Source organism: Salmo salar, chromosome ssa19 (genome assembly GCF_905237065.1).
Source record: "Salmo salar chromosome ssa19, Ssal_v3.1, whole genome shotgun sequence".
In the NCBI taxonomy this organism is placed as follows: Eukaryota; Metazoa; Chordata; class Actinopteri; order Salmoniformes; family Salmonidae; genus Salmo; species Salmo salar.
The window spans coordinates 5,025,088-5,169,266 of record NC_059460.1 but is presented as its reverse complement, the minus strand read 5'-3'; the positions used below and the strand labels follow the sequence as shown (position 1 = coordinate 5,169,266).

Below are 144,179 nucleotides of genomic sequence, written 5' to 3'. Positions count from 1 at the left end.
CTAGCGAACGTCTTTTTTTTATGCTGAGTAACGTAACTACAATTTCCTGCACGTGGGTATTTCACGACAATTTCTACAATTTCCAGCTGGATATATATTTAAACTCTTTGTCATGTCTACTCCCGCTCCCCCTCTTTGGCGATCATAGTCGGCAGTTTTCTCATTATTACGCACATCTGTCACCATCGTTACGTGCACCTGCGCCTCATGAAACTCACCTGGACTCCATCACCTTCCTGATTATCTCCCCTATATCTGTCACTCCCCTTGGTTCTTTTTTCAGGCGTTATTGTTTCTGTTTCATGTCTAAACGCTACTCGTGTTTGTTATATTGTTCGTGTCACATCCTGACCAGTAAAGGGGTCATTTGTAATTGTAGTATGGTCAGGGTGTGGCAGGGGGTGTTTGTTTTGTGTGTTTTTTTTTTTTTTTATTCTATGGGATTTTGGTTCTAGTTTTCTATTTCTATGTTTCTTTTTCTATGTGTGGCCAGGTATGGCTTCCAATCAGAGGCAGGTGTCTTTCGTTGTCTCTGATTGGAAGCCATACTTAGGCAGCCTGTTTTTCCTGTGTCTTTGTGGGTGGTTGCTTTCTGCATAGTCTGTGTACCTTGCAGAACTGTTGTTTGTCGGTTCATTGTTTTCGTTAAAGTGTTCACTTTATTAAGTAATAAAAGAAGATGAGCACTATACCCGCTGAGTTTTGGTCCCCTTTCATCGATGCCTGTGACAGTTCGATGCTCCGCTTATAATTAAATTCACCACCTGCACTTGCAAAACATTTTTCCAAAATAAAAATATATTTTAATAAAAATAAAAGAAATTACAAAATAAACATTTAAACTCACCACCTGCACTTGCTTTCTGACTCCCAGCCTATAGGTTTCAGAATACTGACTCTGTGTCTGTTTATATGTTTCAAGTCTGTACGCTACTCGTGTTTCTTGTTTTGTTCCATGTTCGTTCATTTGTTAAATTCACTCCCTGTACTTGCTTCCCGATTATTAGTGTACACGTTACAGAATAACACCTCACCAAAGGGAAGCAACAGGGGTTTATTTTTTACTGGTTATGTCGGGTCCATGGGCCGCTGCCGAAGCAACCGGGGATGCCTCAGCTAGCTCGTCAGGCTTTCAAGCCTCAGCTGGCTTGACAGGTTCTCAAGCCTCATTTGGCTCATCAGGCTTCAATTGTCAAAGCTACCGGGGATGCCTCAGCCGGCTCGTCAGGCTCCCATGCCTCAGCCGGATCGACTGAATCCTGCGCCTCAGCTGGATTTGCAGGTTCCCACGCCTAAACTGATTCTACAGGTTCCCGCACCTCAGCAGAGGCGACCGGCCAGCTCCTGGTCCCCGGGACCGTCCCTCTGGTTGGCGTCCTGTGGCTGGAGCCACGCGTCAGGGAGGGGGTACTGTCACGTCTACACCCGCTCCCCCTCTCTGGTGCTCGTTGTCACCAGTTTTCTAATTATTACGCACACCTGTCACCATCGTTACGCGCACCTGCGCCTCATGTGAGTCTGGATCCAAGATGGCATAGCAGTCGGACATGTGTTTTGTCTTGTCCCGTGTAAATATCGTTTTCTTTCATATATAATTCATATATATTTTAATCTCACTTTCCATCTACGGACTGAACATACTCTCCTGCAACCCGCCTCACCCAATGTGGTACGGATCTGCTGTTTTTATACTTTAGAACTGGAACCCCCATCAGAAGCTAACCAGCTAACTAGCTAGTAGCCAGTTAGCCATTGCTAGCGGTCTTCACCGTTAACTCAGACACCAGCCAGCCTCAGATCAGTCAATACCTGCCAGTCTGCACAGCGCGATATCAACCCAGAGCATATTGGACTGCTTTATCTCGACCACATCTCCGGATTTCTGAACCTTTACACTGGATCATCGCAGCTAGCTAGCTGCAATCCGAGTGGCTACTCCTGGCTAACGTCTCTGTCCCGAAGCAACCACCAGTTAGCCTTGAGCTAGGCCCATCTCCCGGCTAGCCGAAGAGATCCACCAGCCAATTCTTGGGCTACAATGCCTTTTTTGCCAATTGGCCTGGACCATTTACTGCCGACCTGGAGCCTCGCCAATCCATCACAACTGGTCTGCCGACGTAATCGTCCGAGGCGATTTCAACAGGCTCTTCTGTTGCGACATTGCCGGAGGCCCATCTTTTAGCCCTGGCCCGCAAGCTGTCTGAATCGCCGTGTCTCCAGCTCGCCTAGCGTAGTAGCAACTACTGAATCGGCTCCCTGACCCATCTATTGCTACTCATTGGACTCTATGATCACTCGGCTACACATGCCTCTCCCTAATGTCAATATGCCTTGTCTATTGCTGTTTTGGTTAGTGATTATTGTCTTATTTCACTGTAAAGCCTCCAGCCCTGCCCAATTTGCCTTAGATAGCCCTTTTGTTCCACCCCCCACACGTGCGGTGACCTCACCTGGCTTAACTGGTGCCTCTAGAGACGAAACCTCTCTCATCGTCACTCAATGCCTAGGTTTACCTCCACTGTACTTACATCCTACCATACCCTTGTCTGTACATTATACCCTTAATCTATTCTTCCACGCCTAGAAATCTGCTCCTTTTACTCTGTTCCTAACGCACTAGACGAGCAGTTCTTATAGCCTTTAGCCGTACCCTATCCTACTCGTCCTCTGTTCCTCTGGTGATGTAGAGGTTAACCCAGCACCTGAAGCCCCCAGCACCACTTCCAAATTTCAGGCGCTCTCATTTGTTGACTTCTGTAACCGTAAAAGCCTTGGTTTCATGCATGTTAACATCAGAAGCCTCCTCCCTAAATTTGTTTCATTCACTGCTTTAGCACACTCCGCAACCCTGATGTCCTAGCTGTGTCTGAATCCTGGCTAAGGAAGGCCACCAAAAATCCTGAAATTTCCATCCCCAACTACAACATTCTCAGACAAGATAGAACTGCCAAAGGGGGCGGAGTTGCAATTTACTGCAGAGATCTGTCATACTATCCAGGTCTGTGCCAAAACAATTCAAGCTTCTACCCATCTCTCCAGAAACAAGTCTCTCAACATTGCCACTTTTTATAGACCCCCCTCAGCCCCCAGCTGTGCCCTGGACACCATGTGTGAATTGATTGCCCCCCATCTATCTTCAGAGTTCGTACTGTTAGGTGACCTAAACTGGGATATGCTTAACACCCCGTCTGTCCTACAATCTAACCTAGATGCCCTCAATCTCACACAAATTATCATGGAACCCACCAGGTACAACCCTAAATCCGTAAGCATGGGCACCCTCTTAGATATCATCTTGACTAACTTGCCCTCTAAATACACTTCTGCAGTCTTCAACCAGGATCTCAGCGATCACTGCCTCATTGCCTGCGTCCGTAATGGGTCCACGTTCAAACAACCACCCCTCATCACTGTCAAACGCTACCTAAAACACTTTCTAACACTTTCTAATCGACCTGGCCCGGGTATACTGGAAGGATATTGACCTCATCCCGTCAGTAGAGGATGCCTGGTTGCTCTTTAAAAGTGCTTTCCTCACCATTTTAAATAAGCATGCCCCATTCAAAAACTGTAGAACTAAGAACAGATAAAGCCCTTGGTTCACCCCAGACTTGACTGCCCTTGACCAGCACAAAAACATCCTGTGGCGTTCTGCATTAGCATTGAATAGCCCCCGCGATGTGCAACTTTTCAGGAAAGTCAGGAACCAATCTACACAGTCAGTTAAGAAAGCTAAGGCTAGCTTTTTCAAACAAAAATTTACATCCTGTAGCACCAATTCCCAAAAGTTTTGGGACACTGTAAAGTCCATGGAGAATAACAGAACCTCCTCCCATGCTTTCCACCTGGCTACCCCGACCAACAGCTCAGCAGCAACTTGCCCAAGCCCCCCCCCCCCGCTTCTCCTTCACCCAAATCCATACAGCTGATGTTCTGAAAGAGCTGCAAAATCAGGATCCCTACAAATCAGCTGGGCTAGACAATCTGGACCCAATTACTAGCCTGTTCAACCTCTCACCGTACCTTCTCCACCTCAGCCACGCTCAAGGTCCTAAATGATATAATAACCGCCATCGATAAAAGACAGTACTGTGCAGCCGTCTTCATCAACCTGGCCAAGGCTTTCGACTCTGTCAATCACCACATTCTTATCGGCAGACCCAATAGCCTTGGTTTCTCAAATGACTGCCTCGCCTGGTTCACCAACTACTTCTCAGATAGAGTTCAGTGTGTCAAATCGGAGGTCCTGTTGTCCGGACCTCTGGCAGTCTCTATGGGGGTGCCACAGGGTTCAATTCTCGGGCCGACTCTTTTCTCTGTATATATCAATGATGTTGCTCTTGCTGCTGGTGATTCTCTGATCCACCTTTATGCAGACGACACCATTCTGTATACATCTGGCCCTTCTTTGGACACAAACCTCCAAACAGCTTCAATGCCATACAACTCTCCTTCCGTGGCTTCCAACTGCTTTTAAATGCAAGTAAAACTAAATGCATGCTCTTCAACCGATTGCAGGCCGCACCCGCCCGCCCGCCCGTCTAGTATCACTACTCTGGACGGTTCTGACTCACATTAAGCAACTCCAATTCAAAATTAAATCTAGAATCGGCTTCCTATTTCAAGTCAAAGCCTCCTTGACTCATGCTGCCAAACATACCCTCGTAAAACTGTCTATCCTACCGATCCTTGACTTCGACGATGTAATTTATAAAATAGCCTCCAACACCCTACTCAGCAAACTGGATGCAGTCTATAAAAGTGCCATTCATTTAGTCACCAAAGCCCCATATACTACCCACCACTGCGATCTGTATGCTCTCGTTAGCTGGCCCTCGCTACATATTCGTCGCCAAACCCACTGTCTCCAGGTCATCTATAAGTCTTTGCTAGGTAAAGCCCTGCCTTATCTCATCTGGTCACCATAGCAACACTCACCCATAGCACGTGCTCCAGCAGGTATATTTCACTGGTCATCGCCAAAGCCAACACTTCCTTTGGCCGCCTTTCCTTGACTGGAACGAATTGCAAAAATCATTGAAGCTGGAGACTTCTATCTCCCTCTCTAACACCCCAGTATCTCTACTTGCACATCATCATCTGCACATCTATCACTCCAGTGTTAATGCTAAATTGTAACTATTTCGCCTCTATGGCCTATTTATTGCCTTACCTCCCTACTCTCCTACATTTGCACTCACTGTACATAGATTTTTTTCTATTGTGTTATTGACTGTACTTTTGTTTATGTGTAACTCTGTGTTGTTGTTTTCGTTGCACTGCTTTGCTTTATCTTTGCCAGTTTTCTAGCCAACACTTCCTTTGGCTGCCTTTCCTTCCAGTTTTCTGCTGCCAATGACTAGAACGAATTGCAAAAATCATTGAAGCTAGAGACTTATCTCCCTCTCTAACTTTAAGCATCAGCTGTCAGAGCAGTTTACCCATCACTGTACCTGTACACAGCACACCCAACTACCTCATCCCCATGTTATTACTTACCCTCTTGCTCTTTTGCACCCCAGGATCTCTACTTGCACATCATCTGCACATCTATCACTCCAGTATTAATGCTAAATTGTAATTATTTCGCCTCTACGGCCTATTTATGGCCTATTTATTGCCTACCTCCCTACTCTTTGCACACACCGTACATAGATTTTTCTTTTTTTTCCTATTGTGTTATTGTCATGGACGTAGTAAGGATTGGATCAAGGTGCAGCGGGTAAAGTGCTCATCTTCTTAATTTATTAAAGAACACTCAAAATAAAATTAACAAACGACGATAACAGTTCCATAAGGCTCCCGGGCTATGCAGAAAAGAACCACCCACAAAACACAAGTGAAAACAAACCCAACTAAATATGGCCTCCAATTAGAGACAACGACAGCCAGCTGCCTCTAATTGGAGGTCATTGCCAAAAACCCAACATAGAAATAGAAAACTAGATATACACATAGAAATAGAAAATATAGAACATAAACCAAAAACACCGAAACACACAAAACAAACACCCCCTGCCACACCCTGACCAAACTACAATGACAAATAACCCCTTTAATTGGTCAGGACGTGACAGTTATTGACTGTATGGTTGTTTATGTGTAACTCTGTGTTGTTTTTGTCGCACTGCTTTGCTTTATCTTGGCCAGGTCGCAGTTGTTAATGAGAACTTGTTCTCAACTGGCCTACCTGGTTAAATAAAGGTGAAATTTAAAATATATATATTTTTTGAATTGATGGACGTCTATGGGAACGCAGGAGTGAGAGGAGGTCTGGCCTAGGGCACACTAGTTAATCTGGAATGGCTCGCTCACCTTCGAAGGAATCCGTAAGTCCCCGAAGGCTGTTTTTCTGAGAGGATCCAAAGACACCCGAGCTCCCTCGAGAATCATCGGCGACGGGTGAGTCTGATACTCTGGAACCTATGCAACTGGGCAGAGCTAGATTATTGCCTAGGGAACGTTCACATAGGCTAAATTCCAACAGTTGTCTGTACTGTGGGGCTGCGGGACATTATATAGCCACCTGCCCGGTTAAGAGACCTATTTCTGTAGTTGGTACAAGTATTCTGGTGAGCCAGACTGGGAATCCTCTAAATCCCATCAACTGCACTCCATTTTTGTGATACTGCTCTGGGGAGACCAGTCTAAATCTCTCCGGGTGCTCATTGACTCTGGGCCGGATGAGAGTTTTATGGATGCTACCCTAGTTTCTGAATTCGGTATCCCCACTCAACTCCTCTCTGTTCCCATGGATGCTAGAGCACAGGACTGGCGCTCCATTGGTAGTTGGTAGCACTGTTCCAGTTAAATTGCGGGTTGCAGGAAATCACAGGGAGGCTATACAACTTCTCCTCAGTGAGTCTCCACATATTCCTGTTTTGGGATTTTCTTGGCTCAAGAAACACAACCCGTTATTGATTGGACCACAAGTTCACACCTGGGTTGGAGTCCGTTCTGCCATTCCCATTGCCTCAAAGCAGCGCAGCCTTCCCCGAGACGGCCTCCTCAGGGCTTAAGTCAAGTCTCAGATTTCTCTGCTGTCCCCACAGAGTACCACGACCTCCTGAAAGTCTTCAGCAAGGCACAGGCTACTTCTCTTCCCCCGCACCGTCCTTATGATTGTGCCATTGATCTCCTCTCAGGCACCACGCCGCCTCGTGGTAGGATATATTCTCTATCTGGGCCGGAGACCAAGGCCATGGAGGAGTACATAGAGGAGTCTCTGGCTACTGGGGCCATCCGTCCATCTGCATCTCCTACCAGCGCAGGGTTTTTCTTTGTGGAGAAGAGGGACAAGACCCCCTGCGTCCGTGCATTGACTACCGGCGTCTGAATGACAGTACAGTCAAGAATCGTTACCCCCTACCACTCCTCTCCTCTGCTTGTGAACCTCTCCAGGGGGCCGCCATTTTTTCCAAGCTGGACCTTTGGAATGCCTACCACCTGGTTCGAATACGCGAAGGAGATGAGTGGAAGACAGCCTTCAACACAGCTAGCGGACATTATGAGTGGACTCACGCTGTCTTCCAGGCTCTAGTTGTCACGACTTCCACCGAAGTCGGTTCCTCTCCTTGATCTGGCGGCGTTCGGCGTCACCGGTCTTCTAGCCATCGTCGATCCACTTTTCATTTTCCATTTGTCTTGTTTTCCTACACACCTGTTCTCATTTCCCTCATTAAGTGTTGTGTATTTAACCCTCTGTTCCCCCCATGTCTTTGTGTGGAATTGCTTGTTGTAAGTGCTTGCGCACATGTTTACTGGTGCGCGCCGGGTTTTGTACCCATGTTAGTTATTCTTTATGCCGTTGGTTTTGCAATTAAACTGCTCCGGCTATTACCAAGTTCTGCTCTCCTGCATCTGACTTCCCTGCCACCAGTTACGCACCCCTTGACACTAGTAAACGATGTGCTCCGGGACATGCTAAACCGTTTTGTGTTCGTCTACCTTGACGACATCCTGTTTTTTTCCTGGTCTGCCCAGGAACATGTTCTTCATGTCAGACATGTCCTTCAGCGCCTCCTGGAGAACCAATTGTTCGTAAAATCCAAGAAGTGTGAGTTCCACCGCTCTACCATCTCCTTTCTGGGATATGTCATTGCTGAGGGAAATGTTCAGATGGATCCTGGAAAGGTGAAAGCAGTGGTGGATTGGCCTCAACCCATGTCCAGGATGCAGTTGCAACATTTTCTAGGTTTTTCTAACTTCTACCGCCGTTTCATTTGGGGTTACAGCATCCTGGCGGACCCCTCTCTGCACTCACCTCTCCCAAAGTACCGTTTACATGGTCTCCAGCTGTTGAAAGAGCCTTTGTGGACCTGACGCATCGGTTCACCACAGCACCCATCCAGACTCGTCCTGTCAATTTGTGGTAGAGGGTGATGCTTCTGATGTTGGAGTGGGGGCCATCCTGTCCCAGCAATCTGTCCAGGCCAAACTCTTCATCCAAATCAAATCAAATCAAATTCATTTATATAGCCCTTCTTACATCAGCTGATATCTCAAAGTGCTGTACAGAAACCCAGCCTAAAACCCCAAACAGCAAGCAATGCAGGTGTAGAAGCACGGTGGCTAGGAAAAACTCCCTAGAAAGGCCAAAACCTAGGAAGAAACCTAGAGAGGAACCAGGCTATGAGGGGTGGCCAGTCCTCTTCTGGCTGTGCCGGGTGGAGATTATAACAGCACATGGCCTAGATGTTCAAATGTTCATAAATTACCAGCATGGTCAAATAATAATAATCATAGTAGTTGTCGAGGGTGCAACAAGTCAGTAACACGAGAATAAGTGTCAGTTGGCTTTTTCATAGCCGATCTTTGAGAGTATCTCTACCGCTCCTGCTGTCTCTAGAGAGTTGAAAACAGCAGGTCTGGGACAGGTAGCACGTCCAGTGAACAGGTCAGGGCTCCATAGCTGCGGGCAGAACAGTTGGAACTGGAGCAGCAGCACGGCCAGGTGAACTGGGGACAGCAAGGAGTCATCAAGCCAGGTTGTCCTGAGGCATGGTCCTAGGGCTCAGGTCTTCAGAGAGAGAGAAAGAAAGAAAGAAAGAATTAGAGAGAGCATATTTAAATTCACACAGGACACCGGAAAAGACAAGAGAAATACTCCAGATGTGACAGACTGACCCTAGCCCCCCGACACATAAACTACTGCAGCATAAATACTGGAGGCTGAGACAGGAGGGGTCAGGAGACACTGTGGCCCCATCCGATGAAACCCCCGGACAGGGCCAAACAGGTAGGATATAACCCCACCCACTTTGCCAAAGCACAGCCTCCACACCACTGGAGGGATATCTCCAAACACCAACATACCATCCCGGGACAAGGCCGAGTATAGCCCACAAAGATCTCCGCCACGGCACAGCCCAAGGGGGGGCGCCAACCCAGACAGGAAGACCACGTCAGTGACTCAACCCACTCAAGTGACGCACCCCTCCCAGGGACGGCATGGAAGAACACCAGCAAGCCAGTGACTCAGCCCCCGTAATAGGGGTAGAGGCAGAGAATCCCAGTGGAAAGAGGGGAAACCGGCCAGGCAGAGACAGCAAGGGCGGTTCGTGCTCCAGCCTTTCCGTTCACCTTCACACCCCTGGGCCAGACTACACTTAATCATAGGACCTACTGAAGAGATATGTCTTCAGTAAAGACTTAAAGATTGAGACTGAGTCTACGTCTCTCACATGGGTAGGCAGACTATTCCATAAAAATGGAGCTCTATAGGAGAAAGCCCTGCCTCCAGTTGTTTGCTTAGAAATTCTAGGAACAATTAGGAGGCCCGCGTCTTGTGACCGTAGCGTACGTGTAGGTATTTACGGCAGGACCAAATCGGGAAAGATAGGTAGGAGCAAGCCCATGTAATGCTTTGTAGGTTAGCAGTAAAACCTTGAAATCAGCCCTTGCCTTAACAGGAAGCCAGTGTAGGGAGGCTAGCACTGGAGTAATATGATCAAATTTTTTGGTTGTAGTCAGGATTCTAGCAGCCGTATTTAGCACTAACTGAAGTTTATTTAGTGCTTTATCCGGGTAGCCGGAAAGTAGAGCATTGCAGTAGTCCAGCCTAGAAGTAACAAAGGCATGGATTAATTTTTCTGCGTCATTTTTGGACAGAAAGTTTATGATTTTTGCAATGTTACGTAGATGGAAAAAAGCTGTCCTTGAAACAGTCTTGATATGTTCTTCAAAAGAGAGATCAGGGTCCAGAGTAACGCCGAGGTCCTTCACAGTTTTATTTGAGACAACTGTACAACCATCCAGATTAATTGTCAGATTCAACAGAAGATCTCTTTGTTTCTTGGGACCTAGAACAAGCATCTCTGTTTTGTCCGAGTTTAACCTCTTACATCTAGACGTTCCGCTAGCGGAACACCTGCTCCAATATCCAATGATAGGCGTGGCGCGAATTACAAATTCCTCAAAAATACAAAAACTTCAATTTTTCAAACATATGACTATTTTACAGCATTTTAAAGACAAGACTCTCGTTAATCTAACCACACTGTCCGATTTCAAAAAGGCTTTACAGCGAAAACAAAACATTAGATTATGTCAGCAGAGTACCCAGCCAGAAATAATCAGACACCCATTTTTCAAGCTAGCATATAATGTCACATAAACCCAAACCACAGCTAAATGCAGCACTAACCTTTGATGATCTTCATCAGATGACAACCCTAGGACATTATGTTATACAATACATGCATGTTTTGTTCAATCAAGTTCATATTTATATCAAAAACCAGCTTTTTTACATTAGCATGTGACGTTCAGAACTAGCATACCCCCCGCAAACTTCCGGTGAATTTACTAAATTACTCACGATAAACGTTCACAAAAAACATAACAATTATTTTAAGAATTATAGATACAGAACTCCTCTATGCACTCGATATGTCCGATTTTAAAATAGCTTTTCGGTGAAAGCACATTTTGCAATATTCTCAGTAGATAGCCCAGCCATCACGGCTAGCCATTTAGACACCGACCAAGTTTAGCCCTGACCAAACTCCGATTTACTATTACAAAAGTTTGATTACCTTTGCTGTTCTTCGTCAGAATGCACTCCCAGGACTGCTACTTCAATAACAAATGTTGGTTTGGTCCAAAATAATCCATCGTTATATCCAAATAGCGTCGTTTTGTTCGTGCGTTCAAGACACTATCCGAAGTGTAAATAAGGGTCACGAGCATGGCGCAATTCGTGACAAAAGATTTCTAAATATTCCATTACCGTACTTCGAAGCATGTCAACCGCTGTTTAAAATCAATTTTTATGCCATTTTTCTCGTAAAAAAAGTGATAATATTCCGACCGGGAATCTGCGTTTAGGTAAACAGACGAAAGAAAACATAGCATGGGGTCGACGCGGGCACGCGCCTGAGTCTCACAGTACTGTAACCAGCCACTACCCAAATGCGCTACTTTTTTTCAACCAGAGCCTGCAAAGCCACGATTCAGCTTTTTGCCGCCTTCTGAGAGCCCATGGGAGACGTAGGAAGTGTCACGTAACAGCAGAGATCCTCTGTAATGGATAGAGATAATCAAGAAGGGCAAGAAATTGTCAGACAGGGCACTTCCTGCATGGAATCTTCTCAGGTTTTGGCCTGCCAAATGAGTTCTGTTATACTCACAGACACCATTCAAACAGTTTTAGAAACGTTGGAGTGTTTTCTATCCAAAGCTAATAATGATATGCATATTCTAGTTTCTGGGCAGGAGTAATAATCAGATTAAATCGGGTACGTTTTTTATCCGGCTGTGAAAATACTGCCCCCTAGCCATAACAGGTTAAGAGTAGAAAGTTTGCAGCCGTCCACTTCCTTACGTCTGAGACACACGCTTCTAGTGAGGGCAATTTTGGGCCTTCACCATGTTTCATTGAAATGTACAGCTGTGTGTCATCCGCATAGCAGTAAAATTTAACATTATGTTTTCGAATGACATCCCCAAGAGGTAAAATATATAGTGAAAACAATAGTGGTCCTAAAACGGAACCTTGAGGAACACTGAAATTTACAGTTGATTTGTCAGAGGACAAACCATTCACAGAGACAAACTGATATCTTTCCGACAGATAAGACCTATACCAGGCCAGAACTTGTCCATGTAGACCAATTTGGGTTTCCAATCTCTCCAAAAGAATGTGGTGATCGATGGTATCAAAAGCAGCACTAAGATCTAGGAGCATGAGGACAGACGCAGAGCCTCGGTCTGACGTCATTAAAAGGTCATTTACCACCTTCACAAGTGCAGTCTCAGTGCTATGATGGGGTCTAAAACCAGACTGAAGCATTTCGTATACATTGTTTGTCTTCAGGAAGGCAGTGAGTTGCTGCGCAACAACGTTTTCAAAATGTTTTGAGAGGAATGGAAGATTCGATATAGGCCGATTAGTTTTTTATAATTTCTGGGTCAAGATTTGGCTTTTTCAAGAGAGGCTTTATTACTGCCACTTTTAGTGAGTTTGGTACACATCTGGTGGATAGAGAGCCGTTTATTATGTTCAACATAGGAGGGCCAAGCACAGAAAGCAGCTCTTTCAGTAGTTTAGTTGGAATAGGGTCCAGTATGCAGCTTGAAGGTTTAGAGGCCATGATTATTTTCATCATTGTGTCAAGAGATATAGTACTAAAACACTTTAGTGTCTCCCTTGATCCTAGGTCCTGGCAGGGTTGTGCTGACTCAGGACAACGGAGCTTTGGGGGAATACGAAAATTTAAAGAGGAGTCCGTAATTTGCTTTCTAATGATCATGATCTTTTCCTCAAAGAAGTTCATGAATTCATTACTGCTGAAGTGAGAGCCATCCTCTCTTGGGGAATGCTGCTTTTTAGTTAACTTTGCGACAGTATCAAAAATAAATTTTGGATTGTTCTTATTTTCCTCAATTAAGTTGGAAAAATAGGATGATCGAGCAGCAGTGAGGGCTCTTCGATACTGCACGGTACTGTCTTTCCAAGCTAGTCGGAAGACTTCCAGTTTGGTGTGGCGCCATTTCCGTTCCAATTTTCTGGAAGCTTGCTTCAGAGCTTGTATATTTTCTGTATACCAGGGAGCTAGTTTCTTATGACAAATGTTTTTTGTTTTTAGGGGTGCAACTGCAAGGTTAAATTGAGTTCCTCGGTTAGGTGGTTAACTGATTTTTGTCCTCTGACGTCCTTGGGTAGGCAGAGGGAGTCTGGAAGGGCAACAAGGAATCTTTGGGTTGTCTGAGAATTTATAGCACGACTTTTAATGCTTCTTGGTTGGGGTCTGAGCAGATTATTTGTTGCGATTGCGAACGTAATAAAATGGTGGTCCAATAGTCCAGGATTATGAGGAAAAACATTTAGATCCACAACATTTATTCCATGGGACAAAACTAGGTCCAGAGTATGACTGTGGCAGTAAGTAGGTCCAGAGATATGTTGGACAAAACCCACTGAGTCGATGATGGCTCCGAAAGCCTTTTGGAGTGGGTCTGTGGACTTTTCCATGTGAATATTAAAGTCACCAAAAATTGGAATATTATCTGTGATGACTACAAGGTCCGATAGGAATTCAGGGAACTCAGTGAGGAACGCTGCATATGGCCCAGGAGGCCTGTAAACAGTAGCTATAAAAGGTGATTGAGTAGGCTGCATAGATTTCATGACTAGAAGCTCAAAAGACGAAAACGTCGTTGTTGTTTTTTTTCTTGGTAAATTCCCTGTGCCTTCCTGTCCCATCATCTCAATCCTGCAGAGAGGAACTACGATGTAGGCAATGGAGAACTCCTGGTGGTCAAGATGGCATTGGAAGAGTGGAGGCACTGGCTGGAAAGAGCAGAACAGTCATTCCTGGTCTGGACCAACCATAAAAATGTGGAATATCTCCATACAGCCAAGCGCCTTAACTCCAGGCAGGCCCAGTGGGCTCTCTTGTTTAAAAGATTTAACTTCACCATTTCCTCCTGCCTATATAGTTCCTCTGCCATACCCTCAGTCTCCAAAACCATACTCCCTACCTCTTGCCTTGCAGCCTCAGTAGGTTGGGGTATTGAGACCCTGGTTCGCAAGGCACAACGTTCCCAGCCTGGACCTGAAGGGGGCCCCGGCTAACCTGCTGTTTGTCCCTAACTCAGTCCAGTCCTGGAATGGGCTCATTCCTCCTGACTGACCTGTCATCCCGTTTTCCTCCGTACCATAGCATTCCTCCGACAACGTTTCTGGTGGCCCACAATGGTTCCTGACGTCTCTGCCTTTGTCGCCGCGTGCACGATCTGTGCCCAGAACAAGAGTCCACGGCAAGCTCCTTCTGGCCTTCTTCAGCCGCTACCGGTCCCTCATCGTCCCTGGTCTCATATCTCTCTGGACTTTGTCACTGGGCTTCCCCCGTTTGATTGCAACACCATCATTCTGACAGTGGTGGATTGGTTCTCAAAGCCCGCTCATCTCATCCCTCTCCCCAAACTTCCGTCTGCCAAGGAAACGACCCAGCTCATGGTACAGCACATCTTCAGGATCCATGGACTCCCGGTGAATATGGTTTCTGTCCGGGGGTCCTCAGTTCTGGAAGGCGTTCTGCAGCCTTATTGGGGTGTCGGCCAGCCTATCCTCCGGATTCCATCCTCAGTCGAACGGCCAGTCGGAGCGAGCTAACCAGGACCTGGAGACCACCATAAGATGCCTGGTCTGAACCAACCCCACTACCTGGAGCCGACACCTGGTCTGGGTGGAGTATGCCCGGAACACCCTTCCCTGTTCAGCCACGTGACTATCCCCTTTTGAGGGCTCCATGAGGGAATCAACCTCCACTCTTCCCAGAACAAGAACCGGAAGTCAACGTACCCTCGGCCCAGATGTTCGTCCACCGCTGTTGAGGTACCTGGAGAAGAGCTCGGGTAGCACTTCTCAAGACCAACTCCAGGTATCGTCAACAAGCGGACCGCCGCCGGACTCCAGCTCCCCGCTACCGCAGAGGGTATGGCTGTCCACACGGGATCTGCCCCTTCATGTAGAGCCCCACAAACTGTCCCCCTGTTTCATTGGTCCTTTTCCCATCTCCAGAGTTCTTAGTTTCACTGCTGTCCATCTCTTGTTACCCCGTACCCTGCATATTCACCCTACGTTCCATGTGTCTAGGATTAAGCCTGTGTCTCAGTCCTTTGTCTTCTGTCCCCAGTCCCCCCCCCTCCCTGTGTCATTGGTGGCCATCCGGCATACACGGTAAAACGTCTCCTAAGCGTTCAACTACGGGGCAGGGGTTTCCAGTACCTGGTTGACTCGGGAGGGTTTCGGCCCGGAGGAGAGGTGCTGGGTTCCTGCTGGAGACATCCTGGATCAAGCCCTCATCGCCTACTTCCACCGCCAACACCCCGGTCAACCAGGTATGCGCCCAGGTAGGACGCCAGGTGGTGTTTTCTGGACTCCGTATCCGCCTGCCCTTACCTCGAGCCTGCCAGCCACTCTGTACCTCCTGGACTCTGAACTAGTTTTGACCTTTTGCCTGTCCACAACCATTCTCTTGCCTACCCCTTTTGGATTGATTAATAAATATCAAAGACTCAAACCATCTGCCTCCCATGTCTGCATCTGGGTCTCAGCTCCAGACGATTTGGGACCCTAAGTGAGATTTGAATTCGGTGCCCCTCCTATAGAAGTTGAGGGTTGCTTCCCTGGGACAGTCAAGTCTTCTCATATCACTAACATTTGTCTTACCTCTCATTATTGAAGGTCTGCAATATAGCCCTGAGGAGGTTCAAGAGGAGGAAGGGTTTCCAAATTGGGTCAAGTTCTATACGGAGATTGGTGGTGATAAATTAATAATACAAGTTCTCGCACAAGAGAAATGTATAGCATTCTCTATTTTGATGTAGTAACATTCATTATCTGGGCTTGGGAGCTGAGATAGAATTTGTTGATATTTCACTAATGGTAATCAGTTGCCTTTTTAAAGTACTCCTCAGTAGATATACTGATATGGATAAAAAAATAGAGGGCTTCCCCATTTCATATAAGGAATTGTTTTATAAATACATTTTGTGTGCTCTTGGACACATCAGTGACATTTCCTAGGAACAAGTTTTGGGTCTTTCAACATTATATAACGTCACCCATCATACCTTAGCTTATCATAGTGGCATTATGCTAGTTCTCATGGATTTACTGATGCCACGCCATTCCAAGGTAACTAACCACTGGCCAACTCCCTGTCACAAAATAACGATATGCACTTGTTCCTATCTTTCAGTACAATCGTGGAAGGATTGGGCCAACGTTGAGAAGGGTTGGGTGTTTGGGATGATGGAGGTCAAACACAACAGACGGTGACCAGTTCTTAAAATGGTGGAAAACCATTCACAGGAAACCTTAATCCCTATCATCAGACGACATGTGCGAAGAGGTTCATTCTGAGTGATTGCTGGAGAGTGTATGTCAAGTCTCTGAATAGGCTGGGTTACAATCACCAGACAGTCAACCAGATAAAAAACTTTGTAGATCCTCACACAGGATGTCACACGCAACACATTGAAAGAGCGTGGCAGACAATAAAGAGACAGGTCTGGATGCTAAGGGGAAATCGGACCAAAAAAAGTTTATTGAGTGGATGTACTGGTTGGTTAAAGAAAATAAGGAGTACTCTCTCAACTCTTCAAAGACATCCGATTAGTATATCAGCTGTAAGATTTTCACTCTTAGCATGCTCCCCCTAGAGGAAATGGAGCCGTGATGGGTACTTTGACGCCGGGTACTTTGCCACCTAAATTGAAATAGCGGTCAATACCGGCCCTTTAAATGCATGTGACCCCTACAAGCTCTATTTTGCCGAAAGACAGAGAATCAATTTTTCTCTTATATCAACCATTACAATGTCTTTGGAACTACGATCTTATAGCAAATTCATGTTTCATTCTTTTGACAGGGTTATAAGCATGTTTTGTTGCTATCAGTGTTTTTTTGGGTCACTCCACTAAAATGTATTTGATATCATATGAAACGGGAGACTCTGGATTCCATTGCTTCCAAACATATCACTGTCCGATCAACAGGCGATTGAAATGGATTCCTATCGATCACAAGTACTGTATTGGGTGTCTGCCATCGTTGTAAAATAATAACTACATAGAAATTACATGAGGGATTTGAAGATTTGATGTATTTCACTTTACATTAAGTTACTTTTTCCTGAGTAGAAACATTGTAGTTACGATACTTTTCTACAACATTGTAATAACTGACATTTGATATATCCTGTGAAATATGTAATTGCATTGAAAGTACATTGTAATTGCACTTATAGGTGCTGTAACAACAGTTATTCTACATTGAAGTGTATTTTCCCAATGATTGTAATAAAAAGGTTTACCCTACACTGTCTCACTTTACCTTAACCTCTTGGGGCTATGTGGGACGCTAGCGTGCCACCCGTGGTGCACCCTATCAACAGCAGGTGCATTTCAAGAGCGGCAAATTTGAAACCAAATAAATGTCAAAATTCAAATTTTTCAAACATACAACTATCTTACACCCTTTGAAAGATAAACATCTCCTTAATCTAACCACGTTGTCCGATTTCAAAAAGGTTTTACGGCGAAAGCATAAAGTTAGATTATGTTAGGAGAGTACATTGACAATAGCTGTGTGTAATGTTTTGTCAATTCAAAGACAGGCGTCACCAAAACCATAAAACCAGCTAAAATGATGCACTAACCTTTGACAATCTCCATCAGATGACACTCCTAGGACATTATGTTAGACAATACATGCATTTTTAGTTCTATCAAGTTCATATTTATATCCAAAAACAGCGTTTTACTATGGCGTTGATGTTCAGGAAATCGTTTCCCTCCAATAACCGGCAGTCAAGTCAGCACAACAAATTAAATAATTAATATTACAAAACATTGGTAAAATATTATATTGTCATTTAAAGAATTATAGATTTACATCTCTTGAACGCAATCGACTTGCCAGATTTAAAAATAACCTTACTGGGAAATCACACTTTGCAATAATCTGAGCACTGCGCCCAGAAAAATACGCTTTGCGACACAGACTGACCGCCATGTTGGAGAGATCTAAAATCGAAAATACTATGTAAATAATCCATTACCTTTGATTCTCTTCATCAGATGTCACTTCCAGGAATCCCAGGTCCATAACGAATGTAGTTTTGTTCAAAAAAGCTCATCATTTATGTCCAAAAAGCTCCGTGTTGTTAGCACATGATCTAAGCCCGCCGGACTTCACTTCATGAACGAGGGGAAAAAATATATTTACGTTCGTTCAAACATGTCAAACGTTGTATAGCATAAATCATTAGTGCCTTTTTTAACCAGAACATGAATAATATTCAAGGTGGACGAATGCATTCTCTTTTAAAACGTATTGGAACGAGGGTACCCAACATGACCTCGCACGCCAGAGTCTAATCGGCCATCACCGTTCCAAGGCTCTTGTTCGGTCAGATCTCACAGTAGAAGACTCAAAACACTTTGTAAAGGCTGGTGACATCTAGTGGAAGCAATAGGAAGTGCCAAAACATTAATAAGCCCCTGTGTGTTTCAATGGCATAGGCTTAAAGGTAATTCAACACATCAGGTATCCACTTCCTGTCAGAATCTGTCTCAGGGTTTTGCCTGCCAAATGAGTTCTGTTATACTCACAGACACCATTCAAACAGTTTTAGAAACTTTAGGGTGTTTTCTATCCATATATAATAAGTATATGCATATTCTAGTTACTGGGTAGGATTAGTAACCAGATTAAATCGGGTACGTTTTTTTATCCAGCCGTGAAAATACTGCCCCTTAGCCCCAACAGGTTAAGGCTAGCTGTTCTGCTAGTGGGACAACTTCCGGTGAAACTGGAGGGCGCACAATTCAAATAAATAATCATACAAATTATGGATATTAAACATATAGGTACATACAAGTAGTGTCTTATATCGGTTAAAAGCTTACATTCTTGTTAATAACCTGTTGGGGCTACAGGTTAGCAATGAACCCTGAGACGGGATTGCTAGCAAGGCTGGAAATTCAAAACATCAAAAATCTAATAATTTCAATTTCTCAAACAATCAACTATTTTACACAATTTAAAAGATAAACATCTCCTTAATCTAACCACATTGTTCGATTTTCAAAGAGGCTTTACGGCAAAAGCATAAAGTTAGATTATGTTAGGACAGTACATAGCCACAAAAGTACAAACATCCATTTTCAATTCAAGGTCAGGCGTCACCAAAAGCAGAAACCAGCTAAAATTATGCACTAACCTTTGACAATCTCCATCAGATGACACTCCTAGGACATTATGTTATACAATACATGCATTTTTTGTTCCATCAAGTTCATATTTATATCCAAAAACAGCATTTTACAGTATCAAATCAAATCAAATCAAATTTATTTTTATATAGCCCTTCGTACATCAGCTGATATTCTCAGAGTGCTGTACAGAAACCCAGCCTAAAACCCCAAACAGCAAGCAAAGCATGTGAAAGAAGCACGGTGGCTAGGAAAAACTCCCTAGGAAAAACTCCCTAGAAAGGCCAAAAACCTAGGAAGAAACCTAGAGAGGAACCAGGCTATGAGGGGTGGCCAGTCCTCTTCTGGCTGTGCAGGGTGGATATTAAAACAGAACATGGTCAAAATGTTAAAATGTTAAAATGTTCATAAATGACCAGCATGGTCAAATAATAATAATCATAGTAGTTGTCGAGGGTGCAACAAGCACGTCCGGTGAACAGGTCAGGGTTCCATAGCCGCAGGCAGAACAGTTGAAACTGGAGCAGCAGCACGGCCAGGTGGACTGGGGACAGCAAGGAGTCATCATACCAGGTAGTCCTGAGGCATGGTCCTAGGGCTCAGGTCCTCCGAGAGAAAGACAGAAAGAGAGAAAGAGAGAATTAGAGAGAGCATATTTAAATACACACAGGACACCGGATAAGACAAGAGAAATACTCCAGATGTAACAGACTGACCCTAGCCCCCGACACATAAACTACTGCAGCATAAATACTGGAGGCTGAGACAGGAGGGATCAGAAGACACTGTGGCCCCATCCGATGATACCCCGGACAGGGCCAAACAGGCAGGATATAACCCCACCCACTTTGCCAAAGCACAGCCCCCACACCACTAGAGGGATGTCTCCAACCACCAACTTACCGTCCTAAGACAAGGCCGAGTATAGCCCACAACGATCTCCGCCATGGCACAACCCAAGGGGGGGGGGCGCCAACCCAGACAGGAAGACCACGTCAGTGACTCAACCCACTCAAGTGACGCACCCCTCCCATGGACGGCATGGAAGAACACCAGTAGGCCAGTGACTCAGCCTCTGTAAAAGGGTTAGAGGCAGAGAATCCCAGTGGAAAGAGGTGGAACCGGCAAGGCAGAGACAGCAAGGGCGGTTCGTTGCTCCAGCCTTTCCGTTCACCTTCACACTCCTGGGCCAGACTATACTTAATCATAGGACCTACTGAAGAGATAAGTCTTCAGTAAAGACTTAAAGGTTGAGACTGAGTCTGCGTCTCTCACATTGGTAGGCAGACCATTCCATAAAAATGGAGCTCTATAGGAGAAAGCCCTACCTCCAGCCGTTTGCTTAGAAATTCTAGGGACAATTAGGAGGCCTGCGTCTTGTGACCGTAGCGTACGTGTAGGTATGTACGGCAGGACCAAATCGGAAAGATAGGTAGGAGCAAGCCCATGTAATGCTTTGTAGGTTAGCAGTAAAACCTTGAAATCAGCCCTTGCCTTAACAGGAAGCCAGTGTAGGGAGGCTAACACTGGAGTAATATGATCAAATTTTTTGGTTCTAGTCAGGATTCTAGCAGCCGTATTTAGCACTAACTGAAGTTTATTTAGTGCTTTATCCGGGTAGCCGGAAAGTAGAGCATTGCAGTAGTCCAGCCTAGAAGTAACAAAAGCATGGATTAATTTTTCTGCGTCATTTTTGGACAGAAAATTTCTGATTTTTGCAATGTTACGTAGATGGAAAAAAGCTGTCCTTGAAACAGTCTTGATATGTTCTTCAAAAGAGAGATCAGGGTCCAGAGTAACGCCGAGGTCCTTCACAGTTTTATTTGAGACGACTGTACAACCATCCAGATTAATTGTCAGATTCAACAGAAGATCTCTTTGTTTCTTGGGACCTAGAACAAGCATCTCTGTTTTGTCCGAGTTTAAAAGTAGAAAGTTTGCAGCCATCCACTTCTTTATGTCTGAAACACAGGCTTCTAGCGAGGGCAATTTTGGGGCTTCACCATGTTTCATTGAAATGTACAGCTGTGTGTCGTCTGCATAGCAGTGAAATTTAACATTATGTTTTCGAATGACATCCCCAAGAGGTAAAATATATAGTGAAAACAATAGTGGTCCTAAAACGGAACCTTGAGGAACACCGAAATTTACAATTGATTTGTCAGAGGACAAACCATTCACAGAGACAAACTGATATCTTTCCGACAGATAAGATCTAAACCAGGCCAGAACTTGTCCATGTAGACCAATTTGGGTTTCCAATCTCTCCAAAAGAATGTGGTGATCGATGGTATCAAAAGCGGCACTAAGATCTAGGAGCACGAGGACAGATGCAGAGCCTCGGTCTGACGTCATTAAAAGGTCATTTACCACCTTCACAAGTGCAGTAGCGGTGAAATTCAGATTTTTTTCTTCTCTGAAATGCTTCCGGTGAACAACGTTACAAATTACAAAATTACTATTCGAAAACATTGGTAAATTATAATATTGTCATTCAAATATTCATAGTTTAACATTTCGTAAATGCTACTGCATTGCCAGATTTCAAAATAACTTTACTGGGAAATCACAAATTGCAATAAACCGGGTGCTGTGCTAAGAACAATAGGCTAGGCTATACAGGTTAGCACCATCTTGTAACCATGTAATATCAAAATTACTATTGTCAATAATCCCTTACCTTTGATTATCTTCATCCATTGGCACTTCCAGGAATCCCATGTCCACAGCAAATGTGGTTTCTTTCAACAAAGTTCATAATTGATGTCCAAATAACTCCAAGTTGTTAGCGCTTCGGTAGGCTACTAAAAGGTAGCGCGGGGGAAGTCACAGCGAAAAGTAAAAAAAATAATCTATTTACGTTCGTTCAAACATGTCAAACGTTGTTTAGCATCAATCTTTAGAGCCATTTTTAACGTGAAACATCAGTAATGTTTCAACCCGACCTCTCCTGTGTCTTGAAAAACGTATTTGAAAAATGTATCGCATCACATGATTGCGCAGGTGCAGCCAATAATGAAGTGACGACATCCCAGGGAGGTCAACTTCCCTTCCTTGTCATCCGGTCTCTGTTGATCATAGACGCTTCAAACAACTTTATAAAGATCGCTGACATCTAGTGGAAGCCGTAGGAGTTGCGAAATGAATCCTTTCTCACTGTGGTATCTATTAAACAATGATTAAAAAAAATAGTACAGCCACAAAATTCTTTTTTTCTCTCAGGTTTTCTCAGGTTTTTGCCTGCCATATGAGTTTTGTTATACTTACAGACACCATTCAAACAGTTTTAGAAAATTCAGGGTGTTTTCTATCCAAATCTGGTAATAATATGCATATCCTAGCTTCTGAGTTGGTGTAGGTGGCAGTTAAAAATGGGCACATATTTTTTTCAAAATTCTCAATACCGCCCCGTAGCCCCAACAGGTTCTAACTGCACTGTACGATTTACAGTAAGGTTTACAGTGAAAGCATGCCATGCGATTGTTTGAGGACGGCACCCCAAGTCAAAATATATCCACCAGCACAGGTTTCATAAATTCACAAATAGTGATTAAATATTCACTTACTGTCACGTCCTGACCAGCAGATGGAGCTGGTGTAGTAGTTTGGGGGTCAGGACGTGGCAGTCTTGTGTGTGTCTTGTGACTCCTGATCAGGAACAGCTGGGAATCGTTGTTCCTGATTGGGAGTCGTATATGTAGGAGTTGTTTGTCACTGGGGGTTGTGGGGAATTGTTTGTGTGCACTGCGTTGGTTTGAGCCTGCCACACTGTTACCATTGTAAGTACTGTTTATTGTTTTGGTTTATTGTTTTTCGGTGGATACTTTGCTTGTTTTTTTTGTAAATTAAAGAAACATGAGTGTCCACACTTCCGCTGCGCCTTGGTCGTCCTATCATATCCACGATGGAAGCCGTGACAGAATTCCCCACCAACACAGGACCAAGTAGCGGAAGAAGGCTGGCGAGGACTGGGAGACACGACGGGTAAGGGAGACCGAGAGGCACCCCCAATAATTTTTTAGGGGGGGGCACAAGGGCTGTTTGACGGCGTCAGAGCTGCCCGCCAGTCAACAGTCGTCAGAGCTGCCCGCCAGTCAACAGTCGTCAGAGCTGCCCGCCAGTCAACAGTCGTCAGAGCTGCCCGCCAGTCAACAGTCGTCAGAGCTGCCCGCCAGTCAACAGTCGTCAGAGCTGCACGCCAGTCAACAGTTGTCGGAGCTGCCCGCCAGTCAACAGTCGCCGGAGTGGCCAGACTGCGCCGAACTGCCGGAGTGGCCAGACTGCCCCGAACTGCCGGAGTGGCCAGACTGTCCCGAACTGCCGGAGTGGCCCGAGCCGCCAGACTGCCCAGACTGGCCCGAGCCGCCAGACTGCCCAGACTGGCCCGAGCCGCCAGACTGCCCAGACTGGCCCGAGCCGCCAGACTGCCCAGACTGGCCCGAGCCGCCAGACTGCCCAGACTGGCCCGAGCCGCCAGACTGCCCCGAGCCGCCAGACTGTCCCGAGCCGCCAAACTGTCCCGACTGTCCCGAGCCGCCAGACTGTCCCGACTGTCCCGAGCCGCCAGACTGCACCGACTGTCCCGAGCCGCTAGACTGTCCCGAGCCTCCAGACTGGCCGGACTGCCCCGACTTCCTGGAACGGCCAGAACCTGAGCTGCCTCCAGGATAGGTGGGTTGGGGAGGGAGGGTGTAGCACAGTGCCGTCGTTGATGGCAGCCACCCTCCCTTCCCTCCCTTATTGTTTAGGGTTAGTGTTGATGGGTTTTGTTGGGGTTTTTGTTTGTTGGTGTTAGGTGCATTCCGGGGTCTGCACCTTGAGGGGGGGGTACTGTCACGTCCTGACCAGCAGATGGAGCTGGTGTAGTAGTTTGGGGGTCAGGACGTGGCAGTCTTGTGTGTGTCTTGTGACTCCTGATCAGGAACAGCTGGGAATCGTTGTTCCTGATTGGGAGTCGTATATGTAGGAGTTGTTTGTCACTGGGGGTTGTGGGGAATTGTTTGTGTGCACTGCGTTGGTTTGAGCCTGCCACACTGTTACCATTGTAAGTACTGTTTATTGTTTTGGTTTATTGTTTTTCGGTGGATACTTTGCTTGTTTTTTTTGTAAATTAAAGAAACGAGTGTCCACACTTCCGCTGCGCCTTGGTCGTCCTATCATATCCACGATGGAAGCCGTGACACTTACTTTTTGAAAATCCTCCTCTGATTTGTAATCCAAAGGGTCCCAGATATAACATGTTGTTTCGTTTTGTTAGATAAAATCCTTCTTTATATCCCAGAAAGTCTGTTTAGTTGGCGCCATCGATTTGAGTAATCCACTCATTCAACATGCCAAGATAGGAATCTGAAAATCTACCCCTAAACTTTGTTTCAACAAGTCAAAATACATTTCTATTTAATCCTCAGATACCCTAAAATGTAATTATACTGTAATATTTCATACGGAAAGAAGTATGTTCAATAGGAAAATGATATTAGCAGGTGCGTGTCCTCATCAACATCGCGTGCATACATGCATACACGCATATTTCTTACTCGTTTTGGAAGAAACAAGCCTGAAACCTTGAACAAAGACTACTGACACCCAGTGGAAGCCATAGGAATTGCACACTGCGAAATAGATTTAATAATTTCCATATACGTTGGCCTCTCTCTCAAAGAAATCTGGTCTACCAGACGAGCTAAATGCCTTTTATGCTTGCTTTGAGGCAAGCAACACTAAAGCATGCACGAGAGCACCAGCTGTTCTGGATGACTGTGTGATAGTGCTCTCGGTAGCCAATGTGAACAAAACCTTTAAACAGGTCAACATTCACAAAGCCGCTGGGCCAGACCGATTACCAGGACGTGTACTCAAAGCATGCGCGGACCAACTGTCAAGTGTCTTCACTGACATTTTCAACCTCTCTCTGACCGAGTCTGTAATACCAACATGTTTCAAGCAGACCACCATAGTCTCTGGGCTCAAGGCAGCGAAGGTAACCTGCCTAAATGATTACCGCCCTGTGGCATTCACGTCGATAGCCATGAAGGGCTTTGAAAGGCTGGTCATGGCTCACATCAACAGCATCCTCCTGGACACCCTAGACCCACTCCAATTCGCATACTGCCCCAACAGATCCACAGATGACGCAATCTTAATCGCACTCCACACTGCCCTTTCTCACCTGGACAAAAGGAACACCTATGTGAGAATGCTGTTCATCGACTACAGCTCATCGTTCAACACCATAGCTTAGTGATGAGCTTCGTGGGCACTAAGGACTCTGGGACTAAACACCTCCCTCTGCAACGATCCTGGACTTCCTGACGGGCCGCCCCCCAGGTCGTAAGGGTAGACAACAACACGTCTGCCACACTGATCCTCAACACTGGGGCCCCTCAGTGGTGTGTACTTATTCCCCTCCTGTATTGCCTGTTCACCCACGACTGCGTGGCCAAACAGGACTCCAACACCATCATTAAGTTTGCTGACGACACAACAGTGGGCCTGATCACCGACAACGATGAGACAGGCTATAGGGAGGAGGTCAGAGAACTGGCAGTGTGGTGCCAGGACAACAACCTCTCCCTCAATGTGAGCAAGAAAAAGGAGCCGATCGTGGACAACAGGAAAATGCGGGCCGAACTGGCCCCCATTAATATTGACGGGGCTGTAGTGAAGCGAGTCGAGAGTTTCAAGTTCCTTTGTGTCCACGTCACCAACAAACTATCATGGTCCTAACACACCAAGACAGTTGTGAAGAGGACAAGACAACACCTTTTACCCCTCAAGAGACTGAAAATATTTGGCATGGGCCCCCAGATCCTCAAAATGTTCTACACCTGCACCATCGAGAGCATCCTGACTGGTTGCATCACCGCCTGGTATGGCAACTGCTCAGCATCTGACCATAAGGCGCTACAGAGGGTAGTGCGAACGGCCCAGTACATCACTGGGGCTAAGCTTCCTACCATCCAGGACCTATATAATAGGGAAAGCCCATAAAATTGTCAGAGACTCCTGTCACCCAAGTTATAGACTGTTATCTGTGCTACCGCCCGGCAAGTGCCAAGTCTAGGACCAAAAGGCTCCTCAACAGCTTCAACCCCAAAGCCATTAGACTGCTGAACAATTCATAAAAATCGCCACTGGACAATTTACATTGACACCCCCTGTACACTGCTGCTACTAGCTGTTTGTTTGTTACCTATGCATAGTCACTTCGCCCCCACCTACATGTACAAATTACCTCAACTAGCCTGTACTGCTGCACACTGAATCCGTACCGGTGCCCGCTGTATATAGCCTCGTTATTGTTATTCTTATTGTGTTACTTTTTATTATGACTTTTTATTTTAGCCTACTTGGTAAATATTTTCTTCTTGAACTGCACTGTTGGTTAAGGGCTTGTAAGTAAGCATTTCACGGTAAAGTCTACACTTGTTGTATTCGGCGCATGTGGCAAATAAAGTTTGAAGTGTGGTTAGTCTGGTATTTGTTCACTGTCATGATAGATTACATATTTAAGATGGTGGAACAAGGAGTGAGTGTGGCCTTGTATGCTGATGATGGGGCTCTATGGAAGAGAGGTTGGAATGTGAAATATGTGAGGGTTTAGGATGTCTGTGGCCAAGTCCTGCTTTATGGTGTTTTCATGGAGGAAGGTTAAAGATGTTAGGCTGCAAATATACGGACAGGATATACTGTGGCTTGCGAAAGTATTCACACACCTTGGTATTTTTCCGATTTTGTTGCCTTACAACCTGGAATTAAAATAGATTTTTTGGGGACTTGTATCATTTTATTTACACAACATGCCTAAGATGCAAAATATTTTTTATTGTGAAACAAACAAGAAATAAGACAAAAAAAACAGAAAACTTTAGCGTGCATAACTATTCACCCCCGCAAAGTCAATACTTTGTAGAGCCACCTTTTGCAATTTTAGTCTCATCTCACCAGAGTACCTTCTTCCATATGTTTGGAGAGTCTCCCACATGCCTTTTGGCAAACACCAAACATGTTTGCTTATTTTTTTATTTTTTTATGGCCACTCTTCCGTAAAGCCCAGCTCTGTGGCGTGTACGGCTTAAAGTGGTCCTATGGACAGATACTCCAATCTCCGCTGTGGAGCTTTGCAGCTCCTTCAGGGTTATCTTTGGTCTCTTTGTTGCCTCTGATTAATACCCTCCTTGCCTGGTCCATGAGTTTTGGTGGGCGGCCCTCGCTTGGCAGGTTTGTTGTGGTGCCATATTCTTTCAATTTTTTTATAATGGATTTAATGGTGCTCCGTGGGATGTTCAAAGTTTCAGATATTGTTTTATAACCCAATCCTGATCTGTACTTCTCCACAACTTTGTCCCTGACCTGTTTGGAGAGCTCCTTGGTTTTCATGGTGGCGCTTGCTTGGTGGTGCCCCTTGCTTAGTGGTGTTGCAGACTCTGGGGCCTTTCAGAACAGATGTGTATATACACTGAGATCATGTGACACTTAGATTACACACAGGTGGACTTTATTTAACTAATTATGTGACTTCTGAAGGTAATTGGTTGCACCAGATCTTATTTAGGGTCTTCATAGCAAACATACGCACGCACCCCTTTTCCGTTTAAATTTTTTTTTTATATTTTGAAACAAGTAATTTTAAAAATTTCACTTCATCAATTTGGACTATTTTGTGTTTGTCCATTACATGAAATCCAAATAAATATCCATTTAAATGACAGGTTATAATGCAACAAAATAGGAAAAACGCCAAGGGGGATGAATACTTTTGAAAGACACTTTTGCAAGGCACTGTAGGTAGGGTGTCTGAGTTTAAGTATTTAAGCAATCTCACTGGTCACCCCCAAAGCCAATTCCTCCTTTGGTCGTCTTTCCTTCCAGTTCTCTGCTGCCAATGACTGAAACGAACTGCAAAAATCTCTGAAACTGGAAACACTTATCTCCCTCACTAGCTTTAAGCACCAGCTGTCAGAGCAGCTCTCAGATCACTGCACCTGTACATAGCCCATCTGTAAACAGCCCATCTATCTACCTACCTCATCCCCATACTGTATTTATTTATCTTGCTCCTTTGCACCCCAGTATCTCTACTTGCACATTAATCTTCTGCACATCTATTATTCCAGTGTTTAATTGGCCTTATTGTAATTACTTCGCCACCATGGCCTATTTATTGAATCAAATCAAATCAAATTTATTTATATAGCCCTTCGTACATCAGCTGATATCTCAAAGTGCTGTACAGAAACCCAGCCTAAAACCCCAAACAGCAAGCAATGCATGTGAAAGAAGCACGGTGGCTAGGAAAAACTCCCTAGGAAAAACTCCCTAGAAAGGCCAAAAACCTAGGAAGAAACCTAGAGAGGAACCAGGCTATGAGGGGTGGCCAGTCCTCTTCTGGCTGTGCAGGGTGGATATTATAACAGAACATGGTCAAGATGTTAAAATGTTCATAAATGACCAGCATGGTCAAATAATAATAATCATAGTAGTTGTCGAGGGTGCAACAAGCACGTCCGGTGAACAGGTCAGGGTTCCATAGCCGCAGGCAGAACAGTTGAAACTGGAGCAGCAGCACGGCCAGGTGGACTGGGGACAGCAAGGAGTCATCATGCCAGGTAGTCCTGAGGCATGGTCCTAGGGCTCAAGTCCTCCGAGAGAAAGACAAAGAGAGAAAGAGAGAATTAGAGAGAGCATATTTAAATTCACACAGGACACCGGATAAGACAAGAGAAATACTCCAGATGTAACAGACTGACCCTAGCCCCCCGACACATAAACTACTGCAGCATAAATACTGGAGGCTGCCTTAATTTACCTCATTTGCACTCACTGTATATAGACTTTTTGTTTTCTTTTGTTCTACTGTATGTTTTGTTTATTCCATGTGTAACTCTGTGTTGTTGTATGTGTCTAATTGCTATGCTTTATCTTGGCCAGGTCGCAGTTGCAAATGAGAACTTGTTCTCAACTAGCCTACCTGGTTAAATAAAGGTGAAATATATATATATATATATATATATATATATATATATATATATATATATATATTTTTTTTTAAATGAGGTTTGATAAGAGGCTTACGTGGAAGAGACATGTTGAGTATATTGAAATAAAGTGTAGTGAGGGCAGTGGCAGGGTATGATTGGGGGTTGGATAGACAAACACTGTTGTATATGTATCAGGCATTGATCAGGTCATCTTTGGATTATGGGTACTATGTATATGGATCGGCAGCCAAAATGGTACTACAGCGCCTGGATAGGATACAGTCAAGGGCCCTGAGATTGTGTGTGGGTGCCTTCAGGACAACACCTGTTGTGGCATTGCAGGTGGATAGTGGGGAACTGCCACTGCGGATAAGGCAGGACAAACTTGCATTAACGTACTGGGTGAGGTTGAAAGGGAGTTCAGAAGGATATCCTTGGGTTACGGCAACTGGGAAATGTTGGGAGTGAGGAGTAGGTGTGCAGAGGGCTTACGGTTGGACAATTGGGTAGAAAGCGGTAGAATAGGGTCTGGGGGAGAAAGAGATAGGGCCGGCAATTGCATTGGGGAACGTTCCTCCTTGGCTGTTTCCGAAACCAAGTGTAGATGTGGATATGATTGAGGGTAGGAGAGAATGTGGTGATGACGTGAGATGATAATCGTTTTTTATAGATATATACAGATGGTTCCAGGTCCATTGATTCAGTCACTAGTAGGGTGGGGGCAGGGGTGTATATCCCACATTTTAATGTTAGACTATGTAAGCAGTTAACTGATTATGTGTCAGTGTTTGTGGCCGAGTTGATGGCCATGATAATACTTTTGAGATGGGTGGAGGGGGTGAAACCACTCAGAGTGGTGATCTGCTCTGATTCGGCTGCTGTTTTGAGTAGTGTGAAGATGGGCAGGTTGGATAGGGAAGACTTGTTTGTTGAGATGGTGTTGTTAATGGGATTGGAGAGGAGGAGAGTGGTGGTAAGCTTTTGCTGGGTTCCTGCCCATGTGGGCGTGGTGGCTTAGAGTGTGGTGAGGAGAGAGGGGGTAAATATTCAGGTCCCGCTGGGCCGCAGGGAAGTCAAGTCCTTGATCTGGGCAAAAGTGCTTGATCTTTGTGGGATGCTAGTAGTAAGGGGAGGCAATTGTATCACGTGCATCGGTCAGTAAAGGAAGAGGTGGGGAGTATGGGATATAAGAGAGGAAGTTGTGTGGAGTAGACTAAAGTTTGGGCACATAGGTTTGAATGCCACGTTGTGAATGATAGGGAGACATGAAACAGATCTGTGTGATGAGGGTTTAGTAGTGGAAACAGTGGAACATGTGTTGATATTTTGTGAACTGTATGACGTAGATTGTGTGAAAGGGTTAGAGAGGCTGGACGGGGTTGGGGTTTGGGTGGTGTAGTGGGGGGAGGGAAGTGGTGTCTAGGGCTCTTTCACTTAGAGTACCAAGACTGATTAAGAGAATTTAATGTAGGCAGGCTGTAACTGGCCTCACACTCCAGTATAGTAGGTGGCGGAGTATGCACCTTATAAGTTGGATGTGATCCGCCAACCCAATCTCAAAGAAGAACAAGATGCTACACTGTTTCAATGGTTTTTCTTCACTCAGATATTTCAGGTAAGCTAAATCGCCCGATAGACAAACTTAGTTTAGACCAAATATTATTTTATAACATAGACCGATCGCGATCTACTGGTCGATCGCGGAGTGCTTGCCAGTTGATCAATATATTAAAAAAAATGTAAAAAAAATAGGATTATACATCTATGCGTATCGACAGTCCTCCATTCACAGCAATGTCTGAAAAGTCATGTGAATCACATAAAATATGACCAGTCCCTGCCAACTTATTGACGTATGCCTAGTTAGCGCGGTCAGATACCGCCCGCCAACTCCAGGTCGAGGTTACGCTGATGCCAGGCAGGTAGCTAGCTAGCTAATTTTGTAGCCAGATTCGTTCTTAAGTTGTGTTGTCGACAGCAGCAATAATGAGTAAAGGGAAGGATACAAAAAACTGAAAACGTATAATTTCCACAAGGAATGGGAGGAGGATTATTTTTTCGTCATGTCAAACTCAAAATGTGTGTGCCTCATCTGGCATAATAGCATTGCTATCCCAAAGAAAGGTAACATAGAATGACATTTTAAAATCACACACAAAACCCAGGAAAGAGATTTTCCAGCAAAGACTGAATAAGAAGAAGAAAGGTACAAGAACTAAAAAATCCACTGGCAGAGCAGCAATCAATTTTCACAAGGCCTGTGACCAAAGGGAAGTCGGCAACCATAGCATCTTATCGTGTGAGTCGCGTTCTTGCTAAGCATAAAAAGTTGTTCAAAGATGGGGAGATGATCAAGGAAGCATTTACTGAGGCTGCAGACTCGCTGTTTGGAGATTTTAATAAGAATAAGACTGAAATTATGGCTGCCATCAATGACATTCAGTTGTCTAGAAATACCGTGACAAGAAGATGTGAGGGAATAGCGGAGAACCTTGAGGATCAACTGAAGAATGATATCGGCAACTACAAGTGTTATTCCCTCCAGTTTGACGAGACTACAGATATGGTAGATGTGGCACAGTTATGCATTTTCATCAGAAAGGTATTTGACAACATGAGTACAAAGGAGGAACTACTCACCATTTTGCCACTGAAATGACATACATAGGGCAAAGATATTTTTCAAGCTTTTATGGAGTTTGCTAACAAATTCCAACTACCCTTTTGTAAGCTTTTCTCCATTACTACCGATGGGGCACCCGCTATGGTAGGCTGCATTAGTGGGTTTCTTTGCATTGTGCAAACAAGATGATTCTTTCCTGGACTTTCTTAATTATCACTGCGTAATTCATCAGCAAGCTTTGTGCGGGAAGATGTTAAACCTGAAAGATGTGATGGATGTTGCGATGAAGATTGTGTGTTCTATTTGAGCAAGAAGCCTACAGTGGAGGCTATTTCGTGCTCACTTAGAAGAGACTGAAGCGGAGCACACAGACCTGCTGCTGCACACGGATGTGCGGTGGCTGAGCCGAAGGACATTTTTAGGGAGATTCAGTGAAATCAAGGAGTTTCTCAAGGTCTCCAAACATGCAGAATATGCACTGCTAGAGGACACACAGTGGCTCCTGGATTTAGCTTTTCTCACTGACCTAACTTATATGCTTAGTGAATTGAATGTAGAGCTGCAAGGAGAAGGCAAACATGTAATCGACATGATCAGCTCTGTGAACACTATTAAATGCAAACTACAACTGCTCACAAGAAAGCTTCAACGTAAGGACCTGCACTTCTGTCAACACATGCATTCAGAACCTGAACGTCAGGGCAAGGATACAGCACAGCTTGACAGTGCACCTTACGTGGAGCAAGTCCAGAGCGTCTTATCTGAGTTTGACAGTCGTTTCACTGACTTTGCATCACTTGAGCCTATTGCCACTTATATGTGCTTTCCGCTTGGCACAGACATAAATGTGGAAGTCATTGCCTCCAAAATGGGATCACTTTTTCAGTTGGACACAACTATAGCAGAAACTGAAATTGTCACCCTTTAAAATGACATTCAGCTGAAATCCAGGGCAACCACTGAGATGAAGTATCCCAACATAAGAAGATGTGCACTCAACTTGTCAGCCCTTTTTGGATCAACCTACCTCTGTGAGTCTGCATTTGCTCACATGAAGATAATAAAGTCCAAGTACAGATCTGTTATGACTGATGACCACCTTGTGGCCTGCATGAAACTTGCAACAAGCTGCTACAGCCCTGACTATGAAAAACGACTTGCCTCCACCCTATGCCAAGTCACACTAAGGTAGGAAATGAAATGAGTTGCACTTATTTGTGGAAAACATGTTATTGATCCACATTATATTTGGGTATCAAATAGGTATCATAGCAGCAGGTCCACACTCAGTGGTGTGTTGCGTTTAATACATTTTGTTGGTTGGTTTAGAGACTGGTAGATCTCATCAGGCTTGCAAATGAAAAAGTAGATCTCACGTCAAAGAAGGTTGGGCACACCTGACATGGTGTTGGGTGTTCACAGAATTTGTTCAGCAAGCTAGTTTTGATGAATGGATACAAAACATAAATCTAGTTAAGTCCAACATTAGCTGGATGACAGTGGAACTAAATCTAGCAAGCCTTATATTAAGGTTAGCTGGTTGATCGTGTATATTAGACAAATATAGTGAACATAGCTAGCTTAGACAGTCATTTACATTAATTTAACCATAGTCATTCTTAGTTGTTTTGAACATTTCCCTTATCCATAGCTAGCTAGCTAGCTAGCTAACATTAGCTACCCTAGTCTGACCTCAAGAGTAAGCTAACGTTAGCTGACATAGCTAGTTAGCAGATGATGATGATGATAGCTAGCTAAGTGTCTACTTTCATAAACCACCATGTGTAATTTAACCTATTCAGTCATGCTGTCTTCTGTCTCTCTGGATACATTGCTGCTCATGTGTTTCCGTGTATCCACTTTACTCACTCCTGCCTTTCTGTTTGTCTTGCAGGATCATAAATCATAGGGGGCAGAACTCCTCTGATGAAAGCAGCCAGAGCGGGACACCTGTGTACTGTACAGTTCCTAATCAGGAATGGTGTGCATCTGCTCCCTCCCTGTATAACATCTAGTGGAGGCTGCTGAGGGGAGGACGGCTCATAATAATGGCTGGATTGGAGTGTAATGGCTGGAATGGAGTGAATGGAATGGTATCAAACACATCATGTGTTTGATACCATTCCATTAACTCTATTCTGGCCATTATTATGAGTCGTCCTCCCCTCAGCAGCCTCCACTGATAACACCAAAAACCACACAAGACATCTGACACATTGCATTAGTGATTTAATGCTGTCACTTCTGTTGGTAAAGAGTGAATGTTAAACAGGAAATGTAATTGTAGGGAAGAAGGACCCAGAGGATTGCTTTTTCATTGTTCCTCTTGTCCACATACACAGGGCACAGGGCAGATACTTACCCACTCCAATCCTTAGGTAGCCTCCATAGAGGTAGATAAAGGACTCATCTGTGCCATTATAGCATCTCTTAAAGCATGGGCAGCGCCATTGAGGCTATCCATTTTAATGTTGTCAGTTTTCTTTTTCACCATTGGCTGATCCCTCTTGATGACCTAGTGGGACATGAGTCCAACATGGTCAACAGGAGGGATTAGCCAATGAAATTGGAAGTCCCACCCAGTTGACTACATTAAAATGAAGAAACTCCTCCAAGGTGCTACCCATGCTAATACGGTCGTTTGGCCAGTAGAGGCCTCTATCATTCTCTGGTAGCCCCCTGCCAGACACTGCTTTTGGCAAGAGATATGGACTTTACCTACAGTTTCATATTGACCGTCCAAGCTCAGTATGAGGCAAAATATGAAACTCCCCTTTTATAAACAAAATTATCAAGTGACATGATTATATTCAGATCAAGTTTTAAGTTCATAATCTCATTGACTTTATGTAAAAGGTACAAGCTAGCTTTTCCAAAAAGTTGCAATGGTAGTTTGATAGTTGCAATGGTCAAAATAACAAGCATTGCAAATACATTTTACTTATTTACTTTTGGTCTAGGTACCAATTCCCACAAGTTGTGTACTCTGCAGGGTTTTCTCTGTATATGGTGGAGCAAGTTGAGAGCTTCAAGTTCCTTGGCGTCCACATCACCAACAAACTAAAATGGTCCAAGCACACCAAGACAGTCATGAAGAGGGCACAACAAATTCCCCCTCAGGAGACTGAAAAGATTTGGCATGGGTCCTCAGCTCCTCAAAAGGTTCTACAGCTGCACCATCGAGAGCATCCTTACGGGTTGCATCACTGCCTGGTATGGCAACTGCTCGGCCTCTGACCGCAAGGCATTACAGAAGGTAGCGCATACGGCCCAGTACATCACCGGGGCCAAGCTTCCTGCCATCCAGGACCTCTATACCAGGCGGTGTCAGAGGAAGGCCCTAAAAATATTCAGACTCCAGCCACACTGGTCATAGACTGTTCTTTCTGCTACCACATGGCGAGTGGTACCGGAGTGGCAGTCTAGGTTCAAGAGGCTTCTAAACAGCTTCTACCCCCAAGCCATAAGACTCCTGAACATCTAATCAAATGGCTACCCAGACTATTTGCATTGCCTCTCCCCCTCCCCTCTTCTACGCTGCCGCTACTCCCTGTTATTATCTATGCATAGTCACTTTAATAACTCTACCTACATGTACATATTACCTCAATTACCTCGACACCGGTGCCCCCGCACATTGACTCTGTACCGGTACCCCCTGTATATAGCCTCACTATTGTTATTTTACTGCTGCTCTTTAATTATGTTACTTTTATTCTTGTTTTTTTTTTTTAAGTATTTTTCTTAACTGCATTGTGTGTTAAGTGCTTATAAGTAAGCATTTCCCTGTAAGGTCTACTGTATTCGGCACATGTGACAAATAAAATGTGACTCTTATTTTGAAATTGGAAATCGCAGAACTTTTATATTGGAATGACAAATTGCGAGACTTTTAGTTTGAAATGGGAGTTTCAGGATTTATTTTAGCGTGACAAATCGAGGGACTTTAATGTTGAAATTGGAAACAGCACGACTTATTTTGGCATGACAAATCGAGGGACTCTTGAAATCGAAATCGCAGGATTTATTTTGGCATGAGAAGTTGAGGGACTGTTATTTTTTATTTTAGCATGACATGTAGGGGGATTCTTATCAGTTAAGAGTAGATTCGTATTTACAATGACGGTTTAACAAAAGGCTTCCTGCGGGGACGGGATGAAAAATAAAATAACAATATAGGACGAAACTCACATCACGACAAGAGAGACACCACAACACTACATAGAGACCTAAGACAACAACACAACTTGGTAGCAGCACAAAACATTGTACAAACATTATTGGGCACAGACAACAGCACAAAGGGTAAGAAGGTAGAGACAACAATACATCACGCGAAGCAGCCACAACTATCAGTTAGTGTCCATGGTTGAGTTTGAATGAAGAGATGGAGATAAAACTCCAGTTTGAGTGTTTGTTGCAGCTCGTTCCAGTCGCTAGCTGGGGTGTGTGTGCTTTGGGGACCTTTAACACAATGTGACTGGCAGAACGGGTGGAGGATGAGGGCTGCAGTAGGTATCACAGTATGTAAAAGTCATCCAGACGCTATGCAGGATGTTGTAACTCTGAGCTGGATGCTATACTGGATGTAACATCAGAGGATCCAGCCCCTCCCCTTCTCATGACAACGGTTTCCACTAGTTCTTACAGCTACAAAGTCAAAATTGGATATATCCTAAAAATTCATGAAAACAAAAATTTGCTTTTTGGCCTTAATTTAAGGTTTAGCATAAAGTTGGCAGTGTGGTTGAGGTTAGGTTTAAAATCAGATTTTAAGAAGAGGAAAGTTAGAAATAGGCGGGGGTAATGACTTTGTCGCTGTGGTAACTAGCGTGAGAACCGGTGAATGGAGGACACAGCAGACCCAGTGCGCGTGTGTTTGAGCGACGTGAGCGAGGGGAGGGAGAAAGGACAGAGAGCCAGCCGCCTTCAAAAATGGCGTCTTCCGAGGAAAAAGACAAAAAATATTAAAAACGAGGCCTACTTTACGTCTTCATCGATTTTCGGAATTTAGATTATGGTTTCCAGATGTCGCGATATCGTCGTAATCTTTATTTTGTAATGTAAAAGAAGAGAAGGAACGGTAGAAGGCTATATAAATAGCAACCCAGTTTTATTTTGATGCGTCGACAGGGCTAGCTAGCTATTAACTAGTAGCATCTGCTAGCCCACAACGATTTCAGGATGGGAAGGCATTTTGCATTCTAAATAAATCACGATTACTTTTATATGATCATTTATCGTTTGATACTATTTGGAACAGTCGTGAGATATCGATGTTAATCTTTTCAGTCGCGGATCAATGCATTTGCTCTAGCAATAAAGGGGATGGTATACGGCATGAATGTTTCTCTGCGATTTATCGATAATTTATCATGATCGTGCATAGCGTCGTTGCAATTTGGCAGTTGTGGAAATTATATTTAGAGAAAAGTGTTGGAAAGGAGAGACTGATTTTTGGAGGTGGTTGGAGTACATCCCCTAACCCCCCTTTTTTGTCCAGTTTTCTCCCCTCCTCCATTTCTCTTTCAATATACTGTTTTCCAATCCCGAGGATTTTCTAATGAAACGGGGAAAATAGTCTAAAATCGAAAACGGGGAAGACTGATACCCCAATTCTGTGAAAATTCCTAATACTCAGAGTGTTCGTCCTTGTCACATATTTCTCATAAATGAAAAATGGATAGAAATTACCCGGGAACAGGGTTCGGTGATTTGGGCGCAGGAGCCGGATGGAGTTATGACAGATCAGCGAAAGCAAGGTAAGCATTTGATCCAGTCCAGATAATGTTTGCACACTAGCTAATATATTGCATTCTCTTTGCGTGTATGTAATCGATTGGTCGTTCATTTGGTACATTGACATCGATCTGTAACCTGCCTACAGGCAGCATCGCGTTGTTACCAGTATTATAAATGGAATGGAGCAAGCGGTGTGGGGGTGGTGGGACTAGCTTGTAAGGGCTCTTGAAAATGTATAGAATGCGATTGACAGAATAAAAGCATGGTTTTAGGTAGACGGGGGGGACCATTAGAATAATTATAGTAGTATATCATTTTAGAATAGTTTGACACATTGACTGTGAAAACAGCCCATATTTTATTCATAGGTAAATGCACACGATACTATTGCATTTGTCAAAAACTTCCATTACAAACTGGGCATTGTATCTTTCTAGTTTTTCCTCCTGTGACATTGCATGATACGTTAGTTTCACATATTAACTGAGATGCCTGTGATGTAGCAAAGTTGTTACAATGTAAATAGTTTGCTTGCAAGTGATTTAGAGCGAGGTGGCAGTGGTGGAATGTTGCCAGCTCTCGTGCTCTAAAGAACGATAATGATTGATAGTCAACACATTGGCTCCTAAAATAACACCACAACTCTAGGTTGTTGTGCATAATTAAGTTAAAATGCATTACACCCAGTCCTGATAGCAGATCAAATACATTAGGTAGCTAAGTTTTTATTTTGATTTATCTTATCAGTGTTTTCAACATATTGCCATCATGCCATATCTACCATGATATGATTTGGTTTGCTAGCTAGTAGGCTACCTAGCTAATGACAAAAGCTAGCATGGTACATGGTCGGATCTTGGCTATTTAGTAGGCTTGGGCGGTATACCGTATATACCATATACTGGGTTATTTAGAAATAGACACGGCATGGTTTTTCAATACTGTCAATACCGTTAACTATTTTATTGAATTCATTGAAAATACATTTAAATACTTGTAGTTACTTTTTAAGTAAATACCTGCCGCCAACTTGTGCAATACGTTAGGAGATAAAGCAGATCGAGTTCTTCATGTCACATTATTTTACAGTATGAAGCTTACGGTAGTTCTACAGAGCCAGTCACGTATTTATTTGTAAATAACGCGACGAGAGAAAGCCGGAGTCCAGCTGTTTATTGACAGGGGTCGAGTTTTATATTAAAAGTCAATAGGTTTTTTTGTTGCTTAAATAGAGTGATCAGGGACGTGCACTACAGTTTTACTTCACAGAAAATACATTAGTGCACCACATTAGGCAGGAAATGTCATTCTCATCAGATGGCATCAGAAGTGCAACGCTATTTGGCTGGCAGCCACACCAGTAAATTAGCTTACAATGAAAAATGTCATTTTTGCAAAAACTATGCATGTCCATCATGTTTCCAATGTTTATAAAAGAAAGAATGTAGCCAGCTACATTTCCTACTGATTTGCTTAAGGTTCATCTTTAAATCTACTGGAGAAAAGTAGGCTGGCTACACCAAGAAAAGTAGCTACACATCAGTCAGAGCGCTGTCTGCTGATAGAATGGCATTTGTGAATTCTAATCCGAGTGGAGAATTACAACTGAAGCACAACATTAGTCTGATGCTGAGAAGAAATTAAAAGAAGAATTTTCGATCTCCGTTTACAAAATGGAGCATGATATTTCTAATGCATTTGATAATTATTTATTGCGTGGAAAAATGTAGAGTTCTGTGTTGACGCGACCCGTCAGATATCTAAGCAAGTGGCTTAATTAATAAGGTGACGGGGCATCATATAGTGTTTGAGAACTCATCCAAAGTGCTTTGACATGTGAACAGCTGCCGCTGCTTGATTTCCGTGCATTTTCTTCTCTGTTCTTGGCCAGCAGGCAGGCCCGTTGCCCTAGTGACTCCAGACTCCACACAGACACTGCATGTGTCAACTTTGTTCATTTGCACAATGTCTCTCATTCACTTTCGCTTGTAAATATCCAAACTCACCAACAATGACATTCGGTAGCTTCTACCGACATATGTATAACTTTGAGCTGGATTGCCTGTCTTTGCAATTACATTTACATTTACATTTACATTACATTTAAGTCATTTAGCAGACGCTCTTATCCAGAGCGACTTACAAAGTGGTGCATTCACCTTATGATATCCAGTGGAACAACCACTTTACAATAGTGCATCTAAATCTTTTAAGGGGGGGGTTAGAAGGATTACTTTATCCTATCCTAGGTATTCCTTAAAGAGGTGGGGTTTCAGGTGTCTCCGGAAGGTGGTGATTGACTCCGCTGTCCTGGCGTCGTGAGGGAGCTTGTTCCACCATTGGGGTGCCAGAGCAGCGAACAGTTTTGACTGGGCTGAGCGGGAACTGTGCTTCCTCAGAGGTAGGGGGGCCAGCAGGCCAGAGGTGGATGAACGCAGTGCCCTTGTTTGGGTGTAGGGCCTGATCAGAGCCTGAAGGTACGGAGGTGCCGTTCCCCTCACAGCTCCGTAGGCAAGCACCATGGTCTTGTAGCGGATGCGAGCTTCACCTGGAAGCCAGTGGAGAGAGCGGAGGAGCGGGGTGACGTGAGAGAACTTGGGAAGGTTGAACACCAGACGGGCTGCGGCATTCTGGATGAGTTGTAGGGGTTTAATGGCACAGGCAGGGAGTCCAGCCAACAGCGAGTTGCAGTAATCCAGACGGGAGATGACAAGTGCCTGGATTAGGACCTGCGCCGCTTCCTGTGTGAGGCAGGGTCGTACTCTGCGAATGTTGTAGAGCATGAACCTACAGGATCGGGTCACCATCTTGATGTTAGTGGAGAACGACAGGGTGTTGTCCAGGATCACGCCAAGGTTCTTAGCACTCTGGGAGGAGGACACAAGGGAGTTGTCAACCGTGATGGCGAGATCATGGAACGGGCAGTCCTTCCCCGGGAGGAAGAGCAGCTCCGTCTTGCCGAGGTTCAGCTTGAGCTGGTGATCCGTCATCCACACTGATATGTCTGACAGACATGCAGAGATGCGATTCACCGCCTGGTTATCAGAAGGGGGAAAGGAGAAGATTAATTGTGTGTCGTCTGCATAGCAATGATAGGAGAGACCATGTGAGGATATGACAGAGCCAAGTGACTTGGTGTATAGCGAGAATAGGAGAGGGCCTAGAACAGAGCCCTGGGGGACACCAGTGGTGAGAGCGCATGGTGCGGAGACAGATTCTCGCCACGCCACCTGGTAGGAGCAACCTGTCAGGTAGGACGCAATCCAAGCGTGGGCCGCGCCGGAGATGCCCAACTCGGAGAGGGTGGAGAGGAGGATCTGATGGTTCACAGTATCAAAGGCAGCAGATGGGTCTAGAAGGATGAGAGCAGAGGAGAGAGAGTTAGCTTTAGCAGTGCGGAGAGCCTCCGTGACACAGAGAAGAGCAGTCTCAGTTGAATGCCCAGTCTTGAAACCTGACTGATTAGGATCAAGAAGGTCATTCTGAGAGAGATATAGCAGGAGAGCTGGCCTAGGACGGCACGTTCAAGAGTTTTGGAGAGAAAAGAAAGAAGGGATACTGGTCTGTAGTTGTTGACATCGGAGGGATCGAGTGTAGGTTTTTTCAGAAGGGGTGCAACTCTCGCTCTCTTGAAGACGGAAGGGACGTAGCCAGCGGTCAAGGATGAGTTGATGAGCGAGGTGAGGAAGGGGAGAAGGTCTCCGGAAATGGTCTGGAGAAGAGAGGAGGGGATAGGGTCAAGTGGGCAGGTTGTTGGGCGGCCGGCCGTCACAAGACGCGAGAATTAAATAAGAACTAAACAATTAGTTTATTTTTGTTTGTGCTCATTAGCATATTTAGCTAGCAGCTTCCATTGATATTTGCTATTACTTGTGCAGATTTTGTCAGCATTCTGGTAATAGACACCCAATGTTTTTTTGTTGTTGTTTGTTGTTGTTTTTTTGCACCCTCTTATGTACTATGCCGGTAATACCATAAATCCCGGGATGAGAGAAGTATGGTATGACTATGAAAATCTGGATACCGCCCAACCCTTCAGCTAGCTATCTACTTTTGTTTTTGAGATGATCATATGCATTTGCCTGTTGTGTTTTTGTTGAAGAACAACTACAGATAAACACACTTGTTTGAGCATCTCAAAGACGAAATTGAATGTAGAATCAGTTTAACCGGTCACCAACTGATTATTTTACTATTGTAGTATTTTTATTAACGAAATGTGTTTAATTGTTTATTAGGCTACTGTGCAGTCTACAATACATACTGTAGTTTAAATGGGAACGTGCCTAATTCCTTACATAAAGGAGAGCAGGCCATGTCTGTACTACAGAATGCGGGGCACGCGGGAGACCGGGTTTCCCGTTGGGGAGGAAGGAGTAGGCTGTCCTTGTAAATAGGAATTTGTTCTTAACTGATTCCATATGTGTTATTTCATAGTTGTGATGTCATCACTATTATTCTACAATGTAGAAAATAGTAAAAATAAAGAAAAATCCTGGAATGAGTAGGTGTGTCCAGACTTTAGACTGGTACTTGCTTAATTAATTTGGTTAACCTGTTAGGGCTAGGAGGCAGTATTTACACCGCCGGATAAAAAACGTACCCGATTTAATCTGGTTACCACTCCTACCCAGTAACTAGAATATGCATATACTTATGACATATGGATAGAAAACACCCTAAAGTTTCTAAAACTGTTTGAATGGTGTCTGTGAGTATAACAGAACTCAAATGGCAGGTCAAAACCTGAGAGATTCCTTTACAGGAAGTTGCCTGTCTGACCATTTCTGGAACTTCTTTGCCATCTCTATCTTTTACTAAGGATCTCTGCTCTAACGTGACACTTCCTACGTCGTCCATAGGCGCTCAGAGCCCGGGAAAAACCTGAATGTCGTCATCCCAGCCCCAGGCTGAAACACATTATCGCCTTTCTCAAGTGGCCGATCAAGGGACTCTGGGCTTAGGCGCGTGACCTGGCTGCCCCCGTCTTTGTGATTTTTTTTCCTCTGTTTGCCGAAAAGGAGATTCCCGGTCGGAATATTATCGCTTTTCTACGAGAAAAATGGCATAAAAATGGATTTTAAACAGCGGTTGACATGCTTCGAAGTACGGTAATGGAATATTTAGAATTTTTTTGTCACGAATTGCGCCATGTGCGCGACCCTTCTTTACCATTTCGGATAGTGTCTGGAACGCACGAACAAAACGCCGCTATTCGGATATAACGATGGATTATTTTGGACCAAACCAACATTTGTTATTGAAGTAGCAGTCCTGGGAGTGCATTCTGACGAAGACAACAAAAGGTAATCAAACTTTTATAATAGTAAATATGATTATGGTGAGTGCTAAACTTGCTGGGTGTCTAAATAGCTAGCCCGTGATGCCTGGGCTATGTACTTAGAATATTGCAAAATGTGCTTTCACCAAAAAGCTATTTTAAAATCGGACATATCGAGTGCATAGAGGAGGTCTGTATCTATAATTCTTAAAATAATTGTTATCCTTTTTGTGAACATTTATCGTGAGTAATTTAGTAAAATGTTAGCGAATTCCCTGGAAGTTTGCGGGGGGTATGCTAGTTCTGAACGTCACATGCTAATGTAAGAAGCTGGTTTTTGATATAAATATGAACTTGATTGAACAAAACATGCATGTATTGTATAACATAATGTCCTAGGGTTGTCATCTGATGAAGATCATCAAAGGTTAGTGCTGCATTTAGCTGTCTTCTGGGTTTCTGTGACATTATATGCTAGCTTGAAAAATGGGTGTCTGATTATTTCTGGCTTGGTACTCTGCTGACATAATCTAATGTTTTGCTTTCGTTGTAAAGCCTTTTTGAAATCGGACAGTGTGGTTAGATTAACGAGAGTCTTGTCTTTAAATAGCTGTAAAATAGTCATATGTTTAAGAAATTGAAGTAATAGGATTTTTAAGGTTTTGAAAATCGCGCCACAGGCTTCAACTGGCTGTTACGTAGGTGGGACGAATTCGTCCCGCCTAGCCCAGAGAGGTTAATATTATGGTGTTTCTATTCCATGAAAAACTAAAAACCCTCTGGGTTTCTGATAGGATGGAACGGAAAATATGGCGCTGTACACCGTGATGTCCGGCGGTACAGTACTGGGCTATTTAGCTAAAGAATCCCTGTGTCGTGCTTGTCTCAGAGCAACGCGAAACAGTGGTAAAATAGTTGTAGGCTCTTTCTTTCAGTGAAATACGGAACCGTTCCGTATTTTATCTAATGGGTGGCATCCCTAAGTCTAAATATTCTTGTTACATTGCACAACCTTCAATGTTATGTCATAATTACGTACAATTCTGGCAAATTAGTTCGCAACGAGCCAGGCGGCCCAAACTGTTGCAGATACCTTGACTCTGCGTGCAATGAACGCAAAAGAAGTGACACAATTTCACCTGGTTAATATTGCCTGCTAACCTGGATTTCTTTTAGCTGAATATGCAGGTTTAAAAAATATATACTTGTGTATTGATTTTAAGAAAGACATTGATGTTTATGGTTAGATACACGTTGGAGCAATGACAGTCCTTTTTCGCAAATGCGAAACAAGGCAGTTAACGCACCGTTCCTAGGCCATCATTGTGTTCTTAACTGACTTGCCTAGTTAAATAAAGGTGTGTCAAATATTTTTTTTAATCAGCAAATCGGTGTCCAAAAAATACAGATTACCGATTGTTATGAAAACTTGAAATCGGCCCTAATTAATCGACCGACCTCTAGAAAAAACCTCTTGTGGCATGTCTTGTGGGGTATGCATGGGTGTCCGAGCTGTGTGCCAGTAGTTTAGACAGACACCTCGGTGAATTCAACATGTCAAAACCTCTCATAAATAAAAGTAGTGATGAAGTCATTTTCAGCCAGGAGAGATTGACATGGATATTATTAATATAAGCTCTGTCTACATCCAAGGGCCATCCGTGCTGCCCTGTTCTGAGCCAATTTAAATTTTCCTAAGTCCTTTTTTTGTGGCACCTGACTACATAACTGAACAGTAGTCAAGGTGCGACAAAACTAGTAGGTTAGTAGGTCCTGTAGGACCTGCCTTGTTGATGGTGTTGTTAAGAAGGCAGAGCATCGCTTTTTTTATAGACAGACTTCTCCGCAACTTAGCTACTACTGCATCAATTTGTTTTGACCATGACAGTTTATAATCTAGTGTTACTCCAAGAAGTTTAGTCATCTCAACTTGCTCAATTTCCACATTACTTATTACAAGATTTAGTTGAGGTTTAGGGTTTAGTGAGTATTTTGTTCCAAATACAGTTATTTTAGGTTTAGAAATAGTTAGGATTAACTTTGCCACCCACTCTGAAACTAACTGCAGCTCTTTGTTGAGTGTTGCAGTCATTTGTTGCTGTAGTAGCTGACATGTATAGTGTTGTCATCTGCATACATAGAAACTCTAGCTTTACTCAGTGGCATGTCGTTAGTACAAATTGAAAAAAGCAAGGGGCCTAGACAGCTACCCTGGGGAGTTCCTTATTCTAACTGGATTATATTTGATAGGCTTCCATTAAAGAACACCCTCTGTGTTCTTTGGATTGGAGATGTTTGATGTGAGTCTGGAAGGAGAGTTTACAGTCTAACCAGACACCTAGGTATTTGTAGTTGTCCACATATTCTAAGTCACAACCGTCCAGAGTAGTGATGCAGGACAGGCGGGCAGGTGCAGGCAGCGATCGGTTGAAGAGCATGCATTTAGTTTTACTTGTATTTAGGAGCTGTTGGAGGCCACGGAAGGAGAGTTGTATGTATGGCATTGAAGCTCGTCTGGAGGGTTGTTAACACAGTGTCCAAAGAAGGGCCAGAAGTATACAGAATGGTGTCGTCTGCGTAGAGGTGGATCAGAGACTCACCAGCAGCAAGAGCGACATCATTGATGTATACAGAGAAAAGAGTTGGCCCAAGAATTGAACCCTGTGGCACCCCCATAGACTGCCAGAGGTCCGGACAACAGGCCCTCCGATTTGACACACTGAACTCTATGAGAGAAGTAGTTGGTGAACCAGGCTATATATATATAATTTTTTCAATAAAATTGGCCGATTTTAATCGGTATCGGCTTTTTTTGGTCCTCCAATTATCGGTATCGGCGTTGAAAAATCATAATCGGTCGACTTCTAATAGGGACATTCTGGGCAAAGCACTCATTAGTGCCTAAATACAATGGCACAGGTTCAACGTAATTGAAGGTGTTTTTAAAGATAGTCTTCTGACGCTGATCTGTTGATAAAGAACCATTAGAGGCCTTGAGAAGATTTATATAAAAATTCAACAAATTTCATGTAGCCTACTGATCGTAATAGCAGATGTTCGCTTCCATCACGAGACTGCCTGGGCATGTGGAAAGCGAGATGTGCCCAAATGGCCAGTTGTTTACAATAGGCTATGTGATTCTGTAGGTTTTTTTTACGTCGTAAAATATGATTTAACCCACCTGATGGCTGCTTCAGTGTTAGAGGTCTTCTAAAAGAATTCACCCAAACAGACCCATAATCCAATGGGCCTAGACTAAGCGGTATTAGCTGTAAATCATCGTGCCTGTATTTTGTTTACGTAACATTCACTGTTATAAACTGTAATCATTCGTTGAACCAAGATGCATTGCAGTCTACAAAATATTTTTAATATATAAAACTTGGAATTACTGTGCGTTTTTACTGTAAAAACTACAACTTTGTTAGTGTACGTTGCCGCCTTATTCTAAAGTGGATTTAATTGTATTTTTTTCACCAATCTACACACAATACCTCATAATGACAAAGCAAAAATGGGTTTTTAGACATTTTTGCTAATTTATTATACTGAAATAACAATCAAATGTTATTTGTCACATGCACTGAATACAACATGTGTAGATCTTACCATGAAATGCTTACAAGCCCTTAACCAACAGTGCAGTTCAAGAAATAGAGTTAAGAAAATATTTACTGTATTTTTACTTCATTTAGTAACAGTAGAATTACATAAGTAACGAGGCTAAATACAGGGGGCACCGGTACCGAGTAACTGTGCGGGGGTACAGCTTAGTCAAGGTAATTTGTACATGTAGGTAGGGTAAAGTGACTAAGCGTAGATGATGATGATGATGATGATGATGATGATGATGATAAACAGCGAGTAGCAGCAGTGTAAAAACAAAAGGGGTGGTCAATGTAAATAGTCCGGGTGGCCATTTGATTAATTGTTCAGCTGTCTTATAGCTTGGGGATAGAAGCTGTTCAGGAGCCCTTTGGACTTAGTCTTGGCGCTCCGGTACCGCTTGCAGTGTGGTAGCAGAGATAAGTCTATGACTAGGGTGACTGGACTCTGACAATTTTTTGGGGGCCTTCCTCTGACACCGCCTGGTATATAGGTCCTGGATGGCAGGAAGCTTGGCCCCAGTGATGTATTGGGCCGTACGCACTACCCTCTAACAGTCAGATACCGAGCAGTTGCCATAGCAGGCGGTGATGCAACCAGTCAGGATGCTCTCGATGGTGCAGCTGTAGAACTTTTTGAGGATCTGGGGACCAATGCCAAATCTTTTCAGACTCCTGAGGGGGAAAAGGTGTTGTCGTGCCCTCTTCACAACTTTCTTGGTGTGTTTGGACCATGATCGTTTGTTGGTGATGTGGACACCAAGGAACTTGCAACTCTCAACCTGCTCCACTTCAGCCCGGTCGATGTTATTGGGGGCCTGTTCGGCCCTCCTTTTCTTGTAGTCCACGATCATCTCCTTTGTCTTGCTCACGTTGAAGGAGAGGTTGTTGGCCTGGCACCACACTGACAGGTCTTTGACCTCCTCTCTATAGGCGGTCTCATTGTTGTCGGTGATCAGGCCTACCACTGTTGTGTCATCAGCAAACTTAATGATGGTGTTGGAATCATGCTTGGCCACAAAGTCGTGGGTGAACAGGGAGTGCAGGAAGGGACTGAGCACGCACCCCTGAGGGGATCCGGTGTTGAGGATCAGCATGGCAGATGTGTTGTTGCCTACCCTTACCACTTGGGGGGGCAGCCCATCAGGAAGTCCAGGATCCAGTGGCAGAGGGAGGTGTTTAGTCCCAGGGTCCTTAGCTTAATGACGAGCTTTGTGGGCACAATGGTGTTGAATGCTCAGCTGTAGTCAATGAACAGCATTCTTACAGGTGTTCCATTTGTTCATGTGTGAAAGGGCAGTATGGAGTGCGATTTGAGTTTGCGTCACCTGTGGATCTGTTGGGACGATATGCAAATTGGAGTGGGTCTAGGGTTTCCAGGATGTTTGTGTTGATTTGAGTCATGACCAGCCTTTCTAAGTACTTCATGGCTACTAACATAAGTGCTACGGGGCAGTAGTCATTTAGGCAGGTTGCCTTTGCATTCTTGGGCACAGGGACTATGGTGGTCTGCTTGAAACGTGGGTAGTACAGACTCGATCAGAGAGAGGTTGAAAATGTCAGTGAAGACACTTGCCAGTTGGTCCGCGAATGCTGGGAGTACACACCCTGGTAATCCGTCTGGCCCTGCGACCTTGTGAATATTGACCTGTTTAAAGGTCTTGCTCACATCGGCTACGGAGACCGTGATCACACAGTTGTCTGTAACAGTTGCTCGCATGCATGCTTCAGTGTTGGTTGCCTCGACGCGAGCATAAAAGGCATTAAGCTAATCTGGTAAACTCGCATCACTGGGCAGCTCTCGGCTGGGTTGTTGCCTGTAGTCCGCGGTTGTTGCCTGTAGTCCATGGCTTCTGGTTGATGTGTGTATGTATGTATGTATGTATGTATGTATGTATGTATGTATGTATGTATGTATGTATCACACACACAATGAGGGGGAAAAAGTGTTTGATCCCCTGCTGATTTTGTACATTTGCCCACTGACAAAGAAATTATCAGTCTATAATTTTAATGGTAGGTTTATTTGAACAGTGAGAGACAGAATAACGTAAAAAAAATCCAGAAAAACCCATGTCAAAAATGTTATAAATTGATTTGCATTTTAATAAGGGAAATAAGTATTTGACCCCCTCTCAATCAGAAAGATTTCTGGCTCCCAGGAGCTGAGATTAGGAGCACACTCTTAAAGGGAGTGCTCCTAATCTCAGTTTGTTACCTGTATAAAAGACACCTGTCCACAGAAGCAATCAATCAATCAGATTCCAAACTCTCCACCATGGCCAAGACCAAAGAGCTCTCCAAGGATGTCAGGGACAAGATTGTAGACCTACACAAGGCTGGAATGGGCTACAAGACCATCGCCAAGCAGCTTGGTGAGAAGGTGACAACATTTGGTGCGATTATTCGCAAATGGAAGAAACACAAAAGAACTGTCAATATCCCTCGGCCTGGGGCTCCATGCAAGATCTCACCTCGTGGAGTTGCAATGATCATGAGAACGGTGAGGAATCAGCCCAGAACTACACGGGAGGATCTTGTCAATGATCTCAAGGCAGCTGGGACCGTAGTCACCAAGAAAATAATTGGTAACACACTACGCCGTGAAGGACTGAAATCCTACAGCGCCCGCAAGGTCCCCCTGCTCAAGAAAGCACATATACATGCCCGTCTGAAGTTTGCCAATGAACATCTAAATGATTCAGAGGACAACTGGGTGAAAGCGTTGTGGTCAGATGAGACCAAAATGGAGCTCTTTGGCATCAACTCAACTCGCCGTGTTTGGAGGAGGAGGAATGCTGCCTATGACCCCAAGAACACCATCCCCACCGTCAAACATGGAGGTGGAAACATTATGCTTTGGGGGTGTTTTTCTGCTAAGGGGACAGGGCAACTTCACCGCATTAAAGGGACGATGGACAGGGCCATGCACCGTCAAATCTTGGGTGAGAACCTCCTTCCCTCAGCCAGGGCATTGAAAATGGGTCGTGGATGGGTATTCCAGCATGACAATGACCCAAAACACACGGCCAAGGCAACATAGGAGTAGCTCAAGAAGAAGCACATTAACCTGTTGGGGATAGGGGGCAGTATTTGCACGGCCGGATAAAAAACTTAACCGATTTTTCTGGCTACTACTCCTGCCCAGTGACTAGAATATGCATATAATTATTGGCTTTGGATAGAAAACACCCTAAAGTTTCTAAAACTGTTTGAGTGGTGTCTGTGAGTATAACAGAACTCATATGGCAGGCAAAAACCTGAGAAGATTCCTTACAGGAAGTGGCCTGTCTGACAAGTTCTTGTTCTTCTTGGCTCTGTTTATTGAAAACTGAGGATCTTTGCTGTAACGTGACACTTCCTACGGCTCCCATAGGCTCTCAGAACCCGGGAAAAAGCTGAATGATGTAATTCCAGCCTCTGGCTGAAAAACATTAGCGCGTTTGGATAGTGTCCGGTCAGAGTACCATCAGACTGAGGCTCGTGCACGAGGGGATCCCATGTTTTTATTTTCTCTATCTTTGTACGTAAACACGCTTTCCCGGTCGGAATATTATCGCTTTTTTACGAGAAAAATGGCATAAAAATTGATTTTAAACAGCGGTTGACATGCTTCGAAGTACGGTAATGGAATATTTAGAATTTTTTTGTCACGAAATGCGTGAACAAAACAGGATATTTGAACATAACTATGGATTATTTTGAACCAAACCAACATTTGTTATTGAAGTAGAAGTCCTGGGAGTGCATTCTGACGAAGAACAGCAAAGGTAATAACATTTTTCTTATAGTAAATCTGACTTTGGTCAGGGCTAAACTTGGTGGGTGTCTAAATAGCTTGCCCTGTGATGCCGGGGTATCTACTTAGAATATTGCAAAATGTGCTTTCACCGAAAAGCTATTTTAAAATCGCACATAGCGAGTGCATAGAGGAGTTCTGTATCTATAATTCTTAAAATAATTAATGTTTTTTGTGAACGTTTATCGTGAGTAATTTAGTAAATTCACCGGAAGTTTGCGGGGGGTATGCTAGTTCTGAACGTCACATGCTAATGTAAAAAGCTGTTTTTTGATATAAATATGAACTTGATTGAACAAAACATGCATGTATTGTATAACATAATGTCCTAGGGTTGTCATCTGATGAAGATCATCGAAGGTTAGTGCTGCATTTAGGTGTGGTTTGGGTTTATGTGACATTATATGCTAGCTTGAAAAATGGGTGTTTCTCAAACATATGACTATTTTACACCATTTTAAAGACAAGACTCTCGTTAACCTAACCACACTGTCCGATTTCAAAAAGGCTTTACAACGAAAGCAAAACATTCGATTATGTCAGCAGAGTAGCCAGCCAGAAATAATCTAATGTTTTGCTTTCGTTGTAAAGCCTTTTTGAAATCGGACAGTGTGGTTAGATTAACGAGAGTCTTGTCTTTAAAATGGTGTAAAATAGTCATATGTTTGAGAAATTGAAGTAATAGCATTTCTAAGGTATTTGAATAACGCACCACGGGATTCAACTGGCTGTTGAGTAGGTGGGACGATTTCGTCCCGCCGACCCTAGAGAGGTTAAGGTCCTGGAGTGGCCTAGCCAGTCTCCAGACCTTAATCCCATAGGAAATCTGTGGAGGGAGCTGACGGTTCGAGTTGCCAAACGTCAGCCTCTCAACCTTAATCACTTGCAAAGAGGAGTGGGACAAAATCTCTCCTGAGATGTGTGCAAACCTGGTGGCCAACTACAAGAAACGTCTGACCTCTGTGATTGCCAACAAGGGTTTTGCCACCAAGTACTAAGTCATGTTTTGCAGAGGGGTCAAATACTTTATCTATATTTCCCTCATTAAAACGCAAATAATTTTATAACATTTTTGACATGAATTTTTCTGGATATTTTTGTTGTTATTCTGTCTCTCACTTCAAATAAACCTACCATTAAAGTTATAGAGTGATCATTTCTTTGTCAGTGGGCAAATGTATAAAATCAGCAGGGGATCAAATACTTTTTTCCCCTCACTGTATCTATACATACACGCATACATGCATGCATACACACACACACACACACACACACACACACACACACACACACACACACACACACACACGTACAGTCAGTGTGGGGATGACGTCGTCGATGTACTTATTGATGAAGCCGGTGACTGAGGTGGTATACTCCTCAATTCCATTGGATGAATCCCGGAACATACTCCAGTCTGTGCCAGCAAAACAGTCCTGGAGCGTAGCATCCACATCATCTGACCACTTCCGTATTGAGTGAGTCACTGGTACTTACTGCTTTAGTTTTTTCTTGTAAGCAGGAATCAGGAGGATAGAGCTTTGTATGCATGTCTGTGTGGGTTAAATTTTCTAGCTTTGTTTTCTGGTTGCACATGTGACATTCTGGTAGAAATGAGGTAAACGGATGTACGTACCCAGCCTCTAGGAGCACTGCTTCTGGATGAGCATTTTCTTGTTTGCTTAAGGCCTTATATAGCTCCTTGAGTGCGGTCTTAGTGCCAGCATCTGTTTGTGGTGGTATAGAGAGAGTGTGGTGTACAGCTTATCACGATGTACTCTACCTCAGGCGAGCAATACCTCAAGACTTCTTTAACATTAGTCATCGCGCACCAGCAGTTATTGACAAATACATCTTACCAGACGTAGCTACTCTGTCCTGGCGATACACAGAAAAAACAGCCATCTATCCGTGTCGTTGTTCTGCGACGACTCTGTGAAACATAAAATATTACAGTTTTTAATGTCCCGTTGGAAGGATAGTCTCGACCGTAGCTCAGCGAGTTTGTTTTCTAGTGATTGCACATTGGCCAATAGAACTGGAAGAGTCTTGGCGTTTCCTAACTTCCATTTAAGATTGATGGAGGCCACTGTGTTCTTAAGGACCTTCAATGCTGCAGACATTTTTTGGTACCCTTCCCCAGATCTGTGCCTCGACACAATCCTGTCCCGGAGCTCTACGGACAATTCCTTCAACCTCATGGCTTGGTTTTTGCTCTGACATGCACTGTCAACTGTGGGACATTTTTATATAGAAAGGTGTTTGCCATCCAATCAATTGAATTTACCACAGGTGGACTCCAAGGTAGCCTAGTGGTTGGAGCGTTAGGCCAGTAACCAAAAGGTTGCTGGATTGAATCCCCGAGCTGACAAGATAGAAATCTGTTGTTCTGCCCCTGAAGGCAGTTAACCCACAGTTTCTCGGTAGGCTGTCATTGTAAGTGGCTCAGTTGGTAGAGCATGGTGTTTGCAACGCCAGCATGGTGTGTGCAACGCCAGGGTTGTGGGTTCGATTCCCACGGGGGGCCAGTACAAAAAAAAAATGCATGAAATGAAATACACTGCTCAAAAAAATAAAGGGAACACTTAACCTCTATGGGACCGGCGGGACGAATTCGTCCCACCTACGTAACAGCCACTGCCAGCCTGTGGCGCGATTTTCAAAATCTTCAAAATCATATTACTTCAATTTCTCAAACATATGACTATTTTACAGCCATTTAAAGATAAGACTCTCGTTAATCTAACCACACTGTCCGATTTCAAAAAGGCTTTACAACGAAAGCAAAACATTAGATTATGTCAGCAGAGTACCAAGCCAGAAATAATCAGACACCCATTTTTCAAGCCAGCATATAATGTCACCAAAACCCAGAAGACAGCTAAATGCAGCACTCACCTTTGATGATCTTCATCAGATGACAACCCTAGGACATTATGTTATACAATACATGCATGTTTTGTTCAATCAAGTTCATATTTATATCAAAAACCAGCTTTTTACATTAGCATGTGACGTTCAGAACTAGCATACCCCCGCAAACTTACGGGGAATTCGCTAACATTTTACTAAATTACTCACGATAAACGTTCACAAAAAGCATAACAATTATTTTAAGAATTATAGATACAGACCTCCTCTATGCACTCGATATGTCCGATTTTAAAATAGCTTTTTGGTGAAAGCACATTTTGCAATATTCTAAGTACATAGCCCAGGCATCACGGGCTCGCTATTTAGACACCCGGCAAGTTTAGCACTCACCATAATCATATTTACTATTATAAAAATGTCATTACCTTTTGTTGTCTTCGTCAGAATGCACACCCAGGACGTCTACTTCAATAACAAATGTTGGTTTGGTCCAAAATAATCCATCGTTATATCCGAATAGCGGCGTTTTGTTCGTATGCGTTCCAGACACTATCCGAAATAGTAAAGAAGTGTCGCGCGCTTGGCGCAATTCCTGACAATAAAATTCAAAGTATTCCATTGCCGTACGTCGAAGCATGTCAACCGCTGTTTAAAATCAATTTTTACGTCATTTTTCTCGTAGAAAAGCGATAATATTCCGACAGGGAATCTCCTTTTCGGCAAACAGAGGAAAAAATCCCAAAGGCGGGGGCGGTCGGGGTCACGCGCATAAGCTAGTGTCTCTTGATGGGCCACTTGAGAAAGGCGATAATGTGTTTCAGCCTGGGGCTGGAATGACGACATTCTCTTTTTCCCGGGCTATGAGAGCCTATGGAAGACGTGGGAAGTGTCACGTTAGAGCAGAGATCCTTAGTAAATGATAGAGATGGCAAAGAAGTTCCAGAAATGGTCAGACAGGCCACTTCCTGTAAAGGAATCTCTCAGGTTTTGACCTGCCATTTGAGTTCTGTTATACTCACAGACACCATTCAAACAGTTTTAGAAAATTTAGGGTGTTTTCTATCCATATGTAATAAGTATATGCATATTCTAGTTACTGAGTAGGAGTGGTAACCAGATTAAATCGGGTATGTTTTTTATCCAGCCGTGTCAATGCTGCCCCCTAGCCCTAACAGGTTAAACAACACAATATAACTCCAAGTCAATCACACTTCTGTGAAATCAAACTGTCCACTTAGGAAGCAACACTGATTGACAATACATTTCACATGCTGTTGTGCAAATGGAATAGACAACAGATGGAAATTATAGGCAATTAGCAAGACACCCCGATAAAGGAGTGGTTCTGCAGGTGGGGACCACAGACCTCTTCTCAGTTCCTATGCTTCCTGGCTGATGTTTTGGTCACTTTTGAATGTTGGCGGTGCTTTCACTCTAGTGGTTGCATGAGACTGAGTCTACAACCCACACAAGTGGCTCAGGTAGTGCAGCTCATCCAGGATGGCACATCAATGCGAGCTGTGGCAAGAAGGTTTGCTGTGTCTGTCAGCGTAGTGTCCAGAGCATGGAGGCGCTACCAGGAGACAGGCCAGTACATCAGGAGATGTGGAGGAGGCCGTAGGAGGGCAACAACCCAGCAGCAGGACCGCTACCTCCGCCTTTGTGCAAGGAGGAGCAGGAGGAGCACTGCCAGAGCCCTGCAAAATGACCTCCAGCAGGCCACAAATGTGCATGTGTCTGCTCAAACGGTCAGAAACAGACTCCATGAGGGTGGTATGAGGGCCCGACGTCCACAGGTGGGGGTTGTGCTTACAGCCCAACACCGTGCAGGACGTTTGGCATTTGCCAGAGAACACCAAGATTGGCAAATTCGCCACTGGCGCCCTGTGCTCTTCACAGATGAAAGCAGGTTCACACTGAGTACATGTGACAGAGTCTGGAGATGCCGTGGAGAACGTTCTGCTGCCTGCAACATCCTCCAGCATGACCGGTTTGGCGGTGGGTCAGTCATGGTGTGGGGTGGCATTTCTTTGGGGGGCCACACAGCCCTCCATGTGCTCGCCAGAGGTAGCCTGACTGCCATTAGGTACCGAGATGAGATCCTCAGACCCCTTGTGAGACCATATGCTGGTGCGGTTGGCCCTGGGTTCCTCCTAATGCAAGACAATGCTAGACCTCATGTGGCTGGAGTGTGTCAGCAGTTCCTGCAAGAGGAAGGCATTGATGCTATGGACTGGCCCGCCCCTTCCCCAGACCTGAATCCAATTGAGCACATCTGGGACATCATGTCTCGCTCCATCCACCAAAGCCACGTTGCACCACAGACTGTCCAGGAGTTGGCGGATGCTTTAGTCCAGGTTTGGGAGGAGATCCCTCAGGAGACCATCTGCCACCTCATCAGGAGCATGCCCAGGCGTTGTAGGGAGGTCATACAGGCACGGGGAGGCCACTCACACTACTGAGCCTCATTTTGACTTGTTTTAAGGACATTACATCAAAGTTGGATCAGCCTGTAGTGTGGTTTTCCACTTTAATTTTGAGTGACTCCAAATCCAGACCTCCATGGGTTGATAAATTGGATTTCCATTGATTTATTTTTGTGTGATTTTGTTGTCAGCACATTCAACTATGTAAAGAAAAAAGTTTTTAATAAGATTATTTCTTTCATTCAGATGTAGGATGTGTTGTTTAAGTGTTCCCTTTATTTTTTTTGAGCAGTATATATGCATTCACTACTGTAAGTCGAGCTGGATAAGAGCGTCTGCTAAATGACTAAAATGTAAAAGATTTAAGAATTTAATCTTAAACCTACTTGCCAAGTTTAATGAAGGTGATATTGTTTTTTTATTTTTAGTAAGTTGTAGAAACATCTCAAGGATGATAAATGGAAACAGGATGTACCTGAGCTCAATTTCGAGTCATAGCAAAGGGTCTGAATACTTATGGAAATATGGTATTTCTGCCAACATTTCTAAACCTGTTTTTTCTTTGTCATTATGGGGTGTTGTGTGTAGATTGATGAGGAAAAATTGTATTTCATAATTTTTTTGAATAAGTCTGTAACGTAACAACATTTGGAAAAGGGGAAGGGGTCTTTCCGAATGCTTTGTAGACCTACACGATGCAACCCTGCATAAAGCAAGTTCTGTCAGTTTTTGTTGTCTGATTGCTGTGCTGATCCTAGCAATGTGGATAGTTGGAATACACCACACAATGCTACTAAGGAAGAAACATATCCTATATGTAGGCTTATGATTTATCTCAAAATTGAGATAGTATCTCAAAAATGTTATACAATCAAGTCATTTTTTGGGTGGTGTTAATGGGCTTCCATATTGTAGGTCCATGCATAAAGTCATGTGTTGGTAAAATATCATGGACAGGAATTGTAAATGAAGTCTACAACAGGCTGTAAGATGGCAATCATATTTTAGTATTCATTCTGAGTTGATTGTGAGTAATCATAGTCTAATATTGTTACAATTTGAAGAATGATGAGCTACAGTAATCATTTTATTAGGGATGGAGATGACCTCGAAGTTGACCAATGCATCTGAATAACTAAGATCTTACAGTTTTCTGAAGCGTGTGCTGTAGTTAGTCATGACCTTCAAGCTAAACAATGTTCTTGGTGTATTTACATAGTAGGCCTACTTACATAGGATTTGTATCTGTTTCAATTTCATGGCGTCTCCCAGAGGTCACGTTTTGGACAAAGGTTTATGAAAATGAAGGCAATTGGACTTGAACAGTTGAATAAATGACCTCTTCTCCTCCCTAGTCTCGTCTATGGAAGTTCCAGATCATCACTCCCTGAGTCGGAACTTCTCCATCGACAAACCTACGGCACTCCCCATCCTCTGCAGGGCTATTCCACCAATCACCACCCAGGCAGCTCTGGCCAAGGCGGGGCTTGGGGAGCAGGACGGAGTTTGGGTGAGGGATGTCACACACCTTTATAATTCTGTCGCCACAGTACAGGTGTTATGACTGGCCATGCTGCTGGCACTAAGGTTGCAGCCACTGAAAAATGCATTCAGTTTCTATGGAAACCCCTTTTGTGTGTGCGGAAAAACCTGTATTTTACCTGGTAACAAATAGAGCCAAATCAGATTTATAACATCTGTTAGGACTACATCGTTGTATTATGGTGTAATGGACACTCCTTGACCTATTCATCCCAGTCATGCAATTTAATCACGTAGATATAGCCATCTCTCTAAATGATCTGTTGAGTTTGCATAATCTGTCAAAAGGGACATGGTCGTCACGGTTTACTCATGGTTGTATTTGTTGTCCCATCAGGTCTCTCTGGACTATTTGAAACAGGCCTGCACCATGCCAGCCCCTCTGGTCCAGACGCTTCGGTCATGAATCTGATCTCCGCTCTGGAATCCCAGCGAGGTCCCCAGGCTCCCCCCTCCGCTTCCTCCCTCCTCTCCCAGTTCCGCACGCCGTCCTGGCAGACAGGTGAGCATGTGACCAGACCTGTGTTGACATTCGAAACGGGGTGACAGAAGTCTTTGACATTTCCAACGCCTCACAGGTTCTATCAAATTATCATTCCTGTTGCATGTCCGCATAATTGGTGAGATTATGTTGGTTTCATTTGCATATTGGATTATTTTAGCTTTTTATGTGTTGAGTGGGGTGGGGGTACAATTATTTAGTCATGCTTGTCAGTTTTTTTTCTGTTGATGGTTTTTGAATAATTGTCGTCTTGTCTCCATCTGGCCCTGACAGCGATACACACCCCGGCCCCTGCTGAGCTCTTCATCTCCGGGCCCCTCCCCGGCTCGGGCTCCTTCACCTCTTCCTCGGCCCTGTCCGCCTATCAGCACCCAGCCTCCTTCTCCAGCCGTTCCTTCCCCACCCTCCAGGACACGCCCGCGTTCAACTCCACCTCCAACGGACTCCTCTCCCCCCATGACCCTCTGTTGCACATCAAGGGTCCCTCTCAGTCCAGCCTGGGCTTTGACCGCCTCCTGTCCTCCCAGGGCGCCGCCACAGCCTACCGAGGCGGCCAGGACCCCACAGGCGCCACGTCGGCCCAGGCCTCATCAGCACGGCACCTACAGTCCCACCAGTTCAACCTGCTGTCCTCTCAGCTGCAGGACCAGTCCTCCCAGTTGTACAACGCCTCGGTGTTCTCCTCAGCCCAGGCTCAAGCCCAGTCTAACTCGATCCAGGAGAGGGCTGTGCCCCGGCAGGACAGCGTGATCAAGCACTACCAGCGGCCCACGCCGTCCCAGTCCCAGCTCTCCTCCTCAGCGGCCCACTCCCTGCAGCACTACCTCAGCTGCGGTGGGGCTGGGTACCAGCAGATAGCCCACCACAGGCAGGCCGGACTCTCTTGCAGCCCCCTGGGCGACCAGAGCCCCTCCTCGGACCACAAGGCCTCTTCCCGGACGGAACAGGTTTACCGGCCCATCATCCAGCCCCCCTACTCGATCTCCACCTCATCTTCAGCAGCAGGAAAGGGCGCCAAGAGCAACTCCAGCAACGGCTACTCCTCGACCAGCTCGGCATCCTCCTCCCGTACCCCTCACACGCCCCCATCTGCGTCCTCCAGCTCTTCGACGACCTCCTCTTCCTCCTCTGCCTCTGGAGCCCACCCCTCCAACTCACTCCCCCCCTCCAGCTCCAGCTCGGCCCCGTCTAGACAGCAGCCTCCCCCTCAGAGTGCTCCAGCTCCCCAGCAGCAACCTCCTCCTGCCTCTTCCACATCTGTCCAGCAGCCCTTACCCAAACACAGCCTCTCAGGCTACGGCTCACCCGTGCCCCCAGTGAAACCCCCCGCCACCACCCTCACAGGCCAAACCCCGCCACAACAGCAGAACCAGTCATACTCTCCCAGCCAGCCCCCTCCCTCCCACCTACCCCAGTCCTATGGCGGCTTTAGCTCCCCTCAGGCCCAGGACCTGAGCTCAGCTGGGGGAAGAAAAGGGTACGGCAGCCTGGGAGGGCGAAGCCAGTCGTACTCAGCTGATGGGGTCTACGGGGCTGACTCTGCCTATGGGTCCGTCCCTTCCTCTCTGGGCGGAGCGGGATGTCCATCGCTTGGTTACGGCCCAGGCCACTCCCCTGCTCTTTTACAGTCGAGTGGGTCGTCGGTGAGCGGAGCCTCAGGAGGCGGTGGTAGCAGCACCGCAGGAAGCGGGAACTCCGGTTCAGGAGGAGCTGGGAGCAGTATGGCCAATGAGAGAGGTGGCGCCAGAGTAGGGTCTTACCATATCCCTGAGTCTAGCCCCTCTCCGTCGGCTAACTCGGGGATCATCCGTCCAGGGTTGCACTCCCCCACCCCTGCCTGCCCCACCCAGTCCCCGGGAGGAACGGGCTCCAACAAATACATCTCCTCTGTCCTCTCTCCCACCTTCATCTCCTCCCCTCAGGGCTACCCCGACACCAGAGGTCCCCAGTCCCAGTCCTACCACCCCACCGCCAACAAGACCAAGTCCGACTCCAGCCGCATGCTCGGTGTGGGCTCCCAGCGGTCTCAAGAGGATGTGGACGATGATGACGACTTTTTGATTCAGCACCTTCTCCAAGCCCAGGCCAGTCCCACAACCCAAGCGTCCCATCACCACTCCCAGCAGCAACAACCTCCACAGACGGCCCAACAACAGGCACCTCTGCAGCCTGTCCCCTCTACCACGGACGGCGGAAAGGGGCTGTCGTCCTACGAGCTGGGAAAGAGCTCTGAGGAGAGGTACCACCTCCAGAGCGTCATCCGCACCCACAGCGCCACCTCCAGTGCCGGGTCTGGAGGGGCGGTCACGGGCCTAGACAGCCAGCTGGAGATGTCTCTCAAGAAACATCAACAACAACAACAACAACAGAGGAATGACAGTGAAGGCGGTGGCAGGAGTGGCGGAGGAGGAGGTGCCGAGCAAAGCCACCCCCATCTACACCACCACGACTCCCTGGGGTCGGTGGTGCACTACGGCCGGAGCGACCCGTACTCCCAGCACTCCCTGGGCCCCCAACACTCCTCCCACGCGCAGCAGCAGCACGCCGCCTCCCACACCCACCTTCAGTCCCACGCTCACATGGAGCTGCAGAAGAATCCACAAGAGCGCTCCGAGCTGGTGTACCCTCGCAAGAACCCCGAGGTGCAACAGCACTCTCAATCCTCGGCCTCCGTCATGGATTCCCCCACGGACCAGTCCCACCAGCCGCCCCACCTGCTCCAGTCTGTGCTGTCCCACACCACTCGCAACAAGATGGAGCCCCATCAGCAGCAGCATTCAGTGAGCCAGCAACAAGCTATGATGGATGGAGCCGGAGGGAGAATGGGCGCGGGCAAACACCAGTCCCAGACCCAGCAGGCCTCCCAGCTTCAGCTACAACTCCAGTCCCAGGCTTTGGAGGTCGCAGCGGCAGCGGCTCACTACAACCACGGACCTCCTCGGCAAGACCAGAGCCAGTCCAAGCAGCGACAGCAGGGCTCGGTGGTGTCCTCACTGGACATGCTTGAGCGCTCGCTCTCCCAGACCTCCAGTGCGGACGGAGGGGGAGTGGAGGAGAGGAGAGGAGGTGGTGGTGGTGCAGGAGGAAGAGGTGGAGGGAGCGGAGAGCGCCACAGGCAGCAGCAGCAAGAGCAGCAGAGGCTCTCGTCCCATCACCCTCAACACTCCGCCTCGGAGCTCCACTCGTTCCTCTCTGAGCCCGACATGGGTTTATCCGCCCCCTTGCACGTGCACCACCTCCCCCAACACCATCAACACCCGAACTCCCACCACCAGCAAAGCCACTCGGGTCACCACCCCCACTCCCATGGCCACGCTCACACTCACCCCCAGCCCCTTCCCTCCACCCACTCCCAGCAACAGGAGTCCCAGTCCCACCCGTCCCAGCTCACCCCAGGCCAGCAGGTCCAAATAGACCAGCATCAGCGCACCGAGCAGCACCCATTCGACACGGTCAGCCCTGTGGAGAAAAGCTGTGGCCAGAGCCAGAACCGCTTTGTCACACTCACCTCTATCTGCTTCCCGGACTCGCTCCTGCAGGACGAGGACCGCTCCTTCTTCCCCGGCATGGAGGACATGTTCTGCTCAGACGACTTCTCCAAGTCGAGCTGTGCTGGAGGCACTGGCCCAGTGCAGGAGGAGATGAACCAGGAAGGATCAGGAGGGGGCCATGAGGAGCCCATGAAGGATAATTCAGGAGGGGGAAGCGGAGGAGCCGGGTATGAAATGCTGGGCGACCAGGGCTTTGGGCAGTACTGCCACAGGCTTTCCGAGTCCGGCAACCGCACCCTGGACCTGGACTCTCTCAAGACCCATGAACTGCCCTCCACTGTTAACACAGCGCAGCTGGGCCTGATCCAGTCCTCTAGTCCAGGCGGGTGCACCGGCGGAACTGGTGCCGGCCCTGGAGGCCTCACCTCGCCCATCTTCTGCTCGTCGCGCCCCAAGAAGCTCCTCAAGTCGAGCTCGTTCCACCTGCTCAAGGAGCGCCGAGACCCCAACACACTGCCCAAGAAGAGCTACGCGCAGGAATACGAGTTTGAGGATGACGAGGACAAGGACAACCAGCCGGCGGACATCCGTCTGAACAGCCGCCGGCTCCCTGACCACCTCCCTGACCTGGTCTCCAGCTGCCGTAAGACAGGAGGTGGAGGTGGGGCCGGAGGAGGAGGCACGCTCAGCCCCCTCATGGGCGACCTCGACTTCTACCACTCCTCCGGCTACCCCTCCCTCTGCCCCCCTCCCCAGCTCCTGCCGCAGGACGGGCCCAAGAAGAGGGGCCGTAAGCCCACCAAGCCGAAGAGAGCAGGGCCTCCAAGGCCCAGGGGTAGGCCTCGCATTCGCCCGCAGCCCGAGCAGCACGCACCCCGCGGAATGATGGGAGGTGAAATGGGAGGAGGAACCGAAGCAGGAAGTGGGTATGGAGGAGGAATTGAGGTTAAACGGAGCAGGGGCCGTGGTGGTGGCGGAGGCCGAGGGAGAGGGAGGAGAGACGACATGTTTATGGAGATAACTGGGAAGGAGCAGATGCAGCAACACCACCTTAATCGGCAACAGCATCAACTCCACCACCAGGCTCCACCCCCACAGCATCAGGAGCCCATACCGCATCTCAAGGTGAGCGTGGATAAGTTGAATGGAACTGAACTTTGTTAATTCCCAGGGGGAAATGTAGATGTCATTTTTTTAATTTTACCTTTATTTAGCTATTTAGTTTATTTAAACTTGAAATGCATGGACAGAGTCCAGGAGCCAAGGTGATTTGGATGGACTCCATCATTCCTGTAGAGTATCTTCTGTTTCCAGAAGGTTTATTTTTTAATTTTACCTTTTATTTAACTAGGCAAGTCAGTTAAGAACAAGTTCTTATTTTCAATGACGGCCTAGGAACAGTGAGTTTAACTGCCTTGTTCAGGGGCAGAACGACAGATTTTTACCTTGTCAGCTTTCGGTTACTAGTCCAATGCTCTAACCACTAGGCTACCTGCTGTCCCATGTCATTGCAGGCTTATACTTAAAGGGACATTACACTTTTAAATCAAAGTTTGTCAAATGGTTTCAGATCTTTAAAGTAGTCTGTCAAGATTAAACCACATCTCGTAAACATGGATCTACATAACCGATGACATGTGATGCGAATGCATCAGGACATCAGACTTCTTTTGAGTTCCAAATACATCTGACAACTTTTAATTTGAGTGTAATGTTCCTTTAAGGTGGTGGGAATAGCAAAGTTTACTGTATTGTACTTTACTCTATTGGTGTTTTAATCAAACATTTCCCCTATTTTTCCTGTCTTAGATCAAACTGCCCATCGGCTCCATGTCCTCTTCCGAAGCCCTGCTGAGGACAGACTCTCTGTCCGGCACGGACCCTGCTCTATCAGACGGCTCAGTGGGCTCTGCTCCCTCCCTTGGCCTAAGTCCTGGACCCCTGTGCGAAGGGGTAGACTCCAACAGGACCCAGGACAAGAGCAAGCAGAAGAACCAGATACAGAGTGACGGAGTGGATGGCGAGGGGATGGATGGAAGGGTAAGGGACGATTAGACTCTCTGTTTGGCCACTCAATCAGTCAGCTATTATGGTTAATCCTGAGTGTTGTATGTGACAAAAAGTAGCCGTAGCTGGTCAAATGAAGAGGGAAACCAGTATTTCCCTCTCTCATGAACTGTCTATTTTCTCTCGCTCTCTCTATTCCCCTCGTAACCTCTCCCTCTCTGTCTCTCTCAGGGGAATGAGAAATCAGGCTGCATGGCCTCCTTCATGGACTTCCTCAAGTCGGGAAAGAGACCTCCGGGCTTGGAAATGCAATCAGGAAACAGTGACGTCTCCCCTCTCAAATCTGAAGGGCTCTGTCCCCTGTCCCCGGCACCCCCTCCAACACTGCCTCAGTTCGGTGAGGGCAAGAGCAACAGCGGCCTAGGGGGCTGCCCCAGTCCCTGCAAGCGCACCCTGGACGATGAGCTGAAGAGGAACTTGGAGACGCTGCCCTCGTTCTCCTCAGACGAGGAGGATTCGGTGGGCAAGAACCAGGACCTGCAGAAAAGCATCTCCTCGGCCATCTCGGCTCTCTACGACACGCCGCAGCTGGCCTTGCTTCAGCCGCCCCCGCCTTCTCCCCCACCCCAGTCCCAAGACCAACCCAGCCAGGCCCCGCTCACACCGACCACCCTGCAGCCCCCAGCCCTTAGCCCCCAGCCCCCCTCACACAACCCTCACACCCAGCCCCAGGCGGCCGAGCCGGCAGTACTACAGCGAGAGGACCAGGAGATGGAGGAGAATGATGATGAGGAGGAAGAGAGGAAGATGCGAGGAGGGGGTGATAATGAAAGTGAAGTGAATGATATGAAAGAGGAGGAGCCAGAGTTGGAGATACTTGGTGCACCCAGATTGGAAGGTAAGGGAAATACTGGGCCGATACAGATCATATCTTGTCATCGATGATTGCCAATACCGGTATTGCAAAAGGAGAATAAACTTTTTAATGAAAGTTATTGCAGCAGAAAATACATTATTATACAGTGCATTTGGAATATATTCAGACCCCTTGACTTTTTCCACATTTTGTTACGTTACAGCCTTATTCTAAAATGGATTAAATGGTTTTTTTCATCATCAATCTACACACTACCCCATAATGACAAAGAAAAAAATAGTTTTTAGAAAACTGTGCAAAGTTGAAATATCATATTTACATAATTGTTCAGACTAGTGATGCACTGATCTGACATTTTTGGCCGATATCCAATATTTTCCTTGCCTAAAAAAACGATACTGATATTTACAATTTTAGCGGCCTTTTAAGCATTCTAGTACAGTTAAATAGTTATCGCACACATGGACGCAGCGGTCTAAGGCACTGCTTCTCAGTGCAAGAGGCGTCACTATAGTCCCTGGTTAAAATCCAGGCTGTATCACATCCGGCCGTGATTGGGACTCCCATAGTGCAGGGCACAATTGGCCTAGCGTCGTCCGGGCCAATTGTAAATAACAATGTGTTCTTAACTGACGTGTCTTGTTAAATAAAGGTTACACACACACACACTGACCAAAAAGTTATTTTGTTGGCATTTATGTGTGCCCCCATTACCAGTAAAACATAATCAACACCTATTTCTTTCACTTACTTGCTATTTCATTGTTCAGTCGTTTCATTCTCAACCAGGATTTCTTTGGAACGCCGTTTGGGTCTTCGCGTGTCAAAAAAGCTACACGTCAAATTACACTTTGACCTGTCAAATAAGCTTGTTGAACAATCAGGGCCTGAAGATGACTGCACGTCACACAATAATTTAAAGCGTTCATTCATTTTTTACGTAGTTATTACACATCGATTACACTCACTCGTATTTCATATGTCACAACGATTCATCGATAAGTATGCTTTGATGCTGGTAAAGTTGTCTCGCTAGCTAGCTCATGTATGCAAACAATGTTCTTCCCCAAAAACATAGCAAAACGACAATCTGTTTCAGTAGCTATAGTTAGCTAGGTGTCATCTAAAATAACCCTAATTTATAAGACAGTTCTTATTTGATAAATGGTGGTTGGACCCATCTGTGTGAAGCTAGCCACAATAAGGATTAGTCACAATAATGGACTTTGCGGTTAGCCTTCAAAAAAAAACATGACATAATTCTACAATTTGTGTTCATTTGCATCACTGTCAATGACACTTTTTTATTTTGAAGGCAAACCGCAAATTCCACTATTGTGCCTAATCATTATTGTGGCTAGCTTCACAACCCGGTCCGGTTGAGCTTCACTAGCCAGATGAAGCTATCTTTTGGCAACAGGGTTAAGTAGCTATTTTCATGAACTGAAGTTGAATTTTCGTAGGCGTACAAATAGTGGCAACCTAGCTAATACCTACTCACATGGATTCCTAAATCATTACTAAGAATAATGAAAATGACTGTAGTTTCTACTGGTCATTGTTTTCAGGCTGGTTGTATTGGTGCTAGCTAGGTACCAAGCTAAAGCTAGCTACCCCAGAAGTTGCGGTCGAACAAATTATGCTTTATTACCAACACGGTATTGTAAACACATCGTTCGTGGCCGGTGTTTGCTTGTTTGCAGACTTTTTTGTGCAGATTTGACAGTGCTACTGTATCTTTTTTGACACGCAAAGAAACGGCATTCCATAATATGTATGTCGTGAAGTTAATTGCAGAGACGCTATTACTGTGTAACTCCGGTAGGGCAACATCTGAAAAATGGTGCGCTTGGTAGTGTGTACCGGTGCTCGACCAGTCGGCGAAAGCCAACATCACCCACGACAGAGAACGGGGGAATGAATCCCATTACCTTAAGAACGGGGGAATGAATTCCATTATCTTGGCTTAATTGGATTTCGCCTTTGAGTTGCCTCGCTGAAATTTTCTTTCTCTTTCAAATGAATGCTCGACTTGTTGACTTCTCGATCCACACAGCAGACATTGTGGGCTAGGTTAGGAATGCTGTGTTGCACGTGTAGTGCAACATTTTACGTGGTGTCATTACGTCATCTATAGGTATGCATGGTACCTTTAACATCGGCGTAAAACTAGACATTGGGCCGATACCGATGTTGGCATTTTTAGCAAATATTGGCGGATTTCTGGTATGTTCATCGGTATATCGAGCATCCCTAATTCAGTCCCTTTACTCAGTACTTTGTTGAAGCACCTTTGGCAGTGATTATAGCCTCAAGTCTTCTTGGGTATGACGCTACAAGCTTGGCACACATGTATTTGGACAGTTATGCCCATTCTTCTTTGTTGGATGGGGAGCATCCAACCTGACAGAGCAGCTTTTTTTCAGGTCTCTCCAGAGATGTTTGATCGGGTTCAAGTCCGGGCTCTGGCTGGACCACTCAAGGACATTCAGTGACTTGTCCCGAAGCCACTCTTGCGTTGTCTTGGCTGTGTGATTAGGGTCGTTGTCCTGTTGGAAGGCAAACCTTCGGCCCAGTCTGCGGTCCTGAGCGCTCTGGAGCAGGTTTTCATCAAGGATCTCTCTGTACTTTGCTCTGTTCATCTTAGCCTTGATCCTGACTAGTCTCCCAGGTACTTGCTGCTGAAAAACATCCCCACAGCATGATGCTGCCACCACAATGCTTCACCGTAGGAATGGTGCCAGGTTTCCTTCAGACGTGACGCTTGGCATTCAGGCCAAAGAGATCAATCTTGGTTTCATCAGACCAGAGAATCTTGTTCCTTGTGGTCTGAGAGTCTTTTAGGTGCCTTTTGGCAAATGCCAAGCAGGCTGTCATGTGCCATTTACTGAGGAGTGGCTTCCTTCTGGCCATTGTACCATAAAGGCCTGATTTGGTGCATCAGAGATGGTTTTCCTTCTGGAAGGTTTTCCCATCTCCACAGAGAAACTCTGGAGCTCTGTCAGTGACCATCGGGTTCTTGGTCACCTCCCTGACCAAGGCCCCTCTCCCCTGATTGCTCAGTTTGGCTGGGCGGCCAGCTCTAGGAAGAGTCTTGGTGGTTCCAAACTTTTTACGTTTAAGAATGATGGAGGCCACTGTGTTCTTGGAACTTCAATGATGCAGAAATGTTTTGGTACCCTTCCCCAGATCTGTGCCTCGACACGATCCTGTCTCGGAGCTCTACGGACAATTCCTTCGACCTCATGGCTTGGTTTTTGCTCTGAAATGCGCTGTCAACTGTGGGACCTTTTTTTATATGGACAGGTGTGTGCCTGTCCAATCAATTGAATTTACCACAGGTAGACTCCAAGTTGTAGAAACTTCTCAAGGATGATCAATGGAAACAGGATGCACCTGAGCTCAATTTTGAGTCTAGCAAAAGATCTGAATACTTATGTAAATAAGGTATTTCTGTTTTTTATTTTTTTATAAATTTGCCAAGAATTAAAACCTGTTTTTGCTTTGTCATGATGGGGTATTGTGTGTAGATTGTATTTTTTTTTAATCCATTTTATAACTGGGCTGTAATGTAACAAAATGTGGAAAAAGTCAAGGTGTCTAAATGCTTTCCGAAGGCACTGTATATACAGAAGTATGTGGACACCCCTTCAAATGTATGTGGATTCGGCTATTTCAGCCACACCTATTGCTGATGGGTGTATAAAATCGGGCACACAGCCATGCAATATCCATAGAAAAACATTGGCAGTAGAATGGCCAGTGACTTTCAACGTGGCACCGTCATAGGATGCCACCTTTCCAACAATTCAGTTAGTGAAATTTCTGCCCTGCTAGAGCTGCCCCGGTCAACTGTAAGTGCTGTTATTGTGAAGTGGAAACGTCTAGGAGCAACACTGGCTCAGCTGCGAAGTGGTAGGCCACAGAAGCTTACAGAACGGGACCACAGAGTGCTGAAGCCCGTAGCGCGTAAAAATCATATTTTTCGGTTGCAACACCCACTACCAATTTCCAAGCTGCCTCTGAAAGCGGTGTCAGCACAACTTTTTGTCGGTAGCTTCATGAAATGGGTTTCCATGGCTGAGCAGCTGCACATAAGCCTAAGATCACCCTGCGCAGTGCCAAGCGTCGGCTGGAGTGGTATAAAGCTTGCCGCCATTGGACTCTGGCGCAGTGGAAATGCTTTCTCTGGAGTTATGAATCACACTTCATCTGGCAGTCCGATGGACAAAGCTGGGTTAGGCGGATGCCAGGAGAATGCTACCTGCCCCTCTGCGTAGTGCCAAATGTAAAGTTTGGTGGAGGAGGAATAATGGTCTGGTGCTATTTTTCATGGTTCGGGCCCCTTAGTTCCAGTGAAAGGAAATCTTAACGCTACAGCATACAGTGACATTCTAGACAATTCTGTACTTCCAACTTTGTGGCAACAGGTTGTGGAATGCCCTTTCCTCTTTCAGCATGACACCCTGTGCACAAAGCGAGGTCCATACAGAAATGATTTGTCAAGATCAGTGTGGAAGAACTTGATTGGCCTACACAGAGGCCTGACCTCAACCCCATCAAACACCTTTGGGATGAATTGGAGCGCTGACTGCGAGCCAGGCTTAATTACCCAACATCAGTGCCCGACCTCACTAATGCTCTTGTGGCTGAATGGAAGAAAGACCCCACAGCAATGTGCCAACATCTAGTGAAATGTCATTCCTGAAGAGTGGAGGCTGTTATAGAAGCAAAGGGCCATGATCGACTGCATAGTAATGTCCATGATTTTGGAATCAGATGTTTGAGCGGTACTTTTCGATACTTTTGGTCAGGTAGTGGATGTTGCAAACGATCACTTTGGGACATTCCCCACATATTCACTATTTTGGCTGAGATTTAATAGTATACATAATTGTCCCATAATATCGGATATGAAATCGACTATCGTCTGGTATTGACAGCCTATATGTTTTATTGGCAGAGAATGTATGTAGGCTGTTCTATTGTGCATCTCTTTGTGGAACCACAAATGTCTTATTTATTACAATACTTTTCTTCATAGCCTTGTTCTTTCAGCTCATGCCCCATTTTTCTTAAAATTAATTTTCACGGCATAGCTCATGAAAAATAATTATTTTAGCCTCTGGCTTTGCAGTTGCTGTAGAATTCGGTCCTGTGCACACATAGTAAAGAACTGATTAAAACAAACGATAGCCCAATTGTTATGATATTTCTGATTGCTTGAACTAAATCAGACCCACTGATCTTTACAGCTGTTTTTGGTTATTTAAATGAACGATAGATACCCATTGAGCTATTCCACACCAAGACAGCCCCAAAATATGTTTTGTATCTCAGGTTGTTCTGGAAATTCTCACATAGAAGCTTCATCGGGAGGAAGGATCTTTGACATGCTTTTTACATTTGTGTCACAAACATTGTTTATTTTAGGCCCACTTTAGACCTAACCATGCCTTCTGTAAGCACCCTATGATCTGTGAATCAAACCATACATCATACAGACATCTTGGTGTAATTATACTCCTTATAGCAAAGATCATCAACTAGATTCAGCTGTTGGACGATTTTCCTTTTCTTCAGCAGATGGGCAGGAACGTAATTACCAATCATTTAAGAGTGTTGGACCAGTAATCGAAAGGTTGCTGGATCTAATCCCTGAGCTGACTCAGTGAAAAATGTGTCTGTGCCCTTAAGCAAGGCACTTAACCCTAATTGCTCATGTAAGTTGCTTTGGATAAGAGTTCTCTGCTAAATTAGTTAAATGTATTTGTATACCGCAAATTGACTGCAAGAAGTCCAAACGGCTTTAATATTTGACTAAAACATAATTTCAAACCTTGCTTTCATTTGTGTACTATCGCATATCTCTTCTATGCGTGGTAATACTTGAACAGATTTACAAAATGTTAATCACTTGGAGCTGATTTGCTGGTGTTTTTACAGTCTTATGTCCAACTAATTATTACTTTTTTGCTAAACTTGCGTGGGCCAAATAAAATCCCCAGTGGGCCAAATTCGGGCTGCCATTTGGGGAATCCTGCATTATAGTGGGCTCTCAAATGGAGTAGGTCTTAATTCTGAAATACAATTTTTCACATACATTTTTTTCAACATATTTAATATCTCAAAAGTATAGTTTTTAAACATTGTTTGGAACAATATACTCTTCAAACACTCCACTTCTAAAGTGGGCTCTGGTACTTTGGACGATATGACCCATTTTATACATAGAAATGGACATTTATAGGTCATTAACCAATCACAGCCCTTGTTTAGGATTGCACATTCGGCAAATCGGCAACAGAAGAAGTTTCCTTTTAATCAATTTTCCCATTCACTGTGTTGGTTGTGCACATAACATTTATCATAACTTCAAAAGTACCCGTAAAGTATATTGTTCCGTAAAATGAACAAAATAAAATCGGGTACTTTTGAGATATTAATATTTTTAATGTTGAATAAATTAATGTGAGAAATTATATTTCAGAATCTAGACATACTCCATATGTTAGAACACACTATAACGACACCAAGATGTCTGTATCATGTACGGTCACCGATCATAGTGTTTTACAGGAGGCATGTAAAGTACCTTCGGAAAGTATTCAGACCCCTTGACTTTTTCCACATTTTGTTACGTTACATTCTAAAATGGATTAAATAAAACAAATTCATCATCAATCTACACACAATACCCCATAATGACAAAATGAAAACAGCTAATATTTTTGTTGTATTAAATATAAAAAAACACCATATTTCCATTAGTATTCAGATCCTTTGCTATGAGAATCGAAATGTAACACCCCGGTGCATCCTGTTTCCATTGATCATCCTTCAGATGATTTGGAAAGAGGCACCCCTGTCTTTATAAGGTCCCACAGTTGACAGTGCATGTCAGAGCAAAAGCCAAGCCCTGAGATCGATGGAATTGTCCGTAGAGCCCCGAGACAGGATTGTGCCGAGGCACAGATCTGGGGAATGGTACCAAAACATTTCTGCAGCATTGACGATCCCCAAGAACACTGAGCTGGTGGTTCCAAAGAAGGGCCTTGGTCAGGGAGGTGACCAAGAACCCGATGGTCACTCTGACAGTGTTCTTCTGTGGAGATGGGAGAATCTTCCAGAAGGACAACCATCTCTGCAGCACTCTACCAATCAGGTCTTTATGGTAGAGTGGCCAGACGTAAGCCACTCCTCAGTAAATGGCACATGACAGCCCGCTTTGAGTTTTCCAAATGGTACCTAAACACTCTCAGACCATGAGAAACAAGATTCTCTGGTCTGATGAAACCAAGAAAGTCTTTGGCCTGAATGCCAAGTGTCATGTCTGGGGGAAACCTGGCACCATTCCTATGGTGAAGCATTGTGGTGGCAGCATCATGCTGTGGGGATGTTTTTCAGCGGCAGGGACTGGGAGACTAGTCAGGATTGAGGGAAAGATGAAAGGAGCAAAGTACAGAGAGATCCTTAATGAAAACCTGCTCCAGAGCACTCAGGTCCTCAGACTGGGGCAAAGGTTCATCTTCCAACAGGACAACCATCCTAAGCACACAGCCAAGCCAACGCAGGAGTGGCTTCGGGACAAGTCTCTGAATGTTCTTGAGTGGCCCAGCCAGAGCCTGGACTTGAACCGGATCGAACATCCCTGGAGAGACCTGAAAATAGCTGTGCAGCAACGCTCCTTATCCAACCTGACAGAGCTTGAGAGGATCTGCAAAGAAGAATGGAAGAAACTCTCCAAATACATGTGTGCCAAGCTTGTAGCATCATACCCAAGAAGACTTGAGGCTGTAATCGCTCCCAAAGGTGCTTCAAGAAAGTACTGAGTAAATGGTCTGAATTCTCATGCAAATGTTATTTCCGTTTTTTTATTTTTTTTTATATATAAATTTGCTAAACTTTATAGAAAATGTTTTTTAGTTTGTCATTGTGGGGTGTTGTGTGTTGAGGGGGAAAAAATGATTTAATCCATTTTAGAATAAGGCTGTAAAATAACAAAATGTCGGGAAAAATCAAGGTCTGAATACTTTCTGAATGCACTGTAGAGGTCTAAAAGTGTTTGATACAAATTTGAAAAGCATGTTAAACATCCTTCCTCCCCATGTAGTGTCAATGTGAGAATTGACAGAATATTCTATGATCTGAAAAATATTATGATGTGAAGTCGCATTTTGATTCTTGAAGAAAAATCACCACTTATCTCCTTTTATTCCAGCCTCCGCACCAGTGGCACCAGTCGGCCCCTCCCCTCTCTCCGTCTCCCCCGCTCAGTCCTTCTCTCCCTCTCCCCCGCCTTCCCCCTTACTTCCCCTCTCTCTCCCTTCATCACCCCTGCCCCCACAAGAGGCGGCACAACAGAAGCAGTCCCAACCTCCGAGCCCCCTCCCTCCTTCCATTCCTTCTCTTCCTCCTGCTCCTGCCAAACTCCCTCCCTCCTCCCAGACTCCCCCGGCATCAGATTCCCCTGAGCCAGCACTGGAGCCCCCCGCGTCCCCGGAAGATGCCCCCGCCCCTCAGGTCACCTCGCTGCACGTGGCCCAGAAGCAGGACGACGCCGCCATTGCTGGAGAGAGCGAGGATGACAAGAGTGAGAGTGGAGGGGAAGGCATTTTCCGAGAGAGGGACGAGTTTGTGGTGCGAGTAGAAGACATCGGAACTATGAAGGTATGTGTGTTTTGCGTTTTTGTGTAAAAAAAGAAAGGCATCACTAACCACCAGATCAACAGTTAGACTATATTGAGAAACAATCTATCTGTTCCATAAGTTGATTGAGTGTGTGTTCAGTATGTACTGTATTAAATCCCTCACCCCTCTTTCACCAGCTGGCCCTGAAGACCGGTCGAGAACCTCCCCCCATCTGGAGGGTGCAGAAAGCCCTGCTGCAGAAGTTCAGCCCCGAGATTAAGAACAGACAGAGGCAGTTCTGTGCCACCAGCAATGTGAGTCAGTCGGTCTGTCCACCCGGCACAGTGTTATTCATACCCTTCAAAGAATTTCTTGTTACCGGACCTCACAACCTTAATCTGTAAATTGATTTTTACATCAACAAAGAACCTTCAATTCATTGCATTTTCATCTCAATAAATACATTTACTCAATACGATTGTATTTTTCAAATGATCTTTCTCAGAAACTTGTATATTTTCCCATACAATGATCTGTACTCTTAATTTTGTGTTCCACAGACCCAACACATGAAGATCACTGCTCAATGTCAACACAGAATGCATGTTTCTGTCTATCAGCAGGGCACGCGTCGGAAAATGTCTTAAACATTTCGTAAATTAAAATGAGCGTTGCATAGGACAAGTCCGGATAGTCTCTCCCAGTACCTTTTCCACAATTAGGTGCCTAAGGTTCCACATGAAGATCACTGCTTTGTCCGACTGTGTGATTGTTGGTTTCAGGTCTTCTTAATTGCAGTCGCTGAGCATCTTACGAGTGCTATATCATATTAATGTGATTCCTGAGATCTAAAACTGTTCCTAGATCAGCACGCTGACTATTTTTCATTTTAGATGATAAGAAATGGACAGTGGGAATCTGGTCCTTGGTCAACATTCCTACTCTGAGACACTATGAATATAGAACCAAATAAACTGTGCAGCACGACTGCAATAAAGATGACCTGGAACAGACCCGCTGATTTGTGTGGACACCAGGATGACTATCTGTTAAGTAAGTAGCTATTAGGCATCCCAATAAACAAAATGGCTGCTCTTTCTTTTTCTTAGTATCTGGGCTACTTTGGAGACGCCAAGAGGCGGTACCAGCGCCTGTACGTCAAGTTCCTGGAGAACATCAACAAGAAGGACTATGTGAGAGTGTGTTCTCGACGACCCTGGCACAGACCATCCGGACTGAGGTACCCATCTATACACCCATTTCCCGACCGCGTCATGAAAAGATGCATGCGTAGGTCTTCATCAGAAACCTAGCAGTGGATACATGCACGTGCAACTTCAAATGCACCTCGTGCAATTTAACACGTAATCAGATGGTTATCGTCAGAGAATTGATTACCTAGCAAGCCAGTGAGGCAAGGTAAAGTCACAAACGGAGCTAGATGAAGCCAAAACAATAATATACATGCCTATAGCCATCGGTCTTGTGTGAAAATGGCTTTATTTTAGACATGTACAGTTGAAGTCGGAGGTTTACATACACCTTAGCCAAATACAGTTTTTCACAATTCCTGACATTTAATTCTAGTAAAAATTCCCTGTTTTAGGTCAGTTAGGATCATCACTTTATTTTAAGAATGTGAAATGTCAGAATAATAGTAGAGAGAATGATTGATTTATTTCAGCTTTTATTTCTTTCATCACATTCCCAGTAGGTCAGAAGTGTACAAACTCAATTAGCCCATTCCTCCTGACAGAGCTGGTGTAACTGAGTCAGGTTTGTACGCTTCCTTGCTCGCAAACGCTTTTTCAGTTCTGGCAAGACATTTTCGATAGGATTGAGGTCAGGGCTTTGTGATGGCCCCTCCAATACCTTGACTTTGTTGTCCTTAAGCCATTTTGCCACAACTTAGGAAATATGCTTGGGGTCATTGTCCATTTGGAAGACCCATTTGCGACTAAGCTTTAACTTCCTGACTGATGTCTTGAGATGTTGCTTCAATATATACACATATTTTGTGAAGTGCACCAGTCCCTCCTGCAGCAAAGCACCCGCACAACATGATGCTGCCACCCGCATTCTTCACGGTTGGGATGGTAATCTTCGGCTTGCAAGCCTCCCCCTTTTTCCTCCAAACATAACGATGGTCATTATGACCAAACAGTTCTATTTTTGTTTCATCAGACCAGAGGACATTTCTCCAAAAAGTACAATCTTTGTCCCCATGTGCAGTTGCAAACCGTAGTCTGGCTTTTTTGTGGCAGTTTTGGAGCAGTGGCTTCTTCCTTGCTGAGCGGCCTTTCAGGTTATGCGATAAAGGACTCGTTTTACTGTGGATATAGATAATTTTGTACCTGTTTCCTCATGCATCTTCACAAGGTCCTCTGCTGTTGTTCTGGGATTGATTTGTACTTTTTGCACCAAAGTATGTTCATCTCTAGGAGACAGGTTTCTCCTTCCTGAGTGGTATGACGGCTGCGTGGTCCCATGGTGTTTATACTTGCGTATTATTGTTTGTACAAATGAACGTGGTACCTTCAGGCGTTTTGGAAATTGCTGAACCAGACTTGTAGAGGCCTACAACTTTTTTTCTGAGGTCTTGGCTGATTTCTTTAGATTTTCCCATGATGTCAAGCAAAGAGGCACTGAGTTTGAAGGTAGACCTAGAAATGCATCCACAGGTGCACCTCCAATTGACTCAAATGATGTCAATTAGCCTATCAGAAGCTTCTAAAGCCATGCCATCATTTTCAGGAATTTACCAAGCTGTTTAAAGGCACAGTCAAGTGTATGTAAAGTGCTGACCCACTGGAAGTGTGATACAGTGAATTATAAGTGACATAATCTGCCTGTAAACAACTGTTGGAAAAATTACTTGTGTCATGCACAAAGTAGATGTCCTAACCAACTTGCCAAAACTATAGTTTAACAAGACATTTGTGGAGTGGTTGAAAAACGAGTTTTAATGACTCCAACCGAAGTATATGTAAACTTCCGACTTCAGCTGTACATTGTATATGCCTTCACTTCTCAAAGGTTTTCTTCTACCTTGTCATTGAACAGTTCATAGGACAGCGAAAGATATGTCTGGAAGGTTTATTACTTGTACCTTTTTAAATATATGTTTCAGAGCGTGCTGTCCTGTTGAATGTCCAAGGACAAGGCATAAGAGGAAAATACTAGCCTAAAGAGCTAACATGGTGTTTGTACTTCCATCTAGCCATCCAGTGTGTTCCCAAAAATCTGAAGTAGCCAGCATACTGAAAAAAGTTGCCAGCTAGGGGGGTGAGAGGGCATGACCCCCACAAAATTAGGGTTAGTAGTCATCTATTTGGTTGGAAGTGGGTGGTTATAGAACTGGGCATCTGAAATATGGTTGCTTTCTCTTTATTCAAATCTCTACTCTTCTTCACCAGGCAACAGGCCCTCCCCAAAATGGCGTCCCCGCCTCTCACCACCCAGACCCCGCCTCGAGCTGAGAAGGTGGAGAGGGAGCAGCGAGTGGCGCCGGCGCGAGCGCCGGTGCAGCGTGAGCCAAGGGAGAGAACAAGGGCAAAGAACGAACAGCGAGAAAAGGAGAAGGCGGCTGCGGTAGTGAAAGAGGAGTGGGAGAAAGAGAAGCAGAGAGAGAAAGAGAAGAGTGTGCTGCCGTCTCAGAAGCCCGAGAAACGGACCGCCACAGTGCCAACGACAGAACGAGGGAAGGAGAAGGAGAAGAAAGGGGGAGTGGAGAAAGGGAAGAAGGTAGAGCGCCTTCCCAAGTCGAAGCCAGCCAAGGTCAATGCGGAACCTCTTCCGAAAAAGAGGAAGTGGCTGAAGGGGGTCCCCTCGTCGTCTGATTCCGACTCATCTGAGGAGGCAGCCAGCGAGGATGAGAGTAAGAAGCGCTTTTTGCCTGTAGGCCAGTTTCTTAGACACAGATTAAGCCTAGTCCAGGACTAAAACGCATTCTCAATGGAGATTCTCAGAGTAAAAAGCTATTTCCATTGAGACTAGTCATAAACTGTCCGGGAATGTAGCCTGTAATACTTTGTTATTTTGTGAAGCAGTTTTGTACTGATTATTGCTAGTTACACTATATAGTGCACTACTTTTGAACAGAGCCCTTTGGAGCTCTCGTAAAAAAGTATAGCACTATAAAGGGATTACGGTGCCAATTGGAACGCAGTGCCTTCAAAGTATTCATACCCTTTGACTTATTCCACATTTTGTTGTTAAAGCCTGAATTCAAAATGGATTACATTTATATTTTTCTCACCCATCTATCTCCTCACAGTACCTCATTATGAAAAAGTGAAAAGATATATTTTTAGAGATGTTTGCAAATTTCATTGAAAATGAAATGCAGAAATATCTGATTTACATAAGTATTCACACACTTTAGTCAATACTTTGTATTAGCACCTTTTGGCAGTGATTAAAGCTGTGACTCTTTCTGGGTAAGTCTCTTAGAGCTTTCCACACCTTGATTGTGCAACATTTGACCATTATTCTTTTCAAAATTCTTCATGCTCTGTCAAATTGGTTGTTGATCCCTGCTGGACAACTATTTTCAGGTGTTGCCGTAGATTTTCAAGCAGATTGAAGTCAAAACTGTAACTCGGCCACTCAGGAACATTCACTGGTTTCTTAGTAAGCGAGAATTTGGCCTTAAGCAACTCCAGTTTAGATTTGGCCTTGTGTTTTAGGTTATTGTCCTGCGGAAAGGAGAATTCATCTCCCAGTGTCTGGTGGAAAGCAGACTGAACCAGGTTTTCCTGTAGGATTTTGCCTACATTCCGTTTCTTTATTTTTATCCTGAAAAACTCTCCAGTCCTTAACGATTACAAGCATACCCATAACATGATGCAGCCACTACTATGCTTGGAATTAGGGAGAGAGGTACTCAGTAATGCGTTGTATTGGATTTGCCCCAAACAACAATTTGTATTCAGGACAAAAAGTGAATTTCTTTGCCACATTTTTTGCAATATTATTTTAGTGCCTTGTTGCAAACAGGATCCATGTTTTTGAATATTTTTGTTCTGTACAAGCTTCCTTCTTTTCACTCTGTCATTTAGGTTAGTATTGTGGAGTAATAACTACAATGTTGTTGATCTATCCTCAGTTTTCTCTTATCAGAGCCATTCAACTCTGTAGCTGTTTTAAAGTCACCATTGGCTTCATGCTGAAATCCCGGAGCGGTTTCCTTCCTCTTCAGCAACTGAGATGGGAAGGACGCCTATGTCTTTGTAGTGACTGGGTGTATTGTTACACCATCCAAAGTGTAATTAGTTACTTCACTGTGCTCAAAGGGATATTAATTGTCTGCTTATACAAATTTTACCCATCTACCAATAGGTGCCCTTCTTTGCGAGGCATTGGATAACCTCCCTGGTCTTTGTGGTTGTATCTGTTTTGAAATTCACTGCTCAACTAAGAAACCTTACAATTATCTGTATGTGCGGGGTACAGATATGAGTTAGTCATTCAACATTTATGTTAAACACTATTATTGCATTGGCTTCATGGTGAAATCCCTGAGCGGTTTCCTTCGTCTCCGGCAACTGAGTTAGGAAGGACGCCTGTATCTTTGTAGTGACTTGGTGAGGCTTGCCATAACAAAAGGGATCGAATACTTATTGACTCAAGACATTTCAGCTTTAATTTTTTTTCAAAACACATCATTTCACTTCATGGGGTATTGTGTGTACGCCAGTGACAAAATCTCAATTTAATAAATTTTAAATTCAGGCTGCAACACAACAAAATATGGAAAAGGTTAAGGGGTGGGAATACTTTCTGAAGGCACTGTTTGTTTAGCCTATATGTATCAGTATTTGTGCAGTCCAACTGGGTGGAGGGATTCTGTGATGGGTAGTGATATGTGTCTGTATCTGCCCTATAATAAATGGAATAGAATGGCTCACTTTGTTTTGGTGCGCCAGGCAGTGAATAGGAGGGAAGACGAAAATAAAAGCTTTCAGGAATGTATTTGGCAAATAGGTAGAGCTGTGTGTGTCGGGTTGTCACGATAATATAGTACAACATTTTCCATGGCAAAAAGGAAAACAATGCAGACTAAGCTCTTTGGTCATTTAGTAGGAGTGTTATGTTACATTGTGTGCTATTGCTTGTTAGATGAAACAAATGTGACTCTGGGCTACAACATAAGAAACCATTATGCCTTTTTTTCTCAATTTCCTTGCCATGATACGTCTGAATATTGTGCTACAGGTATTGTGACAAGTGTGTGTGTGTGTGTGTGTGTGTGTGTGTGTGTGTGTGTGTGTGTTGACCTCTATGCAGTGACAATGCAAGGCAGGGTGAACAACCGAGCCATGCGGGAGATGTTCAGGAGCTATGTGGAGATGCTGGTCAGCACGGCCCTGGACCCCGACATGATCCAAGCCCTGGAGGATACAGAAGGTGAGCGCTCAACACACACACACACACACACACACGGCCCTGGACCTCGACATGATCCAAACCCTGGAGGACACAAACGGTGAGAGCACAACGCAGAACCCGCACTCCACACAATACACACACAGCCCTGAGGGGTGAACCACGAAGCTGGATAGAGAAGTTACCGTGCTAACTTTGGTCAATTCCTTGTTTAACTTGGGATAATCGTTGACACGAAGGTGGCTCACCTTTCAGCCAGGTACATTTCTATGGCAACGAATGCTTTAGCTTTAACCTGCTAACTCTTCATCCTGAATGAAGTGTTTAAGGTTTGAGTTGATGACCAATCAAATTAGATTCCATCACTCTCGCAAAAAATGGGCCATCATCCTCTTCTCCGGACCATATTTGAGGAAGATGACTGATTTTAAAATATTTTATTAGTCAGGTGTTCTTTTGTTAAAAATAGTCATATTAAAATACATGCATTTGAAACTTAATGCGCTGTAAAACTTTCGTATGTACTAACAATATTATTATTTTTTTAATTAAGAGTGGGGGAAAAGGGGTTTGTTCATTGATAAGCAGACCAAAGACAACATTAACAATATAATTAATTAAAGAATGATGGCACTTCTACTAGCCTATTTCCCACCATATCCTGCTGATTTTGCAGGATAATCTGTCTTTCATTTTAATTTCGTAAAATGAATGACTGGTGGATGAATGGCATGACAATGGTCCTCAGGATCTCGTCACGGTATCTCTGCGCGTTCAAATTGGCATCGATAAAATACAATATGTTCGTTGTCCATAGCTTATGCCTGCCCAAACCATAACCCCACCGCCTACATGGGGCACTCTGTTCAGAACGTTGACATCAGCAAACTGTTCACCCACACAACACCATACAAGCTCTCTGCCATCTTCCGGTACAGTTTAAACCGGGACCCATCCATGAAGAGCACACTTCTCCAGCGTGCCTGTGGCCATCAAAGGTGGGCATTTGCCCACTGAAGTTGGTTATGGCGCCGAACTGCACTCAATGTCAAGACCCTGGTGAGGACGATGAGCAAGCAGATACTTGCTAATCAACCTATTATTCAAAATACTTTTATTTTTGTTATTTAGCTACTCATTTCAAATGGTTGAAACTAAAGAACTAATGAAGTTGAGATTGTAATCAGGTGTTTGGAAAATGTATTTTTTGTTTACAATGAAAGGTAAAGTTACCCAGAAGGATTTTGACATAAGCACTGGAAACTTTGACCTTGTCAATTGTCCATATCTCAATTTAAGAATAAATTCTTATTTTCAATGATGGCCTCGAAACAGTGGCAGAACGACAGATTTGCACCTTGTCAGCTCGGGGATTCGAACTTGCAATCTTTCAGTTACTAGTCCAACGCGCTAACCACTAGGCTAGAATTCAGGTTCTTTCAATCTCATTCATCTCTCTACTCCGCCTGTCTACCTCCCTTTCAACCAGTCTTGAACTATCCCTCATGAAGCGTAAAATTGTATCAACTGAATGATGGTTATGAAATAAACCGAAACTTGTTTCTCACAAGTGTAGCAGTTGTGAACTCTCCAAACAAAATGGGGGTTAATGGTACATTTACTAGACCTACTGGTTACATACAGTACCAGTCAAAAGTTATGACACCTACTCATTCAAAAGGTTTTTCTTTATTTTTACTATTTTCTACATTGTAGAATAATAGTGAAGACATAAAAACTATGAAATAACAGTTATGGAATAATGTAGTAACCAAAAGTGTTAAACAAATCAAAATATATTTCATTTGAGATTCTTCAAAATAGCCACCTTTTGCCTTGACAGCTTTGCAAACTTCCGGGGAATTTACTAACTATTTACTAAATTACTCACGATAAACGTTCACAAAAAGCATAACAATTATTTTAAGAATTATAGATACAGAACTCCTCTATGCACTCGATATGTCCGATTTTAAAATAGCTTTTTGGTGAAAGCACATTTTGCAATATTCTAAGTACATAGCCCAGCCATCACGGGCTAGCTATTTAGACACCCAGCAAGTTTAGCCTTCATCAAAATCAGATTTACTATTACAAAAGTTTGATTACCTTTTGTTGTCTTTGTCAGAATGCACTCCCAGGACTGCTACTTCAATAACAAATGTTGGTTTGGTCCAAAATAATCCATCGTTATATCCGAATAGCGGCGTTTTGTTCGTGCGTCCCAGACACTATCCAAAATGGTAAATCAGGGTCGTGCGCATGGCGCAATTCGTGACAAAAAAATTCTAAATATTCCATTACCGTACTTCGAAGCATGTCAACCGCTGTTTAAAATCAATTTTTTTCAATTTATCTCGTAAAAAAGCGATAATATTCCGACCGGGAATCTCCTTTTCGGCAAACAGAGGAAAAAACACAAAGACGGGGGCGGCCAGTGCACGCGCCTAAGCCCACAGTCCCTTGATCGGCCACTTGACAAAGGCGATAATGTGTTTCAGCCTGGGGCTGAAATGACGTCATTCAGGTTTTTCCCGGGCTCTGAGAGCCTATTGGAGCCGTGGGAAGTGTCACGTTACCGCAGAGATCCTTTGTAATTGAATGAGATGTCAAAGAAAGACAATAAATGGTCAGACAGGCCACTTCCTGTAAAGGAATCTCTCAGGTTTTGACCTGCCATTTGAGTTCTGTTATACTCACAGACACCATTCAAACAGTTTTAGAAACTTTGGAGTGTTTTCTATCCAAAGCCAATAATTATATGCATATTCTAGTTACTGGGCAAGAGTAGTAACCAGATTAAATCGGGTACGTTTTTTATCCAGCCGTGTCAATTCTGCCCCCGATCCCCAACAGGTTAATTTGAGTGGCACTTCTGAATGAAGTTGAGTTGTGGAAAATGTTTATTATGCCTTGCTTTCCTTTGCAGCCTTTTGCTGGATCCACCTGGTAACCAAATGACTTAGGCTAATATATTATGGACATTTCTTTGAGATGATGTAAAAAAAGGCGTAGAGTAACTGTGCACCTTCCAAAAATAGAGTTTATCACTATAGCAATTGAATTTAATTTTATTGTGATATGGATTTTTGTCAATATCGTCATAGTTTACTCTGTCGTCTCTTTCCCTGTCTCTTGTTGCAGCTGCTTCCCACGCACACAAAGCCTTGCAGCGCACTCAAGCAGCGCAGTTCCTCCTCCCCACTGTTCGATTCAAAATAAGTTTGCATGCTGCTCTGTTAGGTCAAATGCAGTTAACCGATTGTTCCAAACAAGAACAATGCTGCTTTCCACTTTGCTTCTTAAATGCCATTCTACTTCTATGATTCCAACAGTAGACTCGTGTTTTGATCTATATCGCAAATCAGACCGCTATATTTGGTAAAAGAAATAGCAATTTCATTTTTTGGCCTATATCATGTAGCCCTAGCCTAGGTCATGTTCATTAGGCTCCAAATGGAAGAAATTGGACTGAAATGGGTAGGGACTATTTGGAACTGATCATGGCGTGTCCAATTGAACACGGACAGCCCTGTTCAGGAGCGCTCAAAGTGACAATGTTTAGATATGATGATCTGTCATGTCTGATCTATTCATAACATTTCTAACTGAAAACATTCAGAATTTTTCACTTCATTGACTACATCCCAGTGGCATCCAGAGTTAAAGTTAGACTTTCTGCCCCTGTTAGGGACAAATCCTAACTTACCCCCCACACTTTGGACCAATCCTAACTTTCCTATGCCCATTGGGGCAGAGAAAGGTTCAACACTGAAGGAATGGACATTAATCTTGCAATATGTCAAGGATTTTTGTCAAGTACAAGTTGCCTCATGCGTATCCCAAGTTGAGGATTTGGCCCTAAGTCATTCTTGTTATGAGTTAGATGTAATTGATATAAAGGGACGCTGTAGCCTGATTCACACTATAGGGCCGAGCTGAACTGGGCTAGCCTGGTTACTCATTCACCGTAGCTGCTGGAACCATTCTAGAAAGGACAAGGCGAAAAGAAAGTATCTGAGTCAGCACAGTGTGATTTGGGTTGGCCATACAGTGTGAATAAGGTACAGTATGTGTTAGGGATAGTTTCTGACCTTTTCCCTTGATTGTTTCGTGCTCATTTCTGAAAAGCAACTAGTGTTGTCATATCAGCTGTAATATGTCAGTAAAGAGTTTGATAAGGGAAGGCAGCGCCAAACGTGCAACATACATTTGAATGGAAACAGTGCTGTTTTGAACGACCAGTTGAATGTTGTGTTTGGTTTTGAGATTTCAAATGGTCAAACCCATATAGGGTTGCGAAGGGTCAGAAATTTTCCATGGGAAGTTAAGCCCGGGAATTTGGGGAATTTTTCTTAAATTATAACAGAACCTTTTTTATGGGATACACATAAGGCAATTCTAGGTCTTGTGGAATATTTTGGTTAAACTATCCCCAATTCAATGGAATTGCAACCCTCTGCATGCACAGTGCATTCTTCCATCACATGTGCAGTGCATTCTTCCATCATGTACAGCTGATTCTCAAGATCTTGCACACTAATGAGATGCTATTGAGCCCACACTACTACACTGTCTGAGCTAAGGACTACATGCTTTCTGGTAAGTTATGATTACAATACTGGGTGAGGTGAAGATATTTTATATGACATATATGATTTGTTGTTAACTAGTAAATTGTAGCCTATAGCAAAGTGTTTGTCATTTCTAACATGTTAACAATTGCTACTAGTTCGTTTTTGCTACCATGTGGGTTTTAGCTTGCTTGAGCCTGCTGAGTGTTAATTCACCTGTTTCCATACATGTTTAATTTTAAAACATTTATCTTACAAAGGAGTTGTTTAATCTAACTGTTTAACTCTTTATCTGTACATGGAATTGTATTTGTTTTTTTAAACATTGTTTTCTAATCTTCACAGGAAAATGCCACGGGCACAATCTGATCTGTGGAGACATTTCACTGCAGCTAATGTAGAAGGAAAAGCTGTGTACATTTGCAAATACTGTGCCAAATCATATGTGAAGAATGCAACAAAGATGCAGAATCATCTGGCCAAGTGCATAAAGTTCCCTCAGCGCTCACAACAAGCAACTTCTGACATAAGTCCCTCTACTTCTATTTGAGGTGAAAATGATGAATCGGACACCTTATCGATAGCAACAGCTCATGGCCCTCCTGGAATCAGATGTTTTTTTTTTACTCAATGGAGGAACGTAGTCAGAGAAATGCTGATAGATGTCTTGCTCGAGCTGTGTATGCAACTGGTTCAACTCTGCTCACAGGCAATGTGTATTGTAAGAGATTTGTGAATGTTCTTCGCCCAGCATACACTCCTCCAACCAGACATGCTTTATCTACTCATTTGCAATCATCTAATGGGTGGTTGATGTTCGTGGGCAAGGAATAATTAACTACATCATCTCCACCCCTCAACCAGTATTCTACAAGAGCACAGACACAAGGGACAACAGACACACCGGTCTCTACATTGCAGATGATTTAAAGGCAGTCATCGATAACCTTGAACAACAGAAGGTATTCGCACTGGTGACAGACAATGCTGTGAACATGAAGGCTGCTTGGTCTAAAGTGGAGGAGTCCTACCCTCACATCACACCCATTAGCTGTGCTGCTCATGCGTTGAATCTCCTCCTCAAGGACGTCATGGCACTGAAAACAATGGATACACTCTACAAGAGAGCCAATGAAATGGTTAGGTATGTGAAGGGTCATCAAGTTATAGCAGCAATCTACCTCACCAAGCAAAGTGGGAAGAATAAGAACACCACATTAAAGCTGCCCAGCAACACCCGTTGGGGTGGTGTTGTCATCATGTTTAACAGTCTCCTGGAGGGGAAGGAGTCTCTCCAAGCCGTATCACAGTCTGCCGATATGGACAGCCCCATCAAGAGGATCCTCCTGGATGATGTATTTTGGGAGAGAGTGGTAAGCAGCCTGAAACTCCTGAAACCTATAGCAGTAGCCATTGCACGGATTGAGGGAGACAATGCCATCCTGTCTGATGTTCAGACTGCTTGCAGATGTAAGAGAAGATATCCGTACTGCCCTGCCCACTTCACTGTTGCTCTAAGCAGAGGAAACTGCAGTTCTGAAATACATCAAAAAGCGTCAAGACTTCTGCCTAAAGCCCATAAACAATGCATACATGTTGGACCCCAAATGTGCTGGCAAGAGCATCATGTCTGGTGCAGAGATCAACAGGGCCAATGGTGTCATCACTATCGTGTCTCGCCACCTTGGCCTGGATGAGGGCAAGGTTCTCTGGCGAAGTACATTTCCAAGCAAGGGCTTTGGGATGGAGATGCAATATGGCAGTCGTGCCAATATATCTGATCAGCCACCTGGTGGAAGGGACTTTGTGGATCTGAGGCTCTTTCCCCTGTTGCCTCCATAATCCTCCAAATACCACCAACATCAGGTGCCTCAGATCGCAACTGGTCCTTGTTTGGGAACACACACCAAAGCGCGCAACAGGCTGACCAATACAAGGGTTGAAAAATTGGTGGCCATCTGGGCAAATTTGAGTCTTTTTGAGCCTGAGAACGAGCCATCCTCAACAAGGTTGGAAAGTGACAGTTGGACATTGAGGAGGCCCAGGGAGAAGACATGGAAGCCTGAGAGGAAGAGAGCCAAAGCTTTAGTTTCTAGACTATCATTTTACAGATGTATGTTGAAAATGTTTTTGGGAGATGCGATGGATCATTCAATATTCCCTTTTGTTGTTGTTCAGTGAAGTCATTCCATGTGAAGAGTCAACTCATTTAATTAAAGTTCAATTCGTAGCTAAATGGGTTTCTTTTTTTTCTATTGGAAGGATTTAATCATTTGCAATTGTCTACTTATGAGAAGGGAAAAGGTTTATGTTTCTGTCTCCATATGATATGGTAAATATATCCAATGCAAAAAACATCTACATTTAAATGGTGTTAATATTAATTTGGATATATTCCCATTAATTCCCACGGAAAGTTTCCACCTCTGAATATTCCCCAAAATGTGTAACCCTACACCCATATTGATCAGGCCACACCCCGCCACACACACCAAACAGGAGCAAACATACCTTGAGGAAAGTTGAACAGTGCACAGCATTGTGGGAAAGCGTTTGGTTCTGTACAAACCGTTCCGCAATGTAGCATAACATTTCAACTGAATATGCCCCTGGTTAGCCTCCCCAGGTTTTGATTGATTGACAGTCGTTTGAAACATATCCATTTAATCAGGCTTTCCTCTCCATCTCCATTGGTTCCCTCAGATGAGCTGTACCTCCCTGGAATGAGGAAGATTGATGGCATCATTGTGGAACAGAAAAGGAGACTGATGAGGAGAGTTAACATGAGTACTCAGCACCAGGTAACCTGCTCTGAATATACTGTCAATGTATATATTCTGAACAAAAATATAAAAGCAACATGCATCAATTTCAAAAATGTTACTGAGTTACAGTTCATATAAGAAAATCAGTAAAAAAAATAAAAAGATTTGGCCCTAATCTATGGTTTTTACAGTGGCTTGGCATTTTTCCTATTTTGTTGCCTTACAACCTGGAATGAAAATAATTTGATTTACACAACATGCCTACCATTTTGAAGAAGCAAAATATTTTTTATTGTGAAACAAACAAGAAATAAGACAAAAAAACAGAACTTGAGCGTGCATAACTATTCACCCCCCCCAAAGTCAATACTTTGTAGAGCCACCCTTTTCAGCAATTACAGCTGCAAGTCTCTTGGGGTATGTCTCTATAACCTTGGCACAACTAGCCACTGGGATTTTTGCCCATTCTTCAAGGCAAAACTGCTCCAGCTCCTTCAAGTTGGATGGGTTCCGCTGGTGTACAACAATCTAAGTAATATCACAGATTCTCAATTGGGTTGAGGTCTGGGCTTTGATTAGGCCATTCCAAGACATTTAAATGTTTCCCCTTAAACCACTCGAGTGTTGCTTTAGCAGTATGCTTAGGGTCATTGTCCTGCTGGAATGTGAACCTCCGACCAGTCTGAAATCTTTGGAAGGCTGAAACAGGATTCCCTAAAGAATTTCCTGTATTTAGCGCCATCCATCATTCCTTCAATTCTGACCAGTTTCCCAGTCCTTGTCGATGGAAAAACAACCCCACAGCATGATGCTGCCACCACCACGCTTCACTGTGGGGATGGTGTCCTCGGGGTGATGAGGTGTTGGGTTTGCACCAGACATAGCGTTTTCCTTGTTGGCCAAAAAGCTCAATTTTAGTCTCATCTCCAGAGTACCTTCTTCTATATGTTTGGGGAGTCTCCCACATGCCTTTTAGCAAACACCAAACATGAGGGAGCGTGCAATTGGGCATTCTGACTGCAGGATTGTCAACCAGAGTCAACCATAAGCCACCTCTAATTTCGTTTTAGAGAATTTAGCAGTATATCCAACTGCTAAATTCGCCCACACGACGCCAGACACGTGTCCTGTGGTTGTGAGGCCAGTTGGATATACTGCTAAATTCTCTAAAACAAAATTAGAGGTGGCTTATGGTTGACTCTGGTTGACAATCCTGCAGTCAGAATGCCCAATTGCACGCTCCCTCAACTTGAGACGTGTGAAATTGTGTGTTGTGTGACAAAACTGCAAGTTTTGGAGTGGCCTTTTGTCCCCAGCACAAGGTGCACCTGTATAATGATCATGCTGTTTAATCAGCTTCTTGATATGCCACACCTGTCAGGTGGATGGATTTTCTTGGCAAAGGAGAAATGCTCACTAACAGGGATGTAAACAAATTTGTGCATATGGAACATTTCTGGGATCTTTTATTTCAGCTCATGAAACGTGGGATCAGCACATTACATGTTGGTTTTATATTTTATTTCAGTTTGTGTATGTGTGAGTCTCTCACACACACACACTACCGTTTTGAAAAGTTTGGGGTCATTTAGAAATGTCCTTGTTTTTGAAAGAAAAGCACTTTTTTTGTCCATTAAAATAACATGAAATTGATCAGAAATACGGTGTAGACATTGTTAATTTTGAAATTAATATTGTAGTTGGAAACGGCTGATTTTTTAAAAATTTCTTTTAATGGAATATCTACATAGGCGTACGGAGGCCCATTATCAGCATGGACATTTCTAAATGACCCCTAACTTTGAACGGTAGTGTGCATGCATACACGCACGCACACTCTTTGAAGAATCTAAAATATATTTGGATTTGTTTAACACTTTTTTTTTTTTAGTTACTACATGATGCCATGTATGTTATTTCATAGTTTTAATGTCTTCACTATTATTCTACAATGTAGAAAACAGTAAAAATATAAAACCCTTGAATGAGTAGGTGTTCTAGAACAAGTGAGTGATTAAAAATATATCTGTATACAGTTGAAGTCAGAAGCGTGGCGGAGGGTTGGGATTAAAGAGTTTGTTTGGTAATGTATTGTTGTTATATACAGTTGAAGTCGAAAGTTTACATACACCTTAGCCAAATACATTTAAACTCAGTTTTTCACAATTCCTGACATTTAACCCTAGTAAACATTCCCTGTCTTAGGTCAGTTAGGATCACCACTTTTATTTTAACAATGTGAAATGTCAGTATAATAGTAGAGAGAATGATTTATTTCAGCTTCTATTTCTTTCATCACATTCCCAGTGGGTCAGAAGTTTACATACACTCAATTAGTATTTGGTAGCATTGCCTTTTTAATTGTTTAACTTGGGTCAAACATTTCGGGTAGCCTTCCACAAGCTTCCCACAATAAGTTGGGTGAATTCCTCCTGACAGAGCTGGTGTAACTGAGTCAGGTTTGTAGGCCTCCTTGCTCTCACACGCTTTTTCAGTTCTGCCAACAAATTTTCTATGGGATTGAGGTCAAGGCTTTGTGATGGCCACTCCAATACCTTGACTTTGTTGTCCTTAAGCCATTTTGCCACAACATTGGAAGTATGCTTGGGGTCATTGTCCATTTGAAAGACCCATTTGCGACTAAGCTTTAACTTCCTGACTGATGTATTGACATGTTGCTTCAATATATACACATAATTGTCCTGCCTCATGATGCCATCTATTTTATTAAGTGCACCAGTCCCTCCTGCAGCAAAGCACCCACACAACATGATGCTGCCACCCCCGTGCTTCATGGTTGGGATGGTGTTCTACGGCTTGCAAGCTTCCTCCTTTTTCCTCCAAACATAATGATGGTCATTATGTCCAAACAGTTCAATTTTTTTTTTTCATCAGACCAGAGAACATTTCTCCAAAAAGTGCAATCTTTGTCCCCATGTGCAGTTGCAAACCGTAGTCTGGCTTTTTTTGTGGCAGTTTTGCAGCAGTGGCTTCTTCCTTGCTGAGCGGCCTTTCAGGTTATGTCGATATAGGACTCGTTTTACTGTGGACATAGATACCTTTGTGCCTGTTTCCTCCAGCATCTTCACAAGGTCCTTTGCTGTTGTTCTGGGATTGATATGCACTTTTCGCACCAAAGTATGTTCATCTCTAGGAGACAGGTTTCTCCTTCCTGAGTGGTATGACGGCTGCGTGGTCCCATGGTGTTTATACTTGCGTACTATTGTTTGTACAGATGAACGTGGTACCTTCAGGCGTTTGGAAATTGCTCCCAAGGATGAACCAGACTTGTAGAGGTCTACAATATTTATTCTGAGGGCTTGGCTGATTTTATTTTGATTTTCCCATGATGTCAAGCAAAAAGGCACTAAGTTTGAACGTAGCCTTTGAAATACATCCACAGGTACACCTCCAATTGACTCAAATGATGTCAATTAGCCTATCAGAAGCTTCTAAAGCCATGACACAATTTTCTGGAATTTTCCAAGCTGTTTAAAGGCACAGTCAATTTAGTGCATGTAAACTTCTGACCCACTGGAATTGTGATACAGTGAATTATAAGTGAAATAATCTGTAAACAATTGTTGGAAAAATTACTTGTCATGGACAAAGTAGATGTCCTAACCTAACCGTCTTGCCAAAACTATAGTTTGTTAACAAGTGGTTGAAAAACGAGTTTTAATGACTCCAACTTAAGTGTATGTAAATTTCCGACTTCAACTGTATATATATTCAAAGTAGCCACCCTTTGCCTTGATGACAGCTTTGCACACTCTTGCCATTCTCTCAACCAGCTTAATGAGGTTGTCACCTGGAATGCATTTAAATTAACAGGTGCGCCTTGTTAAGTTAATTTGTGGAATTAATTTCCTTCATTACTTTAATGATGGACCAACACATTACATGATTGACCGCTGTAATGATGGACCAGCACATTATAGGTCAGTCAATATGGAACATTTCAAGAACTTTGAAAGTTTCTTCAAGTGCAGTCGCAAAAGCCATCAAGCGCTATGATGAAACTGTCTCTCATGAGGACAGCCACAGGAAATTAAGACCCAGAGTTACCTCTGCTGCAGAGGATAAGTTCATTGGAGTTACCAGCCTCAAAAATTGCAGGCCAAATAAATACTTCAGAGTTCAAGTAATAGACACGTCTCAAAATCAACTGTTCAGAGGATTCTGTGTGAATCAGGCCTTCATGGTTGAATTCCTGCAAAGAAACCACTACTAAAGGACACCAATAAGAAGAAGATACTTGCTTGGGCCAAGAAACACGAGCAATGGACATTAGACCTGTGAGTCCAAATTTTAGATTTTTGGTTCCAACCGCCGTGTCTTTGTGAGACGCAGAGTAGGTGAACGGATGATATCCGCATCAATTGTTCCCACCGTGAAGCATGGAGGTGGTGTGATGGTGTGGGGGTGCTTTGCTGGTGACACTGTTTGTGATTTATTTAGAGTTCAAGGCACACTTAACCAGCATAGCTACCACAGCATTCTGCAGTGGTATGCCATCCCATCTGGTTTGTGCTTAGTCCCACTATCATTTGTTTTTCAGCAGGACAATGACCCGAAACACACCTCCAGGCTGTGTAAGGGCTATTTGACCAAGGAGAGTGTGAAGACCAGGTCATCTGATGTAGCACGCCATCAATCATCCAACCTCAACCCAATTTGAGATGGTTTGGGATAAGTTGGACCGCAGAGTGAAGGAAAAGCAGCCAACAAGTGCTCAGCATATGTGGGAACTCCTTTAGGACTATTGGAAAAGCATTCCTCAGGAAGGTGGTTGAGAGAATGCCAAGAGTGTGCAAAGCTGTCAAGGCAAAGGGTGGCTAATTTGAAGAATCTCAAATGAAATATATTTTGATTTGTTTAACACCCTTTTTTTCGTTACTACGTAATTCTATGTGTTGTTTTGATGTCTTCACTATTATTCTAGTGTAGAAAATAGTACAAATAAATAGTTTTTCTTTATGTCCAAACTTTTGACTGTGTGTGTGTGTGTGGTGTTTCCTCCCATTTTCTCTCCACCTGTTTAGGAGACCCTGCACATGTATCCTCATATGGCGGCGGACCCCCTGGACTCAGGAGCTGTGTTGATGCGGCTCAGTGGGGAGGGCTACAACCGCAAGACCCTTAACAGAGTCAAGAAGAGCCTACCCAAACCACAGGTGTGTGTTTGTAGGTAGTTCTGATGTGGTTGGTTTTGCATACCAAATATGCCAGATGTTGTGGGGGGGAGGCCAGAGGGAGTTGCTCATTTTGGAGGTGGGTTGCTCTTTTGATTTCTATATGGAGCAGACCTTTGCTGCCAAGTTGCTGAATTACCACCCCATCATGCCTTGGTTACCAGTAGGGATGTGACAAATGGAAAACATTTATTTCATGTTTAAACTGCTTTATCGGTTTTCCGTTAAAACGATAGAAATTCATAAAAGTATTGCCACACAGGACTTTGCTGCTGTCGCTTGCCTTTTTCCAACTCTTACCGATGATGACGTAGTGGTGGAATCGTCTCCAAAATAATTGATTCCTCGACTCCTTGCACGTCGCCTTCCGACATCTACTCACAAGTGTCAAGATTCAGTATTTGTTTAACAGAGGAGACAAATTTAGATGCTGTACTTTCGAGAACGTAAACACTCGCATCTTTCATAGCGAGCTAGCGAGAGACGGAGAGAGGGGAGGGTCACGATAGTCAGGTCGGCCACCAGGCAGACATTCAGAACCGTGCGCTAGGCCTGTCTATTGGCAATCAATAGCTGTATCTCAGTTTCTATCTCACAGTTTCTATCTCTCTCTCAACTTCTGTAAAGCGGGGCCTATCATCAATGAATAGGCTAGGATATTGAGATGAGCGAGATACAACATTTCAGTCACACACAGTATGTGTGCAGGTTCGCTTCACGCTTTTCACAGCGTGGTAGCCACGGGACCAAAACAGCGGAGAAGTTGAGCCTCGCGCGCCAACCCTTTTAGTAATTGCGAAAATTGACCCACTATGCTGTTTACTTTCTGCATCTACGTACATTTAAAAATAATAATAATTGGGTTAGGGATTCTTCTTAACGTTAAGGATCCCAATTTTGTTTAAACGTTCAAATCAAACTTTATTTGTCACATGCGCCGTGAAATGCTTACTTACAAGCCAACAATGCAGTTCAAGAACGAGTTAAGAAAATATTTAGCAAATAAACTAAAGTAACACAAGAACGAGGCTATATATAGGTGGTACCACTACCGAGTCAATGTGCAGGGGTACAAGTTAGTCGAGGTCATTTGTACACCAGTTACCAGTGCAAAGTTGTGGTACTGATATTTGGGAGCCTCGGCCGTGTACATAGGCTTGACAGTACATGGCCTTCGGATTGCAGGCCTGCATAAGACAGGCAAAGCAGCTAGCTAGTTACTGCTCTGTGTCAGCTGTCATGGGCAGCTTAGCTGTATGAAGGTGCTTTTTGTATCCCTGAGTGTCCATATACATTGACTTCAGAAAGTATTCTCAACCCTGGACTTCAAGATTTTGTTGTTACAGCCTGAAATTAAAATTGATTAATTTGATATTTTGTGTCATGGCCTACACACAATACCCCCATAATGTCAAAATGGAGTTATGTTTTTAGAATCTTTTACAAATTAATTCAAAATAAAAAGCTGAAATGTCTTCAGTCAATAAGTATTCAATCCCTTTGTTATGGCAAGCCTAAATAAGTTCAGGAGTAAAAATGTGCATAAATCACATAAGTTGGATGGACTCATTCTGTGTGCAATAAGACTGTCTAACATGATTTTTTTTAATGACTACCTCATCTCTGTACCCCACACATATACAATTATCTATAAGGTCCATCAGCCGAGCAGTGAATTTCAAACAAAGACCAGCGAGGTTTTCCAATGCCTTGCTAAGATGGGCACTTATTGGTAGAAATAAAAAAAGCAGATATTGAATATCCCTTTGAGCATGGTTAAGTTATTAATTACACTTTGGATGGTGTATCAATACACCCAGTCACTACAAAGATACAGGCGTCCTTCCTAACTCAATTGCTGGAGCTGAAGGAAATCGCTCAGGAATTTCACCATGATGCCAATGCTGACTTTTAAAACAGTTAGAGTTGAATGGCTGTAACAGGAGAACTGAGGATGGATCAACAACATTGTAGTTACTCCACAATACTAACCTAAATGACAGAGTGAAAAGGAAGCCTGTACAAAATACAAATATTCCAAAACATGGATCCTGTTTGCAACAAGGCACTAAATAAGGCAGAAAATGTGGATACAAAGCCTTATGTTTGGGGCAAATCCAACACCAACACATCACTGAGTACCTCTCATCATATTTTCAAGCATGGTGGTGGATGCATCATGTTATGGGGTATGCTTGTCATCGGCAAGGACTATGGAGTTTTTTTTTAGATAAAAAGAAATGGAATAGAGCTAAGCACAGGCAAAATCCTAGAGGAAAACCTGGTTGTCTGCTTTCCTACAGACACTGGGAGACAAATTCACCTTTCAGCAGGACAATAACCTTAAACACATGGCCAAATATACACTGGAGTTGCTTACCAAGACGACATTGAATGTTCCTGAGTGGCCGAGATACAGTTTTGACTTCAATCGGCTTGAAAATCTATGGCAAGACTTGAACATGGCTGTCTAGCAATGATCAACACCCAGCTTAACTGAGCTTGAAAAATGTTAAAAAGAATAATGTGCAAATATTGTAGAATCCAGGTGTGCAATGTTCTTAGAGACTTAGCCAGAAATACTCACAGCTGTAATCCCTGTCAACAGTGATTCTAACATGTATGGAGTCAGGGGTGTTTGAGATGTGTATTTAATTTTCAATACATTTGCACAAAATAATAAAAACATGTTTTTACTTTGTCATTATGGGGTATTGTCTGTAGATGCGTGAGTGGAAAAAAATATATTTAATCAATTTTGAATTCCGTCTAACGCAACAAAATGTGGAATAAGTTGAGGGGTGTGGATCATTTCTGAAGGCACTGTCTGTGTCTGTTGAATTGTTTCAATTCTTCGGCTGTAATGTCATTTGTGGATTCAAATAAAGTATTTTGTGTGTGTGTGTTTGAGGGGGCGGGTGTGTTTGTGGGTATTTACAGTGACTGTGTTTTATGTTAAAGGAATTACCAACAATCAGTTCAACAGCTGCTAGGTTGCGTTGCCCATCTCTCCCATAAGTTGATAGTTTGTTTGTAGGTATTTGTGTGTGTGTGTCATGTGCATTCTCATGTCGCACTGTTGAACCTTGATTATATAGGTGGATTTTATTCTCTCCATATATTGTTTTTAATCTGTTTTCCCCCAGGACCTTAAACTGTCAACAGAATCATGTCGGATCTACAGCCTCTACCACTCACTGCATCATTATAAATATCATACTTTCTTACACTGCAAGAAAGAGGTAAGGACATCCGCCCTGTATTTTATATTATTGTAATAGATACACCTATTTCATATATATTTCTCTTGTTGATATTGAAATATTGTATCAAGAACAGTTATTTGTGTCTCCCCTACTATGGTTTATTTAAATATTGTTTCAATTTACCCAGCAGAGATATTACCCAAATGTCTTTTATTCCTTTATCCTTGCTTAAACACACCAGATATATTGTGGTTGAAATCCCCTGCTGACATAGATTAAATTAAATTCATCTTTGCTAATCAACAATGGTTGATAGGAATTCTAAATATTGTTTTTATATTAACGCTGTCAAACAATTAAAATAAATAATTGCATGATTTTTCAGTAGTTAATCACGATTTAATTGCAATTTTTGAAATTGCTCAAATTTGGCTCTAAAAAGCAGGGCATTGAGTTACAGGCATACTATGCTTTGATTGTAAGGGACAGAAACACACAATTATCTGTATCAGAAACAAAATGCTCTCAATGTTTTAAGTAGGCTTACTCCATCTTATCAATGTTCTTGAAGTTTAAGACTTGCACATAGTCACACACTCAAGTACTGTTAAAGCTTCAGGCATTCTAAATGAGTGTTCTCCCAATTTCTGAAACAAGGAGCATATCAACCTGTCCAAATATGTTGTGAGTTCCACAGAAGACAACAGATCAGCCAGGCCTGGGCTACTTATCCATGTTCTTCAACATGAACTAGTCACAAGCTGTAACGCGTTAACTTTGACAGCCCTAGTTTATATTAATATTGTGTTTACCCAGCATAGATAATGTTTATTCCTTGGGTAGACACACCATAGCCTTGAGACATGTACTTCTATTTTTCAAATAGACATATTACCATAGTCTAAATATACTGTATATTGTGCTTATATTTGTGTTTCCCTGGCAGACCAACACTATAGAGCAGGCAGCTGAGGACCCTGGGCAGGAGGAGGTGGTGCAGCAGTGTATGGCCAACCAGGGCTGGCTGGACACCCTCTTCAACTCCTTCATCGAGCTGCTCACACTCAGCGCCAAGGCCTGAGCGACAGACAGAGGGGATGGAAGACAGAAAGAAAAGAGAAAGCGAAAGAACAAAAGGCACAGAAACTAGGCCCCAGGAACGGTGAGGTGGGCGAACAAGGGGAAACGATGTAAGAGGTCCCATCCCACCTGGAGTCGTGTGGGTCCGACGGACAACTTGAAAGGCCACTCTAGGAACTAGAGGGTCGGTAGGTGTGACCTTGGAGAGTGACCTCTCCTTAGTTCAATGACTAAAATATAGCAATTAATTGACTTGACCTTGAGAATGGATGATGACCCCACAGGAGCTGGTGTTGTTCCTGATTGGTCAAGAGATGACAGTGACCAATCAGGAGGCAAAGACCAAGGTGATAAAATACACCGAAGGCAGAAGGAGGATCTATTGCACCTGGTCACGTGGATTGTCTCACAGACATCGTAAAACTGTGCATCAGACAAAAACTTTTAAGAGAATCTATTACTGTCCATTTTTACATAAATGATTTGTTTTTAAACATTGCATTATAGGAGTGCAGTGAGCGGTTTGAATATATGGCTTGTCTGTGGAAAGGATGCAACATAACGGTGTTAATTCTCTCACTCGTTCTATGCGACAGTAAGCAGCGGCACCGGTGAGCTATGTGATAATATATAAACCCATTTAAATTATTTATATGAGGAGGATTTTAACAAACTCTCACAAGTGCTGGGATGCCGCCTTAGCATTAACATTTTTTCACAGGTTAAATGTTCAATTGTACGTACACCCACATATCCGAGCTGTCTTATCTTTTTCTTTGACACAAAAGATGGGTGGATGAGACGGAAACGTGGCATCAACTTTGTCTGTAAAAGTAGAGAATGGGTATATTTGAAACCGACATTGTAGGGCTTTAGTTCATCAGAATCATGCAGCTGCAAAGAGAAAGAAACATTATCAAGTTCCCTTACAGGAATGGTTATAAATGAGTAATATTTAAAGAGAAAATTGTCATTTTTATGTTTGATGTTTTGCATATTGCTATGACATATTTTGGGAGGAAATTCATTTTTTCCTTGGAAAGAAAGTCTGTAAATATTGTACAGTTCTTGACAAATCTTTGTTTATACATTAGATACTCAGCGAAATGTTTTGCCACGAGCAGCACCACAGATATTGAGATGAGCGAGATGCAAGACTTCTCTCTGTCATACACAGTATCTGAGCATGTGAACGGGTTCGCTTCACACTGTTGCAGCCTGGTAGCCACGGGACCAAAACAGTGGAGAAGTTGAGCCTCGCGCTTCAATCCTTTTAGTTGTTGCGGAAATTGACCCACTATGCTGTTTACTTTCTGCATCCACATCATATCGCTGAGTTTACCTTAAATAACTCTCCTGTATTTGAAACACAAATAAAAACGGCAAAGAACAATTTGTTGTTGAAGTCAATTAATGTATATGAAATAGATTAGATTACAGAAGGGAAGTTACCCAGAGCTGTTGGTGACGTAGAAGCTGGAAAAAGAAACTAAAGTCACAGCATTTTTGCTCATGGGGCATTTAAACCAGGTATGACATACGGCGACTTTCCTGGTACAACCTGTTAAGTGAAACATGACATGTGCTATCTGATTGTGCATGTCCAACAAAGAAGCCCATCTGTCATGGGGTGGGTAAATTAAAATGTCAGTCTTTTCTGGCTAGGTCGCAAGTTTTTTTTCTTCTTTGTAATACGTTTTTGGGTGCTATCGTCCAAGTCAATGTTATTAAAAACCTTTTAAGGATCGGCCCCATTTTTCCAATTTTCACCTAAAATGACATACCCAAATCTAACTGCCTGTAGCTCAGGCCCTGAAGCAAGGATATGCATATTCTTGGTAGAATTTGAAAGGAAACACTTTGAAGTTTGTGGAAATGTGAAAGGCAGGTAGGAGAATATCACACATTAGATCTGGTAAAAGATGATACAATGAAAAAAACAATTTTTTAAATTTGTTTTGTACCATCTTTGAAATGCAAGATATAGGTCATAATGTATTATTCCAGCCCATGTGCAATTTAGATTTTGGCCACTAGATGGCAGCAGTGTATGTGCAAAGTTTCAGACTGATCCAATGAACCATTGCATTTCTGTTCAAACTTTTGTATCAAGACTGTCCAAATGTGCCTAATTTGTTCATTAATAACGTTTCATGTTCAAAACTTTGCACTCTCCTCAAACAATAGCATGGTATTCTTTCCCTGTAATAACTACTGTAAATTGGACAGTGCAGTTAGATTAACAAGAATTTAAGCTTTCTGCCAATATCAGATATGTCTATGTCCTGGGAAATGTTCTTGTTACTTACAACCTCATGCTAATCTTATTAGCCTACATTAGCTCAACCGTCCCACAGGGGACCCACCAATCCTGAAGTAGTTTTAAGAGTTTGCTACAAGTTGTAGTCTGATGCTATCTACCGAAATTGCTTATGTAAAGCTATTTTGCAAGCTATTTTTAAGTTGGCTAGCTACTAGGCAAGCTAGCACGATTCATTTCAGGCTGAGCACAACATTTTTAACACTGCTTTTTTCTGATAAATATATTCATTGCATCCGCCATGGAGTCCAGTTTCATAATATTACCGTATGTCCCAGCTGCTTGCCGTAGTTTTGAAGTAATCACAATAAACAGGCCTTATTTTAGGGCATTTTTCACCCTTCCAGCTGCTATTAGTTCTATTGAACACTGGCAACAACTCGCCTTCCGAACGTTCTATTCCCAGCCCATTGTTCTGCTTCACGATGCAATTTAAACTGGCAGGAGAAATTTTGACAATTTTTGTTTTCTAAATGGCTTCTGGGTAATTTGATATGCGTCAATCTGTTCGTTCGTAGGCATCGAATGCTGTGCAGGTTCACTGAGTTGCAAACCAAATGGATGGGTCTAGGTCATTTATTTGTTGATCTGATGTAGTTGGTACCTCAGATTATCAACCCAGCGAAATAAGTATGTAGTATCCGTAGATGGCCACCGTGAGGAGCAGGAGTTATAAACCCATAAAAAGTTTTGCTGGGAAAAAACGCTAACCCTTATAACTATTTTAACCCTGAACAGTCAGGTGATCAGAAGAGAGAGAGGGGGGAGAGAGAGAAAAATTAAATATATAGAATCATTCTTCTTGTTATTAATACACAACATGTGGTACTTGTAGGGCCTTTCCTATAACACTTTAAGAAATAATTATTTTCTTTATATTATGTCAGTAAATACCATTATAGGACTAAATACTTAACCTAAGTATTTGCTGGTTTTTTTAATTGTATGGTATTTTTTTATTGCAAGGCAGAACACTTCTAATAAAAAAACAATTTAAACGATTTAATTTTTTTTTATTTCAAATGTGGTTTGAACTGTGTGACTCACTATGTGAAAGTCCAGCAATTGGCAGGTTTGAGACTGATTTCTTGAATTAATAAGAAAAATATACTCTACTTTATTTCACAGCTGTCTCCAATGTCTTTACGGTCTTCTTTTGAATATTTACAGGTCCACTTCTGGCAGCAGGTATTGCAGTAAGGAAACCACTCAGCAGAAGCAAAGGCTCTTTTGAGAGCCACCATATTTATTAAAAGCAACTAATTTCCTGTGTCTGTGTTTTTTTATACAGTGCATTCTGAAAGTATCCAGACCTCTTGACTTTTTCCAGATTTTGTTACATTACAGCCTTATTCTAAAATTGATTAAATCGTTTTCCCCCCTCATCGATCTACACACAATACCCCATAATGACAAAGCAAAAGCAGGTTTTTTTAAATTTTGGCTAAAACCCCCCCGGGAATATGACATTTACATAAGTATTCAGACCCTTTACTCCGTCCTTTCTTGAAGCACCTTTGGCAGCGATAACAGCCTCAAGTCTTGGGTATGACGCTACAAGCTTGGCACACCTGTATTTGGGGAGTTTCTCCCATTCTCTGTAGATCCTCTCAAGCGCTGTCAGGATAGATAGGGAGCGTTGCTGCACAGCTATTTTCAGGTCTTTCCAGAGATGTTCGATTGGGTTCAAGTCCGGACTCTGGCTGGGCAACTCAAGGATATTGAGAGACTTGTCCCAAAGCCACTTCTTGGCTGTGTGCTTAGGATCGTTGTCCTGTTGGAAGGTGAACCTTCGCCCCAGTGTGAGGTCCTGAGCGCTCTGGACCTTTCATCAAGGCTCTCACTGTACTTTGCTCTGTTCATCTTTCCCTCTCCTGACCAATCTCAGTCTCTGCTGCTGAAAAACATCCCCACAGCATGACTCTGCCACCACCATGCTTCACCGTAGGGATGGTGCCAGGTTTCCTCCAGACGTGAAGCTTGGCATTCAGGCCAAAGAGTTCAACTTGGTTTCATCAGACCAGAGAATCTTGTTTCTCATGGTCTGAAAGTCCTTTAGGTTCCTTTTGGCAAACTCCAAGCGGGTTGTCATGTTTCTTTTACTGAGGAGTGGCTTCCGTCTGGGCACTCTACCATAAAGGCCTGATTGGTGGAGTGCTGCAGAGATGGTTGTCCTTCTGGAAGGTTCTCCCATCTCCACAGAGGAACTCAAGAGCTCTGTCAGAATGACCATCGGGTTCTTGGTCACCTCCCTGACCAAGGCCCTTCTCCCCCGGTTGCTCAGTTTGGCTGGGCGGCCAGCTCTAGGAAGAGTCTTGGTGGTTCCTAACTTCTTCCATTTAAGAATGATGGAAGCCATTGTGTCCTTGGACCTTCAATGTGGCAGAAATGTACCCTTCCACTTCTATGGACAATTTCCTTCGACCTCATGGCAATGTTTTTCTTCTGTGGGACCTTATATAGATGAGTAGGTGCCTTTCCAAATCATATCATATCAATTGAATTTGGCACAGGTGGACTCCAATCAAGTTGTAGAAACATCTCAAGGATGATCAATGGAAGCAGGATGCACCTGAGCTCAATTTTGAGTCTCATACTAAAGGGTCTGTATGCTTTTGTAAATAAGGTATTTCTGTATATTTGTAATACATTTGCAAAAATGTCTAAACCTATTTTCACTTTGTCATTATGGAGTATTGTGTGTAGATTTACATTTTTTTTTTATTTAATCCATTTTAGAGTAAGCTATAACGTAAAATGTGGAGAAAGGGAAGGGGTCTGAATACTTTCTGAATGCACTGTATGTTAACGCTAGAATTCATAGTTACTACATCCATTTTTGGACTTGTAAAGTATTGATGAATAACATTGATCCCTTTTTGATTCTTGAAGAATATTACATGTACCCCATAAGAACCCAAAATACACGTTTTTTTTTTTTTATGCCAATGTTTATAAACAATGTAAATGCATTTTGCGTGCATTTCCTTGGCTAATCGCATTCAGTCGGTCACGACTCCAATGTATGCATCTGATTGGCTACTATTCCCAGGCGGGAATCTTCCTGCTGATGTGCCCTCTTGAAACTGTCAATAATGTGAGTTGCATTTTAGTGCCTAGTGGATTTGCTCTCTCGACTCGTGATACTTCACAAGTTCGAATCTTGCATGCAGCAACATTGCTTTTTCCTTTTTAAGCCTATTACTTTTGATATTAAGGCAATGGCATACCATTTCAGTGTTATTGGTATATCTAGTAAATTGGATTAGCACTCTTGTCAGTAGCAAGTGTCTGAAATCTTAAACGTCAGATTTTCATTTGTAGTCGTGCTGCCACCTTGTGGTATAATTGAGATTTGCAGTACCTGGTTTTCTTGACCAGAGGCGATTGAATTAATGTTCAGGATTATTGATAATCGTTATTGAAATAGTAATCAAGTATAATTTCTAAAAATGTAAAACTGGTAATAATAATATTTTAAACATTATAATAAACACATTGTAGCTGGGTGATATCTAAAATGTAACAGACACACACAGACAATGGAAATTATCCCTTAATAATTAATGATTCGGCTCTGAAAACAACTTTTTTGTTTTTTTGAAGGAATACTGTGTTCAAGATTGTTGCACCGACACTCATATGCTAGTGAATGTAATCACAAAGGTTTTTGGTGCATTTCAATAGAGCCCCAACTAGAGCTAGTGAGAGGCAGACATTTAAAACAATATACAAAGAAGTCATATAAAAATAATACATATATACAGTCCTGTAAATAGAGTATGATTCCGGGGTGGGAATTGGTTATTAAAATAGCCTTTGTTTTGGGTTCGGAAGAGCAACAAAGCTAAATATTACAAACCAAATCAAATGACTAAAGTTATGATTGAACCTGCCATTTCAATTTTAACAACCCAGCTACAGACAACCAAGAACGCTGAAGGTCATTGGCCACAGATAAAATGACATCAAAACACGTTATATCTACTGTAGCTTTGATTGGACTGATCATGTCAACATCATACTTACACAATTTTAGCTAGACAAGCAGTCATCATCACGAATCATGTCGACAAATCTACTGGCAAATCCTTTTCAATCCTTGTCATATGAAGAGAAATTATAGATAAAACAACCGTGCTCATCAGCCATTGAACGTAAACATCACACAAGTCGGAAATCGCAAATTCAACAATTAGTAGTTCGTAAGGAATCAATGGCAAACTGCAAGCATCGCAAGACGTCACTATTTTGCTTCCCCTGTCTGCTATTCGGTGGAGAGGGTGTGCGGTCCATGTCTGGGTTTAAGAATTCAAAACATCTGGGTGAAAGGATCTGTTTTCCATGTTTAAAAGGATAAACGTTCACATGCAACACGATGGGCCAGAAATTGTTAAATATGTTGGCAATGCTGTCAATCCAGCATGACTTCTGCCACGTTCAAAACAACGGTAAACTCTGAACTGGGAAATCTCCGACTTTTTTGTGCGCTCAAGACAACTGGGAACTCGTGAAAGAACATGCGGAATTCCAAGTCGGGAACTCTGGCCGCTGATTTTGTACATTTGCCCACTGACAAAGAAATGATCAGTCTATCATTTTAATGGTAGGTTTATTTGAACAGCGAGAGACAGAATAACAACAAAAAAATCCTGAAAAACGCATGTCAAAAATGTTATAAAATGATTTGCGTTTTAATGAGGGAAATAAGTATTTGACCCCTCTGCAAAACATGACTTAGTACTTGGTGGCAAAACCCTTGTTGGCAATCACAGAGGTCAGACGTTTCTTGTAGTTGGCCACCAGGTTTGCACACATCTCAGGAGAGATTTTTTCCCACTCCTCTTTGCAGATCTTCTCCAAGTCATTAAGGTTTTGAGGCTGACATTTGGCAACTCGAACCTTCAGCTCCCTCCACAGATTTTCTATGGGATTAAGGTCTGGAGACTGGCTAGGCCACTCCAGGACCTTAATGTGCTTCTTCTTGAGCCACTCCTTTGTTGCCTTGGCCGTGTGTTTTGGGTCATTGTCATGCTGGAAAACCCATCCACGACCCATTTTCAATGCCCTGGCTGAGGGAAGGATGTTCTCACCCAAGATTTGACGGTACATGGCCCCGTCCATTGTCCCTTTGATGCGGTGAAGTTGTCCTGTCCCCTTAGCAGTTGTCCTCTGAATCATTCAGATGTTCATTGGCAAACTTCAGACGGGCATGTATATGTATTCTTGAGCAGGGGGACCTTGCGGGCGCTGCAGGATTTCAGTCCTTCACAGCGTAGTGTGTTACCAATTGTTTTCTTGGTGACTATGGTCCCAGCTGCCTTGAGATCATTGACAAGATCCTACCATGTAGTTCTGGGCTGATTCCTCACTGTTCTCATGATCATTGCAACTCCACAAGGTGAGATCTTGCATGGAGCCCCAGGCCGAGGGATATTGACAGTTCTTTTGTGTTTCTTCCGTTTGCGAATAATCGCACCAAATGTTGTCACCTTCTCACCAAGCTGCTTGGCGATGGTCTTGTAGTCCATTCCAGCCTTGTGTAGGTCTACAATCTTGTCCCTGACATCCTTGGAGAGCTCTTTGGTCTTGGCCATGGTGGAGAGTTTGGAATCTGATTGATTGCTTCTGTGGACAGGTGTCTTTTTTACATGTAACAAGCTGCAGTTAGGAGCACTCCCTTTAAGAGTGTGCTCCTAATCTCAGCTTGTTACCTGTATAAAAGACACCTGGGAGCCAGAAATCTTTCTGATTTGAGAGGGGGTCAAATACTTATTTCCCTCATTAAAATGCAAATCAATTTATAACATTTTTGACATGCGTTTTTCTGGGTATTTTTGTTGTTTTTCTGTCTCTCACTGTTCCAATAAACCTACCATTAAAATTATAGACTGATCCTTTCTTTATCAGTGGGCAAACGAAAAAAATCAGCAGGGGATCAAATACTTTCCCCCCCCCCCACTGTACATATGAGTAATGTAAGATATGTAAACATTATTAAAGTGGCATTGTTTAAAGTGACTAGTGATCCATTTGTTAAAGTGGCCAGTGATTGGGTCGCTGTAGGCAGCAGCCTCTCTGAGTTAGTGATTGCTGTTTAACCTCTTGACGGTCGCCTAGGATAGGGGGCGCCACGGCGCATTTTGAAAAAAGTTTGTGCCCATTTTAAACGGCCTACTACTCAAACTCAGAAGCTAGGATATGCATATAATTAATACTTGTGGATAAAAAACACCCTAAAGTTTCTAAAACTGTTTGAATGGTGTCTGTGAGTATAACAGAACTCATATGGCAGTCAAAACCCCGAGACAGATCGAAACAGGAAGTGGAATTCTGAATTGCGGACTCAACTTCATCACGTTGCCTATTAATCACACCGTGAGCTATGGTTCATTGAGCACGTCCTATTGCTTCCACTAGATGTCCCCAGTCTTTACAAAGTGGTTTGAGTCTCCTACTGTGAAAACTGACAGAATGACACGCTGTGGAACGTGGTCACACGGAGAGGGCCATCACCATTATGACGCCGGCGCCCCTAGCTACCCTCCCCTTTCGAAACGTTTTGAAACACAATGCAATCGTCCCCCTCGAATCTTATTGGAGCTCTGGTTGAAAAAGGCCCTAAAGATTTATGTTATACAACGTTTGACATGTTTGAACAAACCTAAATAAGAAAAAAATGCATTTTGTTGAAAGAGTAGCCCCGCGCACGTCGGAGCTTTTGGTGCAGCCTTCAGAACATGCTAACAACAACAAGCTAATGGAACATAAAGGATGAACTTTTTCGAACTAAAATACATTTGTTGTGGACCTGGGATTCCTGGAAGTGCCTAAGGATGAAGATAATCAAAGGTAAGGGATTATTGACAATAGTATACAAGACTAGATTTGATATGCGATTGTTCCAAGATGGCGCTGACCTGTATTGCTAGCCTATTGTTCTGAGTATCGCATCCCCTTTTATCGCAAAGTGTGATTACCCAGTAAAGTTATTTTTAAATCTGGCATTACAGGTGCTTTCAAGAGATATTCATCTATAAATCTTAGAATGGCAATATTACATTTAAAAAATGTTTTCGAATAGTAATTTAGTAAATTGTAGCGCTGTTTCATCGGATGCATTTGAGGGAAAATAGTTAGTCAACGTTACGCACCGATGTAAAATGCTGTTTTTATATATAAATATGAACTTTATCGAACAAAAGAATGCATGTATTGTGTAACATGATGTCCTAGGTGTGTCATCTGATGAAGATTGTCAAAGGTTAGTGCTGCATTTAGCTGTTTTTTGGTTATTTGTGATGCATGTGGTTGGTCGGAAAATGGCTATGTGGCTACTTTTACGATATACTCCTCTAACATAATCTAATGTTTTGCTTTTGCTGTAAAGCCTTTTTGAAATCAGACAACGTGGTTCGATTCAGGAGAGGTGTATCTATAAAACGATATAATTTGAAAAAAAAATTGAAACAAAAAAAATTATTAAATTTTGTTATGCTAATGGCGATAGGATTTTTCGCTGGATGTCCGTCCCGCATACCGGACGGAGGCCGCACAGGGGTTAACAGTCTGATTTCCTTGAGATAAAAGCTGTTCTTCAGTCTCTCAGTCCCAGCTTTGATCCACCTGTACTGACTTCGCTTTCTGGATGGTAGCGGTGTGAACAGGCAGTGGCTCGGGTGGTTGTTGTCTTTTGATCTGTCAAGGCAAAGGGTGGCTATTTTGAAGAATCTCAAATGAAATATATTTTGATTTGTTTAACACTTTTGGTTACTACATTATTCCATAACTGTTATTTCATAGTTTTTATGTCTTCACTATTATTCTACAATGTAGAAAATAGTAAAAATAAAGAAAAACCTTTTGAATGAGTAGGTGTCATAACTTTTGACTGGTACTGTATGTAACCAGTAGGTCTAGTAAATGTACCATTAACCCCCATTTTGTTTGGAGAGTTCACAACTGCTACACTTGTGAGAAACAAGTTTCGGTTTATTTCATAACCATCATTCAGTTGATACAATTTTACGCTTCATGAGGGATAGTTCAAGACTGGTTGAAAGGGAGGTAGACAGGCGGAGTAGAGAGATGAATGAGATTGAAAGAACCTGAATTCTAGCCTAGTGGTTAGCGCGTTGGACTAGTAACTGAAAGATTGCAAGTTCGAATCCCCGAGCTGACAAGGTGCAAATCTGTCGTTCTGCCACTGTTTCGAGGCCGTCATTGAAAATAAGAATTTATTCTTAACCTCTTATGGCTAGGGGGCAGTATTTTCACGGCTGGATAAAAAACGTACCCGATTTAATCTGGTTACTAATCCTACCCAGTAACTAGAATATGCATATACTTATTATATATGGATAGAAAACACCCTAAAGTTTCTAAAACTGTTTGAATGGTGTCTGTGAGTATAACAGAACTCATTTGGCAGGCAAAACCCTGAGACATTTTCTGACAGGAAGTGGATACCTGATGTGTTGAATTACCTTTAAGCCTATGCCATTGAAACACACAGGGGTTGATTAATGTTTTGGCACTTCCTATTGCTTCCACTAGATGTCACCAGCCTTTACAAAGTGTTTTGAGTCTTTTACTGTGAGATCTGACCGAACAAGAGCCATGGAACGGTGAAGGCCGATTAGACTCTGGCGCGCAAGTTCATGTTGGGTACCCTCGTTCCAATACGTTATAAAAGAGAATGCATTCGTCCACCTTGAATATTATTCATGTTCTGGTTAAAAAAGGCCCTAATGATTTATGCTATACAACGTTTGACATGTTTGAACGAACGTAAATATATTTTTTCCCCTCGTTCATGAAGTGAAGTCCGGCGGGTTTAGATCATGTGCTAACAAGACGGAGATTTTTGGACATAAATGATGAGCTTTTTTGAACAAAACTACATTCGTTATGGACCTGTGATACCTGGAAGTGACATCTGATGAAGAGAATCAAAGGTAATGGATTATTTACGTAGTATTTTCGATTTTAGATCTCCCCAACATGGCGGCTAGTCTGTATCGCAACGCGTATTTTTCTGGGCGCAGTGCTCAGATTATTGCAAAGTGTGATTTCCCAGTAAGGTTATTTTTAAATCTGGCAAGTTGATTGCGTTCAAGAGATGTAAATCTATAATTCTTTAAATCACAATATAATATTTTACCAATGTTTTCTAATTTTAATTATTTAATTTGTGACGCTGACTTGACTGCCGGTTATTGGAGGGAAACGATTTCCTCAACATCAATGCCATAGTAAAACGCTGTTTTAGAACTAAAAATGCATGCATTGTCTAACATAATGTCCTAGGAGTGTCATCTGATGGAGATTGTAAAAGGTTAGTGCATCATTTTAGCTGGTTTTATGGTTTTGGTGACCCTGTCTTTGACTTGACAAAACATTACACACAACTCTTGTAAATGTACTCTCCTAACATACTCTAAATTTATGCTTTCGCCGTAAAACCTTTTTGAAATCGGACAACGTGGTTAGATTAAGGAGATGTTTATCTTTCAAAGGGTGTAAAATAGTTATGTTTGAAAAATTTGAATTTTGACATTTATTTGGTTTCAAATTTGCCGCTCTTGAAATGCACCTGCTGTTGATGGAGTGCACCACGGGTGGCACGCTAGCGTCCCACCTAGCCCATAGAGGTTAACCTGTTTGGGATAGGGGCAGTATTTTCACGGCCGGATAAAAAAACTCACCCGATTTAATCTGGTTATTACTCCTGCCCAGAAACTAGAATATGCATGTAATTAGTAGATTTGGATAGAAAACACCCTAAAGTTTCTAAAACTGTTTGAATGGTGTCTGTGAGTATAACAGAACTCATATGGCAGGCCAAAACCTGAGAAGATTCTATATGGGAAGTGCCCTGTCTGACCATTTCTTGGCCTTCTGTAGCCTCTTTATCGAAAATACAGGATCTCTGCTGTAACGTGACATTTTCTAAGGCTTTCATTGGCTCTCAGAAGGTGCCAGAATGTTGAATGATAATTCTGCAGTCTCTGGGCGAAAACAGTAGGGGTTTTGTAGAGTGGTACTTCTGAGAACAATGACACTGGTGCGCGCGTGCATGTGATGACTCCATTTTCTTCTTTCAGTGTTGGAATATTATCGCTATTTTACGAGAAAAATAGCATAAAAATGTATTTTAAACAGCGTTTGACATGCTTCGAAGTACGGTAATGGAATATTTTGACATTTTTTGTCACGAAATGCGCCGGCGCGTCACCCTTCGGATAGTGACTTGAACGCACGAACAAAACGGAGCTATTTGGATATAACTATGGATTATTTGGAACCAAAACAACATTGGGTGTTGAAGTAGAAGTCCTGGGAGTGCATTCTGACGAAGAACAGCAAAGGTAATCCAATTTTTCTTATAGTAAATCTGAGTTTGGTGAGTGCCAAACTTGGTGGGTGTCAAAATAGCTAGCCGTGATGGCCGGGCTATCTACTCAGAATATTGCAAAATGTGCTTTCACCGAAAAGCTATTTTAAAATCGGACACAGCGATTGCATAAATGAGTTCTGTATCTATAATTCTTAAAATAATTGTGTTTTTTGTCAACGTTTATCGTGAGTAATTTAGTAAATTCACCGGAAGTTTTCGGTGGGTATGCTAGTTCTGAACAAAACATGCTAATGTAAAAAGCTGTTTTTTGATATAAATATGAACTTGATTGAACAAAACATCCATGTATTGTATAACATAATGTCCTAGGAGTGTCATCTGATGAAGATCATCAAAGGTTAGTGCTGCATTTAGCTGTGGTTTTGGTTTTTGTGACATATATGCTAGCTTGAAAATTGTGTGTGTGATTGTTTCTGGCTGGGTACTCTCCTGACATAATCTAATGTTTTGCTTTCGTTGTAAAGCCTTTTTGAAATCGGACAATGTGGTTAGATAAAGGAGAGTCTTGTCTTTAAAATGGTGTAAAATATTCATGTTTGAAAAATTGAAGTTTTTGTATTTTTGAGGTATTTGTAATTCGTGCCACTCTATACCATTGGATATTGGTGAGGCGTTCCGCTAGTGGAATGTCTGGCCCAGAAGCTAGGAAATGCATATAATTAGTAGATTTGGATAGAAAACACTCTAAAGTTTCCAAAACTGTTACAATAATGTCTGTGAGTGTAACAGAACTCATATTGCAGGCAAAAACCTGAGAAAAATCCAACCAGGAAGTGGGAAATCTGAGGTTTGTAGTTTTTTAAAGTGATTGCCTATCCAATATCCTGTGTCTATGGGGTCAGATTGCACTTCCTAAGGCTTCCAGTAGATGTCAACAGTCTTTAGACGTTGTTTCAGGCTTCTATTGTGAAAGGGGAGAGAATAAGAGCTGTTTCAACAAGTGGTCAGACTGAAAGCCTTTAGTTTAGTCTCGCTCGTGGCCGTGAGTGCGACGGTCGTTCCCTTCCCTCTCTAATGACAACGTAGTTGTCCGGTTGGAATATTATTGAAGATTTATGATAAAAACATCCCAAAGATTGATTATATACATCGTTTGACATGTTTCTACTAACTTTAATGGAACTTTTTTGACTTTTCGTCTGGACTTTGTGCCCGCGCTCTGTGCATTTGGATTACTGGACTAAACGCGCGAACAAAAAGGAGGTATTTGGACATAAAGATGAACTTTATCGAACAAAACAAACATTTATTGTCTAACATAGAGACCTGGGAGTGCTATCAGATGAAGATCATCAAAGGTTAGTGATTAATTTTAATGCTATTTCTGACTTTTGTGACACCTCTCCTTCTTTGGAAAATGGCTGTATGGTTTTCTGTGGCTAGGCGCTGACCTAACATAATCACATGGTGTGCTTTCACCGTGAAGCCTTTTTGAAATCGGACACTGTGGCTGGATTAACAAGAAATGTATCTTTAAAATGGTGTATAATACTTGTATGTTTGAGGGATTTTAATTATGAGATTTCTGTTGTTTGAATTTGGCGCCCTGCAATTTCACTGGCTGTTGGCGAGGTGGGACGCTTGCGTCCCGAACGATCCCAGAGAGGTTAACCAATCCTACGTCTGTGTCATGTTGCGACCATACCCCTTCAGGTAAATTTTTTTCCATTTCGTGTCTCTGTTCACTTATTGATTCAATATTATCTCCTAATTGTATTTGTTGATTAGCTGTAACCTCTACTACCCTTGGATCCCCATTGTGGTCAGTATCTTTATAAAGGCTTTATCTTTAGAGTGGAAAATCAATGGATTGTCTGTTTTATTCCATTTACAATTCTTGGCTTTCTTCACCATGAGTCCCAATTCTTTTGCTTTGAACCCTTTGTTTACCAACATTATACCTTTTATTTTGAAGTGTCCTAGCTGGTAACATCCCCAACAGGTCCCAGGTGGCCCCTGTGGCCTGCTAAATCCTTTTCTCTGATTGTTCTGTGGATGTCTATGTTGCCCATTTGTCATTATTAAATTGTTGGGGTTGTTGTGCATACTGGTGGTGTGGGCTGCACTTGGGCTTGCTGGACGGGAGGCAGTTGCGGCCCTCCTGGGGAGACTGCAGCCATTGTCCCTACTTCCGGCACAGGTATTGTCACTGGAGCCTAGATTTTCTTTTTTCCTTTGTAGGTCAATTCTTCCAGCTGAAGCTGAGCTATTTTTCTCTGAATGTTTTTTTCTTGTTCTGTGAGTTTCTGTTAATCCTTTCTGTGTTTTTCCACTGCATGAATGACATGGTCACAGAATTCTTTTGTGTGATTTTGAAGTCAGTCCCACTACATCCTCCAGCTTGCTTCTCACTGGCTGGGGCATGGCTTCTATCACTGAGTTTCGGAACAGAGTTGTCATCAGTGGGTCTCCCTCTGGATTCTGTTCTGTTTCCTGCCTCCATCGTTTCAGCTGTCTGTGTAAGTACACAGCCAGATTCTCTGTCACCCCCAGTAGCTCTCCTTTTAGTGACTTTGTGTCCATCCGTGCAGAGTACTCGTCTCTTAGGGCTTTCCAGACTCCTGGACAGTATGTATCAAAGTCCACTCCATCCCTCATTGGATCCCCTATTGCCACTCTCAGGCCACTGGCATCCAGTACATCCTCCAATTTTGCCGCTCCTGCTACTCTCGCCAGCAGTGCCTTCAGATCCCCCACAGCCAGTAGTTTCCCCATGGTTTGCTCTTCAAACGTTCTGATCCATTTTCCAGCTCTGTCATGGAGTTCAGGTAGACAGGTAACCAACCCTTCCAGGTCCTGTGACCTCCATGGAACGTATTGCCCTTGGGTCCCTTTAATCAAAATCGGGTATTGCGTACCATATCTTTCAGGTTCTTTCATCTTCCTCTTACTACTTTTTTCTCTCTCTTTCATCATTATAGACCTAATGTTCCTAAAACTGGCTATATCTTCTTCACTTTCCCCCTCTTGTATCCTACATGCCTGTTCTCTCCGTTTCTTTTCATTTACTCTCTCCCTCTGTTCACTTAAGCGTTTTTCTATCTTTCTTATTTCTCCATCCACTCTCCTGTTTCTTGCTTCTATTTCAGTTACTATGTCTTCATCCAGTGAATCTTCATCTATGTCCTTTTGAACCTTTATTTTAGCTAAGGCCTTACTTAATCCTTCATAACAATTAAACATTTCCGGGTTCCTTCCTGCACCTTGCTCAATCTCCCCTGTCCTTTCTTCTCTCTAAAGGAAGTATAGAGGAAACAACCCCCTCATCCTCTAAATCCACTTCCCCTTTTATTTCCACTATTCCAGACACCAGCCGGAATTGTCCATTGGCGTTTGGTGGAGGTTCTGTAAACCATTCCACCTTCTTCCTGTCTGACTTTTCATTGACTTTCTCTAACATTCTTCTAGCTGTCTTTATACTTTTTAACAATCCCTCTCCTTCTACTTTGAACATTTTCATCACCTCGCTTTCTCTAGCTCTTTTATTTTTCCTTTTCTTTCCTGTGTCCTTTGCTTTGTTTTTTTATTAGAGTTTCCATTTCCTCACACACTGAGACATCAAATGTTCCCTCTTTTGGCCATTTAGTACCCATTTTCCTGGTGCGTCTTTCCCATTTCTTAGACATTTCTGTTAGACATCCCCTATGCAAAAAATAACTAACACTCCGAATGTCTACTGCCGTTTTACTCATTATTGCGGCCTGCATCGTTTTGGTCTTCCTACCGTCAGTCTCAGTTGTATTCCCTTTTCTGTGTTAGGTCTACCAAGTACTAATATTTTCTTTAATATTAGTCTATAGACGTCTGTATTTTTATAATTGCTGCTCTTTCATGTAATTTTCCTTATCTATTCTAACGCTACGAATATTCTTGTTTCCTGGTTTATTTTGTATTTATTCCTTTAGCTTTCTGTGATATACGTATTTATTCTTTACTTCCTATTTTCGTTTTTTTTGCTATAGAAATTGGAATATTTCTAGTAAGAATATACCCAAAAAGAGAGAACAATTATAAAAACTGAGAAACAGGGGTAATTACCAATAGTCTGAGTACAATAATCAGAGAGAGAGAACTAACATGGATATAAATAGGAGAGAATAGGGTGTGGTTAAAATATTTAGGGTTTGAACAGATCCTTAAAGTTTTTAGCCCTGGATCTATAGGGAGTAATATAAGAACAAGATAAAGTGGTTTAATAACTGTTATTAATTGTTATTAAACCACTTTATCTTGTTCTTATATTACTCCCTATAGATCCAGGGCTAAAAACTTTAAGGATCTGTATGACCTTATTATTCATATCTCAGAGCTATTTGCTTGGCTAGCTATAGCCTAATGTTAGCTAGCTACCATTGAACCTGGTTGGTTAGCTACCTGCAGGGTAGTAACATGAGTTATGATTATGGTTCATTGTTTACCTAGCTAGCTAATGTTAGCTGGCTGGCTCGCTAGCTAACGTTACATGTATGACATTATTCGTATCTCGTAGGCTGTAGCTAGCTAAGCAAATGGCTAATGTTAGCTAGCTAACATTGAACATGGTTGGTTAGCTACCTGCCGATTCATGCAGGGTAGTAACGTCATGAGTTGGGATTATGGTTTATTGTTTACCTAGCTAGCTAGCTACGTCTTAACAAAAGACTCCACTATGCAAGTAACCATTTCGGGTGTGTTCGTAAATTCAGTCTAGCCATCTACTCCGATTTCAGAGCACTCTCGTCTGAGTGTGCCAGAGAGCAGAAAAACTGATGAATTTACGAACGCTCAACAGCCGTTGAACATGACCGGTGTCAATAGACTCGGCAAAAAAGCGTAATCAAATTCTTGCCAGCTGCAGTTAGTCACCAACGCTCTGGATAACATAACAGCCTAACCAGCTCTGCTAGGGTGAGTAAAATGGTCAGAGTGGGGTGTTCTCTCCTCATGTGTCTGGAAGTAGCTAGCCAGTTAGCTTGGGTGCTTGACTGCCGTTGTGAGTTCAGAACGTTCGGATCAGCCCTACTCATCGGCCAGAGCGTCCGGTATGCGCTCTGAACACTCCGAGAGCGACACATTTTGAATTTATGAACGGACAATCTGACAGCACAGTTGCAGTCACCAACGTTCTGGATAACACGACAGCCTAACCAGCTCTGCTAGGGTGAGTAATATTCAGTGAGCTGTTCTCTCATTTGTGTCTGGAAGTAGCTAGCAAGTTAGCTTGGGTGCTTGACTTCTGTTGTTAGCACAGAACGCTCGGGTCAACCCTTGAAGAGATGGGTGGGGCTAAGGCTTAAGAGGGTGTGAATGATGCTGAATTGGTGTAGACAAAGAATGGTTCTCCAGTATTAGTACCAAAAGGACATTTTCTCTTTCAAAGCAAAATTACTTTCCCAATGTTCCTCAACTGTTGTGTATGATATATAATTTTGTAGCTCTGAGTCTCTGCTTTTTTCGAATGTAAAAAAACACAATAAGACTGATTTTTAAATCAACAGCGGACAATCATTTTTACCTAGTCAAAAACCTCCACATCCTTCAGTCTGTGCCTGAAGGTAGTCCTCTATGGCGTTCTGATCTGGTTTGACAACTTCCACCACATCAGGTGGAGTTTCAGTGATCTGAAAGTATGTTATGCAAAAATAGCAATAGACAAACACTAAGTCGATCACAATTTTTTTTATACTACAGTATATGTAATAATTGTATATACAATTGCATTGTTTACCTCAGTCAACAGCTGCGACTCCCGTCTGTACGCGGCCTGGATGCTGCTGTTGTGTGCAAAGAGAATTACCTTCAGGTTGTTCTCCCACCCTTCCTGGTACCAATCAAGGGGCTTTCCCATGGCAGTCTTAAGGGTCTGGTTGGTCCATACACCAAACCTAGAGGAGGGGGTAGGAAAGCGATATCTACTGACAATGTAACATATTTAAATGTCTTATGTACCATGGAAAAACAAAAATTGTGTAAAAAATAATACAACAAAACATTTGTGACAGAATATAATCTATAACCTCCGTACCTTGTTCCAACGCTCATGACCTCGGTCACTCAAGATGACCTCCGGAGACCCGTGGGTGTTGAAGATGTCCACCATCACCTTGGAGGTGGCCTCGCCAGTCTCGTCCTTGATGGGTATTCTACAAAACGAAAATCTATTTTTGGTTGCAAGCACCCTTTTTAATGGGTTACAGAAGGGTAGTTAAGCACGTACTCTTCCTTTACTATTCCTGGATTTCGTGAAGGGTCCGATGAGGTCCACCCCTAACATTTAAAGTGTTAGAGAGAAGATTATTTTTACCTGTATCTGTCATACAGTATGCATATTTGTAAGGATACTGAGACACACGCACACTATAATATTGAACTCTGCAGTGGTCAAATAAAGCAACCATTACAAATCAACTTATCAGGGCAAGATCGGCAAGTGTCCCAATTCAAATTATGTGCCATGGTGAAACAACTTTGATGGGCTTCAACTCCGGCGCCACAGTCTTCGCCCTCTCAAACTTCTGGCAGGCTAGACAGGGTACTGACCTTTTTTAAGCAAAACGTGACAAATTGAATCGTGTGCTCTCTGATATGACATTAATTGAAATCATAATAATTTCAGATAGGAGAGTATGATTGATAAACAAAAATTATTTCCCTGTCAGAAGAAGCATAGGTTGATTTTTGGCAATCATGCGCTTCACTCTAAAATGGCCAGCATGCATCTTGGTCAGCACGGCCTCCTTCTCCTCCTTAGTTAAAATCACCCTCCTGTGTGGCTGGCCATCCTTCCCCCATAGGTAGATATGGATTGCCTAACAAGTTGGAAGAGAAGAGTTGTTGAAATACTCAAGTCTAAGTACATTTGCACTGCTGTCTTTCTCTTTCTCCCACGTGTTTTGATACCATTCCATTTACTCCATTCCAGAAATGTTTATGAGCCATCCTCCACTGAACTATATGTATCGCTAGCTAACGTTAGATGAAAAATGGTTGTACATAGCTAAATCCATTCAGTTAACTGCTTAATGTTACCCTGAATTCGCTTGGTTGGAAATATTAAAGAAAATCTCTTCGGGATGCCATTGAAGTGCAAGCTACATAAAACAGAAAGCTGCAATAACAGTTACAGTAGCTTGCCAGCTAGCTAACTTTAGCTAAATAAAACTGTCTGGCCAGCTAGCCAGGCTGACTAGGCAGGCTGATGTGTATATAAGTACAGTAGCTAGCAATGTCAATCTAAAAACAGCTTAAATTATTTATTCATATTTAACAATATTTACAGTACATATATTAAGAAAAATACATGGTAAAGAAAGTGTTCTTTCCAGGCTTTTCGGTCCTCTGAAGCAGCAGGTAGTCAGCAGGTTGTCACCGTCAAAAACACCGTCCTTGGAGAGTAATTCAGAGGTAATAATTTTGCGTGGACTGAGCGAGCGTTTATGCTGTGAAATAAAACTAGAACTGCCCGCATCCTCCTTCCTTCGCGACCGCTACAAGGTAAAATAAGGCCAATCAACCAGCATAGAAACGGACGCTTTGGTTCATTACATAATCTGGTCAGAATGTTGCAAGTTCTAGCAACAGCCCTAGCAACAGAAGGTAGATCTCATCGAATCCCATTGTGACGCGGAGGGGGACGCTATTCGGCATGACAGGCCCGCCTATAGAAATTAAATGCCCGTCCAACTGATTCGTTCTGGTGCCGGCCCTGCACCCAGTTAGATCTGGAGTTTTAGTAGAAGAACAACTGAAGGTAGAAAATAAATAAATTGTTTAGCTTTTACATTGGTTGCAGTCTGTGAATCTGTACTGCCCTTTGATTCATGTAAAGCCTTATCTAAACCATTTACAAGTGTCTGTCCCCGCTCTCCAGATTGCCATCCACTCCCAGTTAGACGGGGTATGTACAGCCCTTATTCAGCTCCACAACGTCCTGGGGGACGTGAAGGACATCCTGAACTCCCTGGCAGATGTCAGCAATGACTGGAGACAAAGCATCAACAACATTGAACATGAAAGACGTAAAATATACTGGAATGCAACATGGTCAGCTTGCCTCAGCCATGGAGAACCAAAAAAATATCTCTAAAAAGGTCAACCCATACAGAGCCAATCAGTCGATATAATCAAGATTTTGAAAAAAAGGTGGAGAATCATGATGCCGCCTATGTCAATAAGCGTGCTCTTGATCATTCGCCTTAATTCATCTTAAATAAAATTACTGGTATGTGCATTATGGTGGAAAATCCCCCTATTCCTTGTTTACACCAATCAAATGAAATGACAGTTGGGATGAAAGGAACAGATAGACAAAGTATAGACAAATGTAGATAGGCCAGTGGTTCCCAACAGGAACCAATATCCAGTGGGCACTTAAACTCATTTCATATGCCTATATGTAAAATACATATTAGGGGGGTCCTTTGAGGGCACTCTGTGCAGAGCAAGATGTGGGCTACAACAACTCCCAAAAGGTTGAGAATCAGTGGACTAAGCTAGTATTAGATAGTACATTCTAACAAGTCAAACAATAATCATCCATTAACTTAGATGTCCAATATATTCTTGTCCCACACTTGAAGCCCAAAGATGTCATCACCGGCCTCTGAAGCCATTTGACTACTTGCAGTGCCTTCAGATAGCATTCATACCCCTTGACTTATTCCACATTTTGTTGTTACAGCCTGAATTAAAACATGATTCATTTTTCCCCTTCAGCCATTTCTATTTATTTTTTGCATATTTATTGAAATACAGAATATTTAATTTATATAAATATTCACACCCATTCGCAATGAAACTCCACATTGAGATCAGGTGCATCCGATTTCCTTTAATCATCGGCAACAACTTGATTGGAGTCCACCTATGGCCAATTCTATTGTTTAGACATGATTTAGAAAGATAAACACCTGTCTATATAAGGTACCACAGTTGACAGTTTTCAAAACCTTAAAAATCCTATTACTTCAATTTCTCAAACATATGACTATTTTACAGCTATTTAAAGACAAGACTCTCGTTAATCTAACCACACTGTCCGATTTCAAAAAGGCTTTACAACGAAAGCAAAACATTAGATTATGTCAGCAGAGTACCAAGCCAGAAATAATCAGACACCCATTTTTCAAGCCAGCATATAATGTCACCAAAACCCAGAAAACAGCTAAATGCAGCACTCACCTTTGATGATCTTCATCAGATGACAACCCTAGGACATTATGTCATACAATACATGCATGTTTTGTTCAATCAAGTTCATATTTATATCAAAAACCAGCTTTTTACATTAGCATGTCACGTTCAGAACTAGCATACCCCCCGCAAACTTCCGGGGAATTCGCTAACATTTTACTAAATTACTCACGAAAAAACGTTCACAAAAAGCATAACAATTATTTTAAGAATTATAGATACAGACCTCCTCTATGCACTCGATATGTCCGATTTTAAAATAGCTTTTTGGTGAAAGCACATTTTGCAATATTCTAAGTACATAGCCCAGGCATCACGGGCTAGCTATTTAGACACCCGGCAAGTTTAGCACTCACCATAATCATATTTACTATTATAAAAGTTTGATTACCTTTTGTTGTCTTCGTCAGAATGCACTCCCAGGACTGCTACTTCAATAACAAATGTTGGTTTGGTCCAAAATAATCCATCGTTATATCCGAATAGCGGCGTTTTGTTCGTGCGTTCCAGACACTATCCGAAATGGTAAAGAAGGGTCGCGCGCATGGCGCAATTCGTGACAAAAAAAATTCTAAATATTCCATTACCGTACTTCGAAGCATGTCAACCGCTGTTTATAATCAATTTTTACGCTATTTTTCTCGTAGAAAAGCGATAATATTCCGACCGGGAATCTCCTTTTCGGCAAACAGAGGAAAAAATCACAAAGGCGGGGGCGGTCGGGTCACGCGCCTAAGCCCAGTGTCCCTTGATCGGCCACTTGAGAAAAGCGATAATGTGTTTCAGCCTGGGGCTGGGATGACGACATTCTGTTTTTTCCCGGGCTCTGAGCGCCTATGGACGACGTAGGAAGTGTCACGTTAGAGCAGAGATCCTTAGTAAAAGATAGAGATGGAAAAGAAGTTCAAGAAATGGTCAGACAGGCCACTTCCTGTAAAGGAATCTCTCAGGTTTTGACCTGCCATTTGAGTTCTGTTATACTCACAGACACCATTCAAACAGTTTTAGAAACTTTAGGGTGTTTTCTATCCACATGTAATAAGTATATGCATATTCTAGTTACTGGGTAGGAGTGGTAACCAGATTAAATCGGGTATGTTTTTTTATCCAGCCGTGTCAATACTGCCCCCTAGCCCTAACAGGTTAATCTAACCACACTGTCCGATTTCAAACCGCTGTTTAAAATCAATTTTTATGCCATTTTTGTCGTAAAAAAGCGATAATATTCCGACCGGGAATCTGCGTTTAGGTAAAAAGAGGAAAGAAAATAAAGCACGGGGTCGACTCGTGCATGCACCTAAGCCCATTGTCCTCTGATCGGCCACTTGCCAAAAGCGTAAATGTGTTTCAGCCTGGGGCTGCCTCGATATCATTCAGCTTTTTCCCGGGCTCTGAGAGCCTATGGGAGCCGTAGGAAGTGTCACGTTACAGCAAAGATCCTCAGTCTTCAATAAAAAGAGCCAAGATGAACAACAACTTGTCAGACAGGCCACTTCCTGTAAGGAATCTTCTCAGGTTTTTGCCTGCCATATGAGTTCTGTTATACTCACAGACACCATTCAAATAGTTTTAGAAACTTTAGGGTGTTTTCTATCCAAAGCCAATAATTATATGCATATTGTAGTTACTGGGCAGGAGTAGTAACCAGATTAAATCGGGTACGTTTTTTATCCGGCTGTGTCAATACTGCCCCCTACCCCCAACAGGTTAAACCTGTCTGGGCTAGGTGGGACGTCAGCGTCCCACTCTATTCAACAGCCAGTGGTATACCGTGGCGCGAAATACAAAAACCTTAAAAATGCTATAACTTTAATTTCTCAAACATATGACTATTTTACACCATTTGAAAGATAAGACTCTCGTTAATCCAACCACATTGTCCGATTTCAAAAAGGCTTTACAGCGAAAGCAAAACATTAGATTATGTCAGGAGAGTACCCAGACAAAAATAATCACACAGCCATTTTCAAAGCAAGCATATGTCACAAAAACACAAACCACAGCTAAATGCAGCACTAACCTTTGATGATCTTCATCAGATGACACTCCTAGGACATTATGTTATACAATACATGCATGTTTTGTTCAATCAAGTTCATATTTATATCAAAAACCAGCTTTTTACATTAGCATGTGATGTTCAGAACTAGCATACCCACCCAAAACTTCCGGTGAATTTACTAAATTACTCATGATAAACGTTTACAAAATACATAACAATTATTTTAAGAATTATAGATACAGAACTCCTTTATGCAATCACGGTGTCAGATTTTAAAATAGCTTTTCGGCGAAAGCACATTTTGTAATATTCTGAGTACGTAGCTCGGCCAACAAGGCTAGCTATTCAGACACCCGCCAACGTCGAGGCTCAGTAAACTCAGAATTACTATTAGAAAAATTGGATTACCTTTGCTCTTCTTTGTCAGAATGCACTCCCAGGACTTCTACTTCAACAACATGTTGTTTTGTTCCAAATAATCCATAGTTATTATCCAAATACCTCCGTTTTGTTCATGCGCTCAGGTCACTATCCAAAGGGTAACTCGCGGGCGCGTTTCGTGACAAAAAAATTCAAAATGTTCCTTTACCGTACTTAGAAGCATGTCAAACGCTGTTTAAAATCCATTTTTATGCGATTTTCCTCGTAAAATAGCGATAATATTCCAACCGGACAACCTTGTATTAATTCAAACAGGTGAAGAAAAAAATGGCAAAGTCTCGTGAACGCGCATCTCCTGTCTCTGAGCCACCAGGCAGTCCACTCACAAACAGAGCTGCTGTACTTTGCCCAGAGTCAGACGCCCCAATCCACTTTCTGGTGGCTTTAGAGAGCCAATGGAAGCCTTAGAATGTGTCACGTGACAGCAGAGATACTGTAATTTTGATAGAGATGCAACAGAAGGACCACAAATTGTCAGACAGGCTACTTCCTGCTTGTAATCTTCTCAGGTTTTTGGCTGCCATATGAGTTGCCAGACACCATTCAAACAGTTTTAGAAACTTTAGAGTGTTTTCTATCCAAATATACTAATTATATTCTCGTTTCTGGGCAAGAGTAGTAACCAGTTTAAATCGGGTAAATTTTTTTATCCGGCCGTGAAAATACTCTCTCAAATAATTTTGAATAACTACAGATGCAGAAATCGCTCTCCCATTTCCTGGTTGCTAAAATTCTAATAGTTTAACTAATTTTAGTTTGTGACAAAACAAGCAAGTATAGTGTAGAGAATCATTCTACCATCTAAACCACAAAAAATATATATTTTCCATAACAAACATTTTTGTATTTTCCAGCTGTTTGAAGCTGGTGTAAAAACGTGAGCATGGGAAGCATAGAGAGAGTGCACATAGAACATATCTACCGCTTCTTAGACTTGCTTTCAATGAGATCAACAGATCGAGATCTCACATTTCTATGTGAATTTGGTAAGTCGCCCAAAAAGTTGCAGCTTTAGTTATTTACATTATTGTTTTATGGAAAACCGTCATCAAATTATTGCAGATGATGCCCTATTTGTGCTAACCAAGAAAACATTGACTGGGACCAGCATTGAGAGTCCCAAACATGCTGGGCTGTTTGTTTGTTAACAGGACAAAGTCGACTGCTTTGTAGGAGTAGTACCAGACACACCAACTGAGGTATACTACATTTGGATGTGTCTCACAATCGGTTTGTTTCACTGGCCCTCTTCTGTGTGACTTGTGTGTTTCCATGTATACAGTCATGGCCAAAAGTTTTGAGAATTACTCAAATATTAATTTTCACAAAGTCTGCTGATTCAGTTTGTATGATGGCAATTTGCATATACTCCAGAATGTTTTGAAGAGTGATCAGATGAATTGCAATTAATTGCAAAGTCCATCTTTGCCATGCAAATGAACTGAATCCCCCCAAAACATTTCCACTGCATTTCAGCCCTGCCACAAAAGGACCAGCTGACATCATGTCAGTGATTCTCTCGTTAACACAGGTGTGAGTGTTGATGAGGACAAGGCTGGAGATCACTCTGTCATGCTGATTGAGTTCGAATAACAGACTGGAAGCTTCAAAAGGAGGGTGGTGCTTGGAATCATTGTTCTTCCTCTGTCAATCATGGTTACCTGCAAGGAAACAAGTGCCGTCATCATTGCTTTGCACAAAAAAGGGCTTCACAGGCAAGGATATTGCTGCCAGTAAGATTGAACCTAAATCAACCATTTATCGGAACATTCGGAACTTCAAGGAAAGCGGTTCAATTGTTGTGAAGAAGGCTTCAGGGCGCCCAAGAAATTCCAGGAAGCGCCAGGATTGTCTCCTAAAGTTGATTTAGCTGCGGGATCGGGGCACCACCAGTACAGAGCTTGCTCTGGAATGGCAGCAGGCAGGTGTGAGTGCATCTGCACACACAGTGGGGTGAACACTTTTGGAGGATGGCCTGGTGTCAAGAAGGGCAACAAAAAAGCCACTTCTCTCCAGGAAAAACATCATGGGACAGACTGATATTCTGCAAAAGGTACAGGGATTGGACTGCTGAGGACTGGGGTAAAATCATTTTCTCTGATGAATCCCCTTTCAGATTGTTTGGGACATCCGGAAAAAAGCTTGTCCGGAGAAGACAAGGTGAGCGATACCATCAGTCCTGTGTCATGCCAACAGTAAAGCATCCTGAGACCATTCATGTGTGGGGTTGCTTCTCAGCCAAGGGAGTGGGCTCACTCACAATTTTGCTTAAGAACACAGCCATGAATAAAGATTGGTACCAACACATCCTCCGAGAGCAACTTCTCCCAACCATCTAGGAACAGTTTGGTGCCGAACAATGCCATTTCCAGCATGATGGAGCACCTTGCCATAAGGCATACTCAAAGCCAGTGGCATGTCATTAGTAAAGATTTTAAAAAGTAAGAGGCTGAGACAGCTGCTGCCCTGGGGAATCCCTGATTCTATCTGGATTATTTTGGAGAGGCGTCCATTAAAGAACACCCTCTGTGTTAGACAGGTAACTCTTTATCCACAGTATAGCAAGGGGTGTAAAGCCATAACACAGGTTTTTCCAGCAGCAGACTATGATCGATAATGTCAAAAACCGCACTGAAGTCTAACAAAATAGCCCCCAAAATATTAGTGGATGGTAATCGAGATGGGACAATATCATAGCCTGAACAACTGTTATAGTTGATCTTTGTGTCAAAGATGCAGAACATATTTTTATAACAGACATACCTCACCCCATCTTCACAACTTTGTAAACATGACTTAACCATGATAACTGACCATCCAATCTTACTCCTGGGAGTTTCAACTTCAACTTGTTCAATGGTCACACCCTTTATGCACAATTCCAGATGAGGTTTAGGTCTAAGAGAATGCTTTGAGCCAAATACAATTATTTTGGTTTTGGATGTATTTAAGACCAGTTTATTGTTAATTACCCATTCTGACACTGACCGTAACTCCTTGCTAAGAGTCTCAGGGAGTTCACTGGCTGTCGGTGCTTACAGTGCCTTGTTAAAGTTGTCATCCCCCTTGGTGTTTTTACTATTTTGTTGCATTATAACCTGTAATTTAAATGGATTTTTATTTGGATTTCATGTAATGGACATACACAAAATAGTCAATTGGTGAAGTGAAATGAAAAAAACCCTTTTTCAAAAAATGTCCCAAAATAAAAAACAGAAAAGTGGTGCGTGCATATGTATTCACCCCTTTCCTATGAAGACCCTAAATAAGATCTGGTGCAACCAATTACCTTCAGAAGTCACATAATTAGTTAGATAAAGTCCACCTGTATGCAATCTAAGTGTCACATGATCTGTCACATGATCTCAGTATATAGACACCTGTTCTGAAAGGCCCCAGAGTCTGCAAAACCACTAAGCAAGGGGCACCACCAAGCAAGCGGCACCATGAAGACCAAAGAGCTCTCCAAACAGGTCCGGGACAAAGTTGTGGAGAAGTACAGATCAGGCTTGGGTTATAAAAAATATCAAACTTTGAACATCCCGCGGAGCACCATTAAATCCATTATTTAAAAAAATTGAAAGAATATGGCACAACAAACCTGGCAAGAGAGGGCCGCTCACCAAAACTCATGGACCAGGCAAGGGCATTAATCAGAGGCAACAAAGAGACCAAAGACAACCCTGAAGGAGCTGCAAAGCTCCACAGCGGATATTGGAGTATCTGTCCATAGGACCACTTTAAGCCGTACATTCCACAAAGCTGGGCATTACGGGAAGAGTGGACAGAAAAAAGCCATTGCTTAAAGAAAAAAATAAGCAAACACGTTTGGTGTTTGCCAAAAGGCATGTGGGAGACACCCCAAACATATGGAAGACTGTACTCTGGTCAGATGAGACTAAAAGGAAAATGCTGTCTGGCGCAAATCCAACACCTCTCATCACTGCGAGAACACTATCCCCACAGTGAAGCGTGGTGGCAGCATCATGCTGTGGGGATGTTTTTCCATCGGCAGGGACTGGGAAACTGGTCAGAATTGAAGGAATGATGGATGGTGCTAAATACAGGGAAATTCTTGAGGGGAAATCTGTTTCAGTCTTCCAGATATTTGAGACTGGGATGGAGGTTCACCTTCCAGCAGGACAATGACCTTAAGCATACTGCTAAAGCAACAATCGAGTGGTTTTAAGGGGAAACATTTAAAGCCCAGACCTCAATCCAATTGAGAATCTGTGGTATGACTTAAAGAATGCTGTACACCAGTGGAACCCATCCAACTTGAAGGAGCTAGAGCAGTTTTGCCTTGAAGAATGGGCAAAAATCCCAGTGGCTACATTTACATTTAAGTCATTTAGCAGACGCTCTTATCCAGAGCGACTTACAAATTGTGTGCTAGATGTGCCAAGCTTATAGAGACATACCCCAAGAGACTTGCAGCTGTAATTGCTGCAAAAGGTGGCTCTACAAAGTATTGACTTTGGGGGGGGCTGAACAGTTATGCACGCTCAAGTTTTCAGTTTTTTTGGTCTTATTTCTTGTTTGCTTCACAGTAAAAAATATTTTGCATCTTCAAAGTGGTAGGCATGTTGTGTAAATCAAATGATACAAACCCCCAAAAATCAACCCCCCCCCCCAAAATATATTTTAATTCCAGTTTGTAAAGCAACAAAATAGGAAAAATGCCAAGGGGCTTGAGTACTTTCGCAAGCCACTGTATATGTAGGGTGTGCTATCATCAGCATACATAGTCATTTTAACTTCTTGTTAGACAAGTGGCAAATAATTTGTAAAAATAGAGAAGAGTAATAGCCCAATGCAACTGACCTGAGGGATACTGCACAGTACATATCTAATGTTAGAGAAGCCTCCATTGAATAATACTGAGTTTTATTGGATAAGTAACTCTCACCATGTGATGACAGGTCATAACATGGTGAGGTCATATGTGTAAAGCCGTAAGTTCTTTTCAATAACAAATGATGATCAATAACATCAAATGCTGCAGTGAAATCTAACAATACAGCTCCAACAATCATCTTATTTTCAATTTATATCAGCCAATCATCAGTCATCTGAGTCAGTGCAGTACAATCTGGGTGCCCTTCCCTATATGCATGCTAAAAGTCAGTTGTTCATGTGTTCTTAAAAAAATAGCATTGTATTTGTTCAAACACAATTCTCTCCATCCGTTTTCTAAGAATAGGCAGCAAGCTGATTTGGCGGCTGTTAGAGCCAGCAAAGGGTGCTTTACTAGTTTTAGGTAGCGGAATTACTTTAGCTTCCTTCCACGCCTGTGGGGGGACACACTCCTTTAGGCTTTGGTTAAATACATCAACTTCAATGAACGATGAAGATGATTTTGGTTTTTTGGTCCGCATTGTCATTTATCTTATTTTGGTAAGGGAATTAAAATAATATTATTGTTCTGGACATTGTAAATGAGGTTTAGAGTGTTAATTACACAAAATTACACATTTAATAGCTTTATATTTTCATTATAAAAAAGTGCATTATTTAAAAAGTTACATGCATCATTGCTAAAAAAACAACAACAAAAACATTGGCAACAGTAGCAGGCGCTTGGCCCTTCTATCTGTAGAAAATACCTGGGAAATTCTAAACAGCATCACAAACGAAAGCTGCTAAGGGGAAAATCCAGAGCTCTCTGCTACCGCACTGCAAGTGGTACCGGAGTGCATGAGGCTTCTAAACAGCTTCTACCCCCAAGCCATAAGACTCCTGAACATCTAATCAAATGGCTACCCAGACTATTTGCTCTGCACCCCCCCCCTGCCCACGCTGCAGCTATTTTCTGTCATTATCTATGCATAGTCACTTTAATAACTCTACCTACATGTACATAATACCTCAATTACATCGACTAATCGGTGCCGCACATTGACTCTGTACCAGTACCCCCTGTATATAGCCTTGATATTGTTATTTTACTGCTGTTCTTTAATTTATTGTTACTTTTTATATTATTTGTAGGTATTTTTCTTAACTGCATTTTTGGTTAAGGGCTTGTAAGTAAGTATTTCACTAAGGTCTACACCTATTGTATTCCGCGCATTTGACAAATAAATATTTGATTTGGCAGTAGAGTGGCCTTACTGAAGAGCTCAGTGACTTTCAACGTGGCACCTTTCCAACAAGTCAGTTTGTCATATTTCTGCCCTGTTTCAACTGCCCCGGTCAGCTGTAAGTGCTGTTATTGTGAAGTGGAAAAGTCTCGGAGCAACAACGGCTCAGCCGCGAAGTGGTAGACCACCAAAAGTCTGTCAAGCAACAAATTAAATGGGGCCAAACATTGTAATTCACACAGGTACTAATGATTTGATGACAATGCAAGGACATGTAGCTCCTGCAATGGACCAAGTGGCAGCCTGAGCTGCAGTGAAATTTCCTAACACCAAAATCACTATGTCCACCATGTGGCGATGTGCCCTTCCACATTTATTCAGAGCAGCAATGCTGAGCTGTCTAGAGGCTGTGCTCTGTTATACAATGTTTACCTAGCGAAACACCGTGACGTTCACCCCAGCTGATGTACGACCTAGGATACTTAAACTTAAGCATACTTAAACAAACAGGGTGCCCCCCCTCTAAAACCCACGCTGACAGGACAACGCCCCAATCAGAAGAGACCCACAGTCCAGCAAGACAGCAATGCAGAAGTAGCACAGATAATAGAACACCCTGCTGCTGGCGAGCTAAACCAGGTAAGGCATCTGAACATAATGTGCTCAAAAATCCAGTAATTCCTTCTTTGTTATTACATCCTATTATCATTATGAGTAAAGTTTTATCCAGGACAGGGTTAAAGTTGCTCATATTAATATAGGTAGCCTCAGATACAAAGTTCATGAGATTAGTAATTTATTCATCATTTCTGAGACTTGATAAGACGGCACCTTTTTGATACAGCAATAAGAATAGTAGGAAAAAACCTCTATAGAAAAGACAGGAATGTCTATGGGGTTGCTGTACATATTCAGAGCCATATTCCTGTAAAGCTCAGAGAGGATCTCATGAAAAATGAAGCACAAGTGCTGTGGTTGCAGGTTTGTGTCTCATCTGAAGCCTCTTCTTTTAGGGTGCTGCAATAGACCAAGTGCAAACTGTCAGTATCTGGAGAATGTGTCTGATGGTCTCTAATGCTAACAGATTAATGTATTTTCTTGGTGACCTGATCATTGACTGGTTATCATCTATTTGTCCTCTCAAGAGGAAGCTTCTTACCTTGACTAATGCCTGTAACATGACCCACGGTATCACTCAATCAACTAGAGTGTATACCAATAGTGTTGGATCTGTGACATCCACTTGTATTGATTATATCTTTACCAATGCTGCTCCAAAGCAATATCAGTTCCCATTGGCTGTAGGGACCATAACATTGTGGCAATAACAAGGAAAGCTGAAGTATCAAAGGCAGGGCCTAAAGTTATTTATAAGACATCATACACATTTTTTTCTCAGGACTCATACGTATGAGGAGAATCTAGATGCAGCACTTGGAATATTTGTAAAAATATTATTTCCAGATGACAAACATGCACCTATTAAGAAACTAATTGTCAGAACTGTTAGAGCCCCTGATTCAACGATTAATTGAAAAGTTGTATGGTTAAAAGAATTTATGCAAAGAAGGTGGCAAACAAGACAGGCTGCTCAATTGAAAAAGTTTGACTTTGGAGCACCTTAAATGATATTATGGGCAGAAAACCTAATTAATCTCCATTCATTAAAGTGTCATTTATAACAAAACCTTTTGATATAGCCAATCAGTTTTTTTTTATGATTATTTTTTACCCCCTTTTCCTCCCCAATTTCGTGATATCAAATTGCGATCGAATTCTGATCTTGTCTCATCGCTGCAACTCCCCAACGGTCTTGAGAGAGGCGAAGGTCAAGTCATGCTTCCTCCGATACATGACCTGCCAAACCGCGCTTCTTAACACCTGCTCGCTTAACCCAGAAGCCAGCTGCACCAATGTGTCAGAGGAAACACTGTTCAACTGACGGCAGAAGTCAGCCTGCAGGTGCCCAGCCCGCCACAAGGAGTCGCTGGGATCAAACCCCAGGCTGTAGTGATGCCGCAACACGGCGATGCAGTGCCTTAGACCGCTTTGCCACTCGGGAGGCCTATAGCCAATCATTTCAATTACATTTTCATTGGTAAAGTGATCAAACTGAGAAGTGAAATGACAACATTGAACAGTGAACCATCATATGTGTTTTGAAGATCTAATAATGAGAGAGTAGGTTTGACATTTTGAATTTGGTCAAGTTTGTGTGGAAAAGGTGGACAAACAGTATTTATAAATAATGATAAGCCACCCGGCATAGACAACCTAAATGGGAAACTATTGAGAATGGTAGCAGACTGTATTGCCACCCCTATTTGAAATGTCTTTAACCAAAGCCTAAAGGAATGTGTGTGTCCACAGGCATGGAAGGAAGCTAAAGTAATTCTACTACCTGAAAATTGTAAAGCACCCTTTGCTGGCTCTAACAGCCACCCAATCAGTTTGCTGCCTGTTCTTAGTAAACGGATGGAGAGAATTGTTTGAATAAATACAATGCTATTTTTCTGAGAAATACTTAACTATTGGCTTTCAGCATACATATAGGGAACTGCATTCAACAATAAATTGGTCTGAAAAACATCTAAAAAGCATAGTATTTGGTTCAAAGAATTCTCTTAGACCTAAACCTCAACTGGGGTTGTGCATAAAGGGTATGACCATTGAACAAGTTGAAAAAGCTGAACTCCTAGGAGTAAGATCATGGTCAAGTCATATTGACAAAGTTGTTGTGAAGATGGGGAGAGGTATGTCTGCTTTATAAAAATATGTTCTGTGTTATTTACACATCAACTGTACTACTTTTTCAAGCTCTGATCTTGTCCCATCTTGATTAGTGTCAGGTAATATGGTCAGGTGCAGCAAAGTTGCAGCTGGCTTGAAGCAGAACGCCTTGCCCTTAACTGCACACACAGAACTAACAACAACATGCATGATATTCTTTCATGGTTGAGGAGAAATTGACTACTTCTCTTCTAGTCTTTTTAAGAAACATTTGTGTGTTAAATGCCTAACCACTTGTATAATCTATTTGCATACACTTCAAACAGACCTACATACCCCACCAGACACGCCACTATGGATTTCTACACGTTACCCAAACCAAAAACATGTGTTGCTCAGTTATGTATAGAGCCATGTCATCCTGGAATGCTCTGCCACCAGAGGTTACTCAGTTATGTATAGAGCCATGTCATCCTGGAATGCTCTGCCACCAGAGGTTACTCAGTTATGTATAGAGCCATGTCATCCTGGAATGCTCTGCCACCAGAGGTTACCCAGGCAAAAAGCAAGTTTAGCTTTAAAAAACATCTTGTATCACAGCGCCTCTCCGCTTTCTAAAGATCTAATTTAACAGTACTGTATATAATATGTATATATGAATAGTGTGTAAATAGTATTTTTGTTGTCTCTTGGTGCCTTTCCGATACAGTATATAAGCCTTATGAAATATCTTATGTTATTTTCTATTACCAGTTCTGAAAAGGTCATTCTTCAAAATACAGGATTATGTAAGAAAAAAAAAATCTAAACAGATCAATGAAAAATAGGAAATCAGTTGAACAGGGAGAAATGTTTACAAAAAACTAGAACTGTTTTCCTGCCTGTCTTTGAGAGAGAACCGAGAGAGATCAAGCGAGAAAGGGGCTGTGAGAGAAGGATGGTGTGACGATCGGTGTAAGGAGTGCTCATGATAAATATTTATTATTATACTCAGAACACTATACAAAAACAATAAACAAAGAAGCACGAACGTCACGTTCTGCAGGCTTCACTGAGCAATACAAAAACAAGATCCCACCCAGGAGGGAAAAGGGCTGCCTAAGTATGATTCCTAATCAGAGACAACGATAGACAGCTGCCTCTGATTAGGAAACATACTCGGCTCAACACAAAGAAATAGAAAACATAGACTGGCATAGAATGCCCACCCCCACATCACACCCTGACCTAACCCCAAAAAAGGGAAAATAAACAGCAATCTAAGGTCAGGGCGTGACAGTACCCCCCCAAAGGTGCAGACTCCCGGCCGCAAACCTGAACCTATAGGGGAGGGTCCGGGTGGGCATCTACTCTTGGCGGCAGCTCTGGTTTGGGGCGTAGCCCCCACTCTGCACGCTGATCCCTCCGATCTTGTGTCTCCAGAGGAACCAGACCGTGGATCATCGCCGGAGGCTCAGAACTGGAACCTCCCGCTGGAGGTTCTGGACTGCAGACCGCCGCTGAAGACTCTGGAGGCCGTCTCAGGAGGTTCCGGACTGGAGGCCGTCGCCGGAAGCTCTGGACTGGGAATGCGCACTGGAGGCCTGATGCGTGGGGCTGGCATAGGTGACGCCAGACTAGTAACACACTCCTCAGGGCGAGTGCTGGGAGCAGGAACAGGACACCCTGGACTGGAGAGACTCACTGGAGGCCGAGTGCGTGGCGCAGGTACAGGTGGCGCCAGACTGGTAACACGCACCTCAGGGCGAGTACAGGGAGCTGACTCAGGTGGCACCAAACTGATAACACGTTCCTTTGGGAAAAATCTGTGCCTCCTCCACCAACTCAACAACTCTCCTATATCGCTCTTCTCCTGGATTGGCTCTGGTTCCCTCCTCGGCTCCGCAGACTGCTCCATGTGCCCCCCCCCCAAAAAAAATATTGTGGTTTCTGTAGCCCTCCTTCCCGACTTCGTTGCTGTCCCTCCTTCGCTGCTTCCACCTGCTTCCCTGGCAGGCTCTTGTCTCCTGCCACTATTCCTTCCAAAGTCCACAATATATTCCTCCTACTTTCCTCAAAAGTCCACTGGTCCACCCCACGCTGCTTGGTCATATTGAGGTGGGATCTTCTGAGACGATTGTCGTAAGGAGTAGACCAAGGTGCAGCCTTGGTCTACTCTCAATAATGACAAGAATGGAGGAGGTCTTTATTCCAGTGAGATTGCGAAGGTGAACACCTCCATGTTTAGTTTTGCCCAGCCTAGATCGAGGCACAGACACAGTCTTAATGAGGATAGCTGAGCTGACTACACTGACTATGCTAGTGGCAGACTCCACTAAGCTGGCAGGTTGGCTAACAGCCTGCTGCCTTACTTGCACCCTATCTCATTGTGGAGCTAGAGGAGTTAGAGCCCTGTCTATGTTCATAGATAAGATGAGAGCACACCTCAAGCTAGGATGGAGTCTGTCACTCCTCAGCAGGCCAGGCATGGTCCTGTTTGTGGGTGAGTCTCAGAAAGAGGGCCAATTATCTACAAATTCTATTTTTGGGAGGGGCAGAAAACAGTTTTCAATCGGCAATTGTTTTGTGAGACTGCTGTAGAGCTCATCACTCCCCCTAACTGGGAGGGGGCCAGAGATAATTACTCGATGCCGACACATCTTTCTAGCTGATTTACACGCTGAAGCTATGTTGCGCTTGGTGACCTCTGACTGTTTCATCCAAACATCGTTGGTGCCGACGTGGATAACAATATCCCTATACTCGCTACACTCGCCAGTTTTAGCTTTAGCCAGCAACATCTTCAGATTAGCCTTAACGTCAGTAGCCCTGCCCCCTGGTAAAGAGTGTATGGTCGCTGGATGATTCGTTTTAAGTTTAATACTGCGGGTAATGGAGTCGCCAATGACTAGGGTTTTCAATTTGTCAGAGCTAATGGTGGGAGGCTTCGGCGTCTCAGACACCGTCCTGTATATTATGAGTTCAGCGACTGCAATTTAGAAGGGTTAATGTTACTAACGTTACTTACCTTCGGCTGGTGGAGGTCGTGTAGAAACATGTCCAGATAAAGCGTCCGGGGTGAAAAAGTTGATTGAAAAAAGTTGAGCAAGGGGAAAAATAAAAAATATAAAACGGTAATTAAAAAGTAAAAAAACGTAAAGTTGAGAGGTTAAACCAGGCCCTGTAGCTCCCCTCCTATTCCCCAGGCGCTATCATTTGTTGACTTCTGTAACCGTAAAAGCCTTGGTTTCATGCATGTTAACATCAGAAGCCTCCTCCCTAAGTTCGTTTTTTTCACTGCTTTAGCACATTCCGCCAACCCTGAATCTGAATCCTGGCTTAGGAAGGCCACCAAAAATTCTGAAATTTCCATCCCCAACTATGACATTTTCTATCAAGATAGAAGGCGTGGAGTTGCAATCTACTGCAGAGACATTCTGCAGAGTTTTGTCATGCTATCCAGGTCTGTACCCAAACAGTTAGAGCTTCTACTTTTAAAAATCCACCTTTCCAGAAATAAGTCTCTCATTGTTGCCGCTTGTTACAGCTGCGCACTGTTCACCATATGTGAATTAATTGCCTCCCATTTATCTTCAGAGTTTGTACTGTTAGGTGACCTAATCTAGGATATGCTTAACACCCCGGCCGTCCTACTATCTAAGCTAGATGCCCTCAATCTCAACCAAATTATCATGGATCCTACCAGGTACCACCCGAAATCCGTAAACCCTCATAGATATCATCCTGACCAACCTGCCCTCTAAATACACCTCTGCTGTCTTCAACCAGGATCTCAGCGATCACTGCCTCATTGCCTGCGTCCATAATGGGTCCGCGGTTAAACGACCACCCCTCATCACTGTCAAACGCTCCCTAAAACACTTCAGCGAGCAGGCCTTTCTAATCGACCTTGCCCGGGTATCCTGGAAAGATATTGACCTCATTCCATCAGTAGAGGATGCCTGGTTATTCTTTAAAAGTGCTTTCCTCACCATCTTAATTAAGCATGCCCCATTAAAAAAATGTAGAACCAGGAACAGATATAGTCCTTGGTTCACTCCAGACCTGACTGCCCTTGACCAGCACAAAAACACCCTGTGGCGTACTGCATTAGCATCGAATAGACCCCGCGATATGCAACCTTCAGGGAAGTTAGGAAAGCAAAGGCTAGCCTTTTCAAACAGAAATTTGCATCCTGTAGCACAAACTTCAAAAAGTTCTGAGACACTGTGAAGTCCATTGAGAATAAGTGCACCTCCTCCCAGCTGCCCACTGCACTGAGGCTAGGAAACACTGCCACCACCGATAAATCTCCGATTATCGAAAATTTCAATAAGCATTTTTCTACGGTTGGCCTTGCTTTCCACCTGGCTACTCCTACCCCAGTCAACAGCTCTGCACCCCGCACAGCAACTTGCCCAAGCCTCCCCCATTTCTCCTTCACCCAAATCCAGATAGCTGATGTTCTGAAAGAGCTGCAAAATCTGGACCCCTACAAATCAGCTGGGCTAGACAATCTGGACAATCTCTTTCTAAAATTATCCGCCGCAATTGTTGCAACCCCGATTACTAGCCTGTTCAACCTCTCTTTCTTATCGTCTGAGATCCCCAAAGATTGGAAAGCTGCCGCAGTCATCCGCCTCTTCAAAGGGGGAGACACTCTAGACCCAAACTGTTACAGACATATATCTATCCTACCCTGCCTTGAGAAGGTCTTTGAAAGCCAAGTTAACAAACAGATCACCGACCATTTCGAATCCCACCGTACCTTCTCCGCTATGCAATCTGGTTCAGCAATCTGGTTCACCTCAGCCACGCTCAAGGTCCTAAACGATGTCATAATCACTATCGACAAAAGACAATACTGTGCAGCTGTATACATCGACCTGGCCAAGGCTTTTGACTCTGTCAATCACCGCATTCTTATCGGCAGACTCAACAGCCTTGGTTTCTCAAATGACTGCCTCGCTTTGCAGGCAGTGCCTTATAGGCTGATGCATATCTGATCCAGTGGGTGAGCTCCATTCCTGGCAGGCTGATTGTGATGAAATTGTGACAAATGTTGAAATCATATTTAGATGTGTACAAAACTGTCATCAAGGTGTGCAAAACTGTCATCAAGGCAAAGGGTGGCTACTTTGAAGAATCTATATATAAAATCTATTTGTTTAACACTTTTTTGTTACTACATGAGTCTATATGTGTTATTTCATAGTTGTGATGTCTTCACTATTATTCTACAATGTAGGAAATAGTAAAAATAATGAAAATCCCTGGAATGAATAGGTGTGTCCAAACCTTTGACTGGTACTGTATACTGAACAAAAATAATTTTGGGGGGGGGACGTCCCGAGTGGCACAGTGGTCTAGCTGTGCCAGTAGAGATCCTGGTTCGAGTCCAGGCTCTGTCGCAGCCGGCTGTGACCAGGAGACCCATGGGGCGGCGCACAATTGGCCCAGCGTCGTCTGGGTTAGGGGAGGGTTTGGCCGGCAGTGATGTTCTTGTCCCATCGCGCACCAGCGACTCCTGTGGCTAATTGTCTAGTAGATTGTCTATGTGATTCATGATGATGACTGCTTGTCTAACTTACTAGCTGTGATTTTGAAAGTATGATGTTGACATCAGTCCAATCAAAGTTACGATAGATATAATGTGATTTGACGTAATTTTATCTGTGGCCAAGGACCTTGAGCCTACTTGGATTGGTACTTCTACTGTAACTCTATGGCAGCACCTAAGGGGCTTGAATTTTCAAGCTCTCCCTGTAGACTTTGCGGTAACATAGTGTCCCCATGAGTGACAGAACACTGAGATAATCATGGCGCAACTAGAGAACATTACCAATCCCTATGCTCAGTATTTCCCTCTGGCTGCCCCAACACCACAGAAAGCGCTGAGCTAGGCTGAAACACCTGCTTATTGGAGCTGCCTTATTGAAGAAAGCAAAAAAGAGACCATGTTTGTGTGGCTTTATAAGCTCTTCTTTTTTTCAAACATTTTTTTTTACCATTTTTTACAAACAGATACAGTTGAAGTCAGAAGTTTACATACACTTAGGTTGGAGTCATTAAAACTCGTTTTTCAACCACTCCACAAATTTCTTGTTAACAAAATATAGTTTTGGCAAGTCGGTTAGGACATCTACTTTGTGTATATCACAAGTATTTTTCCAACAATTGTTTACAGACAGAACTGAAAAAGCGTGTGTGAGCAAGGAGGCCTACAAACCTGACTCAGTTGCACCAGCTCTGTCAAGAGGGATGGGACAAAATTCACCCAACTTATTGTGGGAAGCTTGTGGAAGGCTACCCAAAACGTTTGACCCAAGTTAAATAATTTAAAGGCAATGCTACCAACTACTAATTGAGTGTATGTGAAATAGAAGCTGAAATAAATCATTCTCTACTATTATTCTGACATTTCACATTCTTAAAATAAAGTGGTGATCCTAACTGAACTAAGACAGGGAATTTTTACTAGGATTAAATGTCAGGAATTGTGAAAAACTGAGATTAAATGTATTTGGCTAAAGTGTATGTAAACTTCCGACTTCAACTGTATGTGACACGTATTAATGCCAAAATAACATGCAAAACTGGCAACAATTTAAAAAAAGATATAAACAGTACCAGTGTAAAGTTTGGACACACCTACTCATTCAAGGGTTTTTCTTTACTTTTACTATTTTCTACATTGTAGAATAATAGTGAAGATGTCAAAACTATAAAATAAACCTAACGGAATCATGTAGCCACCCTTCCCTTGATGACAGTTTTGCACACTCTTGGCATTATCTCAACCAGCTTCATGAGTTCGTCACCTTGAATGTATTTTAATTAACAGGTGTGCCTTGTTAGAAGCTCATTTGTGGAATTTCTTTCCTTCTTAATGCGTTTGAGGAAATCAGTTGTGTTGTGGCAAGGTAGGGGTTATTTGGTAAAAGACCAAGTCCGTATTATGGCAAGAACAGCTCAAATAAGCAAAGAGAAACAATAGTCCATCATTACTTTAAGACATGGAGGTCAGTCAACCCGGAAAATGTCAAGAACTTTGAACGTATCTTCAAGTGCAGTTGCAAAAACCTTTAAGCGCTATGATGAAACTGTCTCTCATGAGGACTGCCACAGGAAAGGAAGACCCAGAGTTACCTCTGCTGCAAAGGATTAGTTAGTTAGCTGCACCTCAGATGGCAGCCAAAATAAAAGCTTCACAGAGTTCAAGTAACAGACACATCTCAACATCAACTGTTCAGAGGAGACTGGGTGAATCAGGCCTTCATGGTCGAATTCCTGCAATGAAACCACTACTAAAGGACACCAATAAGAAACATGAGCAATGGGACATTAGACTGGTGGAAATCTGTCCTTTGGTCTGATGAGACCAAATTTGAGATGTTTGGTTCCAACCGCCGTGTCTTCTTGAAACGCAGAGTATGTGAAGGGATGATCTCCGCATGTGTGGTTCCCACCATGAAGCATGGAGGAGGAGTGTGATGGTGCTTTTCTGGTGACACTGTCAGTGATTTATTTAGAATTCAAGGCACACTTAACTAACATAGTTACCACAGCATTCTGCAGCGATACGCCATCCCATCTGGTTTGCACTTAGTGGGACTATCATTTGTTTTTCAACAGAACAATCACCCAATACGCACCTCCACGCTGTCTAAGGGCTATTTTACCAAGAAGGAGAGTGATGGTGTGCTGCCTCAGATGACCTGGCCTCCACAGTCCCCCGACCTCAACCAAATTTAGATGGTTTGGGATGAGTTGGATCGCAGAGTGAAGGAAAAGCAGTCAACAAGTGCTCAGCATATGTGGGAACTCATTCAAGACAGTTGGAAAAGCTTTCCTCATGATGCTGGTTGAGAGAATGCCAAGTGTGTGCAACTTTTACTGTTACTTTATATACCGTGCATTCGGAAAGTATTCAGACTCTGACTTTTTCCACATTTTGTTATGTTACAGCCTTTATTTTAAAATCTATATGTTTTTTTATTTTCTTATCAATCTACACACAATACCCCATAATGACAAGCAAAAACAGGTTTTCAGAAGTACCTCAACACTCCTGTTTCGGAGCTAAAAGGACAATTCCTTCAACATCATGGCTTGATTTTTGCTCTGACATGCACTGTCAACTGTGGGACCTAATATAGACAGCTGTGTGCCTTTCCAAATCATGTCCAATCAATTGAATTTACCACTGCTGAAACTGTTTGTCACTTGAAAATAAAAAGAGTAAATACAAACGATATACAGACCAGCTGTCACGTCCTGACCATAGAAAGTTGTTATTTTCTATGGTAGAGTAGGTCAGGGCGTTACAGTTTTTTTTTCTAGTTTAGTTTTTCTATGTTGGGCTATGTTGTGATGTTCTAGTTTTGTATTTCTATGTTGGGCTTTGTATGGGATGATCTCCAATTAGAGGCAGCTGGTCATCGTTGTTGTCACGTCCTGACCAGTATAAGGGGTTATTTGTTATTGTAGTTTGGTCAGGACGTGGCAGGGGGTGTTTGGTTTGTGTGTTTCGGGGTTTGTTGGGCTATGTTCCTTGTTTAGTGTTTGTTGCACCTGACAGGACTGTTTCGTTTTTGTTCTTTTTTGTATACGTATTTAGTTGTTTCCCCTTCTTCAAAATAAAAAGATGAGTATACATATTCCCGCTGCGTTTTAGTCCAATCCATACGACAACCGTGACCGAACTACCCACCACAAATGGACCAAGCAGCGGAGGAAGGTGCAGCAGCAGAGCTCTGTGGAGTCATGGACATGGGGAGAGATTCTGGATGGGGCAGGACCTTGGCACCAGGCTGGGGAGTACCGGTGCCCTAAGGAGGAGCTGGAGGTAGCCAAGGTGGAGCGGCGCTATTATGAGGCATTATACGCACCGAGAGGCAAGTGCGAGAGGCAGCCCCCAAAACTTTTTTTGGGGGGGGGGCACACGGGTAGTTTGGCTGGGCCAAGGGTGAACCCTAAGCCAACTCCCTGTGCTTATTATGGGGAGCGTATGGAGTGGAGAGCGCGGGTGAATGCGGAAGTGCGCACGATCTCGCCCATGCGCACGCACAGTCCGGTGCGAGCGATCCCAGCCCCTCGCAAGTGCCGTGCTAGAGCGGGCATCCAGCCTGGGAGGAGGATGCCTGCGCAGCACATCTGGCCACCAGTGCGCCTCCTAGGCCCAGGCTACCCTACGCCTGCTCTACGCACGGCAGCCATCAGGCCTCTGCACAGCCCAGTTCGCCCTGTGCCAGCACTCCGCTCGTGCAGGACTACTATTACCATCCAGCCAGGACGGGTTGTGCAGGAGGTGCGCTCCAGACCTCCAGTGCCTACTCATGGCCCGGTGTATCCAGTTCCTGCTCCTCGTACTAGCCCTGAGGTGCGTGTCTCTAGTCTGGCGCCTCCAAAGCCAGCACCACACACCAGGCCTCCAGTGCGTCAGCCCAGTCTAGTACGTCCTGTCCCCGCTCCTCGTACTAGTCTTGGCGTGCGTGTCTCCAGTCTGGTACCTCCAGTACCAGCCCCACGCACCAGGCCTCCAGTGCGTTAGCCAAGTCCAGCTCGTCCTGCTCCTGCTCCTCGCACTAGCCCTGTGGTGCGTGTCCCTAGTCTGGCGCTTCCTAAGCCAGCCCCACGCATCAGGCCTTCAGTGCGCAGTCCCCGTCCAGAGCTTCCGGCGACAGTACCCCGTCTAGAGATGGCCCACAGTTTGGAGCCTGCAGAGACGGCCCACAGTTTGGAGCCTGCAGAGACGGCCCACAGTTTGGAGCCTGCAGAGACGGCCCTCCAGTCCGGAACCGACAGAGACGGCCCTCCAGTCCGGAACCGACAGAGACGGCCCTCCAGTCCGGAACCGACAGAGACGGCCCTCCAGTCCGAGGTCTCCAGCGACGCGCATCAGCCCGAGGTCTTCAGCGATGCGTCATAGCCCAGAGACTTCAGGATGGGTAAAATTTGATAAGCATTTAGTGGGGGTGGAGAGGTTAGGTTGGGGAGTAAGGCCGGAGCCTGAGCCACCTCCGTAGTAGGAGGTTGGGGAGGGGGGGTGTAGCACAAGAACCGTCGGTGACGGTGGCCACCCTCCCTTCCCTCCCTTTAGTTAGGATTATTATAATTTTTTATTGTTTTTTGGGGGGGTTATTTTTTTTGTGTTTATTTTTTGTGTGAGGTGCATCTGGGGTCTGCACCTTTGGGGAGGGGGGGGGGGGTACTGTCACGTCCTGACCAGTATAAGGGGTTATTTGTTATTGTTGTTTGGTCAGGACGTGGCAGGGGGTGTTTGTTTAGAGTGTTTCGGGGTTTGTTGGGCTATGTTCATATTTAAGAGGGGTGTTTGTTTAGAGTGTTTCGTTGCACCTGACAGGACTGTTTCGTTTTTGTTCTTTTTTGTATACATATTTAGTTGTTTCTCCTTCTTCAAAATAAAAAGATGAGTATACATATTCCCGCTGCGTTTTGGTCCAATTCATACGACAACCGTGACAGTTGTCTCTAATTGGAGATCATACTTACCTGGGTTTGTGGGAGATTGATTTTGAGTAAGTGTATGTTAATGCTTCGTCACGGTTTGTTGTTTTTGTTCATTCAGTTTATTTTGTATGTATCGCATAGTTTCACAGTTCAATAAAATATGTGGAATGATAATCACGCTGCACTTCGGTCCACTTCATCCTACGACAACCGTGACACCAGCGTACTGAAGGTCGGGTTGATAACACTTCCTTGTGGATATTTTGTGCTAGAATCAGCAGACAACAGGTAAAGTATGTTGGAATTAAGTTTGTTCAACATTCTGACTTGTAATGGGACTGTTTGGGAATGTTGCGCCTACATGTTAGAGATGAGTGTAAGTATTTCACCCTCTGATTCTAAAAAGAGGCTGCCATCTGGATATGTATTATTGGTTGTCTGATTGTTGATGAAAAAGGAACTGCCAGTTGGTTTTTAATCTACAGAATTCCATGCTCAGTGATGTGGACGCAGGAGCGGGCATTCGTGGCAGGTGTGCCCTCTACCTATCTCTATGGTCACTTGAGGATGGAGGGATCTCGTGGTAGGTATCCCCTCTATATAACTTAATGGCAATATATCTATACGGGCAGGTTCAACGACGCCTCCATTCAATCTGGGTCCTTCACCCAGACAAAGCTGAGAAGTTGAGCACGACAAACAACTCTTTCAAACAACAACCAGTATGCGTAAGTGAAACGTAAGTTCAAGCCTTGTTTGTCATGCTCACCTTCTCAGCTTTGTATGCGTAAATGAAACGTAAGTACAAGCCTTTTATCTTATAAAATAAATTCAGCAAAAAAATAAATGTCCCTTTTTCAGGACTGTCTTTCAAAGATAATTCTTAAAAATCCAAATAACTTCACAGATCTTCATTGTAAAGGGTTTAAACACTGTTTCCCACGCTTGTTCAATGAACTATAAACAATTAATAAACATGCACCTGTGGAACGGTCGTTAAGACATTAACAGCTTACAGACGGTAGGCAATTAAGGTCACAGTTATGAAAGCTTAGGACACAAAAGAGGCCTTTCTACTGACTCTGAAAAACACCAAAAGAAAGATGCCCAGGGTCCCTGCTCATCTGCGTGAACGTGCCTTAGGAATGCTGCAAGGAGGCATGAGGACTGCAGATGGGGCCAGGGCAATAAATTGCAATGTCCATACTGTGAGACGCCTAAGACAGCGCTACAGGGAGACAGGACAGACAGCTGATCATCCTCGCAGTGGCACACCATGTGTAAAAACACCTGCATAGGATCGGTACATCCGAACATCACACCTGCGGGACGGGTACAGGATGGCAACAGCAACTGCCCAAGTTACATCAGGAACGCACAATCCCTCCATCAGTGCTTAGACTGTCCACAATAGGCTGAGAGAGGCTGGACTGAGGGCTTGCAGGCCTGTTGTAAGGCAAGTCCTCCAGATATCACCGGCAACAACGTCGCCAATGGGCACCAGCCCACCATCGCTGGACCAGACAGGACTGGCAAAAAGTGCTCTTCACTGACGAGTGGCGCTTTTGTCTCACCAGGGGTGATGGTCGGATTCGCGTTTATTGTCAAAGGAATGAGCGTTACACTGAGGCCTGTACTCTGGAGCAGGATCGATGTGGAGGGTCCGTCATGGTCTGGGGCGGTGTGTCACAGCATCGGACTGAGCTTTTTGTCATTGCAGGCAATCTCAACGCTGTGCATTACAGGGAAGACATCCTTCTCCCTCATGTGGTACCCTTCCTGCAGGCTCATCCTGACATGACCCTCCAGCATGACAATGACACCAGCCATACTGCTTGTTCTGTGCGTGATTTCCTGCAAGACAGGAATATCAGTGCCCTGCCATGGCCAGCGACGAGCCTGGTTCTCAATCCCATTGAGGGTGAGACCTGTTGGATCGGAGGGTGAGGGCTAGGGCCATTCCCCCCAGAAATGTCTGGGAACTTGCAGGTGCCTTGGTGGAAGAGTGGGGTAACATCTCAAAGCAAGAACTGGCAAATCTGGTGCAGTACATGAGGATGAGATGCACTGCATTACTTAATACAGCTGGTGGCCACACCAGATACTGTCTGTTACTTTTGATTTTGACCCCCCCCTTTGTTCAGGGACACATTATTCAATTTCTGTTAGTCACGTCTGTGGAACTTGTTCAGTTTGTCTAAGTTGTTGAATCTTGTTATGTTCATACAAATATTTACACATGTTAAGTTTGCTGAAAATAAACGCAGTTGACAGTGAGAGGATGTTTCTTTTTTTTAGGATAGGAAGAGGATTCCTCACCATTGTTTGTTTTGTGTAATTGATATCATCTGCTAATGGCTGGGAAATGCTAAAGACTCAGTCAAACAGCCATTTTCAGTCTATTGATCTGTTCTCTTTGGTACTTGTAGTGTTAAGTGTTGCACATTTTGTGAATTGCCTTTTTTTATGTTAACTAGGCCTGCTTTATGGCTATGCTTGCTACTTTTGTTAGCTTTATTGTTTGTTTGCTTGCCATACTATGCTATGTAGCCATTGATTAAATTAGCCTGCTATAGCTTCGGCCTACCATGCCGCATACCATTGCACCCCGTTTCTGGCCATTCCTTGTTAACTGCTACTATATTTATGCAAAGCTATACCATTTCATATGCTTACTGCATTTACATATTGTCATTGATTATTTCCATTAACAGACAATTTAGTTAAGCATGTTCATTGCGGTTATTGCCCGTTATTATTTGCAACTTTCTGTGTTTCCTTTAAGATAAACCATACTCCATACAAAGCTAACCAAGTCTCAATTCAAGACGAGCGTCTCATGTTAACTGTCAATCATTCCCTGCAATGTACAGTGCCTTCAGAAAGCATTTACACCCTCTGACATTTTCCACATTTTGTTACAGCCTGAGTTTAAAATGGATTAAGCAGAGATTGTCACTGGCCTACACACAAAAACCCATAATGTCAATGGAATTATGTTTTTCGAAATGTGTACAAATTAACTAAATGAAAAGCTGAAATGTCTTGCGTCAAGTAATCAACCCCTTTGTTATGGTTCTGGGTGCAACAATAGTGTTTAACATGATTTTTGAATGACTACTCATCTCTGTACCCACCACATAAAATGATCTCTAAGGTCCCTCAGTCAGGCACTGAATTTCAAACACAGATTCAACCACAAAGACCAGGGAGTTTTTCCAATGCCTTGCAAAGATGGGCACCTATTGGTATATGGGTAAAAATAAAAAAGCAGACATTGAATATCCCTTTGGTGAAGTTATTACCCCTTGGATTATGTATCAATACACCCAGTCACTTCAAAGATACAGGCGTCCTTCCTAACTCAGTTGCTGGAGATGAAAGAAACCGCTCAGGGATTTCACCATGAGGCCAATGGTGACTATAAAACAGTTACAAAGTTGAATCCAACTGAGGATGGATCAACATTGTAGTTACTCCACAATACTAACATAAATGACAGAGTGAAAAGAAGTCTGTACGGAATAAATATATTCCAAAACATTCATCTTGTTTGCACTAAGGCACTATAGTAAAACTGCAGAAAATGTGGTAAAGAAATTAACTTAATGTCCTGAATATAAAGGGTTATGTTTAGGGAAAACACATCACTTAGCACAACTCTTCATTTTTTAAACAAGGTGGTGGCTGCATCAAGTTATGGGTATGCTTGTCATCGGCAAGGACTAGGGAGTTTTGTAAGGGGATAAAAATAAATGGAATAGAGCTAAGCACAGGTAAAATCCTTGAAGGAAACCTGGTCCAGTTTGCTTTACAAACACTGGGAGCCAAATTCACCTTTCTGCAGGATATTAACCTAAAACACAAGGCCAAATATACACTGGAGTTGCTTACCAAGATGATATTGAATGTTCCTGAGTGGCCTAGTTACAGTTGACTTAAATCGGCTTGAAAATCTATGGCAATACTTAAATGTCTATCTAGCAATGATCAACAACATACTTGCATGAAGTTGAGCCAATATATCCTCCAAACATCGCCTTCGAGGGCATTATCACTTTATACAACGGGTTACCAACATATTCAAATAATGATTGACGTTAAACGTTTTGATTTAATTTATTCATACTATTTCATCCTTCAAGATATAGTCCTGACACAAATCTAGGGTTGCTGCCCAATCCGGCTGGTTGTTCGTTTGATCGATTCGGTTGCTTGAGACGAAACCCAGTCGTTCAGTCTTTTTGTTCTGTATCTATGGACACGACCCAGTCTTTAATTTTTAATGTTCCATTGCCATACTGGCTGGCAATGTTCTTATCCCTTGCTTGCTAGCTAGCCAATTATGGCCAACTTAATCACGTCAAAAAGTGCATCCAGAATAACAGCAAAGTAGCCACATTTGTTTAAGCTGTTTTTTATTGACATTTGGATACATTCATAACAATGAGCTAATAAAGCGTGGTTTTGCCTGGCATAAAAAATGTGCTCACCGTTCAGGACACTGTTGTTCAGAGGAGCTAGCCAACAACACAGCTAACACAGTCACTTCAAACTGAAGCTGGAAAGACTGCAAACTAGCTGTACTTCGTTTTTTTTTTAACCTATTTGCAATTAACATTTCTTTGTATATATCCATAAAATTGATGACAGCAGATTATGATTTAGACTGGCTGGGAAACGCTGTCTGTCTCGTCCCGACACGCTCATTACTATGGAACAGCTGGAGATTGAATTTTAATATTG

At 43.3% G+C, this 144,179-nt stretch overlaps 1 protein-coding gene across 1 annotated transcript; it reads left to right on the top strand.

Moving 5' to 3' along the window:
* The first annotated feature begins 36,694 nt into the window (after nucleotides 1–36,694).
* Nucleotides 36,695–97,207, top strand: LOC106578330 (proline-rich protein 12). Its single transcript, XM_014157027.2, has 15 exons — nucleotides 36,695–37,592; nucleotides 56,913–57,067; nucleotides 57,437–57,601; nucleotides 57,875–62,217; nucleotides 62,902–63,132; nucleotides 63,331–63,997; nucleotides 72,198–72,646; nucleotides 72,805–72,921; nucleotides 73,717–73,847; nucleotides 76,024–76,484; nucleotides 78,896–79,015; nucleotides 86,272–86,369; nucleotides 91,379–91,510; nucleotides 94,675–94,770; nucleotides 95,681–97,207. The coding sequence occupies exons 1-15, from the start codon at nucleotides 37,510–37,512 to the stop codon at nucleotides 95,813–95,815; spliced, it is 7,383 nt and encodes a 2,460-aa protein (XP_014012502.2). The 5' UTR covers nucleotides 36,695–37,509; the 3' UTR covers nucleotides 95,816–97,207.
* Nucleotides 97,208–144,179: the final 46,972 nt, after the last annotated feature.

Bases quoted from the DNA above. Each gene is read 5' to 3' on its own strand.
- LOC106578330 (XM_014157027.2), top strand. From the start codon at position 37,510: ATGGATAGAAATTACCCGGGAACAGGGTTCGGTGATTTGGGCGCAGGA. The intron at 63,133-63,330 runs GTAAGGGACGAT...TGTCTCTCTCAG, and splicing joins GCGAGGGGATGGATGGAAGG to GGGAATGAGAAATCAGGCTG. The intron at 91,511-94,674 runs GTGTGTGTTTGT...GTTTTCCCCCAG, and splicing joins AGAGCCTACCCAAACCACAG to GACCTTAAACTGTCAACAGA.